Source organism: Nuphar pumila, chromosome 4 (assembly GCF_984573655.1).
Source record: "Nuphar pumila chromosome 4, dmNupPumi1.hap1.1, whole genome shotgun sequence".
NCBI classification, from domain to species: domain Eukaryota; kingdom Viridiplantae; phylum Streptophyta; class Magnoliopsida; order Nymphaeales; family Nymphaeaceae; genus Nuphar; species Nuphar pumila.
The window spans coordinates 14,363,259-14,482,527 of NC_143252.1; the positions used below are offsets into that span (position 1 = coordinate 14,363,259).

General features: G+C 36.9%; 1 protein-coding gene across 1 annotated transcript; it reads right to left on the bottom strand.

Annotated features, from left to right (window-relative positions):
* Positions 1 to 7,971: 7,971 nt before the first annotated feature.
* On the bottom strand, positions 7,972 to 90,539 carry LOC149839452 (uncharacterized). Its single transcript, XM_090002557.1, has 9 exons — positions 89,881 to 90,539; positions 74,042 to 74,230; positions 11,704 to 11,796; positions 11,447 to 11,629; positions 11,256 to 11,358; positions 10,853 to 11,035; positions 9,143 to 10,485; positions 8,515 to 9,056; positions 7,972 to 8,433 (listed from the first exon to the last, which is right to left on the bottom strand). Exons 1-9 carry the CDS (start codon positions 90,091 to 90,093, stop codon positions 8,379 to 8,381), a joined length of 2,904 nt encoding a protein of 967 aa, XP_089858683.1. The 5' UTR covers positions 90,094 to 90,539; the 3' UTR covers positions 7,972 to 8,378.
* Between the last annotated feature and the right edge of the window lie 28,730 nt (positions 90,540 to 119,269).

The window sequence follows — 119,269 nt, forward strand, 5'->3', positions numbered from 1 at the left end:
GACACTCATTCTCACTTATGATGAGAAGGCTACATGCCATGATTAAGTTTAATGAAGACACTAAGCTTTTGAGTGTTAGACTGCCTTATGTTGAAGAGAAGTATAATTGTTGTGTTTTGCATGTTCCCTTTGCAAGGGCTCAACAAAATGCTTTTTTGCAATTTTGGTCAATTGCTTAAGTTTCTCTTGAGGAAGTTGATTGTATCCCAATAGTACGATGAAATCAAGAGATTAAAAAATTCTGTTATTACACGGGGGATCAAGTTGTATCTTGAGCACAAAAAGACAGATATTGGATGAGAATGAATTTGAGGAAATGTCACTTCTAAAAAACTTTCTTATTTTTTTTTACCAAGATGCATGTGAGCAAGGAATATTTTCACTAGCAGTATGAATTTTGCCTCATTTTTAGTTACTGACTGATAGAAAAATATTAAAGATAGATTTTTTTTTTAAAGTTTATAATTTAAAAAATATTCTTATGTGATCATTACCTATCTATGTTAATTGATGCAATAGGTAAATCTTAAGGTACATATAAATAACATAGTGCAGACAAACGCATAGTATGATGTAACAATATAGTTGCCTTTCTTCCACTTGTTCTTTTTAGTGTATGTTTGTGCCAACCCTAGTTTAAATTTCTAGCTCTGCCTTTGACCATATGTAACTAATAATTACAGAAGCTCCATAATGAATGATTGATTGACCTCAAGGTTTTATGCCGTTGGTATAGCGACCATATCTCTACAGGACTTTCTCTTACAACAAGTTTCCCGAAGCAGGTTATATGTCCCCCCCCCCCGGAACACGCAGGTGCATGTTCTTAGGTCTAAATGAGTGCCATGTATGTAAGCACGGGGGGCTCATTTCCCCATGTGTGTCAGCATCATTTAGCATCAGAGTCTGGTGCGTTTGCAAAGACTTAAGTACCCTTTCCTGCCATTAGCATCATAAAATGATATTTTGAGTAAAGAATAAAAATGTTCTCTCACCAAAAAGGGTTAAAATCATCATCATTTTCGTCCTAAGGAGTAAACTCCTCAGCTTTAACAAGAGCTCCTCGTAACATGTCACCCTAAACGTTATGGATCACCCTTTGGTAATGCACCATCTGCTGTAACAGGAGCTCCGATTGACGATGCACCCTTTGTTGTCGTCTGTTGCCGTTGGAGCACCCTTTGTTGCTATTTGTTGTCGTCAAAGCACCCTTTTCCGACGTTTGCTGCCGTCAGAGCACCATTTGCCATCGTCATCGTTTATTATCATTGGAGCACCCTTTGTCGTCGCCTGTTCGTGAGAAATAGTTGAACTACCAGAACAATCAGCATTTTGTCTATTGGTCATCATTATACGAGGGTGCAAACACCGAACTGAGTAGACAGATAATAGCGATTTACAGCAGAGATAATGATAGCAACGTCAAACGGAGCAGAATAGCGATTTACAATAAAAATAAGATAAGTGAGTAGTGATTTACAGTAGAAATCAAATCAAAGAGTAGCGATTTACAATAGAAATCAGATAAGAGAGTAACGATTTATAGTAGAAATTAAATCAGAGAGTAACGATCTATAGTAGAAATTAATAAAAGAGTAGCGATTTACAGTATAAATCAAATCAGAGAGTAGCGATTTACAATAAAAATCATATCAAAGGGTAGCGATTTACAATAGAAATCAAATCAGAGAATAGCGATTTACAGTACAAACCAGATAAGAGAGTAGTGATTTATAGTAGAAATCAAATCAGAGAGTAACGATTTACAGTAAAAATTAGATCAAAGAGTAGCGTTTTACAGTAGAAATCAAATCAAAGAGTAGCGATTTACAGTAGAAATCAGATCAGAGAGTAGCGATTTACAGTAGAAATCAGATCAGAGAGTAGCAATTTACAGTAGAAATCAAATCAGAGAGTAGCGATTTACAGTAGAAATAAGATAAGAGAGTAGCGATTTATAGTAGAAATCAAATCAGAAAATAGCGATTTACAGTACAAATCAGTTAAGAGAGTAGCGATTTATAGTAGAAATCAAATCAGAGAATAGCGATTTACAGTATAAATCAGATTTTTACTGTAAATCGCTACTCTCTAATCTGATTTATACTGTAAATCACTACTTTATTATCTGATTTTTATTGTAAATAAGGTGTTATCTGCATAAACCTCTTTACAACTCTAAGTCAAGTAAAGTCTTCTCGATAATCTTTCCATCACAAGAATTAGGTGTTACAGAAATATTGGGTTAACCTATTTGATGCCTCTAGTACTGCAAAATACATCACACGCCGGTTCCCCCATTGACCAAAGGATGGGGTGGATATACATATGATATTCCGATCAATCCAATGATGGCTGAAGCCAAAAAAACACATGGGTGCTAAGCAAAAAAAAAACCAATCAATACGGTGCTAGGCCTTTACTAGATCCATTTTAAATAAATTAGATTGACAAGAGCTGGCTTTCCAATGAGTGGACCACCTCATGCCCAATGAGGATACTTTCTTGAATCGATCAACCCTTGAGAAACGCCCTCTGATTGGTAGAAATAATCCTCTACCAGATACCTCGCATGCGGTTAACCATAACCTATGTGATGATTTGATAGATCACATTAAAAGAGACTAATTGGCCTAAAGTGTTTCAGCTTCTTAGCACCCAAAATCTTAGGAATCAAGACAATGTGTGGCATTTATACGTTTTAAGAGCATCCCTGCTGCAAAGAAATTCCTAATAGCTCGACAGTCATCTGAACGCACCGCCTACCAATATCTTTGAAAAAAAAATAAGCAAGAAACCCATCTGGTCCAGGCGCCCCGTGATCCTTCATCTGAAAAACAAACTCTTGTTCCGAGACAGGGGAATCAAGAAAGGCATTTTTAGGCCCTGACACACTAGTCCCCAATACATCATCCAGATCATCCTCCTTGACCTAAAATTTAGCGAAAAATGCTTTTGCCTCCTCTGCCATTAACTTCTTATCAGAAATAATCAACCCATCCTGCTCCTCAAGCTCCCCTAATATAATTCTTTGAACATTATGCCCGACTTTTGCATGAAACAAGGTGATGTTCCGATCAACATCCTTAAGCCACTGAACCCTTGATTTCTGTCTTTAGAGCAACTCCTCCGTCTGAATGCAATTTTTCAGCACTGCAAACAGGATTTTGACCAGTGAAGTGGCTGCATCATCTCCACCATCGCTCCTAACTTGGGCAGCCATGACGTCCTCTTAAAGGTGTTGCTTGTACTGTTCAATATCACCCACACGTTGGAAGTTCCACAGCTTTAGTTGCCGTTTCAATTAGTCCAACTTCTTAGTCACCACAAGCATCGGAACCCCTCTAATCGGACTAGCCCAGGCTTGGGACACCATCTTAGGAACATGCTCCAAGGTAGAATGCAGGAAAGATAAAAACCACTGTGGGCGGATTAGCTAGAGCCTCAATTTTGCTGGCCCAATGAAGTAACCCAGTTTGCGAATTGCTCAAAGTGAACTTTAGGGCAAGCTTGCAAGTGAGAAAGGTATATGAAAAGTGTTACTCTTCAAAACAAGAGACACTTTTTCTTTAAGAAGGTATTTTTAAAAAGTATACTTTTTATGAGAAACATTCTTTCAGCCAAGCAGGTTATATGTCCCCCCACCCCCAAACACGCAGGTGCGTGTTCGTAGGTCTGAATGAGTGCCACGTATGTAATCACGTGGGGCTTGTTTCCCCGTGTGTGTCGGCATCACTTAGCATCGGAGTCTGGTGCATTTGCAAAGACTTAAGTACCCTTTCTCACCATTAGCATCATAAAACGATGTTTCGAAGAAATGACAAAAATATCCTTCCGCCAGAAAGGGTTAAAATCATCATCGTTTTCGCCCTAAAGAGTAAACTCTTCTGATTTAACAGGAGCGCCTCGCAATATGTCGTCTTAAATGTTCTAGATCACCCTTTGACGATACACCCTTTGTCGTCGTCTGCTGCCGTCGAAGCACTCTTTGTCGCTGTCTACTGTCGTCGGAGCACTTTTTGCCGTCGTCTGCAATCACCGGAGAAAACCCCATCTGAAGTTAACGCCCAAGAACCACCACACTCATCCTCAGATTGAACAAGGAACGATGAAAACATATGAAAAGATTTAGTGATCGCCTTCCAAACCTGAGAGTTCTTTTTTCAAAATCGACTAATACACCAAGAAGTGGGCGAATCAATCAAATGATATTTACGTTTAAGAAATTCGGCTCATGGAAAATCACACAGGCAATCCTCCACCACCAACGACAAAGAAGCGCCAAATTGAAGAGCGAGAGCTTCCTAATGGCAAGGCCACCATGCTGCAAGGAGAAAGTGCAATCCTTCCAACTGACCAAGACTTTATTGGGGTTTCTTTCCATTCTAAAGAAAGTTTGAAAAAAAAAATTATTTATTCTTTATTCGAACTTCTTTGACAATTGGAAAACCGCAAGATGGTGCAGCTAATTAAGACATGACGAATTAGAATAGCCCGTGCCGGTTTGGCCAAATAAATACCATACCAAGAATCAATTCGAGCATGAACTTTATCCTCCAAAGCCACCCAAGTAATCTAATGGGAGACCCAAATTGGAGCACCCAAAGAGGATTTGGGCCAAACAAATATGAGAAGGGGAGACATTGACAACTACTAACTTACACTTATGCCCACTAATTTTTAAATCCAGAAACTTTCTCAAACGCACATAAGAGTAACAATATCCTACACATTTGCTTCAGATTTGCCGAACCGAACAACAAGACATCATTCGCATATTGAGAAGTGGTGGGCCTTCAAATTCAACGTTTAGTGTAACCATCCTGGCCAGGGGCCTACCCATGCGGTAAAGGCCAGACTGCGTTTTTCAGTTCAAGAATAGTAATCGGCCAAACTAAATCATTTGCAGCGTTCCTAGAGGCCTTTTGGAATCGAAAATCAAGTAGTTTCCCAGAAGAGGGTGCAGGAGAGCAGAAAACACCTTTGAAGTAAGCAGTGATCCCGAGGATCAAATCAACACCCATGTAAACTTTGGTGGTCAATGCGGATGATGGGAATTCGATTCAGACGTCGCCTGTGGGAGGCTCTTGTATGAAAGAAATTGCAGTTTTGATCTCCGCACCACAACCAGTTGATTCTCGATCTCTGACACCATTTGATTTCATCTCTACACCGCCAAGAGTGAATATCGGATTGTAGGTCCGATAGACGTTTAGTGTAGGCGTCTCTTTCAGGATGCCCCAAGGGGCAAGCAATCAGCCTTTAGTTGGATCTGCGATAACTCCTATTCCCAGGCATGTATTTCAGCAAAACAAACACCGCCATTATCGGGCATCCAGGACCTCATAAAATGATGAAGAGCTCGAAGTTTTTTTTGTTAAACGGTACGCTGCCCACTGGCCCTCAAATCTCGAAGACCACCAATTGGAGACGGCATTCGTGAAGCCACCATCCTTGGCAAAATCCAGCATAACCGCCCCGTGGTCGAACTCGATTCTTGGTCATGATAATCCTCAAGAAAAGGCTCAGACTAATGCCCGATTAAGCTTGCAGAGACACGGCGCATTTCGCTTATTTGACCAAGAAAAAACTTGGCCACCCGTAGGGACATCATACAAATTATTGCATTCTATGAAGATATTAAAATCTCGGATTGATCTCGAAGCTTTGACGGGCAGATTACATTCATCCATGGAGCGAAGACAATTAAAATCACCCATGATGCACCAATGATTAGGATCCAATGCACCCACAGAATTCAACTCCGACCAAAATAAATGGGTCCATGTGAAATGTCATCATGTTTTTCTATCAAAACGGAAAAACATGATCCAACGGTTGATTCCTAGCAAATGGACTGTGCCCAACACATATACCGTCAAATTTGTTAAATATTTGTCATAAATTCCCCCTTCTACATATTGGTTCGCACGAAAAAAGATTATATATGCGCTATAACAACGGACCAGGGATCTCACGCAAGTTGTTTTGACACAATTGACACGGTATATATATATATATATATATATATATATATATATATATATATATATATATATAGATAGAGAGAGAGAGAGAGAGAGCTGAGCCAACCTTAGGTGTGCTGCTACCTGCGCAACCACGCTGGCAGTCCATCACAGGCATGATGGACGGCAACAAAAAAAACTTGAAAAGGGCAAAAATGCGCTTTTTTATTGCATTTTTGGCCCCTTTAGACGCAGTTTTTGACCGCTGCTAAAGGTCTCAGCGAAAAATGGGACCTGTAGAGGTGGTCAAAAACCTGTCACTAAAGGCCCCTGACTAAGACATTTTTTTGAGTTTTTTCCATTGGCCGTCCATCATTCCCATGGATGGCCCGCGTGATTCCACTGGTGGTTGTGCAGCTACCACTTTTTCAGAGAGAGAGAGAGAGAGAGTAAACCACCGTTGTAGCATTTTTATGATCATAGGGTGACGCTCGTTCCATCTAGCCACCATGTCATGCGCACTGTGCTCAAATGAAAACTCTTTTTTGGGATTAGTCTTTATCTACATTGCAGTTGGATTGGGTTCAGTCTGACCTCCTATCCATATCCAATTTCCTACACTTGGGATAAACAGCTATTCAAGTTTAACTTTGTAATGATTTGAATGGACTAATACCAAATGATGTATTCATTTGCATCTTTCACATGGACAACTCTTTCTACCAACCTCTTTTCTGCAAAATCTATAGCCATGTAAAATTCAAACCCAGTCTCGACTATACACCGTTAGACCTAGTTTGAATTAAGACCTACTGCTTCAAATTCAAATCAATCATTATCCAGCCTGTACTATCTGAAGAACACCTAATATGCGTGGAGCAGGGCTTCAAACACTTAATTTCAGATCATATTCATTTTGAGGTTATGTTACCGACCAGGTGCACCTATGTCAATCATGTATACAAGTCTATATTCACCTAGATCCATTTGTAATATTTTTTTCACTCATTGGAATGCATACCAGCGTGCATCAAAATCCAATTTGGATGTGGTCGTATGTGCTTGACTTATGTGAGCATTTCGTTGGGTTTCTAAGCTCATGGCATTGTGTATGGGCTGGTCAGGTAGCATGCCCCATATCCAATCAGGCAAAGAGTGATTGAGATTGTTATGGAAGGCCCCAACATGTTCCGCACCAGACTTCTATGCGTGATTTGGGATTTGGGATCGGATAGTTTACCCAAACAAAATCTTGTAATCTTGGGGGGGGGGGGGGGGTGATACCTTGGGCCTGGCATTTACTCATGCACTGAGCTACACTGGAGAAATTTTTGTGGTTGGGGGAAAGAGCAGGGAAGGGGGGGAGAGAGAGGATGGAATGACCAATCGATGATTGAACCACACATTACCACCACCTCTTTTTTCTCCATGTTTACTGGCTTGCAAAGGTTGAAAGTTCCATTTGAGCAAAAAGAAAACAGGAGGAAGGGATCTTCCGTTTTCCCCATGTTCCCTAGCATGCAAGCTTTGTAAAGTTTCAGCACCAACAGGCCTACAGCTCCATGCAGCCACGTTTGATGGATGAATACATTTCCTGGCTCCGGGCTGAAGGTGGATTTTCCAGGGACTACCATTGCTCCTGTAAGTTTTCTTGCCCACAGCTCATTAATCAAAGATGGAAGAATTGTTCATCGTTCTCGATCCATTTCCTTCAGATCATTACTTCCATGCATCCAAAGCACTATCCTTGCATGCCAATTGGTGACCTCCTAATCCAAAGTCATTTGATATCAGACTGAAGTTCCCCTCTTCCTTCCCAAACAAACAACCAGGGTCGAAACTCGTGTTTCAATGAAATTCACAACACTGACCCATCCAACACTAGGTTCAGACCAAGAAATCATCTGCATGGAAACCAACCACAACACTGGATCATCCAGGAATGCAATTTGTCATGTCCAACATGTTTTCAGTGCACCTGCCTGCAGCCATTCAAGAAACAGAGGGCCAAAACATGAAATATTTTTAAGCAGGAACTCTTATGCAATTGCAATAGAGCATGATGTACAAAGATCAAATCAACAATAACAGGGGAATCCCATTCAAAGATCCTATCAATGTTGCAACTGGCCATTTTTTTTCTTCTGTGTATTGGGTGGAACCGTGGAAGCACTCTAATATCATTTGCAACATGTATGCTGGCCGCCCACTAAAAAGGGAAGGGGAAAAAGATGGGCTTTCAATAGAAAAACTAATCTGTAGTCACTATAATGACAACAGAAAGGGAAAAAATCAGGCAAACATGTACAATACCGCCCCTTCCACTACTATACAGTTTAAAACCGGGCTAAGCTCCGACTTTGTTAGTGCTTGCTGTTTTCCTTTTTCTATAGGACACCTTCCTAGATGCACTCAAACAGAAAGAGGTGGGAAGTCTTCATCCTTCAGATGGTACGACTGTGGGGCCCTGCATTTTTCGATTAGCAAATGTCAACTGGCAATAAGGTAACACTTGACAGTGAACCAGTAAAACAGATTGCACACTTACTTTTCCTGGCTCACACCATGTACTGGTCTCTGTGCAGATGGCATTGGCAACATAGCCCCAGAAGCTGCAGTATATACAGAGCTCAGTCCTTGTTTTCTGTTCTGTTCTCGTTGTGGAGAACTCCAAGGCAGAGACCCTAAAGAACCAAACTCAAGCCCCTCAGTGGACGGAGACAGTCCATTTGTACTGGGAGAATGCCTCATAATTGGCCTACCACTTGGGATTTCTAAAGGTGCCAACTTGCCACGGCCACTACTGAAAGGATAAACTTGCTCTGTTGCTGGTGATGCCAGTTTTGGCCAGCCAGTGTTATTGGGGACAAGTGCAGGATAGGATGGTTTTGACACTTCCTGTCGGGAGGGCTCATTATTGCCCCTTTCCTGCAATCCTGCATCAATACCCCGCTGTCCACTTGAGTTGACATCAGTGGCAGCCATAGTAGCACGCCCATAATTACGAGGTCTCTGGGATGATATGTGGTTAGACATGACATGATGTCTACCTCTACCTGGGGACTGCCTCTCCTTGTACATACGTTGATCCTGTATAAGCCTAAAATGTCAGAAATTAAAGGAATCAACAGAAACATGTTGACGGTTACTCCCAAATTTTCAGAAATATAACATACCATGTTGGGGAAGTATGTCCCAGTTCCTCTAGCCTTTGGCAAATCTTCAATGTTGAAGCCACCAGAAATTATAGGTGGGTTCATATGATAATAATTTCCAGTGGTAGAGAACGGAAGACCAGGCATTGCTCCATTTGCAGACACATACATGTGCTTTGATTGGGAAGGCCGATGAATGCCTTCGTATGCCTGTCTGTTGTGAAGATAGGAACTTGATACTGCAGGGAAAGGAAGGACAGGCCCAAGCAAGGTAGACTCATAGCACCAACGGCCACATGCTAGACTTTGCATATGGCTGTCAATATCACCAGTGAGGTCTGACAAATGGTTGACAGCCTCATAATTTCCACCAGCTCCAATCCTAAGACCAGCATCTAACATGTCACTGGTACTTTCAGAAGGAACCATGCCAGTGGAAATTGCCTGTGACTGGCCAGTCTGGCGTACATCTTCCACTGGGTAGGAAATCAAATCATGGAGCAAATAACCATATGAACTCTCATTGCTTCTACAAGATTGAGGTGCATCACCGGTTACAGATACACTCTTCTGTGTGTCCTCTGAAAAAAGTTGAACTCGATCATTGGATGCTTGCTGCCAAGAAGGCACCTTCTTTTCAAATATATCGGAGGTGCAAACTTCTGACTGATCAATATGGGCAACCGCCATCTTTCCAGGATATGTATTTGACCGAGAAAATCGAAGATGGGGCACCTCAGAAATTCTTCCAGATGATGAAGTACATGGCTCATGACCAGACCCTATATTGGTCTCTTTTCTAAAACCTAGAACCATAATTCTGTTGCTGGCAAGATCTTTCGCATCTCCTGTCAGACGGCTTCCTGAAACAATGGCCCCTTCAACAGATGCATCACCCTCTGATCTCATGGTGTTGTAACCCATCTTGTAACTGCTTCGGGACACATTTTGTACATTGAAGTTCTTTGACCCTCTTTGAAGCTTAGCACCATGATGGTCTTCCATGTCTTCCATCCTAAGGCTAGCAGTGTCCTCACATAAAGAATTGCAATAATCAGTCACCTGTTCAGCTGCTGTGCCAGTACTTTCAACAGAGATTGTTTTTGAGAACCTTTGGTCCTCCATAGATCCCTCAGCATCAAAGTTCGACGAAGCTCTGATTGTGCTAACACCAAGTGATGCTGCTTCAAGAAAAATGGGACTAGGATCTTGCACATCTGGTCGTTGCCCACTTCCATGTCGATCCAATGTGTTCATAAAGAACTTATCAAGTTCCTCTGCAATATCTTCCTCTGAAGAAAGAAGAATCCGCCCAAGCTTTTTGGCACCATATGAGAATGCACTACGGATCCTGAAAAAATTTCCTGTGCAAGAAATGGACAATACATCAAAAGGTGACCACTTTACATGATAAAAGGTACTAAGAAAAGGTTCACTTGTTATTCCAAGCTTTCTGAGGTGAACCTTCTGGAGATAAAGCAACGAAACAGTAAAAGACTCCCAATTCAAGATGACCAAATGAATACACTAAGCCATCAAGTATGTGACACCACTCAGCATCACGTCAGGTAAGATCCAAACACTTCTTGATAAAAAACAGTTATGGCTTCAGTTGCATGTCTAGAAACTCAGCCTATCTTGATTTGAGTATGGCATTTACAGGTAATCGCAGAAGAATTACATACAAAAAAAGAAAAGGATACGCAATGAAACAGAAAAAGAGTTGCTGACCTCTGCTGACACTGCGCCCAAGATTGTTGTTTTCTTTCAAAGGATCAACTATGTTCAGATGCTTTAAAGGAAATGAGCGTGAGCTCTCAGACATTTTGGTTGGAACTGAATAAATTTCCATGCAGTTTCTAAGAAATTCTTTGCTAAGCAATAAATCAATCCCATCTGTTTCTGGTACCTCCACTGCAAATAAAGATCAAAATCTTGTAAAAGACAATTAAGAAAGAAACTGATCAGATCATCCATAATTGACACACCCATAATTTCTAGAACCAAACATATCATGTTTCTAGATAGAAGATATACAAGGCAGATAGCACAAAACAAACCCAAACTAATTCATAATTCTTACAGCCTTAGTGGTGTGTAGAATACAAGCACACATTTGTAGACCATTTCTTACCTGTCATTTCTGGAAGAGCAGATATTGGAACAGGACCATTCAAACTGACACAATAGTTATCCCAATCAAACTTGCTAAAATAGTACAGAAACCTGTATAGAACCTGCCAAATGATGCAAGTTCAGTAAATACTACTGCATAGATAAGCTACCTTCAGTGAATCAATTGTAGTCTCTCATAAGTTGCTTTACCTCCAAAGGGCCATGTAGGGAGGAATGGAAACAATGGAAAATGTATAGAACCAGTGTTTCCAATGCATACGTGGAAATAAGACCATGGTGTGCACCAAGAATGCGGCTCTCATAATAACACCAAGCTTTAATCAATATGATACTTCGCTTGAATAAATGGTCTTTAGCAATCATCCAATCAACCTGGGTAAGCAACACACTATCAAGTGCCTGAATGTCAAATTAGACATCACGAGTAAAAGTCTCACAATTCTTGCCTGCTCAAGAAAACAGAGAGTACAAAGTCCTCCCAACTGATTAAAGGAGATGTCCACAACAATGTTCTGGACAAGGCACTTAACTAGCTTGACCTGAAAACAGAAACGACAAGGAATCAAGTGATGTTGTGACAAGTAATACATGTAAATCTTGGAAACAGGTTCAGTAACATGCACCATTTGAAACTAGAAACATATAATACAACCAAATAGGTAGCAATTATCAATGTTCAACTCCTTCAAAATCAGATAGGGAAATTGAAGGACAGCAGGATTAAATTCAAATTCCTTTTTCCTCTTGAATCCCAAAAGAAAGACATGTATCAAAATCAGAGATAATAATGCATGTCTAGGAGGAAGAACTTGAGGATCATTATTTTGCTGATTGTAAGTTCTGTTAAGAATATCTACAAGAACCCTTCAAGGAGTGATTGCATAGAAGCTGTCTATCATCCACATGGAACCCCCCCCCCCAGTGAGTTGATATGCTTAATCATTTCCTACTTGAAAATATACAAATAAATCATCCTATATACCTGTTTTAGACCTTGCACCTCTAGGCAATATAAAGGTAAAATCTTTGAAGATAAAAAAAAATAGAAGAAGCATTAGCTGTCTCTGCCAGATCTGTAACTCAAATCAAGCCAATTTTTTGCTGAAATCACATGTTAACCGCTATGTCACAGGGATTCGGCTAGCAGGGTGTCGCACCCGCGTCGACGCGACTCGACGTGGGTGCGGGTGTGGCACCGGGTGCGGTCAACCCGATCCTGGTTGCGTTGACCGCACCCAGGGTCATTTCGGTCCATTTTTGTTTGGATTTTTTTTTTTAAAAAAAGAATTGCCCTACGAAATGGGCTGCAGAATTTAAAAAAAAAAATCTGCTGACAGCTGCTTGCTGCTGCTGCTCTTGTTTTATAAAGGGGCACTTGTGTCCACAAAATCTGACGAGCTTTGTTGGCATCCCATGCTATTCCTGCCTCCAAACAATTAATTCACAGCGTTGGAAAACATATTGTTAACTTGGAAATGATGATCCATCTTCCTCAAAAATTAAAACCAAAATTCAAGAGCCTTTTGAAGTCTTTATGCTTCAACCAACCAGATCCTTTTTCGTCAAGGATTTTCTCTCTCCATAATAAATGATAATGGTGGTGGTAGAGCCTTGGTGGCTATTAGTATTCACTTTTCTCCTGACGAGATGGGTGCTCTAGCCGTAGCCTTGTGTAGACCTCTATTTTCCACATGTCGAATCCAATAAATTTCTTTTAGCTGTCATCTGTGTGCAACTGTATATAAAATGAAATTTGAAGAACCCTAGGCAGTGGTGTGGCAGTGGCGCTGTAGGCCCCGTGAAGACTCTCTCCAACAAACCACGTCAAACCTTTCGCTTATATTTTTTTTCCTAAAGACCAGGGAGTTTCAGACATGATTGAATCATGACAGTCAGCAGAACGCAGCAGGCTGGGTCGATCAGATTGACAATCCTTTATGTTCATCAATTTTGTCCCGTTGAGCTAAAGTACACAACAAGCAGAACGTAGGTAACAAGTCTTCAAACAAACACACCAGCAAAAAACACTGAACCCCGACCCGCGCCGGGGGAACCCCTTCTCTCTCTCTCTCTCTCTCTCTCTCTCTCTATATATATATATATATATATATATATATATATATATATATATATATATTACATTTTTTTCCCTGTCGCACCCCCGCACCCGGGTTTTTTGGAAGTGCCGAATCCCCGCACCCGCACCCGCACCCGCACCCATGTGACATATTGTTAAGTGTCCATTGCAGATCATGAATGCAGTAAATGGTCAAGAAAGACATGGCAGAAGGAGAAATTGTTCATTGGAAATCCAAAACCATTGAGGTTATCCTTCTGGATGGATTACTTTTTGCCTGCTTGCTTTAACAATTCTCTCAACAGCTGTGTAAATTTTTTTAAGTGTCGAGTTAATTTAAAGATAAAAAGAGAATAGAGTATGGGCTGAGTGGTGCTTGTAAAAAAATGGTAGTGAAGATGGCTTGCAAGAAGGTAGGCATGGAGAGAATTCATGACAAGTATAAATGTGCCACACATGTAATACCTAAGAAATAAATACAAGTGGTTCTTATATAGCGCAACTGCTAAATCTTGAGCAAATAATGGTTCCAAAGGAGATTTGGTTGGAGCCCAAGAGTGCAATTCATCTAATTATGCAGTTAATGAAGATGAGCAATTACATGATTTGTCAAGAGGACTAAGGCTCTGTTTGGGAGCCATAATTGGGAGTGGTGACGGGGGATTCACAGAATCCCAGCCATCTCTGTCGATTGAGTAATCATTTTGGGAGGGGAGACAGAGATGGGAGGGTCATTAGGAGCGAAAATGGCATTATAAATGGGCAGATTTCAACAATGCCCTCATGAGGATGTTTTTGCAAAATCCACCAATTTATGTAGTAGCATCATCCTTCCACCAATGCTTGCAACACTTTAATTGTGAAGGATAGAAAAGGAAGTTGGAAACCTGAATCACTTTCACAATATATAGCCACTTTATGCTGATTCAACCTTCTCAAAGGCTTGACAGCATCATTATGCCCTATGGATCGCTACCCAAATGCTGGAAAAGGAACAACAAACTCTTTCCTTTCCCTTCTAAAATCGGCCCTATACATTTTTGTCCTTCCAGCTATGGATCACTATTGAGAGACAACCGTTGTAGTCTAAACTGTTCCCATCCAAGTGCATAATTCAGATCTGAAAACAGGAAAAGTTCTTGGAAACAATTGCTCAAAGACAACCATCACTCAAAAAAGTCTAATACGCCTGAATCTTTTCAAAGAACAGAGCGGTTTGAGTTATGGCATATGAAGATAGATGATTTTCTCCTCTAAACCTAATAAAAGGTGTCCTAATGTGGTCAATTATTTGAAACTAAAATTGTTTTCTTACATGACACTCGTCACAGACTTAAACAGCATAAAAGCTCTTTTGTTGAAACTCATTTAGTAGCAAACCATTTGATCTTGCTCATTTTTTGTCTGAGGCATCATAAGTACATACATACATAGATATAAATAATATTGTATTTTATTTGTATTACTTATACGTATATTTATTATATTTGTGTGTATACAAATGTGCACTGAAATAGAAGAATTCCCCTTACACCAATAGGGCAATTACCTTTAGAGTAATGACAATCAGCACTATCCATCTTCCCTCCACTCAATAAAATGGTGTAGCCAAAAGGGAAGAACATTTAAATAAACTATTATTTGCATATTATACAATGTGCATGTATGGCAGCAACGAGAAATACCAGCATCAACATGTTTAACCGGGTATTTTGAAGTACTCAAAATACCCGTCTAACATAGTATTACAAATAAAATAAGCATTAGAAAAATTTGAGCAAGCACACATACGCGCATGTGTGTGCATGCGCGCACACACATTATTCCTTTTCTATATTTTAAAGTTTAAACTTATTTTGCTTCTCCCTTATTATTTTCTCTACATGTTAAAAGCTTCTATCCCTTATTTACATTTTGCAAATAGAAAATGATCTAAATCTGTTATGTTGACATTATTGTAATTTCTTTATTTTCTAAATTTCAACTAACGAGATTTTTCAAAGATTCATCAAAAAAGTAACAACCTGAGATGGTGCCTCACTGAGAACCTGAGATATAGCTGAGACCAATAGATGTGACTAAGATATGTGTGTGTATGTGAATACATGTGTACATACCAAAATGAACTTTGAACAAAACATCTATTAAAATATTATAAAACTATACAAGTGCCGAATATAGAACATAGGCTTGTTATATGCTTTTTTAGTAGTTTCTGATCTTTATTTTGAAATCTATGTGCACTTATGATGGATACCGTTAACTGCCATAAAGTACAAATATAATTTTAGGTACTTTTGCACATCGCTATTGTAAAAGGGAAAGTCAGACTTAACTTTGTAAAGAATAACATCTTCATGAATTATAAATACAAAACGAAATACTTTGTTCCCATCAGGTCAGAAGCAAGATCCCAACTTAGTTAGAAATATCAAATTGCACTTTTAAAGTTTTCGATCAATCAGGGAAATGCCTAATCTGCTTTTTGGATTTCTCACTGGATCTTCAATCCAATCAAAAAATCACTGGTGTATTGTGATCCAATTAGCATAATATATGCCTTTTTCACAGAAAGTGAAGTACCACTGGTGTGCTTACTTTACCAGAGACAGGTCTTAGAATTGTCTCCCAGATTGTACACATAAAATTTCTGTCATCATAATTTCTACATTTAAAGATAACCCATCGGGCCGGCGCGGTAGCCCACAGGCCAGTCTGAGCCCGGCCCACGTATATAACGGGCCAGGTTTCGGCCTAGTACCTAGCGGGCCTGGGCCTAAAATCATGGCCCAAACCCAGCCCATGGCAGGCCGGGTCGGCTTGGCCCATCGGGCTGCCGGGCCGGTTGCCCACCCCTAATTGCAGGTGTCATCAGTACAATCATTATTGAGCCGTGACCTTGGTTCCAAACCAGGGAAAATCCAATTGGATCCTGACCCGGGTAGACTTCTTATTTTATATTGTTGTTTTGTTCATGTTTTAGCGCTTCATGTATAATGTTTATTATGTGACTGACCTGGCTGGAGATGAAGGTAAAATTCTAAAAATGATCCTTTTATGAGAAAGTGACGTGAGAGGAGAGAGGCTCTGATGACTGCAAAAGAAAACCCAATTAGGGTCTGCAATTTTCTCTTCTCATTAAGTATGCATAGGTACAGATTTTAGGGTACGAAAATACCCATTAAATAGTATACTAAAATTACAACATGCCATTAATGAGCATGTGTTTTAATAAGCAAGACAAGTTGGGTTTGGATCCTGAGATCCAGACCCGATCGTGAATGACGTCTTTTCACCCTCCCTCAAGTTGTACATGGTTTTGAACCATGAACAACTTGCCTTTTAACAACCAAAATCTGTCCTTGATAAGTCCTTTTGTAAACAAGTCAACAACTTGATCAGCAGTCTGAATGTATTCTGGTTCAATTTCCTTTTTTTCGACCTTCTGTCTGACAAAATGTTGATCAATTTCAATATGCTTGGCACGACTGTGGTAGATGAGATTGAATGACATGTTGATAGCACTTTAATTGTCACACAAGAGCGCTTTTGGAAATCGATTCTACTACTTCAGTCAACAGGTGTCTAATCCATGTTACTTCAGACGTAGCCGTAGCCGTTGCCATTGCCATTGATCTATATTCAGCTTCTGTGCTCGACCTAGCTATAGCCTTTTGTTTTCTACTGCTCCAGGAGACAAGATTTAGGCCAATAAAAATACAGTATCCTGAGACTGACCTACGCTCATCTGGATCTCCTGCCCAATCTACATCTGTATAAGTAAAAAGTTCATGCATGTGATGGCCATGCATACTCTTTCTGTACAGAAGACCATCTCGAATAGTTCCTTTCAAATATCGAAGAATGTGTTTAACAGCTTCCATATGCCCAAGATGTGGTTCATGCATGAACTGAGATACCTGATTGACAGAATAGACAATGTCAGGCCGAGTAAAGGTAAGATATTGAAGCATTCCTACTATCCAGTGATATCATGTAGGATCTCCATACAAATCTCCATCTTGGGAACTGAGTTTCCGATGATGTACACGGGGTGTGCTTAGAGGCTTGCAATTAGTCATACCTGCCTTGCTAAGAACATCAACGGTATACTTATGTTGAGTAAGTGTCATGCCTTCAAGAATCCTGTCAACTTCTACTCCAAGAAAGTATTGCAGTTTACCAAGATCCTTCATCTTGAATCTATGATTCAGAAGTTCTTTAACCTATTCAATATGCTCATTAGAGTTACCTGTAATGATAATGTCATCAACATATATCAATAACAGAGTAACTATATCTTTGCATTTGAATATGAAAAGAGAATAGTCAAGAAAAGACCGAAAAAAGCCATATTTTTCTACTTCAAGCGAAAAACTGTCAAACCAAGATCGAGATGCTTGCTTTAGGCTATATATTGCTCTCTTTAACCTGCACATGTATTCTTTAGAGTTCCCTTCTGCATACCCAGTGGGTTGCTCTATGTATACTTTCTCCTTCAGTGTTTCATGTAGAAACGCATTTTTCACATCCAGTTGGCTGAGAGTCCACTGGTGCTCAACAGCCAATGATAGAATGATGCGGATAGTGCCCATTTTAACGACCGAACTGAAAGTCTCATCATAGTATAGTCCTTGCTCTTGTGTGAAGCCTTTGGAAACCAGCCTAGCCTTGTATCGCTCGATAGTACCGTCTAGCTTATATTTTATCTTATACACCCACTTTGACCCAACCACATTTCGATCGTGTGGTCTGAGAACAATATCTCAAGTGCCACATTCATGAAGAACCTTCATTTCTTCGTTCATAGCTTCAATCCATCTCTTAGAATTTATTGCTTGATAAAATGTTGTAGATTGATCTTCCTTGCCCAAAGAAGCTAAGAAGAGTTGAAAATCCATCGTAAAATTCTCATAACTAACCCACCTATCAATTGGATGTCGAGATTGGGTAGACCTTCTGTGAACAGGTGATTGCATGGAAACAGAAGGAGAATTTTGCTCCTGATTAGAGCTGAGGGGTATCTCCTTTTCATGTCGAGAGTAAACAATGCCTTTATACCTTTCTGGGGCCGATAGTGACTCAAAAATCACACTTTCCTGAGTTCTTTGCTCAGCAGTAGGTACATTTTCCTCATCTCTTTGATGACATTCAGAGGAACTATTCGAAAAGGGTCTTGACGCTGACCTGTGCAAGAGAGAAGAGAACGAGATATTGGAAGAAGAGTCTGCAGAGAAAAGGTGTCAGATCCTCTGCGTCTTCCATTCTATTGAGTATATATTCAATATACAATTCTAAGGTACGAAAATACCCTCTTATGACATCTTAAATTACATTGCATAGAAATTGGATCTTGACTCAATCCGGTACATGAATCGGGTCGGGTCCTACATATACATAATTTGGGTCCAAGACCCAATGACGACTTCTTTTCAGCCTCCCTCAAGTTGTGCATGATCTTGGACCATGAACAACTTGCCTTTCAGAAACCAAAATCTGTCCTTTGTCAACCCTTTGGTGAAAATGTCAACTTGTTTTTCAGTTCGTACATACATGGGCTCAATCTCTTTTTCTTCAACCTTTTTCCTAACAAAATGTTGATCTATCTCAATATGCTTTGCTCGACTATGATGAATGGGATTGAAGGACATATTGATAGCACTTTGATTGTCACACAGTAGCAGTGACCGAGCAATCGGTTCTCCAATTTTTGTTAGGAGATGTCTTATCCATGTAGCCTCAGCAGTGGCAGCAGCCATCGATCTGTATTCAGCCTCAGTGCTCGACCTAGCAACCGCCTTTTGTTTTCTACTACTCCAAGATACCAAGTTCAAACCAATGAAGCTGCAATAACCAGATACTGATCGTCGTTCATCTGGATCACTCGCCCAATCAGCATCAGCATAAATAATGATTTCATGACCGCCGCCGGGATCTAATTCACTTTTCTTGTATATCAGTCCATCACCAATTGTACCCTTCAGATAACGAAGTATTCGTTTGACTGCCTCCATATGCGATGTATGAGGTTCATGCATAAACTGAGACACCTGATTGACCGAATATACTATATCAGGTCTAGTGAAGGTCAGGTATTGCAGCATGCCGACTATGCTACGATACTTAGTGGGATCTCCATATATATCCCCTTCTTTAGAACTCAGTTTCTGATGGATGACACTTGGAGTTGCTAACGGCTTACAATCTTTCATGCTTGCCCTGCTGAGAATGTCCAACGTGTATTTGTGTTGAGTAAGTGTGAGTGCATCACATCTTTTATCAACTTCCACTCCAAGAAAATATCGCAGCTCCCCTAAATCTTTCATTTTGAATATCTGATTTAACAACTTCTTTACTTCCTCAATATGAGCTTTGCAGTTCCCTGTGATGATGATATCATCTACATATATCAATAGAAGAGTAGTGACATCTCGTTCATTATGAATGAATAACGAATGATTCAGAAAGGACTGAGAGAAGTCGTGCCTTTGTATCTCCAGCGAAAAACTCTCAAACCAGGAACGAGAAGCTTGTTTCAATCCATAGAGTGCCCTTTCTAGCTTGCATACATACTGCTTGGCGTCTCGTTCTGTATACCCAGTGGGTTGTTCCATGTAGACTTCCTCTTTTAAATCCCCATGTAAAAATGCATTTTTTACATCTAACTGGCTCAATGTCCATCCATGTTCAATGGCTAGAGTCAACACAATACGAATGGTTCCCATCTTAACAACAGAACTGAAAGTTTCATCGAAGTCTTGTCCTTGTTCTTGTGTAAATCCCTTGGCAACAAGTCTAGCTTTATACCTTTCAATGCTCCTATCTAGTTTATACTTTATTTTGTATACCCATTTTGACCCAACGACATTTCTATCTAGTGGTCTAGGCACAATCTCCCATGTTCCACATTCATGTAGGGCTTCCATTTCTTCATTCATTGCTTCAACCCATCTTCTAGAACTTGCAGCTTGATAGAACATGAGAGGCTCATCCTCTTTATTTATGGGCGTCAAGAATAGCTGAAAATCTAATGAAAATTTTTTATAGCTTACCCACCTGTCAAGTGGATGTCGAGTCTGTGAGGATCTTCTGATATCCAGTGTCTTTGGAGCGAGACCAGGAGGACCCGTATCTGTACAAGAAGTGGGTGATGGCTCTTTCTCACGTCGGGTGTACACAACACCCTTATACCTTATTGGCTCCAGGTTTTGTGTGACAATCTCTTTTATTTGAGTCGCATTTGTTGATTCTTCATATATCTCCTTCTGACTACAGTCTGCTGGGCAGTCTTCCTTAGCATTTGAGAAGAGTTCTGAATTTAACCATGGATAGTATAACTCGACACTAGGACTTGAGTTAACAACATGAAGGCTTGAATTAGTCGGCTGATCATCAAAATTCATTTTGTCAAAAACTACATTTCTCGATATTTTGACGCGTTTGCTCAATGGATCATAGCACCTATATCCTTTATAGTCTTCAGCATATCCCACAAACCTGAACTTTAAGGCTTTGTCTTGAAACTTATGTTTCAATGTCTAACGCCCCGAAATTTTTAACCCAAAATTTGAAGATTTTTTTTTATATAACAGCGGAAACAAGAAGTAAAAATAGGGCTAAGCATTTCGAGACATTACGGCGGAGAGAAAACCCAACACATTTATTTCATTTCAATATCAATGAAAATCATCAGAGTTAAAATCATAAAAGGAAACCCAAGCGATCCCTGGAACAATAAATCCAAAAATCTCGATCTGATGCCTCATCCCGCAACCGCTCATAAACCCTATTCTTTACCTGAAAATAGTAAATTGATTGGAATTAGACTACCACGTCTAAGTAGAAAAACTGTAACTCTTAATGCAGGTACATCATGAGTCTAGTATGTGATGTGGGTGTCAAGTGTAAATGTTTAGTATATACAATAGCACGTAAACCAACAACAGTAATCAACAGTCATTCACATGAGTAGGTAGAACATGGTATGCAACATTAATAAGCAAGTGAGGTAAGTATGCAACAGCAATAACAATAACATACATACCTTTTATGTAATAGTTCAATCATCTCATATTTACCCATTTCAGGATTTCAGTTCATTTCAAATTCAAAATATAGAGCATGCTGAAAGAATATGCAAATGTCCCTTTTATAAATCCACTCACTGTGATACCTAACTGTTCTAAATAGTGTTTGTATTATCTTATCCCGCGGGTACACACGGGCCAAGGCAACCATCACAGAAGAGAACGTTCGGGGATATATTATTCAAGGGTATTTTATTAACCCGAACATTCTAACTGAGACTGAAAATCCTAAAGGAGCGGCCAGTGACCGAGAGAATCCCCCAAAGGCCAAAACCAAAACAGGATATTTGGGATCCAACAATGAAGATCCAAATAGGTCATCCAAGATCCAATTACGAATAAATAATTAAAACAATAAAATATTCGTGTATCACCTTAATGACTTAAAAATCTAAATTTATTTATCTGATAAAAATCGTGGGTATTACATCCTTTCCCCCTAAAAAGAATTTCGTCCTCGAAATTTCATTGTAAAAATGTCGTAGAGATCGTAGTCCGTGGGAGTTGTTATCGACAAGGATGCACATATATGTGCAAGCTCCCAACATATATCCCAACATATAAGGAGCAGGACAACGCACAATGAGTTTCTAAGAGACGTTTGGAGCTAAAAGTCGGTTTCGTCAAAAAAAAAAAATCATACATGATTCTTTTGATGGCGAAAACGTACTAAATAACAGGAAAGTCTTAACCTAAGACAATTATAGTGTATGTTCACTACTTCATACTTGTTTAGTCACAACTGATAGACACGACGTGCTATTCCTTTAGCGTGTTCTTGATTATTGGGTGGAGTTTTCTTTATTTTATCAAAATCACATCGTTGTTTGTTGTCCTCGCTATTTCTAACAGACCTTTTGTCCTGAATAACCTTCACTTATTCCTAATTCTCAAGGTTTTGCGTGGCCAGTTGTCACCTGTCATAACCTTGCTCAAGATGTTATTCTCAAAATGGTATCATCTTTTCACAGAACACCCAAACATATCCTCAAATCAAGGTCTAGAATCTCTCAAAGAGTGGCCCTTCTATTCACACAAGACGCAAACATGTCATTATATCAAGATTTAAAATCAATATTGATCTAGTTCTGCTATAACTAAAGCCAAATCTATTGATCTCTAATAGGCTATATCAATTAATCTCAGCAGATTCTCCTAATTTGACATGACTCTTTGTTAATTAAAGATTAACAAGATCCACGTTGGATCACCCGGTCTGGAGAATGCACGACCTCACAAGGAATTTCCGTCCTAGATGGTATACCCGGTCTTGGACAATACACTTCCTCACAGGAATTTACCGTCTTTGCAGTTGCCCGGTCTTGGACAATGTACTACCTCACGGAGATCTACCGCTCTAGACGGATTACCTGATATTGGTCAAACATACCCTCACAGTGAATCCTTAATGGAAAAGGTCCTCAATAGGTGACAAAATAGTGATACTACAAATTACTGCTCTCAAAGTCGGTAGCCACCAATATGGCCACAAGCATATATATCCTCAATATGCATCATTACTTCATTTGGCACATAAATCATAAAATTACACCTTTCACCATTATGGTTCCATGAATCATAGTTCACTATTGAACTAAAGCATATATCGCATGATTTCAAAATTTCAGATCACGTGGCCTTTCAATTATATGATATAAAAGCATATTATCCTATACCCCATATCATTTCCACTCAGAGCATTTCATTTTCCAAATCTAGCCTCGAAGCATGAGTTCTATACCATGTGCTCATCTATATATCGAGAATCAACTAAACCTCAAGATACTTAACTTCTACGTAGTTCGAGTTATGCAGATAGGATTTCAATCATATATGTATCTGAGACATTCAGATCATTTTACGTGCATTTATAATTCTTACATCATATCACATTCGATTATTTTAACGTGAAACGCACGCACATATCTACTAAGAAATTTAGTCAAACCTCCATAATACACACATCAATCATGATAAATCCATTCAGACAGTCATAATACAATCATCTACAGAGAAACTATGTAGGTGTGATACATCATTTACCTAGTAGGTCGATACTAATGATTTGCATGTGTGATAAGTCAACAAACTAAAAGTTAATCATTTGTAGACGTGGTGTATCATTCCCTAATAAGTCAAAATTAATCAATTGTAGGCGTGAATTCACCTATATACTAATATGAGAATCACAATAAAAGGACAGGAATTATGATAAATAACAAAACAAAATAACTCATACTCACAGAGCGTTTGCAGGGTGTGCCACGACCGTGATCTTTGATTTATTGTTCCCAAGCTCTGATACCATTTGTAACGCCCCGAAATTTTTAACCCAAAATTTGAAGATTTTTTTTTTTTATATATAACGAAAACAAGAAGTAAAAATAGGGCTAAGCATTTCGAGACATTACGGCGGAGAGAAAACCCAACACATTTATTTCATTTCAATATCAATGAAAATCATCAGAGTTAAAATCATAAAAGGAAACCCAAGCGATCCCTGGAACAATAAATCCAAAAATCTCGATCTGATGCCTCATCCCGCAACCGCTCATAAACCCTATTCTTTACCTGAAAATAGTAAATTGATTGGAATTAGACTACCACGTCTAAGTAGAAAAACTGTAACTCTTAATGCAGGTACATCATGAGTCTAGTATGTGATGTGGGTGTCAAGTGTAAATGTTTAGTATATACAATAGCACGTAAACCAACAACAGTAATCAACAGTCATTCACATGAGTAGGTAGAACATGGTATGCAACATTAATAAGCAAGTGAGGTAAGTATGCAACAACAATAACAATAACATACATACCTTTTATGTAATAGTTCAATCATCTCATATTTACCCATTTCAGGATTTCAGTTCATTTCAAATTCAAAATATAGAGCATGCTGAAAGAATATGCAAATGTCCCTTTTATAAATCCACTCACTGTGATACCTAACTGTTCTAAATAGTGTTTGTATTATCTTATCCCGCGGGTACACACGGGCCAAGGCAACCATCACAGAAGAGAACGTTCGGGGATATATTATTCAAGGGTATTTTATTAACCCGAACATTCTAACTGAGACTGAAAATCCTAAGGGAGCGGCCAGTGACCGAGAGAATCCCCCAAAGGCCAAAACCAAAACAGGATATTTGGGATCCAACAATGAAGATCCAAATAGGTCATCCAAGATCCAATTACGAATAAATAATTAAAACAATAAAATATTCGTGTATCACCTTAATGACTTAAAAATCTAAATTTATTTATCTGATAAAAATCGTGGGTATTACACAATGAGCTGTCAATGTGAACATAGCAAATAGACCCAAACACACGTAATTCATGATAATCGGGTTGAATGCCAAATAGAGAAAAATAAGGTGACTTATTTTCTAAAATGATCATGGGCAGTCGATTTATCACATGAACCGTGGAGTGAAAAGCTTTAGTCCATAGAGCTACAGGAAGATTGCTCCCGTGCATCATACTCATTGCACTCTCAACAATATGTCGATGCTTCCTCTCAGCAATCCCATTTTGTTGAGGTGTACGTGGGCAAGACACTCTTCTCTTTATCCCATTATGTTGAAGAAAACTAACAAAGTCAATAGAGGAGAATTCACCTCCTGCATCACATTGGAAATTGAGAATGTTGGTAGAGAAGTGGTTTTCAACAAATGAATGAAATTTCTGAAACAATCCACAAACTTTTGATTTGTGCTTCATGAAAAATATCCAAGTATAGTGTGAGTAACTATCAACAAAAATAAGGTAATATTTATTGCCAGAAGGAGAAACAATCAGGGTAGGACCCCAGACATCAGAACATATGACCTCAAAGGGCCTTGAAGCTCTCCTATTAATGGAATTGAATGGCAAAACATGACTCTTACATAAATGACAACTAGAACACTTTATATCAATGACTTCTGAACTCAGACTGGACTTAGGAATGAGATTATTCGAGACAAGCTTTTCAATAAAATGATGACCACAATGACCCAGACGACTATGCCAAAGTCTTGGCTTATTACATTCAGAAATGACAAACATAAAATCAGAAGGAGCAAGAGATTGGTGTTGGTGAGGCTTCAAGGATGAACAGGTAGAATGAATAGAGGAAGGATCTTCTTGAAAGACGTACATATTGCCCCATCTTTTTCCCTCAGTGAATGTCTTCCTCGTGTGAAGATCCTTAACATAAACAGAAGAGGGAGTAAATTCAACTAAAGCATTAACATCATCAACAAGTTTTGAGACAGAAACAATGTTCTTCTGAATATTAGGAGCATGAATAACCTTTGAAAGATTAAGAGAGGACTTGGACATGGGTATAATGGCATTTCCAATATGTGAGATGGAGTGATGTGAACCATCTCACGTGACTATGCTATTCTTACCAACATAAGGAGTGAGATTCAAGAGTTTACCCGCATCACCCGTGACATGAGTCGCTGCTCCAGAGTCGACGTACCAAGTGCCTTTATCATTTTGCTTCATATTCAACCCTGTCAAGGTTGCCAACAACAACTCTTTCACTTCTCTATCCCTCCTAGCCTCTGCTTGTGGAGCTTCTCCCTCGTTTTGAGAGTTGAACCAACAATTTGCTTTAATATGCCCTTTCTTATTACATAAAAAGCAGGTGGGAATAGGCCTTTGTCCTTGTATATTGGGCGTAGGGAGTATACCACGACCCCCAAAGTTATTTCTCCCTTGTCCTCCCTTTCCTCGAAAGAAATTTCCTCTACCTTTACCATAAGTCATCCCTGTGGCCAGCACGTCTTGGGTTCCTGAATACCCATGAGTATCATCAGAAGATCCTTTCAGAGTCATTTCATATTGTAACAGCTTTGCACGAAGGTCTTCAAACTTTGGAAGCTTTGGGAGACACAATAAAGTCGTCGTCAGAACATAATAGTCTGGCCCCAGTCCACTCAAGGCTTGCTGCACCTTATCTTTATCAGTGACTAGACATCCCACAATGGCCAGCTGATCCGTGATGCCTTTCATTTTATTCAGGTATTTCATAATAGACATTGATTTTTTCTTCAACATTTGAAATTCTCGCTTGAGAAACATGATTCTCGCCTCAGAGATCTGCGAATATGTCTGAACTAGCTTGTCCCACAGCTCTTTAGCAGAGCAATCGTCAGGAATGGCTACAAGTACCTCCGGTGAGAGTGTTGAAGTGATGTATGCCACTAACGATTGATCCCTTTTTATCCAAGCAAGATATTCTGGATTTTTGAGAAGAATAGTAGATTGCGCCTCTTTATCGTCCGTGTTTTCTTGCGAAATGAATTCTGGCGGTGGTGAGACCGATCCATCCAGATAACCAGAGAGGTCCTGACTCCTTATAAAAGGAACAATCTGCCTTTTCCAGGTCAAGAAGTTGGTATTATTCAATTTTTCAGATACTAATTGGCCAAGAAAATTGGAGGAAAGTCCTGACTGTGGATGTGGTGAATCCATTTGAAAGCTTGGGAGAAGAGAGGACTTGGACTGAGAAATTAATGTATGGACTAGAGATATTTTGTTTAACTTTGATAAGGAAAGAGATAATATGCAGATAGGGAATGAAAGCAAATGATTAAATATATGATTTCAAAACTGTGTATGAGAGACGGTGAATCTGAAACAATATTCAGATACAAAGGATGAATGGGAAAGGTTCGTGCAAACAAAAAGGGGCGATATGAAATAAAAAAAAATAGAAAAGAGAGACAAACAGGGGAGACTTGGTTCAGCTTTGTTTAGATTGACGTGATGCAGGTGATTAGAAAGAAGAAACGAGAGCAGAAGAACCACCGTGACTGAGCAGGTCACATGAGAGAAAGGAAAATAACAAAACTTGGTTCGGCTTTAGCGTGAAGAAAGATGACAGCAGGAAACAAAACACAAAATGCAATATCAGATCTGGATGGGTTTCAGGTGCACGTTAAAATAACTTGACAGAAAAAAAAAGAGATTTTGTCGACAGATGGCAACGTTGGAGAATAGTAGAATAACTTGAAAGGAGAAAGAGGAGTAGGGTGACATGTCGACGAGGAGAAGGGGTCCGCTCTTCATGATGATGGTAGTGAGATTTAGAGTAGGGTGAACTGTCAACGAGGAGAAGGGGTCGATTCTTCACGATAATGGAGCAGAGTCTCCAGTAGGGTGACCTGACGACGAGGAGAAGGGGTCGGCTCTTCACGATGATGGAACAGGTGGTCCAGACTGCTCTTCACGCCAGGAAGTTATGTTGGCTCTGATACCATGTTCGAAAAGGGTCTTCACGCTGACCTGTGCAAGAGAGAAGAGAACGAGATATTGGAAGAAGAGTCTGCAGAGAAAAGGTGTCAGATCCTCTGCGTCTTCCATTCTATTGAGTATATATTCAATATACAATTCTAGGGTACGAAAATACCCTCTAATGACATCTTAAATTACATTGCATAGAAATTGGATCTTGTCCCAATCCGGTACATGAAACGGGTAGGGTCCTACATATACATAAGTTGGGTCCAAGACCCAATGACGACTTCTTTTCAGGAACAACCATCATCAATACTAGAAAAGAGATCTGAGTTCAGCCAAGGATGATAAACTTCAATTTCAGGAGGAGTGATGGCATTATGACCAAAATTTGATTCGTTAAACACAACATTTCTGGATATTTTGATGCGCTTGCTTATAGGATCATAGCACCTGTAGCCTTTGTAATCATCAGCGTACCCAACGAATCTGCACTTTAAGGCCTTATCCTGAAACTTATGCCGCATTGACCTGTCAACATGAACATAACATACACACCCGAATACACGCAAATCATGATAACTTGGATGCACACCATGTAAAGAGAAATAGGGTGATTTATTTTCCAAGATGTTCATGGGCAATCGATTTATAACAGACTGTTGTATGAAAGGCTTTTGTCCAGAAGGCAACTGAAAGATTACTATCATGCATCATGCTCATTGCACTCTCGACAATATGGTGATGCTTGCGCTCAGCAATCCCATTCTGTTGAGGTGTATAAGGGCAAGACACCTGCCTACTTATCCCATTTGTCTGGAAGAAACTAATAGTCATTTGAAGAGAATTCACCCCCTCCATCACATTGGAAACAAATGATATTTTCAGAGAATTGATTTTGAACAAAGGAATGAAAGTTCTGAAATAACTTAAAGGTTTCAGATTTATTTTTCATAAAGAAGATCCATGTATATCAAGAAAAATTATCAACAAAGATGAGATAATATCTAGTGCCAAACATGGAAGGAACTGAAGTTGGGCCCCAAACATCAGAACATATAATCTCAAATGGTCTTGAAGCTCTTTTATTAATGAAATGAAAAGGAAGAACATGACTCTTACACCGAAGACAACTAAAACATTTTTTATTCTCGACACTTAAATTTTGACAAGACTTGGGAATAAGACTACTTGAAACAAGTTTATCAATAAAATGACTACTACAATGACCTAGACGACCATGCCAAAGATTCGGCTCAATACATTCAGAAAGATTAAAAACACTGTCAAGAGTAGCTGAAGATGATGACGTGAGCTTCAAGGTGGAATCAGCAAACTGAGCACGAGAGGAAGGATTCTCTTGGAACACATACATATTTCCTTATCGTTTTCCTTCAACGAATGTTTCTTTCATGTGAAGGTCCTTAACACAAACAGAGAAAGGAGTAAACTCAACTGAAGCATTAATGTCATCTACAAGCTTAGAGATAGAAACAATATTTTTTTTTATATTAGGAGCATGGATGACATTAGAAAGAGCAAGAGAAGAGTTGGACATAGGAATTTCAAAATTTTCAATGTGCGAAATATGGTGGTGAGACCTATCTCCAGTGACTATACTATTTCTACCAACATAAGGGACAAGATTTAGGAGCTTACCAGCATCACCAGTGACATGAGTGGCTACACCAGAATCAACATACCAAGTGCCTTGATCATTCTATTTGATATTTAATTCAGCCAAGGCAAATAATAACAGTTCTTTGACTTCTCCACTATTTTTCAATGTATATGTTCCCTTTCTTGTTTCCAATTGCTTTCCTCTATTCTGCGGGTTAAACTAGCAATTTGCCTTTATGTGACCCTTTTTGTTGCAGAGAAAGCAGGTAGGTATTGTCCTTTGCCTTTGCAGATTAGGAAGTATACTGGGAGTAGGTAAAATTCCATGAGCTCCTTGTCCATTCTTCTCTTGACCTCCTCTTTCTTGAGATTCATACCTGCTACGTCCTCGACCATAGGTGACTCCTGTGGCAAGAACGTTGTGAGCTCCAATGGGATTATGATTACCTTCAGAGAATCCTTTCAAGGTCATCTCATACTGTAAGAGTTTAGCACGAAGATCTTCAAATGTAGGTAAGTCGGGCAAACACGGCAAGGAAGTAACCATCATATAATAATCGGGTCCCAGCCCGCTCAAAGTTTGTTGCACCATATCTTTGTCACTGACCGCGCAACCCATGATGGCCAACTGATCTGTGATGGTTTTCATTTTGTTTAAGTATTCCATGACAGTCATGGAGTCCTTTCTCACCATTTGAAACTCTTTCTTTAAATATAAAACTCTAGCATGAGAAACTTGAGAATATGTCTGAACAAGACGTTGCCATAACTACATAGTTGTGCAGTCATCTGGGATTGCCACAAACACCTCATGTGACAGGGTGGAAGTGATGTAGGCAACCAAAGTCTGATCTCGCTTCATCCAAGATATATACTCTGGATTTCTAACAAAAGTAATGGAAGTGTCACCCTCCCCAGTCTTGCCATCTTGTGATATGAACTCTGGAGAAACAGAAATAGAGTCATCTAGATGTCCAGAAAGATCCTGACTTATTATAAATGGGATGATTTGTCTTTTTCAGGTGAGAAAATTGGAGTTCAGTTTTTCATATACGAGTTGACTAAAAAAGTTGGAAAAGAGACCAGATTGAGAAGAAGAAAAAGAATCCATAGATGATTGAAGGCGGAAGCAAGACTCAGAAATAAAAGAAGTCAGAAACAATATGTAATTTCAGAGTACTCGAAACTCGACTGCCTTTTTTTTTTTACAACAGACCCGAGACAGAAACTGAAGTTATGCAGTAAACTGATCTGAATAAAGATCAGTCAATGAAATGTAAAACAGAAACACATTATTTGGATGTAACGTGTTTTTCTTTCCAAAAAATGCAAAGAGCGTAATATGATTTTTGGATGTAACGTTATTCTAAAATGTAGAGAAAAGAATCTGATATTTTACTCAGATTTGACCTTACTTTTCTGAGAAAAATGAGGAACAACTTATGAAATCACGCAAACAAATTTTAGAGTAAACAGCATGAGAAGGAAAAGAACAACGTCAAACAGGATAAGAACAAATAACAGCGGCAAACAAAGTATTTCTTTCCAGATGCAGATTCTAGAATAAGAAAAGATGCAGATTTTAGAATAAGAAGAATGGCGATTAAACAGTGTAACGATTAGATGTGGAAAGAGAGAGATTAGATGCAGACTTAAGGAATAAAAGTGCAGATTTTAGAGATAGGGAAAAACAAAATACGTTGGCTGAAGAAAAAAAATTCTGCAGAGTGTGTTGGCTGAGAGATTCAATAGATTCAAGAAGAATAAGAAAGGAAATACCTTGGAAGAAGACGTTGGAGAGAGGATCTCGGCTCTGATACCATGTGAGAAAGTGACGTTAGAGGAGAGAAGCTTTGATGACTGCAGAAGAAAACCCAATTAGGGTCTGCGATTTCCATTTCTCATTAAGTATGCATAGGTACAGATTTTAGGGTACGAAAATACCCATTACATAGTATGCTAAAATTACAATATGCCATTAATGAGCATGTGTTTTAATAAACAAGACGAGTTGGGTTTGGATCCTGAGATCCAGACCCGATCGTGAATGACGTCTTTTCACCCTTATCATGGAAAAAATAGAATAATAACTAGGGGTGGTACTACTCATCCCATCACTCATATTGAAAATGTGTGTTTCTTTATATGGTTGTGATCATCTTAAGTTGTCCAATATCCTATTTGTTCCCAACATTAAAAAGAATCTTATTTCGGTCTCTAAGCTTGTTGATGATACCAACTCATGTGTTGTTTTCAATCCTTCTTCTGTCTGTGTCAGGAATCTTCACATGGGGAGCGCATTCATTGAAGGAAAACGGATGGGCAACAAGTATGTGTTTGTCGAAGATCCATCGATCAATGTTGTCGGTCATTCTTCAAAGCTATCATTGGAGTCATTGTATCTTCTTAGTCAGTCAGTGTCGTCAAATAATTTCAGTGTCTAGCATAATTGTTTAGATCATTGTAGTTTTCCTTTTGTTGAAAGACTTGTCTCCAGTAATTTAGTTCCCAAGTCAAGTTTATGTCATGAGTGAAAGAGTGTCATATGTCCAAGTTGTCAGTTATCTAAAAGTCATGTATTGCCTTTCAATTCCTTGAAAAAAAGAGCTTCAAAGATTTTTGAAATTGTGCATTTTGATGTTTAGGGGTTTGTGCCCATTTCTGCTTCTTGAAGTCAGTATTATGTTTATTTTATTGATGATTGTTCACGTTTCACTTGGATATACTTTATGAAACACAAGCATGAAGTATTTCGTATATTCAAGAAATTTCATGCACTTGTAAATAATCAATTTGTTATCTCTATTTCGCATTTCCAGTGTGATGGTAAGGGAGAGTACCCCTCGAGAGAATTCATTGAATACCTTTAGAATAATGGGATCAATCAAAGAATTTTTGCCCCCAAACTCCCCTCAGCAAAATGGACTGGTTGAGCAGAAACATCTTCACATAGTTGAAAGTGCTCTTGCCATAATACATGCTGGAGATGTTCCAATGTATTTATGGATAGAGGCTTTCATTATGCATACTACATAATAAATAGATTACCTATCAAGATTTTGGAAAATAAGTCACCATAATATTGCTTGTATGGAAAAAATGTAGATTATGATATGTTGAAAGCTTATAGGTGTCTCTGTTATGTTCATATTGATATATCATTGAGACGCAAATTTGATGCCAGAGCATGTGTGTAAGTTTGTGGGTTATGCTGATGATATAAAGGGTTCAGATGTTATGACGTTAAGAATAGGTGCATACGAACTTTAAGGAATGTTGTTTTTGATGAAAATTCATTTCAGCCTCAGAGTCCAGAAAACAATGAAAAGGGAGAAGAGAGGATAACAGAATATTATGCACCGTGGTTAAGTGAGCAGCTCTTTCCAAGTCCCAATGTTAATTCAGAATTTCAAGTATCAAAAGCAATTCAAGAGCAAAGGACAGAAGGTAATGCAAGAGGAGATCAAGACCCAGTTGTTGATCATGATCCAGTGCCAGAAGTAACGAGATATAAGGATGTGTATTCCAGAAGAAACAAGGAGCAGCCAGGTAATGAACAAGGGCAGCAAGTTATAGAAAGTCAAGTTTTTACAGATAATCACACAGATACAAGAGCCGGCCAGTTTGTCCCAAGAAGATCAAATAGAGTGTCATCCTATTGAGAGAGGTGGGTCAGCTATGAAAATTTTACTCTAGATCATCAAATATTTTTTTTATGCAAATTGAAAAACAAATAAAGCCTGATTCTTTTGTTCAAACGGCTCAAAATAGATGGGTGAAAGCAATGAATGAGGAGATGAAAGCTTTCCAGGAGTGTCAAACTTAGGAGATTGTAAAAAGGCCTCCTAACAAGAATATAGTGGGATCGAAATGGGTTTATAAAATTAAATATAAACCTAATGGTTTTGTTGAAAGATATAAAGCACGTCTGGTAGCAAAAGGCTATACTCAAAAGCATGAGCTTTACTTTGAAAGAACATTCAGTCTTGAAAAATTGGGAGCGATCCACATTTTATTGTTTCTTATTGTTGATCATAGTGTAAGTTTTCTCCAGAACCTACGAACGAGAAATTAAGAAAAGGAAGAGAGAGAGGCTGCAATGAGTCACGGTTTCTCATAATTAGAAAGTGTGACCTATTTCATTAATATAGAGGCAAAAGCCCTAATACATAGCCTTCATAATAACCCTGATAAGTTGGGGTTATTTACAAGTATGCCATTATGTTGGACACGGTACATACAAGTAGTTTGGATCCGGATCTGAAACCAAACTATAAATACAAAACACGTACACTACATTGTCTAATAGTCTCCCTCAAGTTGTGCATGATTTTGGATCATGAACAACTTGCTCTTTAGAAACTAAAAACGGCACTTTGTGAGTCCTTTAGTGAACAAATCAGCCACTTGGTCTTCTGTTCTAATATAATGGGGCTCAATATCTCTTTTTCTTCAATCTTCTGCCTGATAAAATGCTGATCAATCTCAATGTGCTTGGTCTTGCTATGATGAATGGGATTAAGAGATATTTGAATAGCACTTTGGTTATCACAAAAGAGAGAACAACTAGCAATCGGCTCTTTTAGCTTTGTTAACAAATGTCTAGTCCATGTTACGTCTGCCGTAGCAGCAGCCATCGCCCTGTATCTTGCTTTTGTGCTAGATCTAGCCACTGCCTTCTGTTTTCTACTACTCCAGGAAACAAGATTGGCACCAATGAAAATGCCATACCCTGAAATTGACTTTCAATCATCAGGATCTTCGGCCCAGTCTGCATCTGAATAAGCAATGATGTCATGAGCAGTATTCATGGATCTGCTTTTGGTGTACAAAAGTCCATCTCCAACAGTACTCTTCAAGTACCTCAGTATCCTTTTTACTGCATCCATGTGTCCCGTCCTTGGCTCATGCATGAATTGAGAAACTTGATTGACTGAATATGTAATATCGGGCCTGATAAAAGTAAGATATTGAAGCATTCCCACTAGACTCCGATATTTGGTGAGATCATGATAAAGTCTCCGTCTTGCACACTTAGTTTCTGGTTAAGCACACTAGGAGTAGCAAGAGGCTTGCAATCCTTCATTCCACCCTTTTCTAACAGATCCAGGGTCTATTTATGTTGGGTCAAAGTAAGTTTATTTCCTTGATTATCCACTTCTACTCCAAGAAAGTACCGAAGGTTTCCAAGGTCCTTCATTTTGAACCTTTGACTCAGAAGATCTTTAGTTTCTTGAACATGATTCTCACTACTTGTAATAATTATATCATCAACATATATCAACAAGAAGGTAGTAAACTCCTTACCTCGAAAAATAAAGAGGGAGTGATCCAATTGCGATCGATAGAAACCATGTCTTTGAATTTCTAGAGAGAAACTCTCAAACCAAGATCGAGATGCTTGTTTCAGTCCATAGAGAGCCCGATTTAATTTGCATACATATTCCTTTGAATCCACTTCTGTATATCCTGGCAGTTGTTCCATGTATACTTCTTCCTTCAAATCCCCATGAAGAAAGGCATTCTTCACATCTAGCTGACTTATTCTCCAACTATAATCGACAGCTAATGAAAGAACAATACGAATTGTGCCCATTTTCACAATTGGACTAAAGGTTTCATCATAGTCCTGTACAAACTCTTGAGTGAATCCCTTGGCTACGAGACGAGCTTTGTATCATTCAACACTTCAATTCGGTTTGTATTTGATCTTGTAGACCCATCGTGAGCCAACAACATTTCTATCTAGAGGTCGAGGGACAACTGTCCATGTTTGACACTGGTACAAAGCTTCCATCTCTTCATTCATGGCTTGAATCCATTTTTTGGAATTAATGGCTTGATGAAAATGTCTAGGCTCGGTCTCTTTCTCAATCTGTGACAAAAATAACTGAAAATCCATGGTGAAATTCTCATAACTGACCCACCTTTCAATAGGATGTCGAGCTCTTTCAGATCGTCTAATCAGAATAGTTACTGTATTAGAAATTGAAGAAGTAATGTCGTTGAATGGATCAAACATAGGCTCTTCTTATTCAATATCATCCGAAGTCAAGAGTGAGTCCCTTTTTCTTCTCCTATAAACTTGCCCAGCAAACTTGTTAATCTCTGGAGGATGTTCTATTTCAAGTTCTTGTATGCCACTGTATCCATCTTGACAGGATGTTCCTTGAGCACAGGAGGAAGAACACTCATTGTTGGTTGCAGGAAAGAGTTCTGCACTGAGCCATGGATCATAAAATAAAGTATTCATATTGGTTTGGGCAGAAACATATTCTCCATCTCAAAAATCATTTTCATCAAAAACTACATTCCTAGATATCTTAATTCGTCTGTTGTCAGGATCATAACACCTGTACCCTTTGTGATTATCTGCATATCCGACAAATCTACACTTGGATGCCTTAACCTGAAACTTGTTTCGCAGAGAAGAGTCAATATGAACATAACACGTGCAGCCAAAAATTTTTAGTTCATCATAATCAGGATGTTTCCCAAATAGGATGAAAAAAGGTGATTTATTTTCTAAAAACTTCATAGGCAGACGATTAATAATGTGAACAACAGAGTGAAAGGCCTTTGTCCAGAGTCCTATGGGAGTATGACTTTTGTGCATCATGATCATAGCGCTTTCCACAATGTGACAGTGTTTCCGTTCTGCAACTCCATTCTGTTGGGATGTATGCGGGCAAGATACTCTACGATTTATCCCATTATCTTGGAGGTAATTGATAAAATCCCTAGAGGAGTATTCTCCCCCACCATCACATTGGAAATGTAAAATATTACAAGAAAAGTGAATTTTGACAAATGCATGAAAGCAACGAAAAATAGAGAAAACTTCTGATTTATTTTTCATGAAATATATCCAAGTGAAGCGGGAGAAATTATCAATAAAATAACAAGCTCTCTCATTTATTGAATGAAAAGGAAGAACATGACTCTTACACATTTGACAACTTGAACACATTTTATTATCTGGTCTAAGAATCAGGCTAGACTCAGGAATAAGACCATCAGATGCGAGTCGCTAAACGAAAACTCGACCACAATGACCAAGACGCAAATGCCAAAAATCAGGCTTATTACATTTATTTGAAGATTGCAAATTGAACACATGAATATGCTTTGACGACATAGACTGAGGAGATGACTTCAAGGTAAGTCGAACACAAGTAGAAGGATCCTCCTGGAAGACATACATATTTCCCCAGCGTTCCCCTCTAGCGAACGTCTTCTTCGTTTGTAGATCCTTGACATAAACAAAAGACAGAGTAAATTCAATAGAAGAATTGGTATGATCAACAAGCTTAGAAACGGAAACAATATTTTTTGTAATATTTGGGGCATGAAGAACATTGGAAAGATGAAGTGGGGATTTAGGCAAGGGGATAGAAACATTTCCAATGTGGGTGATGGGGTGGTGTGACCCGTCTCCAGTGACGATGTTACTTTTTCCAAAATAAATAGTTAAAGTAGAGAATTTACCCGCATTACATGTGACATGAGTAGCTGCCCCTGAATCAATGTACCAGACTCCTTTATCATCGCGTTTCAGATCAAGTTCAGACAATGTGGCCAAAAGAAGTTCTTTCACATCTCCACCAAACTTTGAAGGGTTCTCCTTTCGTCCTGATGAGCTCTCACCTTTCTGGAACTTTCCTTTGTTCTGTGGATTGTACCAATAGTTGGCTTTAACGTGACCTCGCTTGTTACAGAGATAACAGGTGGGCACATTTTTCAGATTATAAGGAGAGGCATTCGGGGTGGGTAGTAACCCACGCCCCCTCGGAGTACCTCGTCCTCGTCCTCTGCCTGCACCAAAATGACTATTGTAATGAAATAGTGGTCTTCAACAAATGCACAAATAACTCACAAACAAGTGTCTATTGGAGACACTACAAGCATGACCCTTGAAAGGGTATAAAAGGAAGAACACTTGAAAAATAAATAATACTTTATTCATGAACAAAATGCTTAAGAAGCATGGTTATTTACATTGAAGGGGTTCACCCCTATATATACAAAAAAGTGGGAGAGAGGAGAGCTCATTTTGAGCTCTCCAAAAGAGACGTTGGATTCCATAGCTGTTGGACTATAGTCCAACAGCATTTATTATAGCTGTTGGACTACAGTCCAACAGCTATTTGCACAGTCAAGTTCCAACAGGAACTTGATTGGATCAAATATCTAGTTTCTATTGAACTAGATGCTAAAAAAGAAAATAAAGAAAAATAGAAAAAGAAAATAATAAAATAAAATATAATAATATTAAATAATATATATATATTACAGTTTACATTTTAACACTCCCCCTCAAACTTACGGTACAATGAGCGAAAGTTTGTCTAAGAGGAAGTGAAATCTGGGAGCAGCGAGAGGCTTGGTGAAGAAGTCTGCTAATTGATATTCTGATGTAACATATGGCAGATCAATGGTTCCATGTAAGTATTCCTCTCTGACATAGTGACAGTCCATCTCAATGTGTTTAGTGCGCTCATGGAATGTCCGGTTGCTTGCAATGTAGATCGCACTTTTGTTGTCACAACACATCTTTGAAGCTTGCGTTGCTTTAGCTCCCATATCCGCTAGCAATCGTCTGAGCCAAACAACCTCTATAGTGGTGGTTGTCATGGCTCTGTATTCAGCTTCGGTGGAGGAAAGAGAGACTTTCTGCTGCTTCTTGCACCTCCACGAAATTAAGGTTTCACCTAAGAACACACAAAAACTAGTAGTTGAGTCTCTATTATTGGGATCACCTCCCCAGTCAGCATCAGTATATGCAATTAAATTTAATGAAGATGAAGCAGACAAGAAGAGTCCTCGTGAAAGAGAGGATTTTAAGTATCTAATAATACGCAAAATCGCTCACATGTGCACGGAGGTAGGAGCATGCTGAAACTGACTGACTGTATGAACCGCATGATTTATATCTGGCCTAGTAATGGAAAGATAAGAAAGAGCTCCAACAAGTTGTCTATAAGGAGTAAGATCATCAAGAAGTTCTCCATCATCAATTTTCATTTTAACATTGACAACTTCTGGAGTGTCTACTTTCTTATCATCTGTAATTCCAGACCTGGAAATGATATCAAGAGCAAATTTAGATTGAGATATCAAATACCCCCGAGGAGAATAAGCAACTTCAATGCCTAAAAAATATCTTAATAAACCTAAGTCAGTCATTTCAAAGTGAGTTTTAAGAAGAGATTTGATATTTGCAACTCCCTGTTTGTCGCCTCCGGTGATGATCATATCGTCCACATAGAGAAGAAGAAGAATGATGCCTACATTAGATTTCTTAACAAACAAAGCAGTGTCAGTTAAACAAGGTTGAAAACCAATATCAAGCATAACATGACTAAATCGGTCATACCAGGCTTTTGGAGCATGTTTAAGACCATAAAGAGTTTTTTCTAGACGAAGAGTTTTACCCTTAGGGATACTAATACCAGGTGGGGCTTCCATGTATACTTTTTCAACGAGATTCTCATTCAGGAAAGCATTTTTGACATCTAATTGAAAGATAGGCCATGTTCTAATGGAGGCCAAGGCTATTAAAGTTCTAACAGTGGTCATACGGGCCACAGGAGCAAATGTTTCTTCATAATCGATGCCATACTCTTGAGCATATCCTTTTGCTACTAAACGGGCCTTATATCTTTCCAGGGTCCCATCACTTTTGGTTTTGACTTTGTATACCCACCTACAACCTATAGGTTTCTTACCCGGAGGAATATCGTGTATCGTCCAAGTATTGGCCTTTTCTAGTGCATCCAATTCTATTTTCATGGCTTCTATCCATTCTATATGATTTTTTGCTTGAGAATAGGATGATGGTTCAACATATGATTGTATTAATGTAATGGCGGCCCTATACGTGGGTGAAAAAGATTCATAAGACACAAATTTTTCTGGAGATTTAGGGATTCTAGACGTTCTTCTAGGTGAGACTTCAGAGTATTTTTGTAATGCACATGGAAGATTTTGCTCTCTACGTCTTGAATATTGTAGACTAACATCCCTATGGATTTGCTCTTCATTATCATCATTTTCAACAACAATAGGACTTTGATCATTGTCAAGGTCACATCCAACATCACATTCATTGGATTTTGAAGTTGGATCAATTAAAAACGAGTATTCAGTGACATCCTTGGATTTTTCAAATTCAAAGAAGCTTTCTTTTTCCAAAAAAGACACATTTCTTGACACATATAATTTGTCATTTTGAAAATCGAAACACCTGTAGCTTTTTTTATTATCAGCATATCCTAAAAAGGCACATGGGATTGCACGAGAAGAGAGTTTGTCATTTCTGTTGGTGAAAACAAAACATTTGCATCCAAATACTCTTAATCTAGAATAATCTGGAGTTAAATTAACAAGCTTTTCTATTGAAGTTGTATTCTTTAATGAGGAAGATGGCATCCTATTAATGAGGTAGGTGGCAGTTAGGACCGCTTCAGCCCAAAAACTTTTTGGAACTTGATTTGCAATTAGCAATGTCCTAATAGTTTTTATAATGTGTCGATGTTTGCGTTCGGCTAGGCCATTCTGTTGTGGAGTGTGTGGACATGATCTTTGATGTGTAATACCATGTAAATTGAGATAGTCTTTGAATTCGTTGGACATAAATTCTCCTCCTGAATCAGTGCGAAAAACAAAAATATCATTTTGAAACTTATTTTTAACCATTTTATGAAATATTTGGAAGTTAGCAAAGACATCAGATTTATGTTTAAGAAAATAAATCCAAGTATGTCTAGAAAAGTCATCAACAAAAATGACATAATATGTATAACCACCTTTGGAAATAACTGGTGCGGGGCCCCAAACATCCGAATGTATTAACTCAAGTGGTCGTGAGGAAACAAAAGTTCTACTAAGAAATGATAACCTTTTCATTTTGCCAAGAATGCAGTCTTTACAAGAAAAATTTTCAGAATTACAAAAAAATTTCAAACTTGGAAAATATTGAATTTTAGACATATGAGGATGGCCAAGCCTTTTGTGCCATAAATCCAATTCTAATTTCTGAATATTATAGCAAAATGCATTCTTGGGTAATTCCAAAAAGTCTATGTAATAAAGTCCTCCTTCTCTATGGCCTTCCCCAATCAGCTTCCCTGACTGGCGATCCTGTACCCAACAACCATGAGAAGAGAATGAGATATTACATCCATAATCAGATATTTGCGAGACAGATAAGAGATTCAAATTAAGTTTAGGGATATATCTAACTTCTGGGATAAAAAATCTTTTGGATTTTTGAAGATTTTCAAAACATCCTATTCCTTTTACTTCGAGAGATGTGCCATCGGCTGTAAAAACCTTTGACACACTTGAGTTATTTTTAAGACATTTGGATAGACTATTAACATTTGGGGTCATATGAAAAGAAGCACCAGAATCTAAAAGCCAAGGAAAGTTACCTCGACCGGAGAAAGATGCAACTGCCGCTCCAGTTGAGGCTTCGGTTGAGGAGGATACCCCTTTAAGAAGAGGTTGAAGGATTTCCATCAGTTGAGCCATAGACACAGGTGCATCTTGATCTTTTGACTCAGATTCAACAGATGCAACTCTTTTTTCTTCTCTTCTTTTTAACTTTGGACATTGAGGCCTATAGTGCCCCGGTTCATGACAATGATGACAAATAACTTTTCTTTTATCAAAGTCGCTGTTTTGCCTTCCAAAATGAGGCGGCTTGTAAGTACGAGTATGATTCCCCAGTCTAGATACAGCTAAAACGGAGTCATCATCAACTTTTGGAGTACTTTTTCTAAGTCTATTTTCCTCCATAGTGAGCTCTTCTATAGTATCAACAATAGAAGGAATTTTTTCACGATGTAAAAGGGCCGATTTGGTGGATTCAAACTCCGGCCTTAGACCATTCACAAATTGATAGAAATATTCCATATCGAGTTGCTTTTGGCGAAGCTCGATGTCTTCGGCACAATGCCATTTGGGCTCAAGAAGAGCCAACTCTTCCCAAAGTTCGGACAACTCATTATAATATTCTCGAATAGTTTTATCTTTTTGAGTCATTGTCCGAACTTTATCTTGTAAATTGCATACATGTGCAATATCTTTAAGGGAATACATGTTTTTGAGGTATTCCCAAGCCTTATCGGCATGCTCAAACTTAGCTAGACTAGAGCATTTTTTAATGTCTATGCTATTGATGAGCCATGACATAATTTTTGCATGCCCTATCCTCCATTCTTTCCATTTCTTTTCATAAGTGGCTAACGCCTTACTCTTCTCTTCTTCCGTTAGAGGAACCTCTTTATCACCCTCTTTCTGGGTAAGAGATAGTTTAGGTTCCAAATCGGAACCATCCACTATACCCCATAAACCTTTTCCCCAAATGTGGTGCTTCATAATCGAAGCCCACATTACATAGTTAGTATCATTTAGCTTCATAGGAATGATGGTGATCTTATCATTGTCATCCATCTTTTACAAGGGTAAGAGAGGAATAAATAGGAGGAGAGAGAGAGAAAAATAAAAAGAAAAGAAAAAGAGTAGACAGGAATAAGAGAGGATACAAAACCAAAATTTTTTGTAGCACAAGTTCGCCTTTCTTCAAACAAATCTTCTTGAGCCAAGAACAAGGTGATGAAACACCTTTTGTAAATGTGGCACGGAAATCGAGGCGGAAGCACTTCAAGATCTAAGGATTTCGTAGCTTTGATACCATGTAATGAAATGATGGTCTTCAACAAATGCACAAATAACTCACAAACAAGTGTCTATTGGAGACACTACAAGCATGACCCTTGAAAGGGTATAAAAGGAAGAACACTTGAAAAATAAATAATACTTTATTCATGAACAAAATGCTTAAGAAGCATGGTTATTTACATTGAAGGGGTTCACCCCTATATATACAAAAAAGTGGGAGAGAGGAGAGCTCATTTTGAGCTCTCCAAAAGAGACGTTGGATTCCATAGGTGTTGGACTACAGTCCAACAGCATTTATTATTATAGTTGTTGGACTATAGTCCAACAGCATTTATTATAGTTGTTGGACTATAGTCCAACAGCTATTTGCACAGTCAAGTTCCAACAGGAACTTGACTGGATCAAATATCTAGTTTCTATTGAACTAGATGCTAAAAAGGAAAATAAAGAAAAATAGAAAAAGAAAATAATAAAATAAAATATAATAATATTAAATAATATATATATATATATTACAGTTTACATTTTAACAACTATCACCACGTCCCTGGCCAAAGGAAACACCAGTAGCAAGAACCTGTCCACCAGTGTCATGTGACATCCCCTTTAAGGTCATCTCATATTGAAGTAGTTTCGCTTGCAAGTCTTCAAACGATGGTAAGCTGGGTAGACATAACAATGAGGTCGAAAGAACATGGAATTCCGATCCTAATCCATTCAAGGCTTGCCTGACTTTATCTTTGTCTGTCACTTCATACCCAACAACAGCTAGTTGATCGCTTATGCTCTTGACCTTGTTTAAGTACTCCATGACAGGCATGGAACCCTTAGTGAGGAGTTGAAATTCACGCTGAAGAAAGGAAATTCTAGCCTCTGAAATCTGAGAATATGTCTTCACTAGCCAGTCCCATAATTCTTTTGCTGAGCACTCATCTGGAATTCCCACCAATACTTCTTGAGAGATAGTGGAGATAAGGAAAGCAACTGCAGCTTGATCACGCTTCATCCAATTTTCATATTGGGGATTTGGTATTCGTTGTATAAAATCAGCCTCGTTTCCATCCTTAGTTTCTTGTATGATAAATTCTGGAGGGGCTGAAATTGATCCATTTAAATGTCCAGAAAGACCTTGACTTTTAATGAATGGAAGAATTTGTCTCTTCCAGATCAAGAAATTGGAATTAGTAAGTTTTTCATAAATGAGTTGGCCAAGAAAGTTGGATGAGAGAAAAGTTTGAGAAGAAGAAGAATCCTTGACTTAGAACAAGAAAAAGAATATTATTGGCGTGTGCAATCAGTATATAAATGCAGCAATTTCTCCTTTTTTAAACAGTAGAGAGCTGAGAATTCAGCGTGAATCTGATTATCAGAACTGATACCCGGATTATCAGGTCTAATCTGATTTTATAAAAGAAGCTAAGACTTTTCCTTCCTTTTTTTTGTAAGTATATAAAAATTGCACACAGCAATAGTAAAGCAGAAATAAAAGGAATATCGCGGATGTACAAATTTGTGAGCAGCCGATAAAACCCAAATTTGTGAAATCAAATGGAAAGAGGAGAGACAAATTTGATGTACAGATCTGGAGCAGCAGATAAAACCCCAAAAGATATCGTGAAAACAAAGAAATCGAAGAAGCTGATTTGACACAAATCCAAATCAGTTCGAGAGATCAACTGATTAGATGGACAAAAATATCGTGAAAACTGATTTGGCCCAGACCCAAATCAGTTCCAGCAATCAAATTTGATGTAAAGAGATGTGAAGATGGAGGAACAGATTTTTTTGTGTGAGTATTCAGCGTGAAAACTGATTTTTTTTTGTGAAGAAAAATGGGAAGGTAATGAGGCTGATTTGTTGCAGAAAGGAACTAGCAGATTGAAGAAGATGGAAGAAGTACCTGGGGCTCGTATTCTAGCAGAGGAATAGATTGAAGGAAGATCTGAAGATGGAAGTACCTGAGGCTCGTATTCCAATAGAGGAACAGATTGAAGGAAGATCTGGGCTCATGCTCGTATTCCAGCAGCCACACCGAATAAGGAAAGAGAGGAAGGAAGATCTTGTATGGACGTACCTGTGTAGAAGAATTTCAGCCCTCGGATCAGACGTGCTCTGATACCATGTAAGTTTTCTCCAGAACTTGCGAACGAGAAATTAAGAGAAGGAAGAGAGAGAGGCTGCAATGAGTCACGGTTTCTCATAATTAGAAACTGTGACCTATTTCATTAATATATAGGCAAAAGCCCTAATACATAGCCTTCACAATAACCCTGATAAGTTAGGGTTATTTACAAGTATGCCATTATGTTGGACATGGTACATACAAGTAGTTTGGATCTGGATCCGGATCCGGATCCGGATCCGGATCCAAACTATAAATACAAAACACGTACACTACATTATCTAATACATAGTTGGTCTCAAAGTCAATTAGATGTAAAGAATGTGTTTCTGCATGGGGAACTCAAAGAAGAAGTGTAAAAGGGCATTGTACGGATTAAAGCAAGCTTCTTGTTCATGGTTTGAAAGTTTTTTTTTTAGAAATTCAAAAGCACGATTTTTATTGCTTATCTACGTGGATGATATTATTGTTATAGGTAGCTCAAATAACCATATCCAGAAAATCAAAGATGTGTTGAGTAGGAAGCTCAAAATGAAAGATCTTGGTAAGTTAAAGTACTTGGTGTTGAAGTTGATAGGAACAAGGATGATCTTGTTTTGACATAGCACAAATGCACTCTTGATCTTCTAAAGAAAACCGGGATGATTGATTGCAAGCCTCTAATGATACCAAGAGCATGAATGATAGAGAGTTGTATGAAGATCACATAAGATACAGAAGTATTGTTGGAATGATGCAATACTTGACTTTTACTCGGCTAGATGTAGTTTATGCTATAAATCAAGTCTCCCAATTCATGCATCAGCCAAGAACAGGTCACATGGAGGCTGTAAAGAGAATTCTCCGTTACTTCAAGGGAACACTTGGCGATGGACTTCATTATAAGAAAAGAGTACAAGGTAAAGATATTCTTAGAGTACAAGGTCAGTATCGGGTTATTGCGTATTTATGGGTGGAAATCTCATCTCTTGGTCTAGCTGTAAACAAAAGGTTGTTGCACGATCAAGCTCAGAGGTTGAATATTGTGCAATGGCTGCAGCGTCCTCAAAATTAGTAAAGACAAGACATCTGTTATGTGATCTGGTGTAATTAAAATTTCATTAAATCCTATGCATCAGAGCAGGACCAAACATATAGAGATCAATCAACACTTCATTAAAAGCAAAATAGAAGATGGTGAGTTGGAGGCAAGGTTTATTAGAAAAGAAGATCAACAAGTTGACTTGTTTACAAAGGGGTTAACCAAGCGGAGGTTTTGGAATTTAAAGTCCAAGTTGTCGATGGTGATTACCATGTACAACTTGAGGGAGGTTATTGAGATGTGACCTGTTAAAATGTATATACATATAATATGTATATATAAGATATATATACATGCATTTATATGTAATACTACTTAAGTATGTATACATATGTGTATACATATATACATATGTGTATACATATATACATATGTGTATACATATATATTATATTGTAACTAGTTGTTGTAACAAGTTTTCCTTGTTTTTTTAGTTATATTCTTTTTGGACAAATCAACATAGAGTTGACTAGTCAAATAAAATAGTTGGAACAGTCCCAACAACTCTATTTATAGTTGTTGGACTGTTCCAACAGCTTTATTTGAGACTACCTCTTGTGTATAAATAGGGGTGAACCCCCCTCATTATTTGCAATGCATTTCTTTGTATTTTGGTAATTAATAAAATATGTTTTTATATTCATTGTAGTGGATAACCCCTTTGTGGGTTTTACGAGTGTGTCCTTAGTGACACTTTTGTGCTTGTCCATTTGATTTATTGGTGAACATTTTGGTTCGTAATTAGAGGATTGTATTTCCTCACATGGTATCAAAGCAAGGTGATCTTTGAGATTGAAGAAAGTTCGTTGGCTCGTGAAATCATCTCTCTCATGTTGGTGGTTGCAACACAAGCTTACTTTCTTATTTGTGAATCATCTCAAGTGTTTGTGTAATCAAGTTGTGCTCTCTTGAAGATTGATTGTTCGTTGTGCTCATTGATCTACTCAAAGTTCGTGAAATTGGTGCACATACTTTTTGTGTTCTCTTTCTCATCTCTTCTCTTTCTCTCTGTATCTCTTATTACCCTTGTAAAAATGGATGACAAAGAAAGTGTCACCATCATGCCCATGAAATTCAATGATACAAATTATGTAATGCGGTCTTCAATTACGAAGCATCACATTTGGGAAAAGGGTTGTGAGGATTAGTAGATGGTTCTGATTCGGAACTTAAGCTAGTTCTCAATAAGGTAAAGAATGAAAAAGAAATCCCTTTTTCGATGTAAAAAAAACTAAAGTTATAGCTAATTATGAAAAAAAGTGAAAAGAGTGGAGAGTAGGACATGTCAAGACTATTTCATGGCTCATCAACAGAGTTATCAAAAAGTGCTTTAGTCTTGCAAAATTCAAGCATGCCAACAATTATTGAGAATATCTCAAGAACATGTATTCCATTAAGGATATTGCACATGTGTGCAATTTACAAGACAAAGTTTAAAACTTCGAACTATGACTCAAGGCAACAAAAGTATTAGAGAATACTATAACAAGTAATACAAATTATGTGAAGAATTGGCCCTACTTGAACCAAAGTCGCATTCTCCTGAAGATATTGAGCTCTGCCAAATGCAAATCGATATGGAACATTTTTACCAATTTATGAATGGTTTGAGGCCAGAATTTGAGTCTACTAAATCAACTCTTTTGCATAGAGGCAAAGTTCCCTCCATTGTTGATACGATAGAGGAACTAAGCATGGAAGAGAATAGGTTGAAACAAAATTCTCTTCAAAATGATAAAGAATCAGTGCTGGCCATCTCTAAGTGCAGGTCTTATGCTCGTACTTATGGACCACCTCACTTTGGGAAACAAACAAATGACTATGACAACAAAAAAAAATCATTTGTCATTATTGTCATGAACCAGGGCACATTAAACCTATGTGTCCCAAACTAAGGAGAAGAGATGAAAAATACTATACGGAGAAGAAAGTGGCTATGGTTAACACTTCAAGATACATCCATTGGAATAGCTAAATCCTTATCTCAACTAGTGGAAGCTCTTCAACCTTTTGAGCAGAGGTCGTTTTGACCATTGTCTATCTTATAAACAGAATGCCATATTCTTCTTTGAAAAATATTTCACCTGTTGAAAAACTTTTTAAACGCATTCCTGATTATTCCAATTTAAGACTATTTGGTTGTGAATGTTTTGTTTTAACCCATAAGAATGACAAATTTTCTCCTAGAGCTCTCTCTTGTGCCTTTGTTGGTTATGCTGACAACCAAAAGGCATATAGGTGCTATGACTCTAAGACTGAAAAACTATATATTTCAAGAAATGTAACTTTTTTTAGAAAAAAAAACTTTTTTGATAAGGATCAATCTAAAGAAGTAACTGAGTATTCTTTTTGCTTGATCTTGTTTGAAAACAAGATATTAATGATTGTGATTGTGAGTATGATTTTGAGAATGTTAATTAATCAAGTAATATTGAACCTCTTAATGAACTATCCCAAGATAATGAAACTTGTATACAATATTCTAGACGAAGAAACCAAAACCCTTCATCTGCACTTGAGAAATTTTCTAACTTTGAAAGTAAAGATGAACTACAAATTAGGAGATCAACTAGAATATCAAAACCTCCATCGAAATTTGTATCCTATGACTTTTGTTGTTCGAAATACCAAGCATGCATAGCCTTGATCCATTCTTATGTAGAACTGGCATCCTATTCTCAGACCAAAGAAAATTCAGAATGGGTTAAAGCGATAATAGAATTAGAAGCCTTAGAGAATAGTCAAACTTGGATTATTTAAAACCTTCCGCAAGGAAAGAAACTCATAGGTTATAGGTGGGTATATAAAATAAAAACCAAAAGTAATGAGACCCTTGAGAGTTACAAAGCTAGATAAGTTTTCAAAGGATACTCGTAAGAGTATGGTATAGATTATGAAGAAACTGTTACTCCTATTGCTCCTATGACCATTGTTAGAACCCTTGTTGTAGTTGCTTCACTTAAGAATAGGTCTATATTTCAAATGGACGTTAAAAATGCATTTCTCAATGAAAATCTTATGGAAGAAGTGTACATGAAAGCACCCCCAGGTATGGACATCCCTCAAGGAAAGACTCTTCATTTACAAAAGGCTTAGTATGGTATGGTTTGAAACAAGCTCCCAAAGCTTGGTACGATAGATTTAGCAGAGGTATGCTTCACATTGATTTTAGATCCTGTTTGACTAACACTGCTTTATTTGTTAAAGATCCTGATGCAAGTATTATTATTTTACTCCTCTATGTTGATGGTATGATCATCACTGGAGGCGACAAACAGGGAGTTCAAAATATTAAAAGGATTCTTAAAACCAATTTTGAAATGACTGATTTAGGTTTTCTAAGATACTTTCTAGGTATAGAGGTTGCTTATGTAATGAAGCAAGAAATACAATGTGCACAAGCACATACACTAGTCCACTAAGGGACAATACAAAGGCACCAAGTCACTACGCAAGCACAAAGTGCATATAAGAGCTTAACAAGAACACAAAGAGATTAAAAAATAATATTGTATTATCACCAATATGCTTACCAAAAGCATGGATTACAAGATGGAAAAAAAAAAACCCTTTATATACAAGTAGAGGACCTTAGGAAAATCCCAACGACTCTATGGTCTTTTAACCATACAGTCCTTAGACAATACCTAAATGACATAAAAAAAGAAAATAAAAGAAAATAAATACAAAAGATGAAACTGTCCCTAATGGACAATACCTATTTACAAGAGTAAAAAGGACAAAAATGCCCCTAATGGGGCAATAAAATTTACATAACAAAAATATAATTATATATACATAGATAACTATATAGATACATATTTTAACACCCCCTCCCCCAACTTAAGATAGGATCATCGGAAGTTTGTTGAGAAGAAAAATAAACTGTGATACAAGAAGAGTTTTGGTGAAGAAATCTGAAAGCTAGTACTTAGAGGTAACATACGAAAATTCGATAGTTTCTCGTAAATAATGGCAGTCCATCTCTATGTGCTTTGTACACTCATGGAAAGTGTGATTGCTCGCAATGTAAATTGCACTTTTATTATCGCAATATATCTTCGATGGTTTTGAAATGACAATGCCCATGTCTTTGAGAAGGTTCCTTAACCATACAAGTTTCATTGTTGTCATAGTCATTGTCCGATATTCAGCTTCAGTAGAAGATAATGAGACATTATGTTGTTTCTGGCACCTCCACGAGATCAGATTCACCTAAAGATAGAAATCAGTGGCTAAGATCCTATCAATAGGATTTCCTCATCAATCAGCATCAGTATAAGAAAGTAAATCTAGATAGAAAGATGAGGATAAGAAAAACCCTTTGCTTATTAAATTTTTAATATATATAATAATCTTTAGTATTGCACACATGTGCACAATGGTTGGTGCATGTTGGAACTGACTGCATGGACCGCATGGGCTATGTCAGGTCTGGTAATAGAGAAGTATGTGAGAGATCCAATCAACTATCGATATGGTGTGAGATCTTCTAGCAGTGTCTCATCTTCAAGCCTTAACCTTGAATTGAAAGTCAAAATGTTCAAGTTTCTACCCAGCGGATACATGGAGACCAGACGTGCTTTTGAAAAATATTCTCAAGACCTTTCAATAAATGAAACACCTAGTCAAGATGTGTTTCTAGAGAGCACTATACTTAGGAAATCTCATAGAACTTCCAATCTACCAAATCGGTTTGTATCATATGAAACTTTCACACTAAACTATAGGGCATGCCTACCAGCTATTCATTTCTATTACGGACCCTCTCATTATAATGAAGCCAAAGATAGTCTTCATTGGGTTGAAGCTATGAATATAGAATTAGAAGCCCTTCGAAAGGCCCATACTAGGAAAATAGTAAATTTACCTTTAAAAAAGAAACCTGTAGGTTTCAGGTGGGTGTTTAAGGTTAAGACTACAAATGATGGAATTTTCGAAAGATACAAGGTTAGATTAGTAGCCAAAGGTTACTCACAAGAATACATAATTGATAACAAAGAAACCTTTGCACTTTTAGCTAGGATGACTAGTGTTAGAACTGGAATATCCATTGCATCCATTAAAAAATAGTTTATTTACCAATTAGATGTAAAAAATGCTTTCCTTAATGGTGATCTTAGTGAAGAAGTATACATAGATCTTCCACCGAGATTTAATATTGAAAAGAAAAAAAAATTAAAACTGAGAAAGGCGTTATATGGTCTTAAACAAGCCCCAAAGGCTTGGTATTATAGATTTATTGATAAGATAAGTTTGGGTTTTCAGTCTTGTTATACTGACACTGCTCTCTTTGTTAAGAATACAAATACAGATACCATAATATTGCTACTGTAGGTAAATGTTATGACAATTAAATGAAGTGATAAAAAGGGAGTTAGTTAAATTAAAAATATTTTTAAAAAAAATTAATGTCTTATTTGGGCTTCTTGAGATATTTTCTAGGTATTGAGGTCGCTTATTCTCCCAGAAGTTATATCCTGTCACAAATAAAACAGGCAGTTAACATTTGTGTCATATCAAGCATTTTAGATGATAAGAAGGCAAAGACCCCTCACTTGTTCAAATTTGGGGCGAAGCCCATGTAAAAATTAAAAAAAGTGTTTTTTTTTTCATTTGTTCTCTTCTTAGCTTCATGTCTTCACTAGTAACCCACTTGGGTTTAACAAGTATCAACTCATCCTATAAAGGGGATAGTACGCTAAAATAATCATGAACACTCATGTTCCCTTTTTTTGATGGTTCTTATTTTCTCTTGCAAGAAAAATTATCGTGCAAGATCCTTTTGCATTCTTTTCATAAATCACCAAGTTTCATTGGCCTTTCTAAACTTTGCAATGTTGGCACATATTTTAATGTTAACATTGTTCATAAACCATGCAAGGATCTTGACATGGCTACTCTCACAATCTTCTATTTTTGCTTGATAGTCGTGAATGGTTTTGGTATGATCATCTCATTCAAGAGCCTTCTCTCGATCTCCTACTTTTGTGAGCACAAGTTGAGGTTCGAGAATAGTGCTCATCACAGATCCCTAAAGCTTCTTTCTTTAAGGTTGTTCTCTATGGCGGAGGCTCACATCATGCAGTTTGATCCATTTAATTTGAAAGATATATCAATCTTGGAATCGTGTTGTTAGAACCCGAACTCCCACAGAGGACACTTCTATGAATTTCAGCAAACTGGACGTGAGGCACGACTCCAGATAGAGGAGTGCACCGCGAGCAGGAGGGTGTGCAACATTGGGGGAAAGAGAGTTCTCTCCTGGTCGGCTACACAAGGAAGCGTGAGGTGGATGGAGGGTTGACAACAAGGGAGGGAGAAAAGGTGTTCCCTTTAAGTTGATGATGAACATCGAAAAGAGGAGAGGGAGAAACATGTTTCCCCTGAGAACAAGAACGAAGCATAGAGGAATTTTTAAATAAACTTCATTAAAAATAAACTTCATTAAAAATAAACTAATCAGGGTATATCTATTTATTGATTTATAATAAGGTAAAAAGGTAAAAATATACAGTTTCCACCCTAGAGAAGACTCTAGGGGGTGTCCCACCAGAGTCCTAGCTTGAGTAGGACTCAAGGCTGGGTTGGTTCTTGCTGGTTGGACCTAGAGCAGGAAAGGGTCTGTAACATGTGCTCTATGAGAAAGATTAGGAAGAAGAGAGAAAGAAAGAAAGATGTAGAGAAGCACATCCTCTTGGGCACCACAATCACCATGACCTCACGAGCACTTTCCCACGAACACAATCATGTGATGGTCACACTTCAAAGGTCCAAGAGCACTATGGCTCTGATATCATGTAATGAAACAAGCGGAAGCAAGAAATACAATGCGCACAAGCACAAACACTAATCCACTAAGGGACACTACAAAGACACTAAGGCACTACACAAGCACAAAGTACATACAAGAGCTTTAAAGAGCTTAACAAGAAGACAAAGCGATAAACAATAATATTGTATTAATCACCAACATGCTTAGCAAAAGCATGGAATACAAGTAGAGGACCTTGGGGAGATCCCAATGGTCATAAATATGATCACTGGAATTGCTTCCAACGACCATAGAGCCCTTACACAATACCTAAATGACATAAAAAAAGAAACAAGAAGAAAATAAATACAAAAGATAAAATTGTCGATAATACACAGTACCTATTTACAAGAGTAAAAAGAACAAAATGCCCTTGAAAGGCAATACAATTTATATACCAAAAATATAGTTATATATATTAACAACTTATTCTCCTAGAAGGTATCTATTATCTCAGTCTAAGTTTGCTTCTAATATTGTTCTAAAGTCTGGCATCACGGATGACAAGAGGATTGATACTTCAAAAGTGACAAATGTCAAAATAAAAATTGATGATGGAGAGCCTTTTGATGATCTAACATCTTATCGTCAACTTATTGGAGCCCTTTCTTATTTGTCAATTACTAGACCTAATAGCACACATACACAGCTAGTCAGATTCAACACGCTCCCACATTTGTTCATATGGGAGTTGTTTTGTGTATCATTAGATATCTTAAAACTCTATTTCTAGAGGCTTATTTATGTTTTCAGTCTTCTTCATCTGCACTAGACTTGATTATACTGACGCAAATTAGGGAGGTGATCCTAACAATAGGCATTCAACCACAGGTTTTTGTATTTTCCTAGGTGAAGCTCTAATCATGTGGCAATGCAAAAAACAACAGAAGGTCTATCTTTCTTCGACAGAGGCGGAGTATCGGGTCACGGCCACTACTATAATAGAGGTGGTATGGATAAGAAGATTATTGGCTGATATGGGAATCTAAATTCAATGAACTTGAGAAGAGTATCTTCAAGGCGTCATTGATCAGTCATGTGTCACATCAAAGTACCAATTGACAGATTTCTTCACAAAACCAATCGTTGCTCCTAGATTTTACTTCCTTCTTAACAAACTTTTGATTATTTTACCGTAAGTTTGAGGGGGGTGTTAAAATGTACATGCATATAATATATATATATACAATATATATATATATATACTTAAGTATGTATACATGTTTGTATGCGCATATATGTATGTGTATGTTAAATATATATATATATATATATTAAATCTATAATTCATTTGTATTGCTCGATAGGGGCATTTTGGTCTTTTTATTTATATAATAAGTTGTTTATTAGAAACAACTTTTTTTCGTTTTTTTCCTTTTTATTCTTTTTCTTTTGAGCATTGGGGCCCCACATTTGGAGTCGTTGGGGGCCCAACGGTCATAAATATGACTGTTGGGAGCTCCCCAACGACTCCAAGAGTGGAGAGCTCCCAATGGCTCCTCCTCTTTCTTGTATACATAGGGGTGTTCCCCTTTCATTTGTAAGGTGTTCTTACACCCATATTCTCAATAATATTTGTTTTTTTTCCTTTTGGTATTATCCCTTTGTGGATTTATGTGTGTGCACTTAAAGTGCTTGTATTCTCTCTTTGTTTATTGTCCATCCCTTACTTCATTACATGGTATCTGAGCCAAGAAACTCTTCTTGGCGTTTTGCCTTTTTTGGGTCTTGGGATTCTTTGGTTCGAATTCATGCTTCATGAAGGATTCGTGATCGTTGTGTGGCTTGGACTAAAAGAAAATATTTACCCGGTATGTATCTTATATTTTTAAGTATTTCTTGTGTTATTTATTTCATGCATTATGCATGAGAAAACACTTATTTTCTTTATCGTTATATATATAATTATTATTATTTTTATTAAAACAAAAAAAACAAATCTCTTTAAATGGTTTTTTAATCATCGTTGGACTTGTTTTTTTATTAAATATCTTATAAAACTTATTTATTTTTTAGCAAATTAGATATATGTATGTTTTGAAATCATGTTTAAATCTTAAATTTTTTCAAAACTTGCTTTGATATATATATATATATATAATCATGTATGTTTGAACATGTATTGTTGGCACTTAGATGTTTTATTTGAACAAGTCATGATTATAAATGTCAAATCATGTTCGTATTGTTGAACATAGTTTTGTTCTTTTTGATAAATTGTTACATTTTTCAAAATAATTTGATATTTCAAAATAATGATGTTGTGTGTATTTCACAAGTATAATTTTATGAAATTTTGCTTGAACTTGTGTTTAATATTTCTCTTTACTCTTAGTATATTAAAAGTAACATATGAAGTGTTAAAAATTATGATCTAGCTTACAAAATAATTTTTCTTAATATTTGATCCTTATGCACTTATAATTGTCTTACATGATGAATAAGATTGTTTGTTCATGCATAAGGTGAACTTATGATTATGTTATTAGTCTCATGGCATAATTTTACATGCTTTGCATATGATTTAAATATTGTGTTGCATACTTGGTTTTTAATAGAATACTAAGTTAAGAATCATGAGAAAATCCTTTTTTGTGGGAGCTATATGTGTTTTTTTCATGGTTCACTTTAGTACTTGTCTACTATTAATGGATGTGTTTGTTCACTTAGATCTTTGGTGGACATGTGTGTTCATGATTAAAGACTCTTGACTCATTGTATACTTGTTATTTATAAAATATAAATTTTATATTGTGCCCTTAATGCTTCTTAAGCATTTCTCATTAGAAATAAAAGTTTATTATTTTTATTTTGTATTCTTCCTTTTATACCCTTTTGTGAGTTATGCTTGTACTGTCTCCAATAGACACCCATTGTGAGCTTTTGTGCTTTTGTACTTTAAATCTATCACTTGCATATATGCTTAAATTTTCTCGTATGCATGTCTTTTGTATGAGATATGTGGCTTTAAGTTACTTGGATTATTGCATATACATGAGTTCTTTTGATCTCTTTGTGAGAATGTATGCACTTGGTTTTTTGTATGGTTCTTTAAGAATCTATATATATGTTTTGGTCATCTTTAATGACATTGATTGTCTCATAGTAGACTTGTAATCTAGATTGAGCTATTTCTCTATATAGCTTGCTTATATTAACGATGTTTATAATTGTATGTGCTATGATTGCACTATATTCAGTCCAAGTTTTTCATCTACTATTATTGAATTTGATTTGAAACTTTGTTTTTTTCAAATCGGTACTTATATTTGAACTCACTTGTTTGGAAAATGATTTCCATGAGTATTTATTGCCTTCTTATGCATTTGTTGTGTCCATCACAAAATTTTATATGATGCATCATTTCTCTAAGCCTTGTTATTTTTTATTCAGAGATGTTGGGGTGAGTTGTATTCACCGTGTTTTATGTCGGTATAGATTGGCAGCTTATGGTTTGGCTCTAACTGACAATTGTTTAATCCAGAGTTACCAGTCGAGGAAGCGGGAGCGGGAAGCGATACGGGAAGCGGGAGTGGGAAGCGAGGCACTTTCAAAAATTTAGGAAGCGGGGAAGCGGGGGACCACTTAGAAGAAAATTATGAACCGTCTCGGAAGCGACCTAGGAAGCGAACCGAAAGCGAGGGGAAAGCGAAAAAAATGGAAAAAACGGGGAAGCGTGGGGGAAGGGCGCTTCCCAAAAAAGGGGGACGCTTCCCCACGCGTTTCGGAAGCGCGATGTTTCGTGCTTCTGAAGCGCGTATCGGGGAAGCGTGCTTCCCCATACGCCTAGGCGCTTCCGGTAACTCTGGTTTAATCTCTAGATCTGAGTGTGTTGTATCACTCATTTGTTGTATGGCCATTATTATGTTGGATGCGCATAATTATGTTTATATGGCTATCTATTTTTTAAATCATGGTGTTTCGAAAGATTATACAAATTGATGACATTAGTTTGTTTTCATTACAAGTTCTCTTACCTTTTGTCTTCTCCTATTATGCCTCTTATCTAAGTGTCATTATGTGTAGACAAGAGATGTTTGTTCACACCTTCGTGTGTGATTTTAGCCCATTGTTGGCATTATACTCTTGATCTAGTAACTGAAATACTTAATTTTGTGAGTGCCATTATATGTAGACAAAAGATGTTTATTCACACCTTTCTGTATGTTTTTAGCCCATTGTTAGTATTATACTCTTAATCTAGTTGCTAATACACTTGATTTTTAGTGTCATTATATATACACAAGAGTTGTTTATTCATACCTTAGCGTGTGATTTTAGCTCATTATTGGCATTATGCTCTAGTTCTAGTCGTTGATACACTAGTGTTTAAGTGTCATTATATGTAGATAAGAGATGTTTATACACACCTTCGTGTGTGTCCTTGGCCATTTAGTGGCATTATGTCTATGCTCTTGTTCTAGTCGTTGATACACTTGATTTTTGAGATTTGGAGGCCTAGTGAGGTGATTGTGTGTGGTGGTCAAACTATTGTTGAAGTTTGCAAAATATCACTTCTTGATATTAATGAAAATTTAAATTTTTTATATTTTTCGCAAATGAGTGAATTTGCAAATATCATTCTCTTTGTTACATGAGATTTTTTTAAATCTCTCTTTGAAATTTCTAAACTTTTACTACTTGTTTTTATGGAATATGTTTATAGATAAAAACTCCAAGCATTTTTGCATACTCATGATAATCTTATTCATTATATTGTGAACATTTTTGTGTGCCCCTTTGTGGGTTTTGTGAGTGTTGAGATTAAGAGGTTTTATGGTTAAGTTTTCCTAAACTAGAGGTTATTTAAATTTTTATTTTAATGAGGGACTTATGTGTAATTTCTCTTTTTGGCCTCTCTCTATTTAATATAGAGATTAGCCCTAATCATAATTAAGAAGTTCCCTTATTGTGGAGCTCTCTCTCTCTCTCTCTCTCTCTCTCTCTCCACCTAGGGTTCGGTGCTCTTATCCATCCTTCAACATGGTATCAGAGCAGGTTCCAGATCTGGGCGTATGATCTGATCAAGTACCTCCTCAAGTAGGCAGCAGCTACCTAGTTGCTTAACTCATCTGTAGCAACTAGGTTTACGCATCAGAGGGATTGCAAATCTGGGCATCATCTTTGTTCTTGGTGTGCCGTAGAGGATAGATGTATTGTCGACATCGGAGTGGAGGCTAGTCGATGAAGGCAAGCATGTGATCTCTGTGTCGTGGTCATCGGGTATGTAAACCAAGATTGCAGTCGCTGCTTGGAGTCGATCTGGTGAGGTATGATACAGTTTTAATTATGTGTGTTCAGATCTGGGTATCGATCTAAGGGTGAATGACACAGTTTTGTTTAATTCAAGTCTGTGTTCAGTTTTGGGTGATTATAAACTTCCTGTCGTGGTTGTGGGTTTCATGCTGCGTGTCGCAGCCTTTTCCTTTGTGATCTAAATCAGATATGATCAGCGCCTCTTAAATTTGATCAGTCCTATTATTGTTGAAGTTGTCGATCGGTGTGGGGGAATGTTTGTGAAGTGAGACACATCTACAGCCCTGTTCATGGCTGAAACGCAGAAAACTGAATTGAAGAATGACTCAGCCACTGATTACTACGGTTTTTGCAAATCCATTCTCCTATGGAGTATCTGTAAAACTCGATGATATGGAATAAGGTTTGTCGTCAAGTCTGGAAGGAAGCAGATCTTTAGTGTCGTCTATTGTGGTGTTGTGATATGTTGTATGTCGTAGTTGTGATATGCAGACTTTAACTGTTTCTTGTTAAGGTGGATGTGATAGATTGGATCTGAATAGTCATTGTGTTACAGTCGGTGGTCGTGAATCTCAGAGTTTATCTGTGAAATTAAAACCCGATATAGCCGGCTTCTTAGCTGGTTGTGAATCAGATCTGGATTTTCAGCAAACTCTGTGCGCGTGTGGTTGTACCTGAGTTTTAAACCAAGCCCATCATTTTATCTTATGGCTCAAGGGGCTAAACCAGGTGAAAATTATTCCAATGACTTTGTAACTCTTAGCAGGGCTGAATATGATGAGCTCCTTGCCTTATGTTCATCCACTTTGAAGCCTCCTGGTGCAGAGGTTGTAGGCTCGGCAAGAGATGGCCTTCTCGGCCAAGGTGGTAGATGGATCATTCATTCAGGAGCATCCAGTCACTTGTGTGGAAATTCGTGTAACTTTTTAAATTTAAAACATGTCTCAGATCAAAAAAGGGTAGTACTTGCTAATGGCAGTTCTTCCCCAATTGTAGGGCAGGGAAACATGTCTATTTCCCCTACCCTTCAATTGTCAAATGTTCTTCATGCTCCTTCTTTTCCACAGAATCTATTATCTGTCAGTCGAATGACAAAAGAGCTGAATTGTAGGGTAATTTTTTATCCTATGGGTTGCACTTTTCAGGACTTGCTTACGGAGAAGATGATTGGTGGCGGCTATGAGGAAGGTGGTGTGTATTATCTACATCAACCAGTCGGTTCTGTCTATTCTGTTGTTACGTCTTCCTCGAGTCATTTATTGTGGCATCATCGTTTGGGTCATCTTCCAGTGCCAAAACTTCGTCGAGTCATTCCTCATATACCTCCCTCAGTTTCTTTTCAATGCGAAACATGTCAATTGGGAAAACATTGTCGAAGCTCTTTTCCCTCTAGTCAAAGTCCATTGAGTCAAAGATTGTTTGACCTTCTTCATGTCGATGTATGGGGTCCGAGTAGGATTCCTAGTAGGTCTCAGTGTCGTTATTATTTGGTCATTGTTGATGACTTCTCAAAGTTATCGTGGATGTTCTTGTTAAAAGATCGGTCTCAAGGCCATGTCATTCTTAAATCTTTGATTGTTGAAATAAAAACTCAATTTGACGTGTGTGTTAGAATTGTTCGCACTGATAATGCTCTTGAGTTCAAATCCAAAGACTTGCTTCAATTCTATTCTGATAAAGGGATTCAACCTCAATTTACATGTCCTCATACATCCTAACAAAATAGTGTGGCTGAGAGGAAACATAGACAAATTCTCAATGTCGCTTGGTGCCTAATGATTCAATCCAATATGTCTGCGTCATACTAGGGAGATGACGTTTTGACTGCTGGTTTTCTTATAAACCGCATGCCTTCAAGTTCTGTAGAAAAACATATCCCAATCCAAATTCTCCATCCTGAGGTTCCTCTTTTTCCTATCCCTCCTAAAGTTTTTGGATGTGTGCTTTGTGCATAAGCTGGGTCCTGAACGAGATAAACTTGCTTCACAGTCTATTAAATGTGTTTTCCTTGAGTATCCTAAGAATCAAAAAGGATATTGTTGCTATGACCCTATATCCCATAAAGAGTATGTCAGTGCAGATGTTACCTTCTTTGAATCTACTCCATATTTCACGAGTATTACTCCAAGGTTACAGGAGAGTCAGGGTGATGTCTTTCCTCTGCCAATTCCTCCTTTTCCTTTAGAGTCGTTCACTCCACAGCCTGTGGCTCCATCCTCTGGGGAGTCTCGATACGAAAACCCTCCTACAGTGTATACTCACAGGTTACCACATACCTCCATGCCCCCATTATCTCCTTCTACTGAGGTAAGTATCTCTGAGCATACTGAAGTTTCTGCTCTTGATGAGGATCTTCCTATTGCTCTGCGAAAAGGGAAAAGACAGTGCACCCTTCATCCCATTTCTCAGTTTGTTTCTGAAGTTAATCTTGGGGCATCTATGAAGAATTTTATCTCGGCTTTGTCTGCCTCCTCTGTTCTGCTTCATCACAGTCGCTCGTCTTGGCACTATTCATCTCGTTCTCTCTGTTGCAGTGCACTATGGATAGCCCTTGTCTCAGTTGGATGTCAAGAATGCCTTTTTGTATGGAGATTTACATGAAACAGTCTATATGCAACAACCCCCAGGCTTTGAGGTTCAGGGGGAGTGTCAGAAAGTGTGCAAGTTAAGAAGGCTATTTATGGCCTGAAGCAGAGTCCTCGGGCATGGTTTCAAAAATTATTTGAGGTAATGTTGGATTTTGGATTTGTCAGGTCAGCCTCAGACCACTCCTTGTTTATCAAGAAAACTAGTTCTGGAATTGTGGTTATGGTGGTACATGTCGATGACATCATATTAACAGGAAGCAGTGCCCAAGATATTTTCGCAACAAAGGATCATCTTCAGAAACATTTTGTTACTAAAGATCTTGGTTCCCTTCGATATTTTTTGGGTATTGAGGCTGCAAGAAACAAAGAGGGCTTAGTTTTGTCACAAAGAAAGTATGTGATGGACTTATTAAAAGAGACTGGAATGCTATGAGTGAAGCCAACTAACATTCCTATGGATCCCAAAACTCATATGTTCGATGAGAAATCTGAATATGTGGATAGTACCAGTTTTAGATCCTTGGTGGGTAAGTTGTTATATGTGACCGTTACCAGACCTGACATTTCATTAGCCGTGAGTAAAATTAGTCAATTCATGGATAAACCTACCAAAGCTCACTGGGATGCAGCTATGATGGTTCTCAGGTACTTAAAGTCATATCCTGGTAAATGACTGTTGTTTAAACAAAATCCTTCCTTGGATGTTGTTGCTTACACTGACGCAGATTATGCGGGGTCTATCGAAGATAGAAAGTCAACAACTGGATTCTGTGTTTTTGTGGGAGGAAATCTTGTTACCTGGAGGAGTAAGAAACAAACTGTTGTAGCCAGGTCGAGTGCTGAATCAGAATACCGAGCTATGGCTCAGACCACAGCTGAGATCATGTGGGTAAAATCAGTTTTGACCGAACTTCAGGTGAAAGTATCCCTACCTATGGTGATGGTGTGTGACAATAGGGCTGCTACATATATTGCCAACAACCCAGTTTTTCATGAAAGGACTAAACATATTGAAGTTGACTGTCACTATGTACGTGACTTGATTCAGGCTGGTTATATTTGCACAAATCATGTATCTTCCGAAGATCAAGTTGCTGATGTATTTACCAAGGCCCTTGCGAGGCCTAGTTTCTCCCATTGTTGTGACAAGTTGAGCATGATTGATATCTATGCTCCAGCTTGAGGGGGGAGTGTTGAGATTAAGAGGTTTTATGGTTAAGTTTTCCTAAACTAGAGGTTATTTGAATTTTTATTTTAATGAGGGACTTATGTGTAATTTCTCTTTTTGGCCTCTCTTTATTTAATATAGAGATTAGCCCTAATCATAATTAAGAAGTTCTCTTATTGTGCAGCTCTCTCTCTCTCTCTCTCTCTCTCTGCACCTAGGGTTCGATGCTCTCATCCATCCTTCAACAGTGAGTATGTCACTTAAATAACCACTTGTATATTGCTATGATGGGGAAATTGGTTCATAATTGAAGGTACTTGGTTCTTTAGATTAAATTCATGCATGTTATGTGCATTTTATTGATAAAAATAGCTATCTTTTTATTGTTGTTTCATGTGCATTAAATATGCTTTAATTGCATGATGCATATATGTGTGTATTAGCTTGGTTCACATAATTATATGCATAAATTTAATTAGCTCTTTTTTATTATATATATGATTGAAATGCTTATGGTATTATTTATTCATAATTGTTTATCTCTTTTTGATGAATCATATGTCCTTTAATAATCAAATTTTCTTATGATCAATGTTAGGTTTTCTTGAAAAATAAGTTGATTTTATGATTATGATTCGATTTCACAAAAAATCATCTTTGGGGAATATTCTTCTTGCCTTTCTTAATGATTATCTAATGTTTCTAAAATTATTACTATTTTGTTTGAAAAATTCTATTCTTATTTTCAAATATATTGGTTTTAAATCTTTATAAATTTTGGGCTAGGATATTTTTCTTGTGCAGTTGGAAACTTTTGGTTTGTTCTTTCTTTACAGGTTCTTAAGGATGTGATGGATTGAGAAAGGAATACCTTTGATGCATCATGAAGATAGCCAATGAAGGTGCTTGAGGATGATCACCAATAAAGATATTTGAAGAGTTGTATTTGCAAAATTCTCTGATATACCATAAAGATAGAGATTTTCCTTCAAGACTTGGAATCCTTCCTTTGATTTTTTTTTTGTATTTCCAAGCTTTTGGTATAACTTTTCCCTTCAAGTTTAAGGGAGAATGTTAAATATATATATATATACACATATTTATATATATTAAATCTGTAATTCTTTTGTATTGCTTGATAAGGGCATTTTGGTCTTTTTACTTTTATAATAAGTTGTTTATTAAAAACAACTTTTTCCTGTTTTTTCTTTTTTTTCTTTTTTCTTTTTTTTTGTTTGTTTTCTTTTGAGCATTGAGGCCCCACATTTGGAGTCGTTGGGAGCTCCCCAACGACTCCAAGAGTGGGGAGCTCCCAATGGCTCCTTCACTTTATTGTATATATATATATATATATATATATATAAAAGGGTGTTCCCCCTTCATTTGGAAGGTGTTCTTACACCCATATTCTCAATAATATTTGTTTTTTTCGCCTTTTGGCATTATCCCTTTGAAAGAAGATGAGTTCTTGGATCATCACCAAATGAAGTTTCAAATAGCTCCAACCAAAATACTGAAAAAGATCACTCACAGGAACCACAAAAATTCATATAAAAATACCCGAAAAAGGGTACTCAATAAAGAGAGAAAAAATATATTTATTGAATGGGTAAACACCCTTGAAAAAACATTGCATAGTGAGGGGGCTTTGCCCCATATTTATAATACATTGGAGGGAAGTAGGAGAGGGAGTCGTTGGACTCCCAACGGCTCTACTCTTGCTTTTTGACTAAGTCAAACATTGACTAGTCAAAAAGCCTAAATCAGTACAAAAATAAAAATCCTATTCTAACTAGACTTAAACAATTCCTAGTTAGCCTAGGATATTACATATAATTTAACACTCCCCCTCAAACGTACGGTTGGATGACCGAAAGTTTGTCCAAGATAATAAAATCGAGGAGCAGTGAGAGGTTTGGTAATATTCTTAAGAAACATAGGGAAGATCAATGGTGTCGTGTAGAAATTCCTCTCATATATAGTGACAATCCATCTCGATATGCATGGTTCGTTCGTGGAATGTCCGGTTGTTGGCAATGTAAATAGAACTTTTGTTGTTGAAGCATAGTCTTCATGCTCCTGCACTCTCAACACCAATGTCATGAAGCAATCGCCTTAGCAAGACTACTTCCATAGTGGTTGTAGCCATGGCTTCATATTCGATTTCAATTGACGAAAGAGAGACCTTTTATTGCTTCTTGCACCTCCAAGAAATCAATGATTCACCTAAAAATACACATAAACCAGTAGTTGACTGTTGATCATTGAGATCACCTCCCAAATCTGCATCAGTATAAGCAGTTAAATCTAAGGAGGAAGAAGCAGACATAAAAAGTTCTCAAAAAATGAAAGTTTTAATATATCTAATAATGCGCAAAATAGCTTCCATATGGACAGTGGTAGGAGCATGCTGAAATTGACTTGTGTGAATGGTATGCGCAATGTCAGGTTATGTAATTGAGAGATAAGACAGGGCCCCGACAAGTTGTATGTAAGGTGTTGGATTTTCAAGCGGTTATCCATCATCAATCTTCATTTTAATATTTACAACTTCGGGAGTGTCAACCTGTCTTTCATCTGAGATACCAGACCTGTCAACAATATCTAGAGCAAATTTAGATTGAGTAGCAAATAGACTCTAGAGGAATAAGCAACTTCTATGTCAAGAAAGAATTTTAAAAAACCCAAGTCACTCATTTCAAAGTGTGTTTTGAGAAACATTTTAATATTGTTAACTCCTTGTTTATCACTCTCAATGATGATCATGTCATCTACATAGAGGAGAAGAATAATAATACATGCATCTGAATTCTTAACAAACAAAGTTGTGTCAGTAAGACAAGATTGAAACCAAAATCAAGCATAACCTGACTAAACTTATCATACCAAGCTTTTGGGGCTTGTTTAAGTCTATACAAAACTCTATTTAAACGAAGAGTTTTTCCTTTAGGAATATTGATGCCAAGTGGTGAGTCTATGTACACTTCTTCAGTTAGGCTTCCATTGAGAAATGCATTCTTGACATCCATTTGATATATATGGCATTTCTTTACAGAGGCAAGAGCTATTAGAATCCTAACAGTGGTCATTCTAGCGATTGGGGCAAAAGTCTCTTCATAGTCTATTTCATATTCTTAGGAATAGCTTTTGGCAACTAAACGGGCTTTAAACCTCTCAAGAGTGCCATCACTCTTGGTTTTAACTTTATACACTGATTGACAGCCTATAGGCTTTCTGCCTGGTAGAATATCTTGAATAGAACAGGTATTTGCCTTTTCTAAGGCTTTTAATTTTGTTGTCATAGCTTTGACCCATTCGGGCTGTTCTTTTCCTGCAGCATAGTAGGAAGGCTCTTCGTAGGAGTGTATTAAGGCAATATAGGCTTGATACTTTGGTGAAAAAGTGTAAAGTCCACTTAAAAAAAAAACTATCGGGCACGTGTCACGGTCTGCCCGTCGCGTCGAATCCGAGCTAGACCCGAATCCGAGCCCAGCCCGGACCTGGCTTCTCGAACGATCGAGAAGTCTGTGTCTTTAAAAAGACACAAGCGCCTCGGGTGAGGGGCAAAAGCCCTCGCCCCTTCCCTCTCCTCTGCTCTGCCTCTCATCTCCGGCTCCTTCCTTGCGGACGCTAGCGATCGGAGTTGTCGGTGGCCTCCGAGCTCCGGCAACCCACCGCTTCCTCTGCAGCCATCGAAGATCGTGTTGGCGACCTTCACCCGCGATAACCCTCGCCTGACACCGTCTCTCTTCCCCCTTTCGTCTCTCCCGTGCTACTGCCGACGATCGGAGTTGTCGACAACCAACACCGTTCGGCCCCCTCCCTGTGTCTGGCAGACACTCCGACGGCTCTGTTAGCCTCATCCTCTTGCCTCTTCGGTTCGATAGAGGAGCCCCCGACGTCGGAGCTCCCTCTGCTTGTCAAAGGCCGCACGCCGGTGACCCCTAGAGCCTCCTCTCCTTCCTTCGCCGCCTTTCTTCTCCTCAGGTAAACCCACCCCCCACACTATTGCTTGTTGTGTTAACAGGGGGCTCCGCTCCCCTTGTCCTTCTTTCCTTGTCGGCAGGGGGGTGGAGCCCCTGTCGTTCGTTGTGTCGACAAGGGGCTCCACACCCCCTGTCCCTCTTTTCTTGTCGGCAGGGGCGCGGAGCCCCCTGCCGTTTGTGGTGTCGACAGGGGGCTTCGCTCCCCCTGTCCCTCTTTGCTTGTCGGCAGGGGGACGAAGCCCCCTACCGTTCCTGTCCCTCTTTTCTTGTCGGCAAGGGAGGCGGAGCCCCCTGCCGTTCATGGTGTCGACAGGGAGCTCCGCTCCCCTGTCCCTCTTGTCTTGCCGACAAGGGGGGGGGGAGGGGTGCTCAACCCCCCTTGTTGTTTGCTTTGTCGATGGGGGGCTCTGTTACCCCTACCTTTCTTGTCTTGTCGACAGGAGGCCCCTGTCGTTTGCCTTGTCGACAGGGGGCTTTGCTCCCCCTATCCCTCTTGTTTTGCTGATAGGGGGCGCCGCTCCCCTTGTCCCTCTTGTTTTGCCGGCAGGGGGCTCCGTTCCCCCTGCCGTTTATCTTATCGATAGGGGGCTTCGCTCCCACTGTCGTTTGCCTTGTCGACAGGGGGCTCCACTCCCCCTGTCCCTCTTGTTTTGCCTGCAGGGGGCTCCACTCCCCTTGCCGTTTGTCTTGTCGACAGGGGGCTCCGCTCCCTCCCCTTGTCGTTTGCCTTGTCGACAGGGGGCTCCGCTCCCCCTGTCCCTCTTGTTCTGCCGGCAGGGGGCTCCGCTGCCCCTGTCGTTTGTCTTGTCGCCCTGTTCCTCTTGTTTTGCTTGCAGGAGACTCCACCTCCCCTACCTTCTTTGTCCTGGTAGGCAGGGAGCCTCTGCTGCCTTTTGCCAAGCAGGGGTGAGGCCCCTGCCTCTGGCACCCTTGTCGGCTGGATGCAGAGTTCCTGCCTCTGCAGCCTGGAGGCCTTGCTGCCTCTGTTGCCTTTCTGCAGGGAGCTGAGCTCCCTGCCTACCCATGTGACCCGGTACTACTGCAGGTGTTACCGGACCCGTTTTTGGCTTTCGGTTTGCATACTAACGTTCTAAGCATCTCAGGTTGAACGGTGGATCATGCTCGCCCTCCGTGGCTCGAGCTCGTGCTTACCTACGTCGCAAGCGTACGAGGACCCGCAACCCCTCACGGTAGGGGATTTTTGCGTAAAAAGATAATGAACAAATAAATGCTAAAATAAGGAAAGATAACTAAAAATGCAAGAGGACAATGATACATGTATACGTATAAAATTTATACGTATGTCTTTTAATTCAAGGACGCGGTTTTGTGATCCTTGTCCTCTTTACTTTCCTTGCACTTTCCTTTTCTATTGTTACCGCGCTATATGTGCCTAGGCTTTTAATTCATGTCTTTACATTTTATGTCTTTTAATTCAAGGACGCGGTTCCGCAATCCTTGTCCTTTTTATCTTTTCCGTACTTTACTTTTCTGTTGCCCCGCGCTTTATGCGTCTTGGCCTTTACTTTCTGTCTTGTCTTTTCTGTTGCCACGCGCTTTATGCGCCATGGCTTTTTACTTGTCTTTACTTTGTCGTCGCACTTTATGTGCCCAGGCTTTTGTTTCGCATTTCCTTATATGCACTTTCTTTTCTGTTGCCCCGCACTTTATGCGTCATGGCTTTACTTCTTGCTTTTGCTCTTTGTACCTTACTTTCCTGTTGTTATCGTGCTTGCTTTTGCACTTACTTTTTATATGTGTTGTTCGGCCTTACGTTGTTGCCGCACTTTGCACATATGCTCTATTCTTTGCTTGCGATCTTATCTCTGTCGTATGCTTATTTACTTACTTACGCTTATCGTTCAATCGAGGTATGACTTCATGCCTCACGAGCCACTTTTTGTATTTGCTTAGTTAGGGTACGATTCCGTACCTCGTGGGTTGCTTACCTATTTGTTTGCCTATGGATTCGGGTGGTCGAGGTATGAGTTCACCTCGTGTGTGGCTTGCGCGTCTTACGCTTGATGTGCAGCTTCGCACATCGAGTCTTGCTCATCGATTTGCCATTACACTATAATGTGCACGGGTTTGCCTCTTGTCAGCTTGCACTCCCTGAGTGCAGCTTCGAGTGTATAGTGTAGAGCGTTTCACTTATCTGTTTTAAAAGTCACGACGCACACTTATATACTTGGTTCTTCAAAAAGTATGACTTTTAAGCACTAACCTAATTTCGAAACATATAGTTTTGTAAAGCAGATTTTGAAAGCCGTTGTGCAATAGCAGCTGGATCTCCCAAATCGATGTATTTGGGAAAAGTGTGTTATAACTTCAGTTCGCATATCCGATACGACTCGGATAACCCTGTTTAGGAGCATGTGCATGAGTTGGGCGAGAGTTCTATTGAGGAATTGGCGCCATCGCCAGATCGGCGCTACATCACCTCTGATGTGAGACCTAGTTTCTAGGCTTTTTGGTCAAACTAAGATAGTTGGCGCACTTTCTTCCTTCGCGAGATTATTGTTGATGGATTTCTTTCGAGAAATCCATACTCATCCCCTTGTAATCGTACTCTTAGTCATGTACGATATGTTTGGACTACGAAGAGCAGGATGAGAGGTCTATAGTAACCTCGAAACGTGTATTGACACTTTAAGGAAATCATGTAATGTTGATTTTGCCTGTAAAGCAGATGTGTTGGGGGATTTCCTGCGAGAGATTCTTACCCTCTTTCATCGTGGTTGTACTTTTGAATAGGTACGTTACGTACTGCGGTGAGTAGGATGAGAGCTGTGTGGTTGCCTCGAACGCCCAATGGGTACTTTTGAATAGGTATAATTCACATAATGATAATTATGTGCCTTTACAGGCAAGATGCTCAAGTGGGTCGAAAGACCAGAGCATGTAGAATGGGACGACGGTTAAGAAACCTCTGTCGTGCCCGTTCGACATGGTTCATCAAGAGAGAGGATGGATGGTATAAAACTCCGATGGACAGGCCATTAATGGCAGTCACGGGCAAAAGACCCGACTTTCCTAGTCATCGAAAGTTAGGAAAAATGCTACAAAGATAGCAAGTTCTGCAGAAGTTCGGATGCATCCATAAGCCTTTGTATGCCTTTGGAGACTTACTCTCTTGGTCACTGGCCGTCCCTTTAGGAACGGACTCAGTCAGTCATTCGGAGTAGCATAAAATACATAGCATAATAGACCCCCGAATTGATATCGGTTGCTTCTATGTTTCGTGTCTTGTGCGTACCCACAATGGTCAGCTAATAATGAGAACAAAGTATAACCTACGCATATGATTATGAGATATGCGTGTTGTGGTGAGAATTGATTGCTTGTTTGCTCGGTAGTTCAGTATACTACTCATTGAGCTATGCATGTCTATCGAGACGTTACTCTAGTTAGTTAAACTGCTTACGCAGTTCTTTGCTAAGTAATAATTAGCTTCTGATACTAGTCAATTGCTTATAATACTAGCATTATGCTAGTTGCTACATATTAGCATGTGACTTTACCCCTTGGTCGAATTGCTTGGTGCTTATTGTAATGTAGCACTTTGACTTGCATCTCTTATGATTGATGTGATTGCATACAGCTCGTAATCTACAAACTGGTGGCAACTAGGACAGATGTAGCCGCTTGTCTTATAAGCTGCTTACATATTGTGATATAATTACTACTGTAGCATTTGTCTTATAAGTTGCTTACATATTGTGATATAACTGCTACTGTATGATTGCTTATCATGTGTAGCTTATGAATTGCTTGTGACGCAATAGTTTGTGCCTTACGATTAATGTAATTACTTGCCGATAGACTAAACCATTTAATGATAATTGTATGTATTGCGAGCATTGTTATGAATGCTTGTCTTATTCAATTTCTTTGTTTGGTTGTTGGATTGTTATAGTTGTTTGTTTAGCACTATGATCATTACTGCTCTTGTATTTAGCTGTTTGTTTTACTAGAGTTTTGCTTACTCCACAACACGTTTGGTTAGCTCTGTTAGTTTTGCTTATCTTGTTTAGTTTAACAATTATCTTGCTTATTGCAGTCTTGTTCCTCCTTGTCTTTGCACCCCTACTAGTTTCTCGCGAAACTGACCCATTTCATGGGCAGGTGGTGAACAGGTTGATACAGCTTGCGATGGCACGATGACGTGATGAGTTCAAGGCGAGACCCTTTCCCTGACGTTACGCTCCTGAGGATATTTTGGTAAATATGGTATAGAGTTTCTTTGAAAGCATCTCTTTTGATTAAAACTCTGAATTATTAAAACTGTGTTACCAAAACTTCGTTCTTCTTTTCATTTCAATAAAATATATATTTGAGTTGCAAATCAGTTTGTAAAGGGAAGTTTGCGTTGTAATGCGCCCAAAGTCTAGAAACTTGCTATTTTAAATATGATTTTTCGCTAAACTCCTGTTTCAAACTCTGATAAATAATCGATTTCAAAGCTTTCAACATTTTTCATAAAAGGGTTCAAGTCCAGGATTTTGGGGTGTTACAAAAAGACTCATAGGACAATTTTTTTGGGAACTTTTGACACTCTAAATGACTTTCTAGCTGATATTTGGTCATGTTCTTTAGAATATTTTTCAAGAGCATATGATTTTTCTAAATTTCCTCGCCTAGAATATCGAATACAATCTTGATTATCACTAAATGATTTTGTACTTATCATATCATTTTGATCATCTTAACTTTCATCAATGTCACCTTCATCAATCTTTGGAGCTAAGTCCAACAAAAAGGAATACTCATCTATTTTCGTAGGATTCTCACTTTCAAAAACACTTTTCTTTTCTAAGAAGGATGCATTCCTTGATAGATATAATTGTTTAGTTTTAAGGTCAAAACATCTATAGCCTTTTTGGTAACTCGCATATCCTAAGAACGCACAAGGAATAGCACGAGAAGAGCGTTTATCATTTTTATCCGTGAAAATAAAATATTTGCACCCAAAAACCATCAACCTAGAATAATCTGAAATTTGCTTGAAAAGTTTTTCAACGGGAGAGATATTGTTTAGTGAAGAAGAGGGCATCGTGTTAATAAGATAAACTGCAGTTAGAGTGGCTTCGGCCCAAAAAGTTTTTTGTACTTGATGTGTAATGAGTAAAGTTCTTGTTGTTTTTATAATATACCTATGTTTTCTTTTTGCTAAACCATTTTGTTGAGGAATTCAAGGACATGATCTTTGATGTGTAATACCGTATAGGTTCAAATAATCTTTAAATTCTTTTGATAAAAACTCACTTCCTGAATGAGTGCAAAAAATTGAAATATCATTATTAAATTGATTTTGGACTAGATTATGAAATATTTGAAAATATAAAAAAACTTCATATTTATGATTTATGTTTTATGTGTTGTAAAGTCATCTACAAAAATTACATAATACATGAAACCACATTTTGATATAACAGGTGTGGGTCCCCATACATCCAAATGTACTAACTCAAGTGGTCGAGAAGAGACAGGTTTGTTCTTGAAAAAGTAATCTTTTTATTTTTTTCAATAATACATTTTTTATATGTAAAGGTTTCAAAATTACAAAAAAAAATCATCTTTGAAAAAAATTGGATCTTGGATATACTAGGATGGCCAAGTCTCTTGTGCCATAGATCCAAATCCATTTTCTGAATATTACAACATAATGTACTCTTGGGTATTTCCAAAAAAATCATGTAGTACAAGCCTCTTTGGCTTTCCCCAATCAGCTTTCCTGATTGGTGATCTTGCACTCGACAACCACGAGAGAAGGAAACATTACACCCATGGTCAGATAATTGAGAGACAGATAAAAGATTTAGGTTAAGTTTAGGAATATATCTAATTTGGGGAATACAAAATCTTTTTGAATTTTGAAAAAAAAAATCAAAATTTTTTATTCCTTTGATTTCAAAAGATGTTCTATCAGCGGTAAAAACATTTGACCCATTTAAGTTATGACATTCGGAAAACATATCTATATTTGGTGTCATATGAAAAGAAGCACACAAGTCAAAAAGTCAAAGAGATTTACCGAGATCGAAAATGCCGACGAAAGAAACAGCGGCTCCAGTGGATGAAGATACTCCTTTGAGTAGTGGTTGAAGTGTCTCCACTAATTGTGTTAAGGACATGCTTCCAATGAATGGATCACTTGAATCTTGTAAAGATTTGACCAAAGCGACCTTTTCATAGGGTTTCTTCAATTTTGGACAATAAGTCTTTACATGTCTCGATTCTCGGCAATAGTAACAAATGACTTTTCTTTTTTCAAATTCATTCTCTTGCTTCTCATCATTTGTCCTCCCATAGTGTGGAGGTTTATATGTACGAACATGATTTCCCAGTCTAGATATAGCTAGAACCGAGTCATCATCACTCTTAGAGATTCTTTTCTTAAGCCTATTATCTTCCATGCTTAACTCTTCTATTTTGTCTTCTATGGAAGGAACCTTTCCTCGATAAAGAAGAACGAATTGTCTTATGGACAATGTTACTTTGGTTCAAGGAGAGTTAATTATTCTCATAATTCGGATAAACTATTATAGTATTCTCTAATACTCTTGTCCCCTTGAACCATATTTCGAACTTTGTCTTGTAAGTTGTACATGTGCAATGTCTTTAAAAGAATACATTCTCTTAAGATAGTCTCAAGCATCGTTAGCATGTTCAAATTTTGTTAGACTTGAACATTTTTCGATGTCGACACTACTTATGAGCCAAGACATAAACTTGGCATGTCTCATTCTCCTTTCTTTCCACTTTGTTCGTAAGTGGTAATGGTTTTGTTTTTTTGAACCTCCGTAAGAAGTATATTTTTCTCTCCTTCTACCTTTGTAAGCATTAGCTTAAGTTTCAAATCGGTTTCATCAACCAATCCTCACAACCCCTTTCCCCATACGAGGTGTTTCATTATTGAAACTCATGTAACAGTTAGAGTCGTTAAACATGATGGGTTTAATGGTGACATTATTATTGTCATCTATTTTACAAGGTTTTGAGAAAAAATAAATAAATAAAGAGAAAAGAGAGATAGAAAAGGAGAAGAGATGAAAGAGAGAATAATTACTCCACCACCGATAATGAGTACAAGTGCTCCTCCAAGCACTTTACACTATCACAATTTTGAAAAGAACTTCACTTATTTTCAAAACTTTGAATGACATGTTTCCCAATGCACCGAAAATAAACTTAGCTTGATCATCAAGCTCTGATACCATGAAAGAAGATGAGTTATTGGATCATCACCAAACGAAGCTTCAAATAGCTTCAACCAAAATACCGAAAACGATCACTCACAAGAACCACAAGGGTTCATACAAAAATACCGGAAAAAGGGTATACAATAAAGAGAAAAAATATATTTATTGAATGGGTAAACACCCTTGGAAAAACATTACATAGTGAGGAGGCTTTGCCCCACATTTATAATACATTGGAGGGAAGTAAGAGAGAGAGTCGTTGGGCTCCCAACAGCTCTAAATAGAGCCATTGGGAGTCAAACGACTCTTGCTTTTTGACTAAGTCAAACATTGACTAGTCAAAAAGCCTAAATCAGTACAAAAATGAAAAATAAAAATCCTATTCTAACTAGACTAATCCTATTCGAACTAGACTTAAACAATTCCTAGTTAGCTTAGGATATTACATATAATTTAACACCCTTTGTGGATTTATGTGTGTGCACTTAAAGTGCTTGTATTCTCTCTTTGTTTATTGTCCATTATTGGACTCGCAAGGGTTCTACACTTGATATTTGTATTTCTGCTTACTTCATTACAGTGTATACATATATATTATATATGTAAATATTATAATTATTTGTAACTATTTTTTCTTTTTTCTTTTTTCTTTTTTCTTTTTCTTTTTTAGTTAGGTTCTTTTTGGACTAGTCAACATAGAATTGAACAGTCAAATAGAGCTCTTGGAACAGTCCCAACAACTCTATTTGTAGCTGTTGGAATGTTCCAACAACTCTATGTTAGACTACCTCATGTGTATAAATAGGGTTGAACCCCCTCATTATTTGCAATGCATTTCTTTACATTTTGGTGATTAATAAAATATATTTTTTATATTCTTTATTATGGAGAACCCCATTGTGGGTTTTGTGAGTGTCCTTAGTGACATTTTTGTGCTTGTCCATTTGATTTATTGGTGGACATTTTGGTTCGTAATTGGAGGTTTGTATTTCCTCACAGTGACCTTGGTTCCAGATCCGGGATAATCCAATTGGATCCAGATTTGGGTAGACTTGTTATTTTATATTTTTGTTTTGTTCTTGTTTTACCCCTTCCTGTATAATGTTTGTATGTAACTGACCTGGGTATTACTGTAACTGAATGTATTGTGTAACTGAAGCACATATATATACATGATCTCACGATATTCCCAATTAGAGGAAAACGTGATTTGGAAAATCCCTCTTCTCGTGTATCTCATCTGATCTTCTTCTTGTCTTGGGTATGCTAAAATCTATTGAGACCTAAATCTGATAGTCCTGAGTTCTAACAAGAGTCTCTCTAAAAATAACCTTTGAAGGAGTATTCAACAGTTACTCCTTTCACCTAGTGTAAAAGAAACTTTAGCAACTAGTAGAAAAAGAGTAACTTCATAAATGGTTGGAAGCCTAGATAAACAGAACATGTTCTGATGGAAGATAGGCAGATGTTAGCAACTAGAAAACATAGTTCTTACGGGGGTTGTGTAGACTAAATGAACTGCAGCTGCTGCTGGTAGCTTGTAGGGACTCGCATGTGTAAGTACTAAGTACCCACCTTGTGCACGTGTGTATGTGTAAGAAAGCATGAGAGAGAGTAAAACCAATAGAACTTGCTAAAATATTCATTTGGAAGTAAATGCCAAGCTGCTTCCATAGCATTCATGCCACTTTGTTAATAGGTATAACTGATGCACCCACAACCATGAAAATGCTTGCATCATTTTAATTTATAAGAAAAAAAAATCATAGAAACATGATACACAAGAAAAAGGCTACATAGCATCTTAAGAAGACTATGAGTTACACGCAAAGTAGATGATAGAGAAACAAGAAGACGAACCTCTGCATGAATGTACTGTACATCCCTCACTTCAAACTCTGAGGCTTTACTTTGTTCTTCTCCTTGAAGGACAATACGAACATCATTGGCGAAAGCATCCTCAACATTTTGAAAAGTGCTAAAGGCGCTCAGATCAATATCGCCATCAGGAAGATAAGTTTTCAATGGTACTGAACCAAATGGGAAAACCTAAAGAATATTGCAGCAATAAGTGAAGATGCAATAGCAAAAGGTTTTATTATTGAATCTGAGAAGCACGCTAGCAAACTTACTATTTCCACAACATTAGTTGTAGAATACAAAGAATGTGACATAAGTGCTTGAATACTGCAGCTTTGGTAACCTTTAACACATTATAATAATAGAAAAAGAAAGTATATGCAACACGCAGTGAGGAGGGGAAAGTGGATCATCAAAGGAAAAGCCATAGCGATCAACCAGTATTGGTAAAAGATACAAAGGAAGACTAAGAGAAGTCCAGCAAAAACTTTCTACATCGAATGGAAGCATAGTGGAAGAGTAAGCAATTATCTGCTACCTGTGAGAAACACAAAAGAATAAAAGAATGTGTGCTTGTGTGTAGGCTGCTCAAAGAGCAAACTTTAACCATTGCATAGTTACTATTTTGCATTTTATAATTAATGATACTTCATTAATATGCATGAAAACTTAAATATAGCACAATAAAAGAACATTTTTGTGTGCCAAATATGTATTACCAAATAAAGTGTCATAACCAATACACCATGCAAGAGGAAGCTATGCTAAGGAGGTCCAAAATCACCACAAAAAATGCACCCACTTCAAGCATGCTCTGTTAAGAAGTTTACATAACTCTAATGTCTTACAGTAAACTTTGAGAATGTACACACCACAAACCAGATACAGGTATGCACAATTTCTCAAGTATGCAACACAACATGCAGTTTAAGCTTGCCAGTTGAGAATGGGAATCACACAGCCTTTCCAATCATAAGGTGGTAATGCACAGAAACCAGATATAAATATCTAATAAAACCTTCACAACCAATATTGGGCAAAGCATGACTGCTGGTAAAAAATCGAGAAACTCCAACATGATTGCAAGAATTTCCTCCTCACACCTATCCAACATGTATGGTATATTCTGATAGTGACAATCAGCAGGCTCCATAAGCAAACCTCAATAGCATTACATGGTTAATGCTGAGACAACAAAATGCAGATCACAATTACAAAAAGAGACTACAGAGAGAGCCCAAAGCTTGCTATCAGTACATGCCAACAAGTTGAAAGTGTAGGTGACGTATGGAACACTTAATTTCAATTCCTTCACAATCCAGTCGAAGAGTGTGATAACGACAGGACAAAGAATAAGGAATTGCAGTGAAAACCCAGACCCTATTATGAAAATAGGGTTGAGCATCCTCATAAATGGCATTTATAGTTTTAATTATATGTACATGGACCAATATACCTTAGAAAATTACAAAAGGACTCTTATACAAAATTGACCCATACAGTCCAGAATAATTACAAGTTTGCCATCAGTTCACGTTCCAATACTGCTCGGTGACAACCATGACTAACTTGTTTTTCAGATGCCAATAGCTTGATCTTGCCAATGATTTGTGAATAAGTCTGCCACTTATCTTTTCCATCAGCAATGAGTTTCCAACTCTTGAGCCTCAACATTCTCATGTAAGAAGTGATTGTCTAATTCAATATGGTTTATCTTGTTCTACAAGATAGGATTCAATGATATAGCTACTGCACTTTTATTATCTAAACATAAAAATGATTTGGAAAGGAGAAAGACAACGGTGGTCAGAAAATTTCTCGACCATGTAACTTTTAAAGCAATTGATGGCATTGCTTATAATCAGCCTCAGTGTTGGATCGAGCAACAGTGTGTTGTTTCTTTTTGCTCCATGAAATCAAATGATTACCGAAATATAGCAATAACCAAATGTAGACACCATAGTGCTACGATGTCCTGTCCAATCTGCACTGGAACTAACAATTACCTTTAAAGGCAATGACGCAAAATCTTTGCTTTGACAAACTTTATAAACAATTGCATCCATCAAGGTTGCTATGACATAGCACAAAATCCTTTTTAATGACTCCATTTGTGACATTCTAGGAGCATGCACATATTGCAAGGCTTGATTCATAGCAAACATGATATTAGGTCTAGTCAACAAGAGATATTGTAGCACACCAGCCATAATACCATATCTTTCTGGGTGTTGAAATTGAAACTCCACTTCATTTTTCAAGCAAGCATTTCTTTAATGTTGGTACAGTTGTGAGCCATGCCCGATCGTTGAGCAAATTGCTAGCATACTTACTCCATTTGTGACATTCTAAAAGCATGCACATATTGCAACGCTTGATTCATAGCACATGATATTAGGTCTAGTCGACCAGAGATATTGTAGCACACCAACAATACTACCATTTCTGGTGTGCTGAAACTCCCCTTCATTTCTGAAGCAAGTATTTCTTTAATGTTGGTAAAGTTGTGAGTCATGCCCGATCTTTGAGCAAATTGCTAGCATATTTATGCAGTCATAAAACCAGAATTACTGGAAGCTTCCTAGATAGGTGAGAAACGTGCTTCCCCGAAACTCGCTTCAGAAGTGCGATACTCCTCACTTCCAAAATTTTATGAGAATCTTGATTCCCCCACTCTTCTCCTATGCTTCCCACATGCTCCATCCATGCTGCTTCTTTTCATGTTTTTTGTGTGCTTCCTGTCACATTTTTCACTCACTTTCCATGTGCTTTATCTAAATTGATAACTATTGTTTTTGGATTTTGACAAAAAATTAATTCTTACACTAAAAAGCCATGAAATTTAATAATAGTCATTTTTATTTTAGTTTTTATTTGCTTCTCATTTGGTTCTTATATTGTTTCGTCATTGATTCCCATTTCACTTTCAAATTAATTCCTCGCTTCTTGTTTCCTATAAATTTTAAAATTCATCGCTTCTCACTTCTACTTCCAATACCCTTTCCCACTTCTACCTTCCTAGTTTGGTAACTTTGGATAAAACTACAAAATCAGGCCTACAGTCTACTTCAAATTCGAGGAAGTGCCTCAATAAGCCAAGCTCCATGTGAAATCTCTTGAAAAAATTGCTTTGCTTTTGCTATAACAATATCATCTACATAAAACAAAATGGTTGTGATGCATTCGTCTCTTCTATATACAAAAATAGGAAGTAATTGACATGATCTTGATAGAATCCATACTCAAGAACCTAATTATGAAAAACTTCCCAACCAAGAACTTGACGTTTATGTGAGTCCATTGATTGCTTTTATTAACATGCATTGTGTATAACATCTTTATTATATTCAACCAGCTACTTCACATACACCTCTTAAATGAGATTTCAAACGCAAAAAGGCTTTTTTAATCAAGTTACTTGATGTACCAACCATAGGTTTTAGTTAGAGAAAGTATTGTGTGAATGGTTCCCATTTGGACTATGGGAATGGAGACTTCATCATAGTCAGACCACATTTTTGCATACATCCTTTCTCAACATAATGAGTCTTGTACCTTTCATACTCCCATCAAATCTATACTTGATCTTAAAAACCAATTTGGATCCTACCATATTTTTATCATCAGGACGATCTACTATGTCAGAGGTACAGGCTGCTATCTGCTCGTTCACAACTTCTATCCATCACGGATTATCTTTAGCTCATTATAAAAATGCAGTTCATGGGAGTGTATTAATGTTGTAATAAAATTCTTAAACTTAACAAAAAAGGCTTAATAGCTGACAAATCACTCTATTGGATGTGAAATCCAAAAAGAGCAATATACTTGAGGTACTGTGAAATAAATACTAGATGATGGCACACCATGGTCCATAACTGGAATGACTTTGTGGTTGCCCATTGTGGATAGTGCGTTCTCCAACTACATCTCAGTCGGCTGCATGCTGTTTGCAGAATTTACAGAATTTGGCTGCATGTCCACGGTGCGTTGCACAATGGTTGACTGCATGTCTGTGGTGCGCATAGTGGTCAATTGCATTGACCCATAAGCTGCCCATGCTCCAAAGTTCTCAGTGGATATATTTTGGGCAACTTCAGCAGGTTCTTTCCTTCTTTCATACACCTGAAGCAGTGTTGCCCAACGCCTATTTCATTCACTTATGTGACATGATGTGGATTGCACATCTTGTGTTGGAGCTGTCGTAACATTAACTCCATCACAAGGGACACAATCACCATATCTGCCCCTCCTGCTGTCTCCACCGAAAGAATCCATGCTCGTTCAACCATGCTTGACAAAGGACACTTCGACTTGAATAAATGATGCATCACTTTCAACTTCATTTGCTCATTATGTTTTGAATTTTCGATCATCAAAGACAACTACAGAGACTAAAACATTCCTAATGCGAGCATTATAATACTGATAACCCTTGTCATATCCAATAAATTTACACACTTCAACACGTGGTGAGATCTTGTACCAAGTAGAACTGTCTACATAAACATAACACACACACACACACACACACACACACACACACACACACATATATATATATATATATATATATATATATATATATATATATATATATATATATATATATATATATATATATATATATATATATATATATATATATAACTTCAAAATGAAAGTTATGGATCTTTTCCAAAAAAGTACTTGGTATGGTATTTTCCTCAAAGTTTTCAAAGACATGCAATTAGTTAAAAACACAGCCGTTTGAAATGCTTCAGATCAAAGATCTTTTTTCATGTCGCATAGACATGGATACAGGTACAGGGCACAATGAATGTGAACACGCTTGGTACAACATGCAAGTTTTATGTGTGTTTGTGTGTATATATACACATGTACATACATACAATACACACACATATTAGTGTGCATATAATGTTATGTGCATTTAACATTCTTATCCAAAGCCATAAAGCATGAATATCATCATAAGTGCAACTTCTTGAAAAACAATTACAAATCATTATAACTGAAAACATTAAAGAATAAATCTAAGTTGAAAAATGATAATGTTATATAATCAATGACAGATGCAACAGAAAACAAATAACATCAAAATCACAAAAAGAAATAGAGGAGGTTAAGGACACTGTTGACTATGCCCAACACAAGTTCAACTGTGTTGTGTCATGGTGACTCCAAGTGTCATGTTGTGTCGAATCTCTTCTCAACCCACTAGCATATAGAAGAGTAAGCACAATCTCCACACGTCTATACTTTCTCTCAGATAAACCACTTTGCTTTGTTGCATAGGGATGTAACCAGATCGAGTTTGGTTTGGATATCCAACCGATTGATTACCATTTAGTCTGGTTCGGTAGATAATGTTATATCTGACCAGACTACTGTTTAATCAGATTTTATTTTATATGACAAAAGTCCGGTCAAAGACGAATTTGGATTCAGTTTTATTCTGATATACAAACGAATCCTCGTAAGACGCAAAAATTATTTGAGTTTTGAGCCTTGCACATGCATGCCAGACCGAGCCTACTACACAACAATCAAGAGCCATTGGCCATGATATCCTTTTTTAATGAAAAAATAGGGAGTTCATGTTAAAGACCATACATTTCTTTGGAAACAAGAAGACTGCCATGTCATCAATAGTTTCAAACATGAACATTAAAGGATTGCCATGCCATCCCTCTTTTTTGAATAAAAAATAAAGAATATGTTCGCATTAAAGACAGTACACGCATTTTGAATGTTAAATATTTAATAATCTAAATCCAAAAATACCATAATATATACTAACTAAAATTGTCCAAGTTTGATTGTTTTAGTTGGATTTCAGTTTGATTTCACGTTTTCTCTTCTAAAATGGATGTGAATTCAGTTAAAAGTGTTGCATGTTTAACTTATAATCTGACTCCATTTAAGGTAATAACTAATTAGGTCAGATCTATGTCACAGGGACTCGGCCAACTGGGTGACGCACCCGCGTCGACGTGACGCGATGCGGGTGTGCATGCAGGTGCGGCACCCGGTGTAGTCAACCTGACCCTGGGTGCGGTCAACGCACACAGGGTCATTTATGTCTAACTTTTGGACTTTATATATATATTATATTTTTGCCGCACCCCCGCACCCAAGTTTTTTCAAAGTGCCGCACCCATGTGACATAGGGTCAGATTTGGTAGAACCTGTATCTGAACTCAATTTAACCCATTTATCTATATAGTGTACATTGATCATAAATTCTCTTGGTTGATTACACTACCTATGAGCATTCTTTTAAAAGTAATAGAATACTCAGCTCCGACATCACTTCTGAGATTCTTTAGATGTACCAAATTGATTTTCATAGAATTTGAAATTCTTAAATACAGAAAGAACATCATATTTTTGTTTCAAAAAGAAAAACCAAGTATAGCGAGAATAATCATCAATAGCATGTAACATAATATTTACAATTAAGACATAAAGCAACATGGGGCCAGTCTCCATGCATCTGAACACATGGTATGAAAAGGATAAGAGGCTCATTTATTAATTTTATCGAAAGGTAAATAATGATTCTTACATATCTGACAACTCTAACACAAACTTCAACTGAAATCATCTTCATTAACAAAGGACAATAATCTAAACTTAGGAAGAGTAATAAACGACTCATCATGGCAGTAACCAAGACGACCATGACACAGTCTATTCAACTTTCTAGTCTGACCATGAGCATCAAAAACTAACACATTTGGCACGGGTGACACTTGGTTGGAGCCTCTTTCAAAACATATAAACTGTCATGTTGTTCACCTTTAGCAACACTCAATTTGAATATTGTCCTTCAAAAGAACAGAAGAATGAATGAAAACGTGAGAATCAGAATTATCAATAAGCTAAGAGACAAATAAGATTATACTTGAATTGTGGCATACAAAAAGAATTAGGAAGACTAAAAGACCCATTCAGCAATGTGAGGGTTTCTTAGACGAGAAATAGAGCATGCTCATATTACCAGTTATAACTTTTCTACATAGGGATCAACTGAGAAAACTTACCTGTATCACCAGAAACACAATTAGCAACCCTTGAGTCAAAATACCACACTCCATCCCCAGTGCTCTTCATGCTCAAATAAAAAAGGAATGAGCTAGGGATGTAGTTTCATTATTAGGAGCACTACTGGTTGCCACACCAGATTAAACATTCATGTGAAGCATTAGTGGTCAGTCCTCTTTTTGCTGTTGTAAAGTCTGATGAATTTCTGAGATAGTACCACCAGCACTGTGAGAGAATATGATCTCTGATCTTGCAATAATTGCAATAAGGAGTGACATTTGTAGGAGTGCGAGGTAGGTGACAAACCACATCCAGCTGAATTAAAAGGAGAATCAAATTGATGACCAAAACTAGATCTTCCTTGACTACAACCTTGAACTCCTCTACTACGGACGCATCCATTCCCAGAAGATGTAGGAATAGCAAGCACGTCATGGGATGAGTCCTTGGCTGAATTATGCTTCAGTGCAGTATTCACAAACATACCTTCATATGCAGTAATATGGGCAGAAAATATTTTAAAAACCCGGCAGGTTGTCCCAATGACTCATCTGAATCAACCAAGTCGCCTTTCTACTGGGACCAGTTGGTTGACCTATTCTGCATGTATTCACATTCATATCTTCAATTTTTTAGTTTTAGTTACACATTATCAATATCATTCACAAGAATAATAATGATAGGAATGAAGCTTTTTGAAATGAACCTATTTTCATGTTATATTAATATTCATTAACATATAGCATTCTTGCTATTTTTAGTTACTAGTATTTACTATTATAAATTTTTGTTATATTGTGCTTGCATTAAAATCCTGATTACTTTATCTATATCAGAGTTCCATGCTTATGTGCTCTTTATGACAGTTAATTGTTGAATCGGATAGTGTATGCATCTTTTTTTAGTTGATTGTAATACTTGATATAGTAGTTTGGTGACTCATACATATAATAAATCTACTACCATTCAAATATTTTGATACTTAGATATTAGTTATATCACCAAATATTATCTAATGACTACTTTTATGTTAATATTTTAGTATCATAGAAATTTTTATCATTGTGAAAATTTTTACATTTAAATAATATATTTATGCTATTTTTATGTATAAAATAAAAGTTAGCAAAAATCAGCTGAGTCATTCAGTTGACCTGAACAGCCCCAATCAACACTAAATGAGTGACATCACCGATATTTTGAAAATATCACAATGTGTCCGGTACTTCAAGGTCAGCAAAGATTTTCCCGAATTTTCATAACACTACCAGAACACAAAATATCACGATATTTTTTAGAGATTTTTCTGAGATTTTCAAAAAAACATCTTTTTTAATACATTTTAAATAAGTATGTGTTTCCTTTTTTTGTTTCCCTCATATTTTGAGAACTTAAATTGTTTCTTTACATTTTTGCAAGAAAAAACTTGTCTTTCTATTATTCTTTATATTTTTTCCAAATTTTAAAATTCCTGAAGATTTTTTCTGAGAAAAATGACTTTTCAAGAAAAAAAAATGCTATTGACAGCTATGGTCACAAGTCACTAGGTTCTTGTACTAACTATCAAAAGGGCATTGGGTAGTGCACCATAAAAGAATCCACAACTATGTCACACACACACACACACACACACACACACACACACACACACACACACACACACACACACACACACACACACACTTCACTTTGGATGTGTATCCTATGTCGACAAAGATGACACTTCATGGATACAGTTAAACCAATTTCACACACAGTCAACATTCTGTAATTAACTTTAACTATTTCCTTTTATGATCTTATTTACTTATCTTGTATTCATAGAGTTCTTTTTCTTTTAAAATTTGTCAATAATTTCACTATATTCCACTTTCAACGTAATTTTATCATGTGTTATTCCTAATTATAGCTATTTAGAATTGTTGCTTTATAGTTACACACACATGTATGTATATATATATATATATGTGTGTGTGGGTGGGTGTGGGTGTGGGTGTGTGTACAGCCATGTCCCATTGTCCTAATTTTTCAGAATTATAATATTATACCAAGTGTATCCGCATTGTGTCCCGTTCCTAGGGCTGCACAACGAGCTGAGCCAGATTGAGCTCGGCTCAGGCACAACTCATTTAAACCCGACTCGAACTCGTCCGAGTAATTAAACGAGTCGAGCCTGATCAAGTGTTTAGGCTTGATTAAGCTCGATTAGCATGATTAAGCTCGGCAAATATGGACATATGGAGACTAATTTTAGGATATGTAGTATTTTAGTTGACTAATAATCATAAAACTCGCCTTTAGCTAAGTGGGTAACATGTTTGTCAATTGTCATGTATGTGCGAGGTCTTGGGTTCAAATCCCGACCTCTGCACAATTAAATTTTTTTTTAAATGTAAGTTAGTGTGGCTCGAGCTTGAACTTGAGCCAAGTTTGTACAGTCTTTCAAGCATGGCCAGATTCGAGCCGATCTTTTTGAGTCTAAGCTCAGCTCGAGCCTGCCTCGTGTGCACCCCTACCCGTCCTTGCGTCTATATCCATGTGACATAGGGCCACAATGCATTGATGACCATCTCCAACACCATTGAGAACGATGTCACCAAGGTCCTCATCCAGATCAGAAACAACATGGATTCTGTAGGGAAAATCTTCAATAGAAGCATCATCATGCTTCCTTTTCTACAATAGCAACTTAAGATTCATGAGCTTGTGCAAGTGATTCCATGGAACAACCATGCAACAATAGGATGGAGCATGCAAAAGAACCTTATGAGATAAAGTAGATATAAAATATGCCACAAGTTCTTGATCTCGGTTATGCCAAGCAACATACTTTGTGTTCTGGATAGTATGCATGAGATTTCCCTTTCTTGTCCTACTCATTAGTGACCCAGTATTCTAATGGACGCAGATCAAACCCATTGATTTGACTCATCAGATTATGGCCTTGAATGAAAAGGAAGATTCGCTTTCCTAGACCAAAAAATTGGTTGAATCAAATTTTTCAAGAATCTAGTCAGGAATGAAGAATTGAAGGGCAAAGAAAAAACATTGTTTCTGGAAGCCAACAATGAACCAACAGGGGTAATTTCCTCCTTTTTCCTTCCCCTTCCAGGAAAATAGAGGTCAAAGAGGAAATAAGAAAAATTCAGGAAAAGAGTGGCTGATCAAGACATTGATGACAATGATGAGAGATTAAAAAAGTCCACATCAAAAAACCACAAGTTAGATGGTGGCTGCTGACTTCTGGCCTTTTTTTCTTTTTTGATTTTTTTAATAGGATATAATGCAGAAGTAAAGTGTTTATGACCTGCATTAAGGGAGAGAGCAAAAGACGAAGAAATAAGATAAAATGGAGGGAATAAAGAAAGATTGTTTAGCCTCTACTTTTTCTTTTGCTCCTTTTTTGCAATGAGAGTAGATTTATAATCTCATTGAGAAAAAAATTGTCTACTAAGAGAAATTTTGATCATTAACAATGAGAGCAATGCATTTTTTGCTTTCAATGAGGTTATACCAATGCAAGAAACATAAATACCCTTTTCTTTTACTCTCATTTTCTTTAATCGGATATAAAACTTGATAAATTTGCTCCTCTTTTGCTCAATCTTGCCTCGTTAGAGATTTTGCTCTAATACTAATATAACAATGAGAGCAAGAAGAATAAGAGAGATGGAGAGTTGCAGTGAAAGCCCAGCCCCAGACCCTATTATGAGATTAGGGTTGGATGTTTTATTATAAGGGATTTAGTCTTAACTACACGTACATTGACTAATATACTCATATACGAGTTACACAAGGACTCTAAGAAACCAACCCATATGGTCCAGAATATTACAAGTTTGTCATCATCCAACAAAGTGACGCTGTCATCCTTATTTACTATTATTCCATGTCACCTACAGCCTAGGGCAGCAATTGTCATTGCCACATAAGGATGAGAAAAAACTGCCAAACTCGATAGTCACGGCAAGAAGAGATGTCAATGCTTAATACATGATCAACTTGCTAAATGCATCCATAGTTTCATTAAGGGATATGTTGCATTCCAATTGTGCATGAATAACATTGCAATCCACATTTTCATGTCTCCCCTTGAATTCAGCTATCCAAGCTAGTTGTGATGACAACATAACAAGTTGCTATTAACTCGTGTCTCAAGCACAGATGTCTGTAACTTTCCCAGGCAATACAGCAGCATTGGAAACAATGTTTACTGACTTCATGTTGATTTCCGTCCTCTTCTTGGGAACCGATCAAATCATGTCAATGTACTACACAAAGTTCCAAAGGTAACAAACAGAAACTTTCAGTCCTAAAACTCATCAGTAAGTTATGACATTGATAGAGGAATCACAGTTTAGAGAATTAGAAAGATAATAAACTCCTGCTTGATCCAGGGTAGAAAAGAAGCAACATGTTTAATGAAAGGTAAACGCTCAGCAAGATAAAGGCTTTATATATAACAAATATGAAATCCAAACCTTGCTCAGTCTATTTTGCCAAAACCTTCTCTCTTAGTAAGTCTTTCATGAATAAATTCAAGCATTAACAAAAAAAACCCTGTAGCATGCATGTTAATAGTATTTGTCTAAGGGACTTTAACATCTTAAATATAAGCCACCTCCCATATGCCACATCAATTTCACTAATAAGGAGGTTAATAATCTCACAAATATTGGTAAAAGGCAACTAATAAAATAAGTTTGGCACATGAAGCACATCAGCCATCACATTACAAGCAACACTTCCATTTGAAGATCTTATAGAAAAGCAAATGCTTTCTGTGCATTCATGTTTTCATACTATTAAGTATTGCTTTTCCATTTAAAGAAAATTTATCACGTTCTGTAGGTGGGAATATGCATCCAATTGTTGCATATCATAAAAAAAGAAAGATGCTTCAAAGAATCACCAGAAAAGAATAGGCAACAATTATTTGTATTTTATTGAGTCCAAACACAAGATAATACTTCCAGACATTTAGAATTACTAAAATTAACCTATTTTAGTCTACCACATGACAATGGTTAACCAGCAAAATGCAAAAGGCCAGCTAAATGAAATTAAATTGTAACAGAAAATTGCAGTCACAAATAATAACACCAGGACTAAGAAGCTGGGTCTACACTAAGTGGTCTGATAGTCAGGTGCTCTACATCCTCAAAAGTGAAAAACATTTCTAGGTAAAAGTGGTAAGCACGAATTAGGGCTCCAGGAAACTCAAATGTCTAACATATCCTTGAATAAACTATCATTAATTCCATTCCTTTTCAAAAAGAGAATAAAAATGGAAAAGGAAAATTAAAAAAAAAACTTATGCAGCACATATAAATGGTTGAAATCATTCAATCTTTCAGTTTGTCAACCATGTACTTCTATACTTCAATAAAAGACCGTAAGCAATTATTTTTCTGGTGATGGATTGTAGTAACATTGAAGATGAAGTTTTTCAGCATGAGAGAGGATGTCAATAAAGAAGCAACCAGCAGAAAGATAGCTAGACAGGAGAGTCTGAAATCCATTATAATTTGATATGTCCCCAGCCAGAACTCAGATGTCCACAGGGAATTACATAACAATGTATCAAACCAGATATATATACTGAAAAGATTGCTGTTAATCACCAAGCACATGCACAATTTGCTTGGTGACATAATTTGTGCCACATGGGATCCAAAAGTTTCCTTCCCACAAACTTGTCGCATATCATTTGTTTCTCACAACAATTCTAGTTGTCTGCACATACTCTAGCCAAAACTACAACATACAGGCTGGAAACTTATAAGCATTATGGGATAAAATGCCCATGCTTTTCCTCCCTCCACATTACAAACCAACAACCCCAACTATTATTTCTTTTACTATAATTAATCAGATTTGTGAGGATAAATAGACACTCATGCCATCTCCAAGGTTATCAAGCAGTGAAATGGTGGACAATGATGGTCATTGGTCACATATTTCTCTAAAAATGCAGCCATTCTCCAAAGAATTACTTCCAAGGCTACACCTTGGTAAGTGCAATAGATATGCCCATACAAATATTTTTTTTTAAAAAGACAGATTCTACGCCTTCCAGGCTAACAGTAATTTCCAAAAAATTCAAAGCTACAAGTTGGTAACTGCAATAAATCAGCCCGTAGAATAAAAAATTATACAAGATTCAGATTGGTGTGGGCTAATAATAAAAATTACGATCATATATGTGCTTTCTGAAACATTTCCAATTAAGGACAAAACTGTATAAGCCAAAAATCACAAACTGAAACTAGCAATGAAACATAAATCACATGCCCATGTGACATTGAAGCTAATAGAGCCATCAATCCAAATTTTCTTAAAAACAGATAGAGCTATTCATGAAAATAAGATGGAAAAGAAGAAAAGACATATAAGTAGAAAGTAATTTCACTAAATATTAAGACCCCATTTGGATGACATTTAGAAAATTATCTTTCATGAAATTATTTTCAAAAAATTATTTATACAAAATTAATTTTTTTAACCAAAGCATAGTTTAGATGCATGTTTAATGACAATTTTGATTTCAAAATTATTTTATAAAATTTTCATTAAGAATTAAGAGGAGGGCCTGTGACCATGACAAAGACAAGTATCCCAACAACGAGGTGGTGGCAAGGGTCTCTGGTTCAATCCATTGGTTTCTGCTGTTCTAGAAGGGGATGGGTGAGCCATTTGGTGAGCCCACCAACCCACATGTGAATTAGATCACCCCACATGGATGGGTGAGCAATTGTGCCGGCAAATGCAATACAGCAAGCTTTTAAGGTTAAGTTGAGAGCAACATTCCTGGCCACAACCCATAACCCACATTGTATGAAAACTTGCTGCAAGGACAGTGAGGTTGGGGTTTCAAATAGGGTAGAGGACAATGAGGATTGAAGCCAGCCATTTCTAGCCATCACAGAGGGTAGGTGTTGAGGTGAGGTTCCAAAATTGCTGTAGAATGACACCATCCCCAATCATTTCCAGTCAGAGTCAACCAATGGTTAAAGGGATGCCAGAAAATGAAAGGGGATACACGTGGTCATTGGTGAAGAATTGCAACAGGGAAGGGGGGAGATTAGAAGGGAGATGACCCTTAAAAAGAAAATGATGCCAGTGGAAAAAAGGTTCTTTTTTTCCTAAAAAGTTGTTTTTGGACTTCAAATATATTTTTCAAGATAAATTGTTACCTCAATTTGACAGCCAACACACATAATGTTGAATTAAATGGCCTCTACTTTGGTAAACTCATTATCATAATGATGTTTTAGGTGACATCCAAATGGCTCCTAATTTGGTAACCAGAAAATATTTCCAAAAATCCACAAATTCAAAGCAGAAATGGTCAGTATCTTGGAAGGAAACTTTTGATCTTTGATTACAAACATAGATTATGCCTTTTATGGTAAATGGATGGACAAGCTGCAGATATAGACATTGAATATCTTCAAGAAATGATTGATCCTTGTAAGATATGTTATTATGAGTGGAAGTCAAAAGAAACAATAATATAACAGTTAAATATTTGGCATATCGAAATTCAAAATGGTGAAAGCATTTCGAAATCTTAATTATTTAAAACACAGAAAACAAACTTAGAAGAAAACAAAATGATGAGCTCAAAATAGAGTTCTATAAAAATCTAAAGATTACTATATATAAAACATTGTCCTCAAAGATGGAGTTTAAAGAAAAATGTTAAAGCAGGAATTGTCATTTTAATTGGTTATTCAGCCATAACGAGTTATACTTATCAGGTGATAATGCTTACAGTTTTAAAGTTATAAATAAATAACATGAAGCACAACAATAGGAATAGCTTATGCATCAACTCTATGGAAGAAACATTGATAGAAAGATATAGGATCGCTATCGCTGACAAACAGACACAAGCATGCCTGCCAAAGTTACTATGAGCGACACCAGAATAGGCAGCAGTAGGAGACCAGGCCTACATTAATATTTTTTTAAAACAGTGATCCATCGATCAACTGTAAATCCTTAAGCCAAAATGAAAGATCAAAAGCATTGTATAGGCATGTCAACTAGAACTTCAGGCCATGCACAACAGTTCTGCAGTATCTCACAATAAAACTACCAAAAAAATACAAATTTACAACATTTAGCTCACCAGTGCAGTATTAGTTTCTCCAACCAGACATGAAAATCTTTTAATTCTAAGCTGGAGTCTCCTCTTCCCATACCATACTGAAGGAAGATGGCAACCTAGAGGCATTAGTCCTCAGATACAACCTGCCGGAGTCCTTTCTTCCAAGCTAATGCAACTCGGAAAAAAAAACTAAAAAGACCAGATTGTACACGCTAAATATGCATACTGAATTTCATCAAAGTTTCACCTAAACGTCATCTTAAGACAGTCACTCCATAATGCAACAACACCCGTGTCAAAAAAACGTCATCTTAAGAAACTCGCTCCATAATGCAACACCCATGTCAAAATCTAACACACTTGCTGATTAATCAGAAGGAAGCAACTACCACCTTTGATCAAATTACGCATGCTCCATTGACAATCCAAATTAAGCAGTCACATACAAATCAAAAACCCAAACAACAAATTACAGAACCATTTGAACTGAATCAAAAGTTAGGGTCGACATGATCATCATTAGGGGGAAAAAACCCACAAATAAAAGTAAAAACAAAAACCACTTACTCGCGTTAGAGAAAAACAGAAGAAGGCCATGCATGCATACAAGATACAGGGGGGTGAAAAAAGGATGAATTGAAAAAAAAAACAAATAGAGAGAGTGAAATCTCACCTCGGCACCGAGGCATCCACGGAGAAGCCTCTGAACATAATCAACGACCGCCTTCCTCCTCGTCTCCGAGACGACGGTCGGCTGAATCCGGCATATTATCTGGAGCGTCTGCTCCTCCACTCGGTTCCACCGATCACGAGCGATCGTGGATGGGTGGGGATTCTCCTCTGCCAATCCGCCATTGGGCTGCCCCCAAGCTTGGTGATCGCCCATGCAATTTCACGAAAAAAAAAAACGAACCTAAACCCAACAGTTATCAATAGAACCCTCTTGTTTTCAGGTCGAAATTCCTTCGACCCAGACCTTCATCAACCTAGAAACCCCTCCAAACACCACCAGAACGCGACTACGCCAACTGGGTAGCCCAGAATCGCGACCCAGAATCGGTCTTTTCGAGGAGAAAAGGATTGCCCACAACCAAATTCGCAGTCGATTGAGGGAACACAATTCAACTTGACGAGAAAGGAGGAGAGATACCCCTCTGGATTATGTTAAGAACCGCTGCTGCTGGAGATGGTAACGTAGGCCTCTTTGGGAGGTGCAATCAATATCCAAAATCTTGTCATAAAATTTCTTCTTTTTTAGTTGCCCTCCTGCTCTTCTTGCACGCCTCTCTCTCTCTCTCTCTCTCTCTCTCTCTCTCTCTCTCAGAGAATCTTGCAATCTAAAGTGAAAACCAGATTTTACTTGCCACTAAAACCCTGTCCTGTTTCTTTTTCAAGACATTACATGCAATTTTTACCCACTTCCAAGTGCATGTTTCCTCCTGACTAAGACCAACCCAGCCTTGGGTTTCATTGCATTTCTCTCTATGCCCATGAAATATTTTTTTGAAAAAAAAAAGTTGAAGAAACATGCCCGTGAAATATGAGCACATTGTATCATTTCTTTCTATGCCCATGAAATATGAGCACATTGTATCGTGTTGTGTATTATGAACCGTGTTTTCAAGTGTGCAAAATTCACTATCAATGTTTGCAAAGAAAATGTAGATTTGTAGCATGTTTACAAGGTCTTGTAATTCTTGGATTTTCTCATGATCATGTGATTATAAATAGTAATCGCAGCACTTCCTCAAGGTTAGTGAAACATGCGAAAAGTACTTGTAATTGTGATTGCTTTGTGTTTGTTTCTACCTCGAGTCTTGTGAAAGATGATCACAAGATTGACCTTGAGACCAACAATTACAACTTTTATTTTCTCCGTTGTAATTATTCATCCCCACCAAATCAAACATTTGCTTTTTGGTTTTTAATTTTGTAATTATATGATTCATGAATTTTTGGTGATTTTTTCTCCTTTTATGTATCACCTTTCTTTATTTTTTAAAACAGGGTATCAAAGTAAAATTTTGGTTTTTCTTTTAACCATGGCATCTAGTTATTGTGAAGAAAAAGCATGTTTAGGACGATATATAAAAGTTTTCACTAACAAAGAAGCTCATAATTAACAACATAACATTTAGCAAAATATATGGCTTACGAAGACATGTTTGATAAGCCAACCGTATCGATAAAAGCAAATTTTGTCAGTATGTAGACAAGGAATTTGCACCAAGTAGATTTCAAAAAGATAAACAAAGTTTTTAGAATGACTTTTGAAAGATGTGGATATTCGGCCTATTGATCGCCTTACCTCCCCAAGCACCAAGGAGAAAAATGAAAAAACACCACCAGGGTTGAGAAAAAATAAAAATACACAAAATATGCAATGCATTAGACAAATATATTCTAATGCAAATAAAAATATAATAGATTAGAATAAAGGAAAAGAATGGGCATCACGGGCTTACACAACCCTCCTATGTCAATTGGTGAGTGCAACGTTCATTTCGGTAGTCTCTACAGGACTAGGGCTTTAGAGATTTGGGTTTTATTGAATGAATCTAGTAGGCTTGATCTAGACCTAAAAATGGCAGGTAGGCTGGCCATGATAAGGGCACCTACTCTAAGTCTAACTCTCATAGCATCAACACTCTCACATTCAGGGTCTAGATGCTAGAAGAAGAAGTCTATGCCCCTATTAATTGGATTTGTATGAATCTAAGTTCATGTGAGTCAAGGCTAAGATATCTATATTTGGCTGCTATCTGATTGACTGAGATAATGAGGTGGAAAGCCATGATTGGTTGGGCTAATTTTTTAAGGACTAAGGATTTATTTTGGTGGGCATACTTATAGGCTAATGAAGTAAATTTGAAAGGCGTCGTGCAAATTTGGGATTTTGGAAGGTTGGCAAGGTGATTTTCTCCTTGAATAGTTTCAGGTTAAACATGACATGTTCAGAACAACTTTCCTTGTTTTAATAATATCTCAGAAGATATAAGTCATTTTCAGTAGGGGTGGCAATCGGGTCGGGTTGGTGGGTCGTGTAGGCGGGTCAGCATACCTCAACACGAACCCGACCCGATTATTAAACGGGTCGGCTGTGGCAAACACAAACCCAACCCATTTATTAGTTAACCCATTTAATAAACGGGTCGGGTCGGGTAAACGGGTTGGCGGGTCGGGTTCGTGTTAGCAGGCGGGTTGGTGGGCGGGGCGGGTTAGGTTCGGGTAAATGGGTTGACCTGCCCGCCTAACCCGTTTATTAAAACGGGTCAGCCAGGTTGGCGGGTTGGCATACTCCTAACACAAACCCAACCCGTTTAATAAACGGGTTAGGCAGGTCGACCCGTTTACGACACGAACCTGTTTAAGCCAAACCCGAACCCGCCTAAGAAGCGGGTTGGCGGGTCGTGTCAGATTTTGCCACCCCTAATTTTTAGGTGAGGTTTATTGATCAAAATTGGGGTTTCTACACAGTCATAAGTTTTTCTAAGTTAGCATGTGATGACACAATGGAAATGGATGATTTTGAAGCTTTTATAATACGAGAAGAATTGGCTAATTTCACTTTCAAATATGAAGTAAAACACATACTTGGAGGAAAAGTTACACTAAACAAATATAAATTTAAAATTATGCTTCTCTTTTTTATTAATATTTTTTGTTTTTAATTACATTTTATTTATTTATGTTTGCATGATAATCTCACAAGATTAACAAAGAGAATGTTGTCTTGAGTTTTTGAAAAAACTATTACTCCAAATATAATGTATTGTGGAAGATGTCTCACGACGTATTGTTGTTCCATTGTCAACCATTGCTTCTAAATTGATATTTAGTATTAATGGTCATGTTCTCAACAAATCTCATTGTTAAATGAATCCAAAAACCTTGGAAGCATTGGTTTGCACACATTATTGGTTTTGACTTTTATTTGAAGGTAATGAATTAAGTTTTATTTATATTATTATGATTTATTATAATTGATTGTAACATAAATTAAATTATTATGTTCGACTCTCTATGAGGATAAAGAAGAGGAAGAAGAGGATAAAGGAGGCGTAAGAGGAAACAACTAGAATAATTAGTAAGTATTATATTATATAATTAAATTACACATTTAAAGGTGTTGATAAACATAGAATTAATTTGCATTATCTTGAAGTAATCAAAACTTTAATTCATTTTTCTCCATATGCTTCATGTTGCACTTATATCATGGAAATTGTCACATTGAAGCGTCTCAATTCTAAAGAATAATTCTCAAAACACATTGAATTTCATACATTTTGAATATGATATCACTGATCTCTAATTGTTGTCTTAGTTTTATTTTAAATAGTTAATAAGCTCCTTGTTAGCATATAATCCTCCTAATAAGTAGTTTATTCCATTAATTTATAATTTTTTTATTTGCAGGTAATTAGGTGTAGAATACCAATCATATAGATACCCAAGCAGAAACCCGAACTGATCATACACGAACCCGGTAAACCATATGAATCTATATTTTCCAGCCATACCAAGACCCATACCCGAACCTCAATCAAAATAGGTCGGATCTGGGTCGTATTCTTAAACCCCAAAAAAATGGGCCTTTTGTCAATCTGACCCGGTATATACCTGAACATGTTAACGTATATGGGTCCACAATTTTCAATGTACCTGGTCCTAAACCCGATATTAATATGGTCGGGTTTGGGTCTAACTTTTAGACATGATTTGGAATCGGGTCTGATAAGACCCAACCCAAATCCAATTTGATTACACTCCTAAGTACTTACTATCAATATGTATTAATATGGAAATGGTATATTGAGTGTATTATTCAATTAAATACAAATTCTTTATTAAGAATATAACACAATCATTTTATTTATCAATCAATGTGCTTTATTTAGAAATAAAAAAAATTATATTGGTTTATCTTATAAATTTTAATTATTTTTCATTTATATATTTGAAAAGTCATATAGCAAGAAAAGTATATATTTTAGAAAAAAGGATTACATGCCTTTTTTATCAATAAAGTATCACTTTTTATGTAAAAGAAACATCTCTAACACCACCCATTCATACTATTTTGTTTTACTATTATTAGTTTATAAATTAATGATGACTAAATAACATTTATCTGTTAATACTAATTTATTAATTAAATAGATAAAATTGATTTCAATATAAAAGTAAAATGTAGGATTTATTGTAATAACTATAGTAATACTTGGTGTGGTAAAAAATAGAGTTTATGTCCATAATTATGCAACTTTTTATCAATACAAAAAAATTTTTGATAGAATAAGAGTTTTTAGTACTTTAAAGAAAAAGTGAATAAAAAGAAAGAAATAATTTTCTTATATTTATCTTGTCATTTTTTTGTTTTTTGTTTTAAAGGTAAGCTGGGGTTAGGCGGACCCCTACCAGAACAACACCCGCCTCATGTAATATCGTGTGTTTAAGTACTTAGTTAAATTAGAAATTTTTAAAAAATTGACTATCTTAAAGAAAAATCGATAAACCTTTGATTTTAGGAATATGTTATTCGAGTCTGGGCTTGGCTTAGGTCTCATCGATAAGGCCTAAATGAGCCAATTAAAATGAGATAAAAAGTTGTATTTTCAACCTTTAAATTCAAGTAAAATTCGAGCAAATATTAGGTTAAATTCAGGCAAATTTTTGATGTGAAATTCAAAGTATATATTGTTAGATGCATCTCAAAATTCTGAACTCAACAGTATTTTACTTTTCTAAATTCGAGCTACAGTTAGCCCAAAAATCATAATTTTTCAAAAAAGTTCTGCCTCGACGGGCTAGATCTGGATTTGGATCGGACTGGATCTAATCCATATTATCCAAATTAATATGAATCTGGATTCAATCCAAGACCCATATTAATTTAGAATTGAACTATTTTAGGATCCAAATGAATTTTGGATATGGATATGGATTTGGATATTGGATCTGGATCTAAATCCAAAATCCCAAACCAACGAAAATACAGGTTTGAGTTGAAGTTATTTAAAGTTGAAAAGACTCCTAGATGGATAAGGCACCCTCTGAAAGGTTCTGGATAATTAATTATTAATAATTAATTAATATTAAATAATAATTAATTCTGAATTTCAGAACTTACCTAATGGTGGGCCTCTAGAAGAGTCCACAATTGCTACGAGGCAAGAATAAAAAGAAGGTAAGTAAACAAAAATAGAATTGTATAGAATTAAGAATTTTTGAAAAGTCAAAGATAGAACTTTTTGAAAATTGGAAAGAAGGGTGGAGGAGGACTCCCATATGGGAAGTCCTCTCTCCAGCCCTCTTTAGAAGATGCTGGAAAAAGGGGGACGGGGGGCGTCACCCCCTATACTCACTATATTAACTAAAAAAAAAAGGAAAAGAAAGAGAGAGAGAGAGGAAAAGAGAGAAAGGAAAAGAGAAGAAGAAGAAGAGGAATGATCCAACCTCTTCTTCAATCATCCGATGTTTCTTCCATTTTTTTTTTGAATTCCATACCAGGTACAGGTTCTTCTATTCTTTCAAATGAGGAAAAAGAGCATAGATCGGTTTCTATGCGACGTTTTAGGGGAAGCACAATAGAAAAAAGTAAATTTGAATATTTACTTTGTTCTATGAAGATGCATGCTTGGATTAACAGTTTTCCCTTCTGGATTACATATATATATATATATATATATATATATATATATATATATATATATATATATATATATATATATATTGTTGTATGAGCAGATTTACATTTTTTGAGTAAAAGGGTGTTCCGGGCAGATTTGGGACTGATCAGTCGCAGCCAACTGGGTTGGGCTGAGTTCCTGTCAAAACAAGAAAAAAGAGAGGTTTATGGGACAAGACAGTTGATGTCCAGTCCCAGCTGACACAGTCGGCTAGGACAGAACAACATGTTGTCCAGTCCCAGCCGACTGGTTCGGTTGGGGCTAGGTCCCTGTCAAAAAAAAAGGGTGTCGTTACCTGTGCAGTTATGTCCACTGACAAAGTTTCCAAATGGTAATATCTTATAAAAGCAAAAATAAACTTTGATAATAGTTTTATTTATTGTTTCTCCTTCAGGTTATACTATTGAATCACTTCATTTGTATCTACTAATAAATCCTTTCCAAAGCACTATGTTTTTTTGTTAAAGAATAAAGCAGTAAGATATTCGCAGCATTGATTGTCCCCATCTAAAAGGTTCTTGAAGTGTATTTATAGAGTAACTGCAAGTGACCCCACATAGATTTTGTAATTTGTTATCTTCTTTCCCGTCCTTGTGGTTTCAAGTCACATGAGTACAAAGCCAAACCACCAATCTTTTTGCTACATTTCTCATAGCCTCATTCAACAATACAATACATAAACGAGCATGCACAATATGTCACTAAATACAACCTTCTCCAGGATCAGCTATATTCATATGGTGCCAATAAAGAAATGTTAAACTAGGAATACATGTCCAATAGAAAGCACATCGGCTGGGCATGAGCTGTATAATGCTCAGACCCAGCCGACTGGTTCAACTAGGTCGAGCCCCCATCAATAAAAAAAAACTATGTTGGTTTAATAATAGTGAAAGAGGGCCCACCTGACAGTTGGCTGGGCAGATTTCTGGACTGGTAGTGCCCAGCCGACTGTCAGCTGGGCATCACCAAGCACCATTTAAAATATATATATATATATATATATTCAAGTTGAAATACAGTGCCATAAAACAAACAAAAAATAGTACATAATAAATAGAGTATTTCTAGATGGATTTTGAATCAGAGATAGATTTTGGAAAAGAAAATTTTGGGCTGAATAAATAAATATATATATATATATATATATATATATATATATATATATATATATATATATATATATATATATATATATATAAAGATGAATAGGACACATTTCAAAGTATCCTAAACATGTATGTTAAATGTCCAAAAATTTCCTCTGTTAGATATACATGCTCATGACTAGATTTGCATGTTATGTCCTGATTTAATTGTTTCAAGTATGTTCAGATTTACTTGTGCATGGGTATAATTGCAAGTGCTCACAATTATGTTTAGAATTATATATGTCAAATGCAATGGTTATATCTATAATCTCGTATGTAAAATACTCATAATATTTTCATATTTGCATATGCTAAAAGTTTAGCTTTTATGCATGTAAATGTATGGGCTTATGTAGGTGTTTTATGCAAGATTTCATGTCTCTACATGTTCAGATTTTTGCATGATCATTACCGGACTGTTATGCAAGTTTTCATGGGAATATTTGAATGTGTTCATGTACCTACCAATGATGTCCCGTATGTGAGCAGCAATGGTTGGAACACGGTGGGTATGTGTGTTGTACCCTGAGCTCGCCAAAGTGGCAAAAAAAGAATTTCGGCTATGTATGATTTTGACACATAAAATGTTGTGATATACATATGCAAGAAATTAAAATATAAATCCAAAAATTTGGGTTTTGTTGTTGCTCTTGCATGATCATATGAATGTTTCATATTGAGCATGCGATGAGTCGTGAAAAGGAAGGTATATTTTTGCAATCATGTGATTATATGCATATGAAATTTGTTATTCATGTGCATTCATGTTTAGTGTGTATGAATGTGCATTTGAGAGTATATTGAATGATTGCATAAGTGGCATGATCCATATGATTTTCGCATTATATGCATTGGTGGTCAAAAGTGAACATTCATGTACATTCATGTTTAGTGTGTATAAATGTGCATTTGAGAGTATGTTGAATGATTGCATAAGTGGCATGATCCATATGGTTTTTTCATTATATGCATTGGTGGTCAAAAGTGAACCACTGTAGGCCGTGTGAGACTCGAGTAGGTGTTGCTCCATTGTTTAGTGTCATGCATTGCAAAAATCAATTTGATATTATTTGAATTAAATTATATTGTTTCATGTTGAAATGGACTAAGGTCCCGTGATGAGTTTCACATATTGTTTTGCAAAACAAATGTTGTGTTTTGCATATTGATTTGCAAAACTGGTATTGCAAAATAAATCATTGTTATGATAAAAAGATAAAAAGAAAAAACTGTGTAATTAATGTTCTTCTTGGATGTCCCTTCTAAAGTGTGGGAATCCTGAACTGCGATTTTGGAAAACTGTGAGAATATTAAAACTTCGTGTGCATTTGTGCTCCTGAACTTAACTAGGTGGTTCACCTCCCGGCCACGGTTTTAGGGAGATTATGCTACTTTGCTTGAGGGTGGTGTGTAGACATAGTTGTTGTTATTAGTATACCAAGAAAGTGGCATAAGTAAATGTTGATTTTCCTGGTATCCCAACATTAGATGTTGATTTCTAATGTTTCAATGCATGATATTGATTCCTGATATCGGTCGATGGAGAAGTGTGGAACCAATAATAAAATATAAATTGTGTGTTAAGCTACAACTGAGAACCTAACTTGAACTCAGAAATTTGTTGTGCTCATTTTTTAGTATCTGCGAGTTTTAATAAAAAGTAAAATTAAAATTATGTGTATTTAATAAGAACGTGCATACAAAAGAAAATCTTTGATAATAACTTAATAAGTTATTCATGTATATGCATTGAGTCTATGCATATTTACTGATTTGCATTAGATCATGCATATTTACTGCTTTCTTGCATATGATATATTGTGTTATATGATTATTTCTCATAAATGCATGAATGTTTATTCACATTATGTGTTAGTATTATATTTCCTCTAAAATGTTGATTGAATCTAATTTATATTCTTTTTACTTATTCAAATTAATAGAGAAATGTGTACGCATGATCTATGATTCTAACACTCTACATTTTATGTTTTTTACAGTCTCTGAGACCCAGTGATGAGACATCCTGCTTCAAGTAGCTACTAGTGATATACAATTGCTTGACAATTTTCACTTTGGACAAAGAGGCTTCACTTTTGGACTTGTTTTTATTCATGTTCATTGTTCCTAGAGATTATGGTTTTAATGAATAAAGTTGACTTGGTTTCATTGATGGTAGTGTAAGATCTATTGTGGTTATAATTGTAAGACCCCGATTCTCTGAGATTATTTTTATAATTGTTAAAAAAAAAATCCACTTTTCAACATGTATGAGTTGGGGTCATTACACCCCATGTGGCAGAGGGATTCTGGGCCTTCATCTTGACACAGGACCCGCTTATCTTGTCAATTTTAATTGTATGTAACATGCTTGTCTTTTTCATTTCATCATGAAAAATTTGTCACACACAAAACTTTCTCCTTCTCTCTTATCTATTTGAGTTTTTTATGTTATTCAAGATTTTTTTTTTCTAAATGTACAACTAAATGTAAAAATCTATTTCTAAGTGAATAGCAAAGTAAAATTAATCGACAATTATATTTTATATGAGATATGTTTTTTTCTTTGTTACCACATTTGTTATGTTAGATCGTGGTCTTTTTCTTTAAATTTCAAACTATAACTTGTCCAAAATGGATAGACACAATTTCTTAATAATGTTCAATCACATATACTTTTAAATATATGCAAAAGTGTACTTTTGAATATCATTTAATTTATGATTTTGTAATTGCATTATTATTTATTATTATATGCTAATTTTCTGAAGTTCACATATCACTCGGTTATTAATGTTGAGTTGAGTCATGCAAGTGAGGTTCGCATCGAGATACAAATGCAAGCCTTGGTTATTAACCGATGTTGTGATTGGGTTCGGTTATGATAAGGTACACACAACAATGTTGATGAACACCCAACTAGTACCAAATCAGATGTGAAACTTTAGGGCACAAATTCCATAGAGTTACGACCCGAATAGGTTGTAATGAAACTTACTATCCAACTTATTAGTTGGCTTGAGTGCACGACCTACCGTTTAGTCTTATAAGTAAGGGGGTCAACGGGTTGAGTTTGGTTCGGACCTAGGTGGAACCAAACTTGGACCAGATTTTTGGGTCTGGACCCGAGTCTAATCGAATCTACTATAAGAGAAACCATACGCAGACTCAATAAGAACTACATGAACTAGACCCAGACCATACCTGATAAAATAATATTTTTTATCATTTTTACATTGAAAAATTACGAGTCGTAATCGAAACTCAGATCGGGCCTAGGTTTGGTATAAAATTTCATAAACTATACTCGGGTCCACGTATTAATAGGACCTTTGAGTCCAGACCCGGGTCTTAATAGGGTCTTCTTATTTTTTACCATACCCAAACCCTATAGGGTTTGGCCCGGTTCGGGTGGTGTGAGTTTTATGAAAACGCTTTTTAAAACAATATTTTGTATGAAAATCTAGTGAAAGCCAGACACTAAAAATATAAAAAAACTGGCTCGCACGAGTGGTGGAGTCCGGGTCGATCGCAGGGAACGAAAAATACTTGTATTTAAACACACAAGTTAAACTACTCTTTATTGCCAAAATAAAAAGAATTAATTCAATGATTAACTAACTAAGGGAGTATGGCCCTATGCAGAGGGCTTAAGCAAAATAAATAAATGATTTTATTATAGACCCAATAATTGAATTGAATTAAAAATGAAAACCTAATCTAAAAATAAAAGCAAAAGTGTCTTCAGTGCTTGAGTCCTTGTTCCCTTTGAATTGATTTGCTTCCCTTTATCCTTCTCTCTTTGTGTTCCCTCAATGGAACAGGTAATGCATGTTTTCTTTTGCCCTCTGAGGGCTTGAGGGAACCTCAGATGGTACTTTAAGAGCACGAAAAGGACTTCATCGCACATCCGATTGTTCCTTGCAAAGAAAACCAAAACACAAAATGCAGCAACGACAAAACTAAACTAAACAAAAACTAAGGTTAATTCACTAGAAATTCATCGAAAGAATTAAATTAAACTAAACACTAACTAAACTAAAAGACGAAATAGCCTAACTAACTAACAAACAGGAAACAAGAAAAGCATTGATGATTGTAAACAAATAACTAAACTAAAAATTAATCCAACTATTATTCTAGACTACACGAATTAAAACTAGCAAAAAATTAAACATCTTATTGGTAAAACACTAAAGTATATTAAATATGCTCAAACCAAATTAACTAAAACAACTGATAAAAATAAAACACATATGTTGTAAATACCAATGTTATACACTAATAATGTGAATGGTAACAAAACTAGCTGGTTGATAAAACTTATAACTCTACCTTAAAGATAAACTAACAAATAAAACTATGCAGCTATTACAAATCAAACTACATCAACTAAAAACAAAACACAACTATGATAATTGAATATGTGAGCTATGCAAAGGCATTTGAAATAGTATATGGTCAATCACAATGGCAATCAACATTCAAGCTTAATCTATAAAACATAAAACAACGTGAATACCTAATCTATGAAAAGGAATTAACTTCAATACCTACAATGAATTCTGTACCTATCCTAGATAAAATAAATTAATTGCTAACCTATATGAAAACGTTATTTGCTAACCTATTAATTTAAGTAATAAAAAAAACTATAAGACAAAAGACACTACTACAAAATTTTTAATTTTGGAAACATTAATCACTTACCATGTGAACTACCCACTAGTGCACGTCACACGCGTGATATAAAGAGAAACAACATTTTCATTAACATCCACCACACTGTGTGATTGGCGTTAATGAAAACAAACGACTCACAGCAGACATGAATTAATCTACAGCAACATCGTGATTCAGAAATCACAATATTATGCTCTTCATTACTTGATCAGTCGAGCTTGATGATGGATCTTGAAAACGCTGGCTCATGAAGGTGCAGATCCACCCCACACAACTGATTCACACAGCACACGTTATGCCTCTTATGGCGTGAACAATATCTGATCATATTCTATCTTGTGCCTTGTATTGAAACAGCGTGCACAAGCCACCACCCTAACTATAGAAATAAATCGACTATCTGCTAAAAAAAAGATTTTCACTACTCCTAGGACAAAAATACAAGAGAAATAGCCGATGTTACATGCAATGCACATGAATGATTGTAATATGCTAAACTACGATAAAAAAAATTCAAATGATGCTATATGTGATGAATATACAGAAAACCCAAAAACACGCATGCAATGATCCTAAACTATGGAGATGGGGGAGAAATAAAGAGATGAACCGTGATTCGCCTCCGATGGAGGGGTTGAGAAGAGAAGATGGTTGATCCAGCTGCATCCACGTGGCCCCGACAAAGAAGAAGTTGTTTCCAATAACAAAAGGGTTCGAAGCTTGAAGAAAAAAGGAAAGAGGAAGAGGAGGAAGAAGAAGAGAATAGTAGAGAAAGAAATCAGCAAAAGAGAGAGAAGAAGCAAGGGAGAGAGAGAAGAGGGGGCAAGAAGGAGGGGAAGCAAGAGGGCTTCTGGAAAAATATTTTCTCCAGACCTCTTAATCCTATTTATAATCCCTAATTAGGTTAAAAACCATATTTTCAAAAGAGATACGAGAATTTTCTAATAATTCCAAAAAGGTCTCTTTTTGAAAAATAAGTTTTTCAAAAGGGTTTTTTCCTAAAACTGATTAAAAATAATTAATTAAGTTATAATCTAATCTAAATTATGAATTAGAAAGGTTCTATCTAATAAAAATTCCAAAAAACACAGGGCTGAATCAAAAAATATTATTTTTCCTAAAAATTGAATTTCAAAGAAAATTCTCGAAAACAACGATAAAGATGGATTTTTAATGTGATTTTATCATAGATCATGCATAAATAAAGATGAATAAAATACAGATAGTATGCATGATCAAATATACTCGGGTCCACGTATTAATAGGACCTTTGAGTTCGGACCTGAGTCTTAATAGGGTCTTCTTATTTGTTACCTTACCCAGACCCTATAGGGTTTGGCCCTGGTCGGGTCCTGGTAAACCTAATTTGTTGACACCCTTACTCATAAGGGGTAACACAAGACTAAGATTTGGTTGTGGCGGCTCTAGGCCTAGGTCTAGTGTCCACTTCTTGAGAGTCTATGGGGTTAAATGGCGAGGTTTAGTTAGTGGCGAATTGGCAAGTGCATGTAGGTGAGAGTGACTGATGGGGTTAAAGCAGTGGAACATGAATGAGGCTGAGATGAGAGGACATGAAAAAGAGGTAGAGAGGAGATAAGGGTGACAACATGCCAGGGAAAGGAGGTACTTGGGTTAGTGAGTAGGGGAATGGGACATGGGAGTGGGATGAGATGCATGAGAGGGACTAAGGTAGGAAAGGTGGTAGGAGAGAGTTATAACAGGGGAGTGTGAGGAAGATGAAGATGGGACATGGGATTGGGATGAGGCTAGAGAGAGAGAGAGAGAGAGAGAGAGAGAGAGAGAGACCCTTAGAAGAAGTCCAACCAACAAAAAGCCAAAAGCTTATTTCATTTCCAAAGTGTTTGTTACAAAAGGGGGGTGAGCCTTATTCAAAGGCTCACCTAGCTTGGGTCCTAAGTAACCTCTAGGCTAAAAGATGGATAGCTAGAGATAGGGGTGTACCAAGGTCTAGGTTGCACGGATAGACCTTATTCATGCCCCCTCTATTTTGGCTTTCTTAACTCCTAAATAATCTAATAGACAAGATAAAGGTGCACACACCCTCCTAATCCTATCCACATGTCTTGGATAGAATCTAGATCCTAGCTACTCGATCCAAAACCTATACCCAAGTTCATTACAATTTAAATCCAGTTCAAACTTGATCCATTTACCTAAAAGACCCAATGCATTACATTCATGCCCAAAATATCCATGACACTATGTGGATCCCTATTTTTGAAAATATTTTTTAAATGGTTTTTAAAATAGATATTTTGAAAATGGATCCAGGTTTAGACTTTGAGAGACAAGAGTTTTGTTCTTCAAGAATATGAGTCTTTCCTCCTTCGGTAAGCAAGGATCAACCGATTAAGATGTGCAACTTTCCATCTTACGGTTCTTGGCATGCAATCTAATGTACCTCGACCCGATCTTCTAAAAAGAAAGTGAGGTTGATGATACGGGGACCACCAATACTCGAAAAACCAAGAAAATATGAAAATTAGAGATAAACATGTCTCAAATAAAATAAAATAAGAGAAATAAATAGAAAAAAAAGATTAACACAGGCCTAGGTACCCCTCCTAATGACTTCGACGAGCACGACAAATCTGACCGAGCTTCCACAGGATTAAAACTATAAATGATTCGGGTTTGGTAGTGTGGTCTCAGTGGGGCAGTGAAACTAGTTCTAGGGGACGACTAGTAGGCTCAAGATAGGATGATCACTCACAATAATAGCACTCTCAGTCTCAAAAGGGGTGGAACTCTAGATCATAGATGGTGGGTCACAAACAATAGGTTCTAGATGGTTAAAAGGGAAAAAATGACCCCTATTTATAGGTTTTCTAATAGATTTTGAACAATAATTGATGGGTTTTGGATCCAAATATTCAGATTTGGCTGTTGTTCAGTAGCCAAATCATGATTGGTTGATGATATGAGGTAGCCAACTTAATTGGTTGATTTCTTAAAGGATAAGAAATGAGGTTTTTGGTAGGATAAAATGATAGATTTTGGTTCATGGCAGGTCTAATCACAAAATCCTAAGTTTTTGGAGGGTAAAATAAGGCATATCCTCAATCCCAATCCTTCTTGAGCCAAAACAAAAATTTTTGTTTAATGACAAGTGAGGGTTCTGAACCCTGTTTAATGACAATTGGTGGGCCACTTATAGCAATTGATGTCTGACGATAATTGGTTTGGGTCTAGCGACAATTGACTTGTCGTTAGACAAACAGGCTTTGACTTTTCTGATAGATTGACTTGTTTTGGCCATACCTCCCTAACCATGTATTCTTTTGAGGTGCAATTTGGTGTGTTGGAAAGCTAATATCATCTACTTTAAATTATCTATTAAGTGAAAATTAAATTCAATTGATTTGGGGGTCAAAATCAAATACAAATTAGACCTTATTTAAAAACAAATTTTTTGACTAGGCAAATCAATTTGTTTTTCCTCTAGTATTGAAATGATTTGAGTATCAAATCAAGAGTAAAAATCCCTCAAAGTTCTACAAGTTTCATAGAGCATTCAGTTATGATACAAACTAGTGCATTATCCTAAGGCACATTATCCAAGATTATCTAGATAAAGGTGAACTTGTGCTCACTCAAGTAGACAAGTTAGGAAATAATGAAGATCTTGGTATTTACCAAGATCCGTTCTCAGAAAATCAATGTAAAAGCAATTGGGGACATTAATATGGCCTATCAGGAAGTTTTCCAACCAATCAAGCATTCAAATATGACAGTCATACCACTAGTTTATGTGGAGCCCCTTGATAGACTGATTCTCCATGTCACTCCACACTAGACCAAGATCTCTGTCATAACAACGGGGTCTATACTAGAAGTATGTCAGTCTAGCCAACCACAACAAGTCAATGCCATTTGCCTTGACCAGTCAACTGGGGACATCTCAAGAACCCCCAAGCCTTGACCAGTCTACCTGCCAACCACACTTTGGCCCAAGGAGTCGGCCACATCATATAGTCTAGATGTGTTTACCAGCCAAAGCATCTTTAAAAAGGTGCTCTCCTCCTTCCTTGATCATAGTCTTAAAAGAACACTGAAAAGCAATGGAAAAAATTCTCAACAAAGTCAGAATTCCACAATCCACATAACGAACCAGTTTGGTGATGTTAGTGTCACAAGTTATGACACAAATGCCAATCACATTCTTAGATACAGATTTCTCTAAGCCTCTTTTTCCCCACACCAAGGCTCACCACATTACAATTCAGATCAAAGGATTTTCAATGCCTAACTGTTTTGTGGATAGTGGAGGCATAAACATTTTTCTACTCATAATACCAAGGAAGCTCGATGTTGCAAGGACAAAGTTTAGTGATCACATGATTTAAATAAGTAGTTATAATAGCAACATGATCATGACATTGGGAACCATCATCCTAGACATAGTAGTGAGACCCATACTCTGTAAAACCATGTTCCATGTGATAGATATTCCCACTTTATACAATTTATTGTTGAGAAGACCCTGGATCCATAATTTGAAGGTGGTTCAATCCACTTACCACAAACATGTCAAGATTCTCTAGAAAGACCAAATTGTGGTGATCTCTGTAGATGACTCAACTATCAGATTAGCTTAGCCCATGCTTCCCAGAATCGATAGGCTATCAGATATACCCACAATATGGGAAAAGGATATAATTTCTACTTTAGAAGAGATCTTAATCATAGTAAATCCAAGAAAATGGTTCATTATCAATGAGAAAGATGTCTAGGCCATACCTGAAACAGAGTCAGGAGGACCATCGTCCTAATTCCATAACACCATTTCAAGACAAGTGCAATGATAGCTCAATGTGAAGAGTGTCACCCAAGAGACTTCTAGAGAATTCCAAGTCATGATGAGTCCAACTTGCCAGGAGAGTTTGATCCTCCTCCATATTTTCTAATAAAAGAAGAAGAATACTCATTGCCAGAAAAGGATTTTCTAAAGCCATTTCAATGATGCATCATGTTCACTTTTTCTCTAATTGAGACCATTAATGAATAGGTAAATAATGGATGCATCTTACCACTGAGCCAATCAAGTCAAAATCAAGACAAGAATTAAAAAATCCTGGTTGCAAGGATGGTATTGTGTCCACCCCTCCCTCCAGAAATAGTGACCTATGAGAACAACTTGGAACATACCAATTGGATTGAAAATATCGAATATGAGACAAAAATCTAGAAAGAGTATGGAATGTGGCAAGAAAAACTGGCTGATGAATTTGAGAAAAATCCTATAGAGAAAGAATGGGAACAGTTTGAATGGAGGCACTTAAGTCAGTTGCTTCTGAAGTTGAAGTGTCAGATCTTTCGAAGCCAGCTATGGGTCATATCTTTATCTCTTATTGATCATGCATATATTTTGCATTTTATACATATATTTTTATGCATGATCCAGTGGAAAATTGTATTAAAAACTCATTCTTATTGGTGTTTTTGATAAACTGCTTTAAATTAAAAAATAAAGGTAAAATCGCATATTTCAAGCTCTTTCCTGCATTTTTTAGTGTTTAGATTAGTTTAAGACTATTTAAGTTGTAGTCCAATTAGATTAGGAGTTAATTAATTAACTTTAATCGATTTAGAAGTAGTCACTTTTTTAAAAACACATTTTTAGAGGAAGACCCTTTTTGGAATTGCTAAAAATTATCCAGACTTCCATAGAAATCATGTAACCTAGATTTTTTAGTATAAATATTATTCTTTTAGCTGCAACCCATGTTTTTGCTTTCAGAGAAAATGCAGGCCTCTTCTCCCTCTTCTATTCTCTTCCTCCTCCTCATTACCAATCGGTTCTCCCTCGATCTCTTCCTTTCTCCCCCAGTTTTGTCTTGCTTCTAACGTTTCTCTGTCATTGATTCTTCTTGCTCCCACTCGATAGAGGCAAGTGCAGCTCGAAGGTAAGCTCACTTTCTTTTTCTCAACCCCTCTGTCGAAAATGGATCAGAAGGTACGTTTCTTCTCCCACATCTCTTCATAGTTTTGTACTTTTAGTTTCTTCATGTAGTTCATCATATCATTGCATGAGTTCATCATATCATTGTATATAGATTAGATTAGTTTTATTTTTATCATCTAAAAATATAAAAATAAAAAACTAAAATAGCTTAACTTAGTTCAATCGATTTTCTTGATTTTTGTGTAGAATAATAATATTTTATTCAAATCGATAGATTTAGCATAGCATTTTATGATATTTGAGTGATTTTTAATTCATTTTATGTTAGATCCGGGTTAGAGTTAGTCCAGATTAAGTTTTTAATACTCGGTATTTAGTAGATCAATTAATTAGTTTTTTTTAGTATTAGCCAATTTAGTTTTTTTTGCAGTTGTTCTGAATCTTTTTAAATTGTGTCAAGTATATCTTATTTTTCTTTGTTTAAACTCAGTTTTAGGTTAGTTAGTTACTATTCAACACATGCATTTAAGCCTTCATTAATATTAAATTAGTTTTTAGTTAGTTATTTGTAGATTAGGAAAATCGATAGAAAGTATGTTAGCATTTTAATTTTCTTTATTCAGCTGAATAATGTAGATTTAATTCATGTCTTCACTTATCAGTTAGCTAAATGTTTTTATTCCAGATTTTAATTTCATTCATTATATCAGAATTAGTGGTGTAAAAATCAGCCATTATCATTTTTTTGATAGAGTCGGCTATCAGCCAATTTACTAGTGAGAAGTAATTTGAGTTTTTTTTGCATGTCGGGTGTTTATTTTTTTTATAGCAAGTCAGCCCTTTGAATTAGTTAGTTAGTCAATTCTTGGTTAGTAGAAATTAGATTAGTTAGTTTAAGTTAGTTGATTTGCTCTTTTATGCAGTTATCGTTTTCCTTATATAGCATATTTAATCATTATTTTCTTCCTTAGATAAATCATGTTTAGCGGTAGATAAATTCCAGATTTAATTCATTAATTTGGTTGTTTAGTTTAACTGATTCGCGTTAGTTTAATAGTTTAGATTTAAATTCAATATCGTAGTTTAAATAGGATAGTTAAATAATTGCCCATTTCTTGTTTTTTTTTTAGTTTTTCAATTAAGTTAGTTAGATTAGATATTTTAAATCAGTTGTCAATTAGTTAGTTCCAGATTGGGTATTGAGTTTAGATTAAATTTAAATTTCCTAAAACATGTTTTATTCTTTGTCATTCGTTTGATTGTTAGTTATTAATCTTATATTTAATTTAATAGTTACTTTTAGTTTATTCTTGCAATTCGGTTAGCATTTATTTTTCTTGATTGTTAGTTAATTTGTTTTGCTGTTTTGTCATTTAGTGCTTTAGTTTGTTAGATATTAGTTCATATTTGTTACATGTAGTTAGTTTGTTCTTAGTAGTTAGATTCTTGTTTTTGTGATTTTTGAGTAAATTAATATTAAATCTTTGTCTAGTTTTTCTTTGTTTGTCTTTTTTTGTGATTTTTGTTTTGCAGGAAAGTGGTTGGACGTGCGGTAGGCTGTTAAAAGTACCCCTGAAGAGCCCTCTAAGGTCTCCAAAAGGTCCCCTCAAAAAGGCTCTGAAGAACCCTTAAAAGAGTCATTCATCAATCAATAAAGTTTGAGAACAACAAGCAAAAGAGGGAAGCAATGAAGATAAAAAGGGACTAGAAGCTCAAGCATTGAAGACCCTTTTTCTTTTATTTTTAGCTTAGGATTTATTTTAATTATTTGATTCATTGGGTTTGTAATAAGGCCACTTAACTTATTTTTATTTGTTTAAGCCCTCCGCAGAGGGTTGCACTCTTAGTTAATTAATTAATTAATTCTTTTATTTTTCAAGGCAATAAAGAATATATTAGTTTTCTGTGGAATGCAAAGTGTTTCTCCCATTCACTGAGATCAACCCAGACTCCATCACTCATGCGAACCAGTTTTTATTATTTGGTGTCTGGCTTTCACACTGTTTTTATTGAAAATATCTTTTAAAAATCTATTTCCATAAAACCCTCACCACTTATGCATCGAGAGAAACCATTGAAAGGCATGCAAAAAAGGGTTATCTATGATAAATAAGCAAAAAAACTCAAACAGTTGATGAACTAGAAGAACCCATCCCAACTAGTCTTCTGACCCCATATCCAACTTGAAGTCATCACATATGAAAATAATGATGGATATGATAATTAGATTAGAAACCTGGAATTAGAAATTGATGTTGAGGCATAATATGAAATATGGTAAGATGAACCCTATGCAGTATATGAGAGCAATCATACTGGTGAAGAATGGGTACAGATTTATCAAAGGCATTTATACCAACTGACCTCACCCATTCTTCAAGATATAGATATAGGTTGAGAGTGTGACCCAACCAAATCCAATGAAATGGATCATTCACAAGAAATGGATCCGGAACCCCATGGCAATACAACAATCTAGTGACTTCGATGTCTTTGTTGAATCCTCCTCTTCGGATTCAAATATTGAAACCTTTGGATTGGAAATGCTTTTCTCTAGTCTATCTTCTGATTCAAGAAATACTACCATTGAATCTTCACCAACAAGAAGTGAAAATCCTGGAGTCTCAAAAGATGAGCAGCTGGGTTCTTATACCCAAAACCTCAGGTAACTGAGTCTGACTTGGATCTTGTACATTATTATTCAAAAAACCCAAAGGAAGAAATATTTTAAAATCCAAAAATATTTTTGTTTTTCTTGAGAATGCCACATCTTCCCCCTTTAGAACTTTGTTGTGTCAATCCTCTACTTTGTCAACGTCTCTTATTTTCATGAAAAAATCCAAAAAAATAGAAAAGTTTTAAAAAATCCAAAAAATGATTTTTTTAAAAAACCTTATGCTTCCAATCTTTAAAATATTTGAAAAACAAGTCTGAAGAAGGTGCTAATAATGCTACTAAGAAATACGAGAGAAGTATTGAGTGATACTATGTCAAACATGTAATTAAGAGGCCTTTTGGTTCATCCATCACAACGTTGTCAAACAAGTCTTACCATGAAGTTTTTTATTGGCTAATCAATTTTGATGCAATTGAAATGCTCGATCCAATCAATACCACATATTCAAATAAAGTTTTATTATTATATTAGATATTTTGTAATTTTTTTCTAAATAGCCTTTTTGTCTTGTGAAAATATGTCTCTCAAGAAAGTGGATTAGAAATAAAGTCATGGAAATCCAAATCCCAATGGAAAGGTTATCCTAAGGAAGAAAAATTAGCGATGAAGCAGAGTTGCCCAAATCATTGTGTCCTAATTAAGGGTTTTAAGAAGCAAAAGATGGGAATTCAAAGCTAGATGTCCTAAGTCAATAACATAAGGCCATGCAAGACTTGCTTAGGTGACCAACTCTATGAGCTTAAGATCACGCTAAATACACCTTCTACTTGACTTTGCTTCTCATTTCCTTTGGTCGGTCTCAAGGAATCCCTGGTCAATATCCTTAGGTGGACTTTACCAATAGCCAAACCAAAATGAGAGGTGAAAAGAGACAAAAATGGTCAAATGTGTGTTTAAAATGAGAAAAAATATTGTCATACCTCTAGGCTTGGTGGTTTTCTGTAAAGTTATCATCTAGTCATAGGTTCAAGTGGCAATGGTTTTAGAGGTGAAAAGAGCCAAAGCGGCCACACAGGGTCACACATGAAAGAATGAGCGCAAATATGAGAAAATAGGGAGGTTATTGGATGGGAAAAGCTATAACAAGGTGAACTGACTCAAAGTGAACCCAGACTTATCTATGATATTCTCATTTCTCAGGAGTAAGATAACGGCCCCAATGTGCTTTCCTTGTTTGGTGGCATATAGGGTTTTTAACCTATAAAATATCCACTATGGTAGTCTAGCACTATGGATACTTAACTTTGAGCCCCTATGACTAGTTGTCTCTTCATCTTTGTTAGAATCCAATAAAGAGGGTGATGGTTAATGTCAAGTCAATTTTTCTCAACTCAAAATAACTTTAAAAGGAGAAAGATTGAAATGACCAAATTTTGAAGTCAACTTGAACATTGAAGCAAGATAATTGGGGCAAACTTGTATACACATGAGCCAAGAATTTTCACAAAGCTTTCATAATTCTGGGGAATGAAAATTTATGAAAGACCACTCATGCAAGATAATGTGTCACTCATGATCATTCTCTTATGGTCACTCACATGCTAGAAGTCACGAGCATTCATGCATTTTTTTGAGACCCCTTCCATGACTTGAGAATTTCTGAATGTTAAAAGAAAAAGGAAGTGTTAGCCAAAAAGAAGTTTCTGTTATTTCTCCATATTTTTTAAAAAAAGGGGTCAATATTTAAATAAGAAAGATTTTTCCATGGCTTATGCTTAAAAGATACCTAACCAACATTCTCATTCATGCAGGATTTTTGTTTGGATCCAAATTAAGTCCAAACAAGATGGCATTAGAGTACTCATGAAGTCTTGAACCTAATACAGATTCAAGAAAGTCATTGTGTGTCGAGATCCAAATTGGATTTAAGCAAATGATTGTCTTTTGTGTTTTGAATCCAGATTTGGACCCAAATACATTGTTGATTCGGACCCTCTGAGTCTAGAGTCTTGAATCGCATGCATTCAGGGTCTTTGTCCTAGAAAGTTCTTCATATGAGTCATCATGGTCTTATGTAGAAACATGTACATCCATGTGGACACATAAAGTGAGCCATGCACATCGATAATGCTTATCCCATGCATCTTAGCATTTTTGCATGCATTCCTATGCTTTTTTGCATTTTTTTGCTAACCTTTATGTTTTGCAACAAACCTAACCATCTCATTAGGAAAGCCTATCCAGTACTATCATAGGAACACCTTGTAGATTGTTGGACATTAAGTCCATAGGCTGTCCTATGAACTCATGGAGTAATCCAAGTCCCAAAGATTAGCGTAGTCAAACCAAAATATCCTCTCTAAGCGAACAAATGTCTTTCTTGAGATAACAGCCATTATATTTCAAAGTGATTTGGTCAAAAGAGTTCAAATGTCTTTTTCCATAAAAATTATCCGTCTTCCAAAATGTCTTATGTGATCCTATGCTTTCACGATGTTGGCTTTGTCTTGTTTAATCCGACCTCATTCGGCAAGACCTCTAGACATTAGGCACAAAGCCTAGGAGTTCCTCATGTAAAGCCATGCATTCACCTTGAGGTACGGAGCATATGCCAATTTTTATGTCCAAACGTCTTTCGTAAAAAGATTTCATGGTTGTTAAGCCATTTCAAAACTTTCTTTCAAAATCGATCCAGCTACTTATTTGTTATCAATTGAGCTTTGTACACTCGATAACAAAGAGGGACATCTATAGACACCATAATTTTGACTAATCATTGTCTCATGGTTTTTTTTTTCAAATGTCTATTTTCTCAAAAAATGGTCTCTTGTCCAAAATCAATAGATCCACTAAAAATATGTTTTTGGCCTAGAAAATAATATTTTTAAGCTTAAAAGAAAAGTTAAAGAAGACATCATAAGCTTTCCAACACACCAAAAAATACTTCAAATGAACATCAGAATCAAAAGTTATGCCTAAAAAAAAGTTTTTGCCTTGTTTGGATCCAAATTTGGACCCAAATCTAATCCATGTTATCGCCCAAACCCTAGTTTTCTTCCTTGGTTTGGACCTGAATCTCAATCATCAACCAAACTATTTGGATCTAGACCCTAGTTGTTTTTCTTGGTATGGATGCGCTCTAAGTTGTCGCCCATACTGAGTGGATATGGATAAAATCCAACTCAATTATCGCCCAATCTATTTGAATATGGTTCAAATCTAGGCCAAGTTGTCATTCTCACTATTGGATTCAGACCCGATTCAATACATGTAGTTTGGATCTGGATCAAATCCAAATTGATTTATCTCCCATACGAGTCCATTTGCCATTCCAAGTATGGATCTAGTCTGGATCCATACCCACCTTAGTAAGGACGACAACCTAGGTTGGCGCCCTTGTTAGGGAGACAACCCAGATTATTGCTCATACCCCCACGGTGGTGCCCAAGCTCGGGACCTCCCATTTTGGGCTTAGTTCATGTTTGAAAGGAGTTTTGCCCCCCCAAAACTTGCTAAAAATCTCTTTGCCCCTTTTGCCTTCCAAATCTAGTTCCTTAGCCCTCTCAGTCTGCCAAACCCAATTTCTTAGCCCACAAGCTAAAAACTCTATCCAATAGGATTGCACTACCTTAATTCTCTAGCCAATCAGCAATCACCTGCATGTCACTTGGATCTGGTTTATGTGGCTCAGAATCCATTAAATTTAAATTCAGGATCTAGCCTTACACCTATAAATAGGTGTTTAACTCCTTCTAGTCCAACACCTATGATTTAAGTCCCTCAACACCTAGACTCTACTGAATTCTCCTTAGCCTACTGCACCCATACTTGGAGCCTAGACCCATAACCTCCTAGATCTAGATCCTTGTCTCACCTGTTTCTGGAGCCTCTGCCTAGCAGAAGCTCTACCCATATGTTATCGCTCTTGTTATTGTCATCATAGGGGCTACCCAAGCCAGAGGTGAGACTCATATTCATTGGTTTTCTTTGATTTATTTGTTAATTTATTCAACATAAGTATAAATTTGTCTAATGGACTATATACTTGTGTCTTTTGAATCTTTTAGAGTCTTGGTGGTGTTCCTACACCATCAAACTCACCTTTTTTATAGGATTGCATACGGGGTACATGGTGTTGCATGCTAAAGCCAAGATTAAAGGGGAGGTGCCATTCTTGAAAACTAGTATACATAAGGCAACGTTCTTGACAAACTGGTATACATAAGGTGCTTTGTGTATGAGGTACATGGTGCTGCAAGTTCTGCCTTCCAACTCAAGGCGTCAACAACAACATTGGTTCTGCCTGACTTGTACTCAACGACCATATCAAATTCTGTCAAAAAATCTTGCCAACGAGCTTATCTTGGACTCAGCTTTTTCTGAGTCTGAAAGTAGCTGATCGCAACATTGTCAATGCACACAATAAATTGCGGCCTCAAAAGATAGTACCTTCATGTGTAGAGACAATGCATGATTGCTAACATTTCACGCCCATGCACGATGTATCATCGTTCTAAGTCATTTAGCTTGTGACTCTCAAATGCAATGTGATGTCCTTCCTAAAGCAACACCCCTTCAATCGCGAAGTCAGACACGTGAGTCTGCACTTCGAATAACTGTTGAAAATTTGGTAACCTTAGCACACGTTCTTCTGTCAAGGCACACTTCAGCTTCTCAAAAGCTTCCTAGCATGCATCAGACCATAGACATGGTATGTCCTTTTTTAGTAGATCAGTGAGCGGGACAACGATATGAAAATAGCCTTTGATGAATCGCCGATAGTAGTTGGCAAGTCTCAAGAAAGAACGTAATTTGGGAACCTTATCCTATGGCTCCCACTCTTGAATAGCTTCAACCTTCTTGTGTGTGTGTGATCATACCTTAGGCCATATTTTCTCAATGTAAACATATAATTTTTAAGCTGTAAATTTTTTTACAATGTGCGCATTTGATTTTTGAATCCCTCTAAAAACTTGCTTAAACATTGCAAATACATGATTCATAACTATTTTTTACTAAGCAAACCATGTAGATCACATCTATAGAGTCTAATTTAAAATAAAAAGATAAGAAAAAATACCAAAAAAAAGAGGGTTTTTTATATAGATTTGTATGGTCTCGATCCATAGTGAAAGGCTTTGCACCAAAATCTCATTAGATTGTGCGACAATGGAAGGCGTAAGTAAAAAGAATTTAACTACTTAAGGACCAAGGACAAATTTGTCAAGATTTGTTGCACTTTGTATATCTTGTAAAATAACAAGGTGTGGATGGGTGATTTGTCTGGTCATTTTTTGAATTCTCCAGTCACTCGGGGTGCAATGCACATGGCTATGCTTAATTTTTCTCAATTTTGCCCCTTTTTGTTGCAATAGTTCTTAGCAGCATTGCTTCTACTCCTGATCTCTCTCTCTCTCTCATGTGTATGTGTAGGGAAAACATATTGGAGAAGCAAATCACAAAGCTCACACTTACAAAGTTCCTCTATTGTGGCCCCTAAAGAGAGCATTGTAATTTGTACTTAACCCTAACTCTTTTTTTTTCTTTGTTCCATTTTGTCTTTTTGGTGTGTTTGAATTTGCAGTAGTTTTAGTTTGCAATGGAAAATTAAGTTGGGAAATTGCTTTATAGGAAACCAAAGGACAGGCACATCTTCAGTGAGAAGGTAGAATATGGCAACCCTCTCTAGGAAGAATTCCAAGAGGTCGTCTTGGGTTTTAACATCGAACTGAAATTAAATGATGGTTGGAACTATTCATAAGAGGTGCTTGCCAATATTCGCCAAAATATTCTAAGTGTACTTCAAGATGACGCACCCACAGCCCAATTTCTATGCCGATCCTTCTTATTCTTATCTACGTAATGCTTATTTTTGGGATGAATTTGCTTTAAAAAAATCTGACTTGACATCTTTTTGGTTATTTTTAGATACATAATGTATGGTGAATTTACACTTAGCCTCTCACCTTTCAAGTATTTAAGTTAAATATTTACCTTTTTAAAAAAACAATTCTCAAATGAGTGCTCATGTAACGTGTTTACTTTTATTATATTTTGGCCTTAAATGTAGCTATAAAAACGAGAAGCTCTAAAAGTGACCTTCAATAATTTAACAAAAGGTTAAAAGTGTAATTTTAAAGTGTTAACCGGCGTTAGGTGATATCAAACTAACTCAAGCAGTTGTCTATTAATTTTCTTTAAAAGGTAGGCATTTATCTTAAATATTTGAAAACTAAGGTGACTAAATGTGTATACATATAAATTTTCAAATGCACACTTAAAGATTTGGAGATAATAAGTAACACACTTAAGTATATTTTTGAAAACAGGCCTAAACATATTCTTGGTTAAAAAAACCATAGTTTAGTTCCACAAGGGCTTCACTCATCTGGTAGGGGCAACCTAGTTGACGGGATGTCACAAGTTGGAAACCTATAGGTGGTGTCCCTTGCCACAAGGTCGAAACTGGGTGTATTCTCCGGAGGGCAGGTGAGACCTCAGGGGTTTTACCAACTGGAAGGCCAACCAGTGTGTGGTTGGTGATGGGGTTTTTACTCCTTAGATTATCCAAAAAAAAAAAAGTGGGATTGATTGTGCACTGCAATTATCATTTTTCCCTAGAAAATATGTTCCTATAAGCCAACCTAACCTTTTAAGAAAGCTTTAAAATTTGTTAAAAGCGTACCTAAACTTTTACTGATAATCCCAAAGCATGATATAATTGCCATTTTACCCGAAAAAATGTTTTAAAAACTACTTAGCTTTTTGGCATTAAGAAAAACATATACTTAGGGTACCAAAATTTTAATTGACGCTTAAAATTTTCATATACCATAAATACAATTTTTGATACCTAAACATATCCAAATCCGGTCAATGGTCTTGTCAACTTGGTTAATGTTAGAATTAGGTAAATAAATATGTTCTGATCCATTTTATCAATATCTAGATAAGATTTATCTAAAACCTAATCGTGATTTTAACAACATAAAAAACCCAAGTATGTTTTTTATTATTGCCAAAATTTTAAGTTTATTTTTCAAAAAAATTCCAAAAAAGAAATATTGTTTTGAATGTAAATCAGTAACTTTATCTTATTAACTCAACTTGGGTTAATGATCACCCAAGTTAAATTGATGGAAATATGTTTTTAATTAACGATCCATAAACTTGTGTGTGTTTTAACAATATGTAAAAATTAAGTGTGTTTTTATTATCACCAAAACTTTAGGTGTGTTGGTGAATATTTCTCTTTATAAAAATGGAATCTATATAGTTTCCCTTAAGCTCAATATTCCATGGTTGGTGAACTTTACGAGTCATCTCATGACTTAGCCGAGTTGCCTTAGATTGGACTATTGTCGAGTCAGGGAACATGGTTGACATCGTAATAGTCACGGCTCAGTTTCATGGTTGACTCAGTCAACTCGGCTGAGTTTCGTGGCTAATTCGGAGGGCTGCAATCTCTCTCTCTCTCTCTCTCTCTCTTAGAGGTTTCTAAGTACTTAAGCCATTTGATAACTGATAATCTTTTTATTCCTTATTTTAAGATGATTATCAATGCAAGTTAAATGTGGTTTCCTAATTATCATGAATGTACAATGTTAGATGCCAAAGTTAGTTAAATATAAATGATATTTCGCTATTGGTTTAAGTTATCTAATATTTATAGTATCAAATAATAATTTTATCAATTTATTATTTATTTTTAATAGATGATGCAAAAAGTCATGACTCGCTCAAGTCACCAAGTAAACTCACCTAAGTTACTGGATGACGTGGTCAATAAGTGACCGAGTTCCGACATTGCCCACCGTGCAATGTTCTTCTTGAGTGATCACCCCAACGAAGTGGGAATTGGAAGCATTTGGATCCAAGTGATATTTTTTTAAAAAGTAGTGTTCAATTTATAACTAAGAGAGAGAGAGAGAGCAAACAACCGTTGTAGCCCAATATAGAACCCTTTTATGACCATTCCAAGCCTTTGAAAGGGTGATGCTGGCCCCGTCTGGTCAGTGTCATGTCTGGGGCTCTGCTCTTAGAGAATCTATAACTACCATATAAGTATCAGACCCAGGTTCAACTCTACTTCATTATATCTAATTTGAATTGGGGTTACTACAAATTCAGAACAACCATGACTCCTTTCACACTTGGCTCTAAAAATCTAATATGTGTGCATCAGTGATTTAAAATGTTTGTTTCAGATCAAATTCATTTTGAGGTTGCCTGTTGCAGACAGGTAAACCTACTTCTGTCACATATACCCAAGTCTATATTAATCAAGATCCTTTTCAAATAGACTCATCCACTGTTAATGTCATATTTTGTGTATTGATTGAACATGCATATGCATCTCACGTCAAAACCCAAATTGGAGTTGTAAGATCCAGATTTTTGGGTGTCTAGCTTTTAGATGATCTATATGCGAGCTTTTTGGAGTCTATGTTCCTGGCACTGTATGGGCCGGTCAAATACCCAGCCCATGACCAATCAAGCAGAGTGGGTTGAGATTGTTATGGAAGGCCCAAAAAAATGAACTTTACGCATGATTTGGGATCTTATACTTTTACCCAAACAAAATCTAGGAGTTTCTATTTCTATTCATGTTTTGGTTGAAAAACTGTAATCATCAAATCTTTAGTTGGGAGATTTGGTGGTTTTTCTCCTTGTTTAGGATGTTCTAGAGGTAGAGAGTGTGACAGTAACAACCTTGCCAAAACATATAATATTTGAGAAGCAACAAGCAGTCAGGGGACACCACACACTCCCCCTGGGGGGTCGGGGGATTGGGTGGTTGGGGGAGGCAGGGGTTGGGGGAAGGAAGAGTGGGTTTTTTTTTTTTTTTTTTTTGGGGGGGGGGGGGGGGGGGGGGGGGAGGAGGGGGGTGGCCTGTTCATGATGGAAACATAGCTTGTCATTCCTCTCCTCTATTTGTTTCCTGGCATGTAAGTGAAAGTTACATTGGGGAAAAGAGGAGAGGGGAGAAAGAA

Bases quoted from the DNA above. Each gene is read 5' to 3' on its own strand.
- LOC149839452 (XM_090002557.1), bottom strand. From the start codon at position 90,093: ATGGGCGATCACCAAGCTTGGGGGCAGCCCAATGGCGGATTGGCAGAG. The intron at 74,231-89,880 runs GTGAGATTTCAC...AATATTCTTTAG, and splicing joins GTGGATGCCTCGGTGCCGAG to GTTTTCCCATTTGGTTCAGT. The intron at 8,434-8,514 runs GTAAGTGTGCAA...CGAAAAATGCAG, and splicing joins CATGGTGTGAGCCAGGAAAA to GGCCCCACAGTCGTACCATC.